At 45.1% G+C, this 144,179-nt stretch overlaps 2 protein-coding genes, 1 long non-coding RNA gene, 1 other non-coding gene and 1 pseudogene across 6 annotated transcripts; 1 reads left to right on the top strand and 4 right to left on the bottom strand.

Annotated features, from left to right (window-relative positions):
* Positions 1-24,644: 24,644 nt before the first annotated feature.
* Positions 24,645-25,341, bottom strand: LOC129476664 (ribonuclease H2 subunit C-like; annotated as a pseudogene).
* Positions 25,342-27,482: 2,141 nt separating this feature from the next.
* SRY (sex determining region Y) lies at positions 27,483-28,310 on the top strand. Its single transcript, XM_055269661.1, has one exon. The coding sequence runs from the start codon at positions 27,562-27,564 to the stop codon at positions 28,174-28,176; it is 615 nt and encodes a 204-aa protein (XP_055125636.1). The 5' UTR covers positions 27,483-27,561; the 3' UTR covers positions 28,177-28,310.
* A 1,993-nt stretch (positions 28,311-30,303) lies between these two features.
* LOC129476852 (U6 spliceosomal RNA) lies at positions 30,304-30,408 on the bottom strand. Its single transcript, XR_008655135.1, has one exon. It is a non-coding gene; the product is annotated as a U6 spliceosomal RNA (small nuclear RNA).
* A 10,082-nt stretch (positions 30,409-40,490) lies between these two features.
* LOC129476785 (uncharacterized) lies at positions 40,491-63,350 on the bottom strand. The gene is made up of 3 exons (XR_008655081.2): positions 63,265-63,350; positions 44,501-44,542; positions 40,491-40,767 (listed from the first exon to the last, which is right to left on the bottom strand). It is a non-coding gene; the product is annotated as an uncharacterized lncRNA (long non-coding RNA).
* Positions 63,351-74,267: 10,917 nt separating this feature from the next.
* CD99 (CD99 molecule (Xg blood group)) lies at positions 74,268-127,424 on the bottom strand. 3 transcript variants are annotated; one of them, XM_055269662.2, is made up of 10 exons: positions 127,156-127,424; positions 102,150-102,182; positions 98,765-98,812; positions 96,714-96,758; positions 95,995-96,063; positions 93,728-93,775; positions 92,833-92,883; positions 89,431-89,544; positions 77,270-77,326; positions 74,268-74,801 (listed from the first exon to the last, which is right to left on the bottom strand). In XM_055269662.2, exons 1-10 carry the CDS (start codon positions 127,220-127,222, stop codon positions 74,776-74,778), a joined length of 558 nt encoding a protein of 185 aa, XP_055125637.1. In that variant the 5' UTR covers positions 127,223-127,424; the 3' UTR covers positions 74,268-74,775. The 3 variants fall into 3 exon arrangements, with proteins under 3 accessions (XP_055125637.1, XP_055125638.1, XP_055125639.1); XM_055269663.2 differs by having other exon boundaries at positions 77,270-77,323; positions 127,156-127,381; XM_055269664.2 differs by lacking the exons at positions 74,268-74,801; positions 77,270-77,326 and adding an exon at positions 79,910-82,442 and having other exon boundaries at positions 127,156-127,396.
* Between the last annotated feature and the right edge of the window lie 16,755 nt (positions 127,425-144,179).

Here is a 144,179-nt window from a genome sequence, read left to right as displayed (position 1 = left end):
GCAAAAGTTCTCAGTGAAACACTGGCAAACTAAATTCAGCAGCAAACCAAAAAGCTAATCTACCACAGTCAAGTAGGCTTTATTCCTGAGAAGCAAGGTTGATTCAGCATATGCAAATGAACAAATGTGATTCATGCCATAAACAAGAAAAACCACATGACCATCTCAATAGATACTGAGAAGGCTTTTGATAACATTCAACATCCCTTCATAATAAAAATTATCAACAAACTAGGCACTGAAGGATCATATCTCAAAATAATGAGCCATACATGACAGACTCATAGCCAAAATTGTAATGAATGAGCAAAAGCTGGAAGGATTCCCCTTGAGGATTAGAAAAAGACAAAGATGCGCACTCTCACCATTCATTTGTTACATAGTACTGGAAGTCCTTGACAGAGTAGTTATGCAAGAGAATGAAATGAAAGTCATCCAAATAAGAAGAGAGGGAATCAAACTATCTCTGTATGCTGACGATACGATTTTATGCCTAGAGGCCACATAGTCTCTGCCCAAAGGCTCCTAGATCTGATAAACAACTTCAGCAAACTTTCAGGATAAAAATCAGTGTACAAAAAGCAGCAGCATTTCTATATAGCAGTAACATCAAAGCTGACAGCCAAATCAAGAATGCAATTCCATTCACAATAGCCACAGAAAGAATAAAATACCTAAGAATACAGCTAACCAGGGAGATGAAAGTTCTCTACATGAGAATTGCAAAACACTGCTCAGAGGAATCAGAGCAGACACAAACAAATGAAAAAATGTTACAAGGTCATAGATAGGAAGAATTAATATCATTAAAATGATGATACCACCCAAAACAATTTACAGATTCAATGCTATACCTATTAAACTACCAACAACAATTTTCACAGAATTAGAAAAACAAATTATAAAATTTAATTCTAAAATTCATTTGGAATCAAAAAACAGCCTGAATAGTCAAAACAATTCTAAGCAGAAAGAACAAAACTGAAGACATCATACAACTCAATGTCAAACTATACTATGAAACTACAGTAACTAAAACAGCATGATACTGTGGAAAAAAACAGACATATAGACTAATGGAACAGGTTAGCAAACGCAGAAATAAAGTCTTATGTCTACAATCATCTGATCTTCAACAAAGCTGACAAAAATAGACAATATGGAAAGATTGCCTATTCAATAAATGTTGCTGGAAAAACTGGCTAGCGAAATGCAGAAGGTTAAACCTGGATGTCAGCCAGATGCAGTGGTTCAGGCCTGTAATCCCAGCACTTTGAGAGGTTGAGGCGGGTGGATCATGAGTTCAGGAGACTGAGACCATCCTGGCTAACACAGTGAAACTCCGCCTCTACTAAACATGCAAAAAATTAGCCAGGTGTGGTGGCGGGCATCTGTAGTCCCAGCTACTCGGGATGCTGAGGCAGGAGAATGGCATGAACCCAGGAGATGGAGCTTGCAGTGAGCCGAGATTGAGCCACTGCACTCCAGCCAGGGCAAAAGAATGAGACTCTGTCTCAAACAAACAAACAAACAAAACTAGATCTCTTTTTATTTGCCATATGCAAAAGTTACTCTCAGATGGATTAAACACTTAAATGTAATGCCTAAAACTGTAAAGACCGGAGAAGAAAATCTAGGAAGCACCATTCTGAATATTGAACCAGGCACAGACTTCATGACAAGGACTTGAAAAATAATTGCAGCAAAACCAAAACTTGACAAGTAGGACCTAATTAAACTAAAGACCTTCTCTCCAACAAAATAACCTATAGTAAGGTAAACAGAGAACCTACAGAATAGGAGTATATTTGCAAACTACACATCTGTCAAAGGGGTAATATCCAGAATCTATAAAAAACTCAAACAAATCAACAAGCGTAAAACAACTTCATTAAAACCTGGGCACAGTTCATTAAAAACTGGGCAAAGGGGCGGGCATGGTGGCTCAGGCCTGTAATCCCAGCACTTTGGGAGGCTGAGAAGGGCTGAACACTTGAGGTCGAGAGTTCAAGACCAGCCTGACCAACATGGAGAAATCCTATCTCTACTAAAAGTCTCTGCTAAATATACAAAATTAGCCAGGTGCGGTGGAGCATGCCTGTAGTCTCAGCTACTTGGGAGGCTGAGGCAGAAGAATCACTTGAACCCAGGCGGCAGAGGTTGCAGTGAGCGGAGATCGTGCCATTGCACTCCAGCCTGGGCAATAAGAGCAAAACTGTGACTAAAAAAACAAAACAAAACAAAACTGGGCAAAGGACATGAACCAACACTTCTCAAAAGAAGACATATACATGGCCAACAAGACATACACAAAAAAAATCCTCATTATCACTAATCATTAGGGAACTGCAAATCAAAACCACAATAAAATATCATCTCACACTACCCAGAACAGCTATGATGAAAATGTCAATAAATAACAGATGCTGGTGAGGTTGCTGAGAAAAGGGAATATTTACACACTTGATAATGGGAATGTAAATTAGTTAAGCCACTGTGCAAAGTAGACTGGAGGTTTCTCAAAGAACTTAAAGAAGAACTACTATTTGACCAAGCAATCCCATTACTGGGGATATACACAAACGGACATAAATTGTTCTATTATAAAGACACATGTACACATATGTTCATCACAGCACCATTCACAATAGCAAAGACATGGAATCATCTAGGTGCCCATCGATGGTGGACTGCATGAAGAGAATGTGGTACATATATACCATGGAATACTATGCAGCTGTAAAAAAAGAAAAGTAAAATGATGGCCTTTGTAGCATCAGGGATGGAGCTGGAGGCCATCATCTTTAGCAAACTAACACAGGAACAGTAAACCAAATACCACATGTTCTTCACTTATAAATGGTAGCTATGAATTAAGAACTCCAGGGACTACTTGAGGAGGATTGAAAAACTACCTATCAGATATCATACTGATTACCTGAGTAACAAAATTATCTGTACACAAAACCCCCATGACATGCAACTTACCTGTGTAACCAGCTTGCCCACATACCCCTTGAACCTAAAATAAAGGTTGAAAAGAAAACAACGACAACGTTACTTATTTATTTATTTGCTTGCTTATCTATATATTTCTTTTTTGAATCAAACTGTCACTCTCTTGGCCCAGGCTGGAGTGCAGTGGCATGATCTTGGCTCACTGAAACCTCCATCTCCAGGGTTCATGTGGTCCTCCCACCTCACCCTCCGACGTAACTGGGACTACAGGTGCACACACCACACCTGGTTAATTTTTGTGTTTTTTGTGGATAATGTGTTTTTGTATTTTTGTGGATAATGTGGATAGCCATGATATCATGGTTAACTATGGTAAATTTGTTTTTTGATTATCATTCTGGTTAAAAAATGACTACTTTTTTTTTTTTAAGTGACCTATGAGTTTGTTTCAGTCAAGTGTTCTGTGCCTTTTAACATCTTTGGCAAACTTGCCCAAAATCAAATCCTAAATGTAAATCCCTTTAACCTAGAATTAATGTTTGAATTTTCCAGCTGGGCCTTTGAAAAGACTCAAAAGACGTATCTCTCACCTTTTGGAGATATTAGATGATTAGTCCTATTTGATAAATTACATAAGAAATGGCTATTGTTTGAATATACAATATTCAACCCTCCAAACCTCCTGTTGAAATATTATCCCCAACGCTGGAGGTGCAGTCTAATGGATCATCTTTGGGTCATGGTCGTGGATCCCTTGTGTATAGTTTAATGCCCTCCCTGGGAGAGGACAGCAAGTCAGTTTTCACTCTATCATTTCCCGCAAGAGCTGATGGTTAAAAAGAGGCTGGCGTCTCCCTCTCTTTCTCCTTGCCCCTGCCATTTCTCTAGTTCCCTCTCTGGCCGTATAATCTCTTCAGAGGCTGCCTCCCCTTTCCTTTCCATGAGTGGAAGCAGCCTGAAGCTGTCACCAGAAGCTGATGTTAATTCCAAGCTTCATGTATAGCCCACAGAACTGTGAGCTATGTGAACCTCTTTGTAAGTTACACAGAATCAGATGTGCCTTTACAGCAACACAACTGCACTGAGACAGAAATATGTAATACCAGATCTTTTTTTTTTTTTTTTTCAGATGGATTCTTAATCTGTCACTCAGGCTGGAGTACAGTGGTAAGATATCGGCTCACTGCAACCTTCTCCCCCTGGGTTCAGGCGATTCTTCTGCCTCAGCCTCCCAAGTTAGCTGGGATTACAGGCACCCACAATCACACCCAACTACTTTTTGTATTTTTAGTAGAGATGAGGTTTTACCATTTTGGCCAGGCTGGTTTTGAACTCCTGACCCTCAAGTGATCCACCTGTCTTGGCCTTCCAAAGTACTGGGATTACAGGCATGAGCCTGTGCACCTGACCAATACTAGATCTTCCTTTCATTGCACTTATGGGTTAATATAAATATTTCAAAATTAGGCTGGGCACAGTGGCTCAAGCCTGTAATTCCAGCACTTTGGGAGGCTGAGGCGGGCGGATCACAAGGTCAGGAGATCGAGACCATCCTAGCTAATATGGTGAAACCCCATCTCTACTGAAAATACAAAAAATTAGCTGGGCGTGGTAGCGGGCGCCTGTAGTCTCAGCTACTCAGGAGGCTGAAGCAGGAGAACGGTGTGAACCTTGGATGCGGAGCTTGCAGTGAGCCAAGACCGTGCCACTGCATTCCAGCCTGGGCAACAGAGCGAGACTCCATCTCAAAAAAAAAAAATTTCAAAATTATATAAATTCATAGACATCTACTACGTTATCAGTCATTATTCTTGTGTTTATCTTAAAATGCTATATGTAAACGAAATATCCAAATATCCTTGTTAACTACAAACTTTCATTAGATTTTTAACCATAGCTACTCTAAGCCAACATGCAAATTCAGGAGATACAGAGAACACCATTAAGATATACTATAAGAAGATCAACCCCAACACACACAATCAACAGATTCTATGAGGTCCATATGCAGGAAAAAATTTTAAGGGCAGCCAGAGAGAAAAGTCAGATCATCTCCAAAGGGAAGCTCATCAGACTAACAGTGGATTACTCAGCAGAAACCCTACAAGCCAGAAGAGAGTAGGGGTCAATATTCAACATTCTTAAAGAAAAAAATTTTCAACCCAGAATTTCATATCTGGCCAAACTAAGCCTCATAATCAAAGGAGAAATAAAATCATTTTCAGACATATGAGTGCTGGAGGAATTTATCACCACTAGGCCTGCCTTATGAGAACTCCTAAAGGAAGCACTAAATATGGAAAGGAAACACCAGTACCAGCCACTGCAAAACACATGAAATTATAAAGACCAATGACACAGTGAAGAAATAGCATCAACTAGTTTGCAAAATAACAAGCTAGCATCATGATGACAGGATCAAATTTACAAATAACAATATTAGCCTTAAATGTAAAGGGCTAAATGACCCAATTAAAAGACACAGCCTGGGAAATTGGATACAGTCAAGACCTATTGGTGTACTGTATTCAAGAGTACACACTTAGACTCAAAATAAAAGGATAAAGGAAAATGTATCAAGCAAATGGAAAGCAGAAAAAAACTAGGGGTTGCAATTGTAGTCTCTGACAAAACAGACTTTAAACCAACAAATAGCAAAAAGACAAGGAGTGGTCCATTCCAAGATGGCCTAATAGGAACAGCTCCGGTCTGCAGCTCCCAGCATGATCAATGCAGAAGACCGTGATTTCTGTATGTCCAGCTGAGGTAACTGGTTCATCTCATTGGAACTGGTTGGACAGTGGGTGCAGCCCATGGAGGGCGAGCCGAAGCAGGGTGGGGCATTGCCTCACCCGGGAAGTGCAAGGGGTCAGGGAATTTCCCTTTCCTAGCCAAGGGAAGCCATGACAGATTGTACCTGGAAAATTGAGACACTCCTGCCCAAATACTGTGCTTTTCCAACAGTCTTAGCAAACGGCATACCAGCAGATTATATCCCATGCCTGGCTCAGCAGGTCCCATGCCCATGGATCCTTGCTCACTGCTAACGCAGCAGGCTGAGATCTACCTGCAAGGCAGCAGCCTGGCAGCGGGAGTGGTGTCTACCATTTCTGAGGCTTGAGTAGGTAAACAAAGAGACTGGGAAAGCTTGAACTGGGCAGAGCCCACCTCAGCTCTGCAAGGCCTGCTGCCTCCATAGACCCCACCTCGGGGCAGGGCATAGCTGAACAAAAGGCAGCAGAAAATTCTGCAGTCTTAAACGTCCCTGTCTGAAAGCTCTGAAGAGAGCAGTGCTTCTCCCAGCATAGTGTTTGAGCTCTGAGAATGGACAGACTGCCTCCTCAAGTGGGTCCCTGAATCCCATGTAGCCTAACTGGGAGAAATCTCCTATTAGGGGCTGACTGACACCTCATACAGGCAGATGCCTTTCTGGGACAAAGCTTCCAGAGGAAGGATCAGGCAGCAATACTTGCTGTCTTGCAATATTTGCTGTTCTGAAGTCTCTGCTGGTGATACTCAGGGAAACAGGGTCTGGAGTGGACCTCCAACAAACTCCAACAGACCTGCAGCTGAGGGATCTGACTGTTAGAAGGAAAACTAACAAACAGAAAGCAATAGCATCAACATCAACAAAAAGGACATTCACATTAAAACCCCATCTCTAGGTCACAAACATCAAAGACCAAAGATAGATAAAACTACAAAGATGGGGAGAATCCAGAGCAGAAAAGATGAAAATTCTAAAAACCAGAGTGCCTCTTTTCCTCCAAAGGATTGCAGCTCCTTGCTAGCAACGGAACAAAGCTGGACAGCGACTTTGATGAGTTGACAGAGGTAGGCTTCAGAAGGTTAGCAGTAACAAACTCCTCTGAGCTAAAGGAAGATATTCAAACCCATCGCAAGCAAGCTAAAAACCTTGAAAAAAGATTAGACAAATGGCTAACTAGAATAAACAGTGTAGAGAATAGCTTAAATGACCTGATGGAGCTAAAAACCATGGCACAAGAAATATGTGACGCATGAACAAGCTTCAGTAGCCGATTCAACCAAGTGGAAGGAAGGGTATCAGTGATTGAAGATCAAATTAATGAAATCCAGTGAGAACAAAAGTTTGGAGAAAAAAGAGTAAAAAGAAATGAACAAAAAGCCTCAAAGAAATATGGGACTATGTGAAAAGACCAAATCTACGTTTGATTGGTGTACCTGAAAGTGATGGGGAGAATGGAACCAAGTTGGAAAACTCTTCAGGATATTATCCAGGAAAATTTCCCCAACCTAGCAAGGCAGGCCAACATTCAAATTCAAGAAATATGGAGAACACGGAATGATACCCCACAAGAAGAGCAACCCAAGACACTTTAATTGTCAGATTCATCAAGGTTGAAAGGAAGAAAAAAATGTTAAGAGCAGCCAGAGAGAAAGGTCAGGTTACCCACAAAGGGAAGCTCACCAGACCAATGCGGATCTCTCTGCAGAAACTCTACAAGCCAGAAGAGAGTAGGGGCCAATATTCAACATTCTTAAAGACAAGAATTTTCAACCTAGAATTTCATATCCAGCCAAACTAAGCTTCATAAGTGAAGGAAAAATAAAATCCTTTATAAACAAGTAAATGCTGAGAGATTTTGTAACCACCAGGCCTGCCTTACAAGAGCTCCTGAAGGAACCACTAAATGTGGAAAGGAAAAACTGGTATGAGTCACTGCAAAAACATGACAAATTGTAAAGACCATGGATGCTAGGAAGAAACTGCATCAAGTAATGGGCAAAATAACCAGCTAACATCATAATGTCAGGATCAAATTCACACATAACAATGTTAACCTTAAATGTAAATGGGCTAAATGCCCCAATTAAAAGACACAGACTGGCAAATTAAATAAAGATTCAAGACCCATCAGTGTGCTGTATTCAGGACACCCATCTCATGTGCAGAGACATACACAGGCTCAAAATAAAGGCATGGAGGAAGATCTACCAAGCAAATGGAAAGAAAAAAATAATTGCAGTGTTTACAATCCTAGTCTCTGATAAAACAGACTTTAAACCAACAAAGATCAAAAGAGACAAAGAAGGCCATTACCTAATGGTAAAGGGATCAATTCAACAAGAAGAGCTAACTATCCTAAATATACATGCTCCCAACAGGAGCACTCAGATTCATAAAGCAAGTCCTTAGAGACCTACAAACAGACTTAGACTCCCACATAATAACAGTGGGAGACTTTAACACCCCACTCTCAATATCAGACAGATCAATGAGACAGAAGGTTAACAAGGATATCCAGGACTTGAACTCAGCTCTGCACCAAGGGAACCTAATAGACATCAACAGAACTCTCCATCCCAAATCAACAGAATATACATTCTCCTTAGCACCACATGGCTCTTACCCCAAAACTGGCCACATAGATGGAAGTAAAGCACTCCTCAGCAAATGTAAAAGAACAGAAATCACAACAAACTGTTTCTCAGACCACAGTGCAATCAAATTAGAACTCAGGATTAAGAAACTCACTCAAAACTGCACAACTACATGGAAACTGAACAACTTGCTCCTGAATGACTACAGGGTAAATAATGAAATGAAGTCAGAAATAAAGATGTTCACTGAAACCAATGAGAACAAAGACACAACATTCCAGAATCTCTGGGACACATTTAAAGCAGTGTGTGAGGGAAATTTATAGCACTAACTGCCCACAAGAGAAAGCAGGAAAGATCTAAAATTGACACCCGAACATCACAATTAAAGAACTAGAGAAGCAAGAGCAAACAAATTCAAAAGCTAGCCGAAGGCAAGAAATAACTGACGTCAGAGCAGAACTGAAGGAAGTAGAGACACAAAAACCCTTCAAAAAAATCAATGAATCCAGGGGCTGGCTTTTTCAAAAGAAAAAGGGCTGGCTTTGTCTATCAGCAAAATTGATAGACTCCTAGCAAGACTAATAAAGAAGAAAACAGAGAAGAATCAAATAGACGCAATAAAAAATGATAAAGGGGATATCACCGCCGATCCCACAGAAATACAAACTACCTTCAGAGAGTACTATAAATGTGTCTACGCAAATAAACTAGAAAATCTAGAAGAAATGGATAAATTTCTGGAAACATACACCCCTCCAAGACTAACCCAGGAAGAGGTTGAATCTCTGAATAGACGAATAACAGGCTCTGAAATTGAGGCAATAATCAATGGCCTACCAACCAAAAAAAGTCCAGGACCAGATGGATTCACAGACAAATTCTACCAGAGGCACAAAGAGGAGCTGGTACCATTCCTTCTGAAATTATTCCAAATAATAGAAAAAGAGGGAATCCTCCCTAACTCATCTTATGAGGCCAGCATCATCCTGGTACCAAAGCCTGGCAGAGAGACAACAAAAAAAGAGAATTTTGGACCAATATCCCTGATGACCATTGATGCAAAAATCCTCAATAAAATACTGGCAAACAGAATCCAGTGGCACATGAAAAAGCTTATCCACCACGATCAAGTTGGCTTCATCCCTAGCATGCAAGGCTGGTTCAACACAATGCAAATCAATAAACGTAATCCATCACATAAACAGAACCAATGACAAAAACCACATGATTATCTCAATAGATGCAGAAAAGGCCTTCAACAAAATTCAACAGCATTTCATGCTAAAAACTCTCAATAAACTAGGTATTGATGGAACATATCTAAAAATAATAAGAGTTATTTATGACAAACCCACAGCCAATATCATACTGAATGGTCAAAAACTGGAAGCATTCCCTTTGAAAACTGGTACAAGACAGGGATGACCTCTCTCACCACTCCTATTCAATATAGTGTTGGAAGTTCTGGCCAGAGCAATCAGGCAAGAGAAGGAAATAAAGGGTATTCAATTAGGGAAAGAGGAAGTCAAATTGTCCCTGTTTGCAGATGATATGATTTTATATTTAGAAAACCCCACCGTCTTAGCCCCAAATCTCCTTAAACTGATAAGCAACTTCAATGAAGTCCCAGGATACAAAATCAATGTGCAAAAATTACAAGCATTCCTATACACAAATAACAGACAGAGAGCCAAATCATGAGTGAATTCCCATTCAAAGCTGCTACAAAGAGAATAACATACCTAGGAATCTACCTAGGAATCTGACTTACAAAGGATATGAAGAACCTTTTCAAGGAGAACTACAAACCACTGCTCAACAAAATGAAGTAGGACACAAACAAATGGAAGAACATTCCATGCTCATGGATAGGAAGAATCAATATCATGAAAATGGCCATGCTGCCCAAGGTAATTTATAGATTCAATGCCATCCCCATCAAGCTACCAATGACTTTCTTCACAGAATTGGAAAAAAATACTTTAAAGTCCATATGGAACCAAAAAAGAGCCAGCATTGCCAAGACAATCCTAAGCAAGAAGAACAAAGCTGGGGGCGTCATACTGCCTGACTTCAAACTATACTACAAGGCTACAGTAACTAAAACAGCGTGGTACTGGTACCAAAACAGAGAGATAGACCAATGGAACAGAACAAAGGCCTCAGAAATAACACTACACATCTACAACCATCTGATCTTTGAGAAACCTGAGAAAAACAAGAAATGGGGAAAGGATTCCCTATTTAATAAACGGTGCTGGGAAAACTGGCTAGCCATATGTAGAAAGCTGAAACTGGATCCCTTCCTTACACCTTATGCAAAAATTAATTCAAGATGGATTAAAGACTTAAATGTTAGACCTAAAACCACAAAAACCCTAGAAGAAAACAAAGGCAATACCACCCAAGACATAGGCATGGGCAAGGACTTCATGAGTAAAACACCAGAAGCAATGGCAACAAAAGCCAAAATTGACAAATGGGATCTAATTAAACTAAAGAGCTTCTGCACAGCAAAAGAAACTACCATCAGAGCGAACAGACTAGCTACAGAATGGGAGAAAATTTTTGCAATCTACCCGTCTGACAAAGGGCTAATATCCAGAATCTGAAAAGAACTTAAATGTACAAGAAAAAAATAAACAAACCCATCAAAAAGTGGGCAAAGGACATGAACAGACACTTCTCAAAAGAAGACACCTATGCAGCCAACAGACACATGAAAAAATGCTCATCATCATTGGTCGTTAGAGAAATGCAAATCAAAACCACAATGAGACACTATCTCATACTAGCTAGAATGGTGATCATTAAAAAGTCAGGAAATACCAGATGCTGGAGAGGAGGTGGAGAAATAGGAACACTTTTACACTGTTAGTGGGAGTGTAAACTAGTTCAACCATTGTGGAAGACAGTGTGGTGATTCCTCAAGGATCTAGAACTAGAAATACCATTTGACCCAGTGATCCCATTATTGGGTATATACCCAAAGGGTTGTAAATCATGCTACTATAAAGACATCTGCACATGTATGTTTATTGCAGCACTAGTCACAATAGCAAAGACTTGGAAACAACCCAAATGTCCATCAATGATAGACTGGATTAAGAAAACGTGGCACACATATGTCATGGAATACTATGCAGCCATAAAAGTTGATGAGTTCATGTCCTTTTCAGGGACATGGTTGAAGCTGGAAACCATCATTCTGAACAAACTATCACACGGACAGAAAACCAAACACTGCGTGTTCTCACTCATAGATGGGAATTGAACAATGAGAATACTTGGACACAGGGCAGGGAACATCACACCGGGGTCTGTCATAGGGTTGGGGGCTGGGGGTGTGAAAGCATTAGGAGAAATACCTAATGTAAATGACAAGTTAATGGGTGCAGCAAACCAACATGGCACACGTATACCTATGTAATAAACCTGCACGTTGTGGACACATACCCTAGAACTTAAAGTATAACCAAAAAAAAAAAAGTATGACCAACACAAATAGGGGGAAAAAAAAGACAAAGAAGGGCATTACATAATGGTAAAGGGATCAATTCGACAAGAAGAGCTAACTACCCTAAGTATATAGGCAGCCAATACAGGAGCATCCGGATTTATAAAACAAGTTATTAGAGACCAACAAAGAGAGTTCAATTCCCACAGAATAATACCAGACTTTAACGCCCCATTGTGAATATTAGCCAGATCAACGAGACAGAAAATTATCAAAGATATTCAGGACTTGAACTCAGCTCTGTACTAATTGGAACTGGCAGATATCTACAGAACACTCCACCCCAAATCAACAGAATATACATTCTTCTCAGTGCCATGTGGCACTTACTCTAAAATCGACCACGTAATTGGAAGCAAAACACTCTTCAGCAAATGGAAAAGAACTGAGACCTTGACAAAGAGTTTCAGACCACAATGCAATCAAATTAGAACTCAAGATTAAGAAGCTCACTCAAAACTATACAACTACATGGAAGTTGAACAACCTGCTCCTAAATACCTCCAGGGTAAATAATGAAAAAATTAAGGCAGAAATTAAGAAGCTCTTTGAAACCAGTGAGAACAAAGAGACCCAGAATCTCTGAGATGCAGCTAAAGCAGTGTTAAAAGGGAAATTTATAGCACTAAATGCCCACATCGCAAAGCCAGAAAGATCTCAGATGAATACCCTAACATCACAATTAAAAGAACTAGAGAAACAAGAGCAAACAAATCCATAAGCTAGCAGAAGACAAGAAATAACTAAGATCAGAGTGGAAATGAAGGAGATAGTGACACAAAAAGCCCTTCAAAAAATCAGTGAAGCCAGGAGCTGGTTTTTTGGAAAAAAACAAAACAAAACAAAATGCAATAAGACTACTAGGTAGACTAATAAAAAAGAAAAGAGAGAAGAATCAAATAGACACAATAAAGAATAATAACAGGGATATCACCACTGACCCCACAGAAATATAAACTACCACCAGAGAATACAATAAGGGTCTCTAGGCAAAAAAAACTAGAAAATCTAGAAGAAACAGATAAATGTTTGGACATATGCCGCCTCCCAAGTCTAAACCAGGAAGAAGTAAAATCTGTGGATAGACCAATAACAAGTTCTGAAATTGAGGCAGTAAGAAATAGCCTACCAAACAAAAAAAGCACAGGACCAGATAGATGGATTCACAGCTGAATTCTACGAGAGGTACAAAGCGGAGATGGTACCATTCCTTCAGAAATTATTCCAAACAATTAAGAAGAACGAACTCCTCCCTAACTCATTTTATGAGGCCAATGTTACTCTGATACCAAAATCTGGCAGACACACACAAAAAAAACAAAACTTCTGGCCAATATCTCTGATGAACTTCAGTGTGAAAATCCTCAATAAAATGCTAGCAAACTGAATCCACCAGCACATCAAACACTTACCCACCATGATCAAGTTGGTGTCATCCCTGGGATGCAAGACTGGTTCAACATATGCAAGTCTATAAATATATTCCATCACATAAACAACCATTGAAAAAAACCACATGATTATCTCAATAGAAGCAGAAAAAGCCTTTGATAAAATTCAACATTCCTTCACGTTAAAAACTGTCAATCAACTAGATACTGGTGGAACTATCTCAAAATAATAAGAGCTATTTATGACAAACCCACAGCCAATATCATACTGAATGGACAAAAGCTGGAAGCATTCCCTTTGAAAACTAGCACAAGACAAGGATGTACTCTCTCATCATTCCTATTTAATACAGAATTAGTAGAAGTGGGGTTTCTCCATGTTGGTCAGGCTGGCCTCGAACTCCGGATCTCAGGTGATCTGCCTGCCTTGCCCTCCCAAAGTGCTGGGATTACAAGCATGAACCACTGTGACTGGCCCAGATACATGCTTTTAAAAAACAAGTCTTCTGTATGATATATGAGGCAGCAAATCACAAAATGAATAGATTTGCATGAGCTGCACCAAGAGTTTACCAAACCACCCAATGCCATTACCAGAGACATTCAAGACAAGACAAGAAGTTAACATTTTCCCACACTGTATAGAGCATTTCCTAAGATATCAGAACAAGACTCTAAATCAGAATGAGACTATCACCCCCCTAATGCTACCTTCTTCTTCATTTGGCAGGATAGTGCTGTAATTAAAATTTTCCAGTCAGTAAGTGCTATTGGTAATTCGACAAAACCTGGCATAAGGAATCCTTTTAGTCCACCTAGTGGCCAACTGAAAATATTAGTATCACAACTTTTTGTTCAAATTATACTAGTGGGTCCCTTTTTATAAAGCTGGTGTTCTTTGCTGTAAGTCAATCTAGTCATAAGATCTACCAAACAACTACCACAGATCTCATCTAAAGCCTTTACCCCACAGGCTTTTTATTTGTCTGGTTTTTTGCTGTTAGGCTTAGGATCTTAGTTTAAAACCATTAAACAAACTAAATTTATAATATTACTATTAATTATTTTTATATATTTTTCAAACTTTGTTTTTATTGCCTGTCTAATCCTCGTAAAGCCAACTCTCCTACAAAGATAAAGTTCTCAGGTGCAGTGGCTCACTTGGGAGGCTGAGGAGGGTGGATCACCTGAGGTCAGGAGTTCAAGACCAGCTTGACAAACATGGTGAAACCGTTTTTACTAAATACAAAAAATTGGCTGGGCATAGTGGATCGTGACTGTAATCTCAACTACTTGGGAGGGTGAAGCAGGAGAATCACTTGAACTGGGCAGGCGCAGGTTGCAGTGAGCCGAGATTGTGCCATTGCACTCCAGCCTGGGCAACAAGAGTGAAACTCCATCTCAAAAAAAGAAAAAAAAAGATAAAGTTAATGCAACACTTTGAGACAGTTGCTGATGCTTATGGACTAATAAGACAGAACTTGATGATGGACTCTAGACAAATTTGCTTGAGAAAATGTTCCCTTCTGGCCTCAAATGTGACCTGCATAATGTTCCCCTCAACATTACAGAGAAGCAACCAGGACAGGTCCATCCAGATATTAATGGACAATAAAGCCTAACTTCATAATGGTTAATCAGCAATGCTTTCAGAGAAAGGTCTTTATCAAAATGGAAAAATGTAAAATTTGATTATACAAGTTGGGTCACTCTTATGATAGCCAACTGAAACATAGTTGAAAGGCTGGGGTTTGTGGGGCCATAACGGGTGAGGAAACAGTCAGGTTACATAACATTGTTCAGACTGGCTTTGGTGGCTCATGCCTGTAATCCCAGCACTTTGGGAAGGCAAGGCTGGCGGATCACTTGAGGCCAGGAGTTTGAAACCAGCCTGGCCAATATGGGGAAACCCTGTCTCTACTAAAAATACAAAAATTAGCTGGGCATGTGTGCACACACTTGTAATCTCAGCTACTTGGGAGGCTGAGGCAGGAGAATTGCTTGAACCTGGGAGGCAGAGTTTGCAGTGAGCCAAAACTGCGCCACTGCACTCCAGCCTGGTGACAGAGCTAGACTCTCTCTCAAAACAACAACAGCAACAAAACATTGTTCCAAGAATGTAACTCTCAGCTAGCCTGGCTACTGAAACAACTTGCTAAAAATCTAAGACTAGTTTCATGCACCGCCAACAGCTCGCTTGCCAGCTCCCCAAAACCTGAATAGTGCCAATGAACTTTCTCAAGGAACAATACACCATTTCTCTTTTTCTTTTATAAAACCTTGAAGCTTGTGTTTGTTCATCAGACATACTAACAACCACATTGTCTGCATGTAGGCACCAGATTGCAAGTCTTACTTCCCAAATAAAATGTTTTTATTTCAGAGATTCATCTTCACATTTTACTTACTTCAACAGAGCAAAACAAAATCACACAATGAATTTATAAGCATCTCAAATAAGAAAAGGTGAACCCAGACACCATATAGACAGAGACAGTTTTATGTTTTGCTTTGTTTTGTTTTGTGTTTTTGAGATGGAGTCTTCCTCTGTTACCCAGACTGGAGTGCAGTGGCACAATTTTGGCTCACTGCAACCTCTGCCTCCCAGGTTGAAACAATTCTCTTGCCTCAGCCTCCCAAATAGCTGGGATTACAGGTGTGTGTGTGCATGCCCAGCCAATTTTTGTATTTTTAGTAGATGGGATTTCACCATGTTGGCCAGGCTGGTCTCGAACTTCTGCCCTTGTGATCTCCCTGCCTTGGCCCCCCAAAGTGCTGGGATTAAAGGCATGAGCCACCACGCCCAGCCAGAGACAAGGTTTTTATCTAACAGTTGTGTGTGTGTGTGTGTGTGTATGTGTGTGTGTTTTAACAAGAATAAAAGACAGTCCAGGTATCAAACTGCTAATCATGCAGACTACTTCAAATGAATTCACATTTAAGCTATAGTCCTATATCAATCACTCAATGATGGCGATACCTTCTGAGAAATGCATCATTAGGTGATTTCCTCATTGTAAGCACATGATAAAGTGTATTTACAGAAACCTAGAGGGTGTAGCCTATTACATACCTAGGCTGTATGGTAGAGCCTAGCACTCCTAGGCTACAAACCTGTAGAGCAAGTTACTGCAAGAAATCCAGTTGGCAATTGTAACCCAATGGTGAGTATTTGTGTGTAAACATGGAAAATATACTGTAAAAAATATAGTATAAAACATTTTAAAAAGTAATATACCTATACAGGTAGGATACTTGCCATGATTAGCACTTGCTGGGCTGGACATTGCTCTGGGTGAGCTAGTGAGTGAGTAGTGAGTGAAGGTGAAGGCCCAGGACCCTACTGTATAATACTGTATGCTTCACAAACACTTAGGCTACACTAAATTTATGTTTATTTTTTTATTTTGAGACAGAGTCTTGCTCTGTTGCCCGGGCTGGATTGCAGTGACGCCATCTCGTCTAACTGTAACCTCTGCCTCCCAGGTTCAAGTGATTCTCCTGCCTCAGTCTCCCAAGTAGCTGGGATCACAGGCGTAAGCTAGCATGCCCAGCTAATTTTTGTGCTTTTAGTAGAGACAGGGTTTCACCATGTTGGCCAGGCTGGTCTTCAACTCCTGACCTCAAGTGATCTGCCTGCCTCAGTCTCCTAAAGTGCTGGGATTACAGGCATTAGCCACTGGGCCCGGCCACTAAATGTAATTGTTAATCAACAACAAATTAATCTTAGCTCACTGTAACTCTTTTTACTCTAGAAGGTCAGGCGTGGTGGCTTATGTCTGTATTCCCAGCACTTTGGGAGGCCAGGCAGATCCCTTAAGCTCAGGAATTTAAGATTAGTCTGGGCAACATAGTGAAATGCTGTCTCTACAGAAAATACAAAAACTAGCCAGGCATCATAGGCAGAGCCTGTGAACCCAGCTGCTTGGAAAGCTGAGATGAGGGGATTGCTTGAGCCCAGGAGGTCAAGGTTGCGGTGAGCCTGCACTCCAGCCTGTGTGACAGAGTGAGACCCTGTCTCGCCAGAAAAAAAAAAAGAGAGAAAAAGAACCGCAAACAGTGATGCAATCCAATACCTTGCTTGGGTAGCTGATGGTTTGCCTCAGGTCATGAGAAATCATTTTTTTGTTTTGTTTTCTTTTTTTGTTTTTTTTTGAGACAGAGTCTTGCTCTGTCTCTCAGGCTAGAGTGTAATGGCATGATCTTGGCTTAGTGCAACCTCTGCCCAGGTTCAAGCAATTCTTCTGCTTCTGTGTTATCCCTCAGTGGCTGGAATTACAGGTGCATGCCACCACACCCAGCTAATTTGTGTATTTTTAGAGATGGGGTTTCACCCTGTTGGCCAGGCTGGTCTTGACCTCCTGACTTCAGGTGATCTGCTAGCCCTGGCCTCCCAAAGTGCTGGGATTACAGGTGTGAGCCATGGTGCCCAGCTGAGTAATCTTAATTCAGTCAAAACAAACACAGAGCTGGCACACACCAATGACTTGGGACCACCCCAGAAAAAAGTTCATCAACCATAGTTGTGAAAAAGATCTGAGGAGACATATTTCTACTAGAGCTGGTAAAAGATCAATGGCACTATTATTCAGGATTCCCCAAGATCTTGAGCCAAGAGATGGAACAATTGAATATGGATTGGACTGGCAACTTCCCACAGATTAGACAGGGTATTTCTTGTCAGAAAGTAAGGAATCCCCTGGGCAGCTACAGTGCTCTCTATTGATCCTGTTGCAGTTTGGGCCAAAACATTCCACATACCAATACACCAGAATACAACCCCTTTGGTCAGCTGTTTAATATGGTCATTTGATGTTGCTTATAGATAACTTCACGCCTCAGGCAAAATGCTTGGTATGTGCTCCCAGCCCATAATCCTCAGGCTGCCAATATTCTAATAATGACTGAGATAAAAGTTCCACTGTCATTTTGTTTGATGGGAAAGAACTGCTCTGCCAAGTACCTACAAACCACTTCTATTTCTGCCCATAATCTTCTGTTCGTCTTACTTCTCTAACCTATAAAAGGAAAAATGAACCTCTTCCTACAGAGGGCTCAACATTATGCTGACAACTTACAGAAGAGGCCTGCTGGGTTTGCATTTTGTTACCCTTCTCAACACTTCTAGTCTGCCTTGGTGGGCATCGTCTATGCAGGAAAACGACTGGCAACACTTAAAAAGCATTCATTAAATCTCTTCAACATTAGAACAGCACATTAGCTGGTATGACAGGGGATGATGTGATTAATTGACCTACTGATAAGACACATTTCAGTAAATGCCACACAAGAATGTATAATAGATTGGGTGCTGTGGATCACATGTGTAATCCTAGCACTTTGGGAGGCCAAGGGGAGCGGATCACAAGGTGAAGAGATTGAGACCATCCTGGCCAACATGGTGAAACTGGGTATCTACTAAAAATACAAAAATTACCTGGGCTTGGTGGCATGTGCCTCTAATCCCAGCTACTTGGGAGGCTGAGGCAGGAGAATCATTTGACTTGTGAGGTGGAGGTTGCTGTGAGCTGAGATTGCGCTGCTGCACCCCAGCCTGGCAACAGAACAAGACTCCATCCCAAAAAAAAAAAAAAAAAAAAAGAAGCATAATAGCTAGGCTACCCTACCCTATATTCTAAAATTCGAAAGTAATGGTTTTTATTATGAAATCTCGTAAGTCTTGCTATAAAGAGAGTTTTCTTCAAATTCAGGTGACACCAACTGCAGGGCAGTTAAGTCAGTTGGTGCCCCTATGTTAAGAACAAGGGAACCACACCCATGACTCATAACCCACCCTTACTCTGGGAGCAGTGTCAATATATTATAATCCTGCAGGCCATGCATTCACTTGCTACAGACTGGTCCTGATGATCCAGCTTAAACTGGTGTGCTCCAAATGGTACTGAATGATTATGTGAGTGTATCTAATCTCTGTCCTTGGGTACCACAAGATTGGCTAGAATGCTGCACTTTAGGTTCTCCATGGGTCCAAGGATGAGGGACAAATTTAGCTGGCAGACCTGCTAATCTCCTACATGTAATTAATAGCTAGACAAGAGCTATTTTTCACCGGAATGATCATTTTGCACCATCCTTGGGCATTAAAGACATTATCTATTAATGGCATGTAGAAGCTCTCACTAAGAATATTCAGCAGGCTCTTAATGACAGCTTCCAAAGTATTTCTTGGAAGAACTCTGAAATATCCCTGTAGAGAACCAGTGCAGCATGTTATTATAACTGAATGTTGTGTATATATTCCAGATAATTCTGGCAACATAATGGTAACCGTGCAAGACATGCAAAGCCAGATAACTGCAATGTTTGACCCTACCCTCCCTTTATCCCACTGGCTTTCTCCTTGGTTTAGTTCTGGGGGCTTACAATGGCAAAAGCAGTTAATAATTCTTGTTATTGTTTACGTTGCCATTGTGGCCTTTTCTTGCAATTAGAAAATAAATTTATTAATACAATGTCTGGCACTGGATGCCTGCCCCATTCGAAAGTCTCAGGGACCATCTCAGAAGATGTCAGCACATGACATTGGAAGAGCTGAATTAGAGGGATAGAGTGTGGGGACAAGAATTACTTTAGTTAACAATGTGAATCTGGCTAACACTGAGTCTAGAAATACCTCCAAAATGTCTAGTTGTTGTATTACTCTTTATGTAGAAATATCTATTCATTGTTAAGTTTCCTCCCAAACAACCCCCGTTGTTGTAGAAATTATAGGCTGTCATGCCTGCAGCTAACTACACATTCCTTCCTGAGCATGTATTCTTTTTTCCCCAAGATATAAGCCATGGATATGGGAGATTGCGATGCAAATATCTACCTGTCTAGTGGGCACCCAAGACTACATTTTGTCTGTAAGTTTCCCCAGTAAGTCATCCCATACTGACAAATTGGATTTGTCTGCTCACTTCTTTGGTTTCTTGGTTCCTTCTGCATTTAGCAGTTGCTTTGCATGTATATGGTCTTTTTGAAGAACAGCAGGTCCTAAGACCCTCATTCCAGAGGCATCTTCCCCATACCCAAAGGAAAGGAGCTGATGGCACAGAGAGGCCCAGAATCTGAACACACAGGACTTGCTAAGTTCCACATTGATTATCATTAGATCTGGTACCATTAGAATCTGGGCTTCTTTTGTCCAGTCGTACTTCTGCACACCTGTCCACTCCATCAAACTTAAGTGTATGAACACATAGCTTGCTGGGCACAGTGGCTCACACCTGTGATCTCAGCACTTCAGGAGGCAAAGGCGGGCAGATCACGAGGTCAAGAGATCAACACCATCCTGGCCAACATGGCGAAACCCCATCTCTACTAAAAATACAGGAAATTAGCCCGGCATGGTGGCAGGCATCTGTAATCCCAGATACTTGGGAGGCTGAGGCAGGAGAATTGCTTTAACCCAGGAGGCGGAAGTTGCAGTGAGCCGAGATCGCGCCATTGCACTCCAGCCTCGGCAAAAAGAGCGAAACTCTGCCTCAAACAACAACAACAACAACAACAACAAAACACATAGCTTTCTGTTTCTTCAGCTCTTCATTTTTGAAGGTTCTCATGTCATGTAAAACATTTACTAAATAAATATGAGTGTTACTCTCTTGTTTATCTGTCTTTTATCATAGTGTGTCACCTATGGGCTTTGTTGACAGGTGAGAAAAATATATTACTTTTTCTCTCTTCTAGGTTGGGGGCAACTCCCTACTAACGTAAGATTTTGAAAGATGCAAAATGTTCATCTCACATCACAATCGTAACAATGTACATGCAGCCAAAAATAACAAAGAGTTTCATGAATCAAATTTGCACTGGGACATGTATATTAATACCATTGCTTTAGACTTCTCCTACATCATTACTTTAGGGTAAAAACATTTAAATGGAGCATGAAAAGAAATTACTCACCATAAATAAGCCTAGTTATAGTTTTATTTTAACGAACAACTTTTCATGTTCTTCATCTGTAGCTTCTTTGTGACCTGAACAAGGTTTGAGTAGAAATAACTTCTCCCAAAAAGCAAAAAGGAATTACAAAGAGAGGATTAGCAAAAGAAGAAGCCCTATTTCTTTTAAAAGCTTGCAATATTAAGTGCCCTCTTGCTGGTAGAGATTAAATAAAAATATAATAAAGCAAACGTAAGTGATATTAGAAATGAGAAATTAGGGCCGGGCGCGGTGGCTCACGCTTGTAATCCCGCACTTCGGAAGGCCGAGGCGGGCAGATCACGAGGTCAGGAGATCCAGACCACGGTGAAACCCCGTCTCTACTAAAAATACAAAAAATTAGCCGGGCGTGGTGGCGGGCGCCTGTAGTCCCAGCTACTCGGAGAGGCTGAGGCAGGAGAATGGCGTGAACCCGGGAGGCGGAGCTTGCAGTGAGCCGAGATTGAGCCACTGCACTCCAGCCTGGGCGACAGAGAGAGACTCCGTCTCAAAAAAAAAAAAAAAAAGAAATGAGAAATTAGATATAACCAAAGCTATGAGAGAGGCAGTAAAAACTAATTGCAAGACACTTGTAATAACTTGTAACAATTAAAATTATTTGCAGATGGAAAGTATTGTTTTTACCACAAAATACAAACTACTAACCATCATAGATCAGACAAAGACTGATAATACAAAAGACTAGTTAATACAAAAATTTGAAAAGCCCAGAATTCCTCAGATTTTTTCTATTGTGTTTATTGGATAAAGGCTATTTTGCAAACAAGCAGCATTTTTTAGCAGTAAGATACTAAAGCCATCGTCATTTAAACAAGGCAAAAACAGAGGCACAAATTATAATAATCATTGTTATATTATTGTTTTGAAGGTTAAGATAAAAAGGATAAATGCAATTTTAAGTCCAAAATTAGGAAAGTATTTGTGAAATGTATGACAGCTAAAAGATAATATCTCTTAACTATAAATCACTAAAGGAACAATATTTTTCAGAAGAAAAATAGAACTATTCATGATTTGACCAAGCCTTCAGACACTAAACAAAATATTTCAAAACACTAACAAAAAGAAAGCAGTCTCTAATCTTAATGCAACAGACTGAGAAAAAATAATGTATGGAAAGGTACAACAGAATGCTTCCATGACGTATCTTTAAAAACTGTTTCCTAAAATGGTTCTTGGTCAAACAGCTGCTGGCTCACTAGACAAAGAGGAGTGTAGTTAGCCTTGGACAAAAAGGAACTGAAGGAAGACCCTGGAAAAGATCAAAAGTGACCTTCATTTTATGGAGAGAAACAAGCTATAACATGTAGTATCTAAGCTGATTAGAAGAACTAAAAAGAGAAGCTCATACTTGTGCATCAGAAGGTAAATGAAAAGAGTGAAGTTACCTCTTTGTTTCAAGGAAGAAAGGAAAATTGTGGATGTTATCTGTTTTCTGTTTACATATTTCAGGCCTGGCTAGCCACAGTGTGATTTTAAGACCATTAGTTACAACTGATTTGAAAAAAAAAAATGCTTCGGTCTATGAGAAATTTCTTCCCAAGATTGAAACCTTGTTTTTAGACGCAATTTCCTATATTTTGAAAAAATCAAAATAATAAATTAAAAGAAAAATAATTCAAGTGAGGTTAGAGAAAAAAACAGGCAGCATTATTTTAAAGTTGTAAACTATTTTGTTTACGTATAGTTTAATTTACATATAGTAGATATGCATTTGTAAGGTTCTTCGGCTCAGGTAGGATATCATTCTATTTCCCACTGCACCCTACTTCATCCTCCCACCCGAAAATAATTAGATTATCCCTGGGAAAAAAAGATGCCAATAAAATTGATCACGTTTAAATGCATCAGTTGCTAGGTGATTTATCTGATTAAGTCTTGAAACAGTAGAACCTAGCAATTAAAGTGAGCATTAATTTCTACCTACCAAATCAGAAGACTATTCTAACTCTTTGAGAATTAGATTTTGAAAATATGGCCCATGAATTTAGCATGATTAAGATAAAAAACATGCAAACAAAACAAACCCAACATCTTGAAAGGACATTTGACTCTGAAGTCCCAAAAATAATTACAAGTCTAAAAATCCTAAGTTTAGGATTATTCTATTACACCTTTTTATTTGTAAGTGTCCTTTCACAAAAGTTTTAAATTTTGCTGTTGTGCATTGTATTTACCTTTCCTTTTGTTGTTTGTGTCTTTGGTGACCTGCCAACCATCAGACTTCAAAAAACAGCCTATCGCCAAGCTGCAGGATAAATGAACACATAAGTGGACTTAGAATAGTCAACTAGTATACAATTTATGGGGGATGGTTTATGACCACATATATTTGTACTTTGATGGGAATATCTTGAGATCAAATTAGAGAGAATGAGTGGAGTAATATTCACAACATTTTTGTTGCATTCATCCCTGAATTTGAAGAAACACCAAAGCACATCTTGTGAGGAGAAAAAATAAATAAATTAGTATAAAATGTTGTGGGTTTTATTCTGTATGCAGTGTTAAACTGTGTTTGCATACACCATAGAAATTAAATTAGGGCTACAAAGGGTATTTAACTAATGAGCATAAAATACCTTAATGTACCTCAAATGCAATTAATTGCATTGGACCAATCTAAGTTACTATTCTTCAGTTTTCATTTTTATTTCATTATTCATTTCATTTTTATTCTGATGTAAAAATGAACCAGGATCTGTGTGAAATTATTTGAATCTAATGTCTTTGAACATTTTTCTTACCATACCTTAAGATTAAAAAAAAGATCCCTTAGTTTGGCAACCTTTGCTCTTAGTTAAGCCCCTTTGGATTTAACATTGACAGGACCAGCTAACTTCCTACCACTTAAGATTGCTTGTGGGCCTAACTGATGTAAAAATATTTAACAACTGTTGAGAAATAGTCATCAGTGAATCTTAAAGGTTGTACTCATATAAAACCATATAGCACTTTAACTTTTTATTTACTGAATTTGAGAGAAAGGAATAGTGTTCCAGAAATTGGGATCACTCAGGCGCTCAGGTAAGCATTTGGTTAGCTGCTGATATAAATGCCCAATATTGGAAGAACTGTTAATGTAGTCCCCTAGAGACAGTGAATGAATTATTAGCCCTGGTTGAGAGATTAAAATCTGTTGATATGATATTACAGAGGTAAATTAAATGCTCTCAGCCTCCCCCTGAACCCTTATTTTTGTGTGGAAGGTTTGTTACTTTACAGGAGAACCAACGCTTTTGTTTTTCCTTTTTTTTTTTTCAGTGGTTGAGTTTCTTTTTCTGAACCCAGAGGCATGTTTACACATTTCATTAATTAAAGTATCAGAGAAGTATACTGAGAACTACTACATGTCACACACTATCGTAGTAGCTGTGCATAGAAAAATAATAAAATCTTGTGTCTTTATTTAAATTTTGTTGACTGCCACCCCCAAGTGAGTCTCCTCACACACCCCCTCCTGTAATATATTCATCTGGGAGGTCTTTTTTGCCTTTAAAAATATACAGATGGTTTCACATATGTATATAAGAATATAAAATTCACCAGTTTATCTTTTGTGTGTGAGTGTGTGCTGTGAAGAGCTCCTTTATTAGGGTGATGGAACCAGTGGCTCCAAAGTGAAGAGCTGGTTTACTGCTGTGAAGGGTTCGCGGCTTTGAATTTCAAGCTCTGGTTCTGTGTCCTTGGGCACCTGCGTGTGAATCGTTGCCGCGAGCCTGGGCCAAGTTAAGGCCCCACGCACTTTGGCTTCCGGGCCAGGGATGGCCTCCATGCCCCACAGGTTGAAGCGGCTGAAGCTGGTAGTGGTTCCGAGGAAGCGGTCGAAGTCTCGCACCAGAGGCTCCTTTTCTTGTCACTCCCGGAACCCCGCCAGGGGTCTGGCTTCCCCATCGACACCTCCTCCTCTTCAGTCACCATCACGTATCCCACGAGGCAGGGCGGCACCGCCACCTCCTCGCCCCGTAGACTGCGGCCCCGAAACGACACTTAGAGTCCCTCGGGGCCCTGGCGGATGGCAGACGTAACGAAGCGCCGCACCGTGGCGGGCCTCAGGGTATCAGGTGTAGTGTGGCGGGGGGCGGTGTCCCGCAGTGTGGCTGGGCGCGACTGGACGCTGTACCTCTCGATAGCCGCCTAGTCGCCGCTCTCCATCCTCGCTCTTGTGCGACGCCACTTTATCCCTCTTAAAGTGGACGATTTAATAGTACCGGGGAACGAAGGCAACAAGAGCTAACCATAACAACAACATTTTGTTTTTGAAACCCATCTTGCAACTGCCTGACGGTAAAATGTACTTGCAGATTCTGCAGACAAAAATTGCTGCCACTTATTGAAAGACTTTATAGTGAAAACTGACTTTTTCCCCAAGCCCCTGATTCAAGGACTTTTGCATAGAAACCCATGAACTGTTAAGATAACCCTTCATTACCAATTAAGATAATAGGTTGTAAGTAAGCTAATGAGTACCAACTTTCTCTTATTTCCTTTAAAAACTATCTCTCAAAACAGCCGGTCACGACACAATATCAGATGCTTCTGGAATCTGTTTCTCGAATTCCAGTTCTAAAACTGCCAACAAACTCTTTATTAGGACTTCAGTTTCTCTGACTCGTTGGTTCACCATGTTGTACAGCCATCACCTCTCTCTAGTTCCAGAGCATATTTTATCAGTCCTCAAAAGAAACCGTGCATCCACCAGCAGTAACTCCCCACAACCTCTTTCATCCAGTCCTTAGAAACCATTAATCTGGTTTTGGTCTCTATTCATTTGCCTTTCCTGGATATTTCATATACATGGAATCACTCAGTATCTGGCCTCTTGTATCTGACTTTTTCACACAGTATAACATTTTCAAGGTTCACTATGTGGTGCCTTGTGTCATTTTTTGCTATTTTGATGTCAGGTTTTGAAATGGTATGTTTTTTCTCATCTTTTAAGGGATTTCCAGTTGTAGAAAATCTGTTTGTGTGTATGACTGCAATTTAACCATTTTATTTGCTATTAAGATACATATTTTAACTTGAGTCAACTATATTTCCACTTTGTATAATGAATACTAAATTTTGTATCTTAAATACTAAACTTTATTAGATAACTAGGATACAAATTACAGTTTTCACATTTTTCTTTTCATGGACTATAGTTAATTTTTTTAAGTTTCTGATATTAATTCATTATAACATTTACTGGACAAACCAACCACATTTGGTTCTATGAACTCTTTTCATATTTTATGGGATTTTTATTTTATTATCTTAGGAATTTTGGCATCATTCAGTTTTGCTGAGAGTTTATTTTTATTAATAGGTTCTGTGTACTATGTAACCTGTAGTTGTTACTCCTGTTTTGCAAATATGGCATTAAAACATTGGTGAGTGGAGGGAATTTCCTCCCATTTTATTTCATCAAAGAAATCTTGTCATTTCTCATAAGACTTTAAGATTTATTGAGGAGAGTTATTCACTAGTTTGGTAAACTGTGACTTTTAAATTTTGAAGGAGGTTGAACTAAAATGTAAAATATGATATACTGATGGCTGTAATTTACTAGTTGTGAATGGAAATTTAATTTAGACTTGTAAAAGATTGTTTTTTAAATTGCTAATTGTGTGACAGTGAAGAGAATGACTTCAAAATATCCCACTATACAATCTGCAAAGAAAAGAATTGTGTCCTCTGTGTCTTAACACTTCACTGAAACTGTTTTGAGTTGTTAGGTCATCTGTTTTTCTCTAAACGAAACAATTACTTTTTTAAAAGTCAAATGTTAGCCATCCTAGAAGTTGGGAATAAAATACTTGTAAGTATATGTTAATATTCTGATACTTAATGCCTGTGAAAAATGTGTATAGAATTTTCAATTACTCTTTAAATAGAAGTGAAGAAAGAGCGATAATAATTACTATAAATTCAATATGCAGTTATGTATGTATGTGTGTGGTTAACACAATTAGGTTCTCATTAAGCTTTGTTTTTAAAAATAATATGCACATATATTGATAATGATAAACAGTTGATATAGCTTTTTGTGTCCTCTCATTCTCTGACATAAAAGGTCAATGAAAAAATTGGTGATTAAGTCAAATTTGCATTTTTCAGGAGAGTAGTAGAGCCGTCAGGGCGGCAGATCAGCAGGGCAAGTAGTCAATGTTACTGAATTACCATGTTTTGCTTGAGAATGAATACATTGTCAGGGCTCTAGGGGGTAGGCTGGTTGGGCGGGGTTGAGAGGGGTGTTGGGGGCGGAGAAATTAAAGTTTCATTACAAAAGTTAACGTAACAAAGAATCTGGTAGAAGTGAGTTTTGGATAGTAAAATAAGTTTCGAACTCTGGCACCTTTCAATTTTGTCGCATCCTCCTTGTTTTTGACAATGCAATCATATGCTTCTGCTATGTTAAACGTATTCAACAGTGATTATTACAGTCCAGCTGTGCAACAGAATACTCCCGCTCTCCGGAGAAGCTCTTCCTTCATTTGCACTGAAAGCTGTAACTCTAAGTATCCGTGTGAAACGGGAGAAAACAGTAAAGTCAGCGTCCAGGATAGAGTGAAGCGACCCATGAACGCGTTCATCGTGTGGTCTCGCGATCAGAGGCGCAAGATGGCTCTAGAGAATCCCAAAATGCGAAACTCAGAAATCAGCAAGCAGCTGGGATACCAGTGGAAAATGCTAACTGAAGCCGAAAAATGGCCATTCTTCCAGGAGGCACAGAAACTACAGGCCATGCACAGAGAGAAATACCCGAATTATAAGTATCGACCTCGTCGGAAGGCGAAGATGCTGCAGAAGAATTGCAGTTTGCTTCCTGCAGATTCCGCTTCGGTACTCTACAGCGAAGGGCAACTGGACAACAGGTTGTACAGGGATGACTGTACAAAAGCCACACACTCAAGAATGGAGCACCAGCTAGGCCACTTACCGCCCATCAACACAGCCAGCTCACCGCAGCAACAGGACCACTACAGCCACTCGACAAAGCTGTAGGACAATCGGGTAACATTGGCTACAAAGACCTACCTAGATGCTCCTTTTTACGATAACTTACAGCCCTCACTTTCTTATGTTTAGTTTCAATATTGTTTTCTTTTCTCTGGCTAATAAAGGCCTTATTCATTTCAGTTTTACTGGCATTTCACTTTAAACTTAATTTCAAGACAAGTTGTGTCAACAAGAAACATGCAAAGAAATAAGACATCCAGAAGCGAGCCCGCCTATGTTTGTGGCTGTTTAACAGAGTACTAACTTGATACAAAGGGACACTGTGGTTTACTTTAAATACTCTAATGAGAAACACTTGAAAATCGTACAAAAAAAAATCACACTTCTATATGCAGCATGTTAAAGCAGTCCTTTCTATACCATGTATTCATTGGTCTTTCAGCTACTTTGTACGTCTCTATAAATTGCAGGTAACTAAGGAACGGATATGTAAGCAGGATCAAACTTGTTTCTTTCTCTCCCCTTCACGCTGTGGAAAAACCAGTTTTGCCTCCACTTGCAATTCAGTTCCTTTACTCCATATAAATCCAAACGGTTGACATTTCCTTTCAACTAGTTATAAAATGCCTCTGGTAAAACAAAGTCTTTAATTCGTTGTCATTTTTATATCTCTATGAAACTCATCATTTTGCCTTTCTTCTGAAAACTATCTCTTAAAATGGCAATCTACTTGTTTCCATGGCCTATTAGCTTTTAAGCCTATGGAATGAAAAATACGGATGGAATGTTGAGAATGCCAACTACCCAGATTATGGAGATGGAAGGACAGGGGCTGGTGACCCAACTGGTTTAATTTGATGGGATTTAAATAAAAATTTAATGCCAAGACTTCATAAAATTTTCATATAAGCTAAAGCAGAAAACTAGAAGTTTACAAATAACTATAAACCACAGTTTAAACTATAAATTACAAATAAATTTTTCTACAATAAAAATAAATCAAAAGTCAAAATTAATGGTATGTATCAAAGTCAACTTTCCAATATTTCAAAACTTTTCAGACACATTACCTTAAATAATAAAACTCAAACACTAAAAGAGTGTATATTAGAGATGGATATCATGTTTCTCGAAGTTCAGGGTTTAAAAAAAGCTGTTAATTCATAAGCCACTTTATTCCAGAGACAATATTACTTAATCTGAGCTTTATGCCAAATGAGAACTGTATATTGCCCGTTACCTTTTAAACACTGACTCAAAACTACTTTGTAATATTTAAAACCACTCTTTTCACTCTCCCAAAAATAACACCCATTCTGACCTTCATTACCATACATTCATTTTCCTTTTCTTGAACCTCTCATACAGATTCTCTGCTTGACCAAACTCTAGTCAGTTTTCTGAACCTTCTCCTAGACTCGCCTGTGCACTTCCTTGCCAAACTCAGTTTTGGCAAAGAACTCTCCTAAGCCAGGTTAGCAAGACTGGACCCCACCGCATATCTGATCACCCTCAACACTTGATCGATCACCCTGACCAGGTTCCTCATCCTCCACCACCCTCTAGATGATGTCTGATCAGCCTAGCCTGTCTTCAGCAAGAATCCGCCTTATCCGTGATGTCTTCTCTTAGTGATTGTCCATCCATTGACCCTACTCCCTGCTCCTTTGCTATAAATCCCCACCTGCCCAACTGTATTTGGAGCTAAGGCCAATCTCTCCCCCAGTGCAAGACCCCATTGCTGTGCTGTTGGTCCTGAATAGTCTTCCTTACTAAGTTTGAACAAGTATCACTGAATGCTATTTTTCCTTAACAATGTGAATAAATATATATACAAAATATTATGTGGAGCTTCTTTTGCTTAATAAATTTTGGCAGTTTTCAGATTATTAAAAATTATGTCTTCATGCATGTATACATTGTGGAATGACTAAATCAAGCTAATGTATCTACTACCTCATATACTTCCCTTTCCTTTTGCACTGGGAACATTTAAATTGTTCTCTCTTAGCAATTTTCAAGCATACAATATATTCTTGTTATCTATATTCAACATGCTGTACAATAGATCTGAACTAATTGCTTCTATCTAGATGAAATATTACAATTTTTGAATAACAATACTCATCTCTCCACCTGACCCTACTAGAGGGTAGCCACAATTCTACTCCCAAAAATATGTAAGACTTCACATTTGAATACCCTCCTGGCACAAGGACAATGTTATTCTTCTCCATAACATTCTAATTTTAATGTATACGCTGCCCAAATGAGAATTTTTAAGAAAAAATTGCTGTGCGTATTTTATTCTATTTTTGTTGGACAAATGAATGGACACTTTCTGGTTTCAATTATTACAAACAGCGCTGTTTTTTATACATTTTTATACATGTACAATGGAGAACATTTATAAGAATTTCTGTGAAGCACACTCCCAGGAGAGGAATTGATACTTTATGTATGGCTTATTTAGGAATTACTGAAATGAAGCATTTTTGTATTTTTGTGATGTTTAAACAAACATCAATAGAAAAACAAATTCTAACTATAAGCATCAAGTGTGCTTTGGCTGCCAATGGATGTTTGCTATATTTTAAAATGCCAACACTTAAAATACACTAAGAGAGAGCTTGGTACTGAATAAAGAACATGGGTTCTAGAAGGTAAACCCTTCAGCTTTGGCTCACTTGAGTGCCACTTACAGGCTTCAGCCTGAACAATTTACTTCACTGTCTGAGTCTCAGTTTTTTCAATTCTGTAATAATTTTGTTAGTTGAAACGCTATTTACTAGTAAAACCTACCCATGAAGAGATGTGAAGGCTACATGAATTAAGGTACACAAGTATTAAATAAGTGAGTGTATATAAGAAATACTTAGAACAGGCTGGGCGCGGTGGCTTACGCCTGTAATCCCAGCACTTTGGGAGGCCAAGATGGGTGGATCACGAGGTCAGGAGATTGAGACCGTCCTAGCTAACATGCTGAAACTCCCTCTCTACTAAAAATACAAGAAATTAGCCAGGCTTGGTGGCGGGCACCTGTAGTCCCAGCTACTCGGGAGGCCGAGGCATGAGAGTGGCGTGAATCCGGGAGGTGGAGCTTACAGTGATCCGAGATGGCGCCACTGCACTCCAGCCTGGGAGACAGAGTGAGACTCCATCTCAAAAAAAAAAAGAAAAGAAAAGAAAAAAAGAAATACTTAGAACAGACATCAGCATTAGTGAAGAATTAACTAAATATTTGCTATTATTAACCTGAAAGTAATTGCTCCATCTAAAAAATATTTTAGTGAAAGAGTAATGTAGATATTCATAATTAGATATTATTTCATTAGGCATTGAACTGGGTAATGTTTTTCCCACTACTGTGCAATGTCACGACTTTAATGATGTGAAATACATGAATTTCCATATTTGTTCCAAATCCGTTCCACAAAGATTTGTTTCTACAAAGATTTGTTTCTACAAAGGGTAGTTATCAGAGTTCTAGTATTTCAAGAAATTTAATTAATATTTTACTTCATATTGGACTATGTAATAATGTTAAGAGTAAAAATTTTCATGAGATATTGTGCACAGATCTTTTATTGATAGATGCATGAACTTTGGCAAATGCATATGCCTGAGTAACTATCACCCCAACTAGGTTACAAGCTATTTACATCATTCCTTCAACCCTTATAATTTCCTGTGCCCTTTTGCAATTCCTCTGTCAATTGCATGATTTCTGTCATGCAATTGAGAGATCAATTTTTTTTTTTTTGAGACAGAGTCTTGCTCTGTCTCTCAGGATGGAGTGCAGTGGCACAATCTCAGCTCACTGCAAGTTCCGCCTCCTGGATTCACGCCATTCGCCTGCCTCAGCCTCCCGAGTAGCTGGGACTACAGGTGCCTGCCACCACGCCCAGCTAATTTTTTGTATTTTCAGTAGAGCCGGGGTTTCACCGTGTTAAACAGGATGGTCTCGATCTCCTGACCTCATGATCTGCCCGCCTCAGCCTCTCAATGTGCTGGGATGACAGGCATGAGCCACCACGCCCGGCCGAGTTCAAGGCTTTATACCAACGGAGCTATATTCTGAAGGGCATCTGGCTTCTTTCATTCAGGTTGAAATTTGCATGAATTTACCGCAGTTTGTGTACACTGTTGTTGGTGAACACTGGGCTATTTTGAGCTTGAGGCTTTTATTAATAAAGCTGCTATCAACAGTTGAGCTCAAGTAAGTCTCTAAGTGGACATCTGTTTTTTTTTTTTTTTTTTTGAGACGGAGTCTCGCTCTGTCGCCCAGGCTGGAGTGCAGTGGCGCAATCTCGGCTCACTGCAAGCTCCGCCTCCCGGGTTCACGCCATTCTCCTGCCTCAGCCTCTCCGAGTAGCTGGGACTACAGGCGCCCGCCACCACGCCCGGCTAATTTTTTTGTATTTTTAGTAGAGACGGGGTTATCACCGTGGTCTCGATCTCCTGACCTCGTGATCCGCCCGCCTCGGCCTCCCAAAGTGCTGGGATTACAAGCGTGAGCCACCGCGCCCGGCCGTGGACATCTGTTTTTAATGAACCTGGGCCAACATCTAGGAGTGAAATTTTCAGCTCAGTTAATTTTGTGTGTATATTTCCAAGAATTTTCCAGGGTTTTTGTGCTGTTTCACACTGCCACAGCAATGTCTGAGCTTTCCATTGCTATATATGCTCACCAAAATTTGGAATTGTTAGTGTCTTAAATTTTAACCACAGAATGAAGGTATGTAGTTAAAATAAAGTGGTTATAAAAATATATTTGATTTTCTGCTAGAACAAGTTAGCCCTCATTACTCTTCTTCCTCAGAATTTCTAAGTTATAACCAGTTTTCTTGAATTCGAATATTGCTGATGTTCCTTAAAATCTCTATGCTTTTTACAAATGACCAGAAAGTTCTGCTTTTTAGACTGAGATCACATAAAGTTGGTAGATTACAGTAGGGAAATTAACAGAACTACAAATACATTTAGCAAAAACAACAACAAAAAAAGAGTTCTGGATTGCTGTTTGTTAGAGTTTAATAGTGTTCTTCATATTTGTCCAGAAAATTTTTGTAAGTCTAAAATATATGTAATTTGAGTTTTCCTTGTTGTCAAGTAAGAAAGTAATCCTCCCTCCTACTTTTCATTAGAGTACCACCTTTAGAAAACTAGTATTTTCCCCTCTGTTTTTTGAGGTATATATAAATCTTTTTAAGAACTAACTAAGCCAGATGGAAGGATGGCACCCCAACAGGTCTTTCTTAATGGCCTTGAGCCTTCTCTTTGAAGTGTAAGGAGTGTTGCCAAGTCCCCTTGTCTTTCCTGAGCAAATTGAGGGTCAGGATGCTATTTTTTTGTGGCCCAATAATGCTATGAAGATGAACTGAGAAGGAAGAGGGTTTTTATTTCTGTAAGTGGTTACAGGGAGAAGGCATGTAGATAATATCACCAGACCCACTCAAAATGACAACGTTTTTCAGAGCTTACACACCTTCTAAGTTATACGTCTATGTGTAAGTGCGCATTTGTCTAATGACATAAGTGATTAACTTTTTTTTTTTTTTTTTTTTTGAGACGGAGTCTCGCTCTGTCACCCAGGCTGGAGTGCAGTGGCAAGATCTTGGCTCACTGCAAGCTCCGCCTCTCAGGTTCACGCCATTCTCCTGCCTCAGCCTCCCACGTAGCTGGGGCTACAGGTGCCCACCACTACACCCGGCTAATTTTTTTGTATTTTTGGTAGAAACAGGGTTTCACTGTGTTAGCCAGGATGGTCTCCATCTCCTGACCTTGTGATCCGCCCATCTTGGCCTCCCAAAGTGCTGGGATGACAGGCGTGAGCCACCGCACCCGCCTTAACTTCTTTTAATCTGTAACTAAGGTCTGAGTCCTGAGGACCTTCCTCAGGAGCCTCAGTAAATTGACTTAATCTAATGGGTCCAGTGCTGAGGTGATTACCCTTATGCTGTCTCCTGCTAAATCATGGAGGTTTGCAGAGTTCCTTCAAAGTCCCAACAAACTCATTATTGGAGGCCTGGGGAGTTTCTGCAGACCCCCAGTAAAACTTGTTTAATCCTAAATGGGTCCTGTTAAGAATTCCTTCATTATTTTGTCATGATTTAAGGCCCGGGAAAGGCCTGGAAAAAAACTCTTGGTGGGCTTTTTTACATTCCAGCCTTTGTATAAGGATACTGGCTTTTAATATTTAACAACTGAGTCAATACTGAAACAGGTGTTGTGGGGGCCTGTGTTAGTGAGACCTGGCCTGCCACACTTCCACTGTCAGTTTCCAAGTGCTCTCACTCATACACTGTGAAAGGAACATAAATCTTGGGGCCCACAAGTCACTAAGCTAAAGGGAAAAGTCCAGCTGGGAACTGCTTAGGGCCAACCTCCCTCCCATTCTATTCAAAGTCCCCCCTCTGTTCACTGAGGCAGATGAATATCTGATCGCCTCCTTTGGAAAGGCTAATCAGAAACTCAAAAGAAGGCAACTGTTTTGTCTCTCACCTGTTTGTGACCTATAAACCCTCTCCCTGCTTCCAGTCTTCATGCCTTTGCTTCAAGTGGTCCAGCTTTCCAGACCGAACCAATATACTTCTTTTTTTTTTTTTTTGAGACGGAGTCTTGCTCTGTCGCCCAAGCTGGAGTGCGGTGGCATGATCTGCCACCTCCCTGCAACCTCCGCCTCCTGGGTTCAAGCGATTCTCCTGCCTCAGCCTCCCAAGCAGCTGGGACTACAGGCACACACCACCATGACCAGCTAATTTTTGTATTTTTAGTAGAAACAGGGTTTCACCATATTGGCCAGGCTGGTCTCGAACTCCTGACCTTGTGATCTACCCACCTCGGTCTCCCAAAGTGCCGGGATTACAGGCATGAGCCACCTCGCCCAGCCTAATTGACTTTTTTTTTTTATTATTTTTAAGAAAAAAAGCCCAATTGTTTAAATTGGTTTAAATTTAAATGGCGGCTTAAATTGGCTTTCAATGAATATGCGTGACCCTGAGCATTTCTAACACACATCAGCTGGTCAATTGCATAATTCTCTCTTCTTTGAATTTTTCTTTTCAGTGAATGGAATGATCATATCCCTCTTCTTTTAGTCACCTCATAGTCTGTCTCCTCCATTTTCTTTTTCTTTTCTTTTTTTTTTTTTCACCATCCATCTGTTTTGGCAGGAGCTATCTATACACAGTTTGTGCTCTATAACTAGAATTTCTGCATCTATAGATCCAACCAGTCTTGTATTGAAAATATTTCAAAAAATAAAATATAGCAATCCAATAAGAAGTAATGCAAATAAAAAATAATATAGTATAACAACTATTTGCATAGCATTTACACCATATCAGGAGTTATGAGTAACCTAGAGATGATTTAAAGTATACCAGAGGACACGGTGGCTTCTCCCTGTAATCCCAGCACTTTGGAAGGCCAAGGTGGGTGGATCACAAGATTACATGAGGTCAGGAGTTCAAAACCAGCCTGGACAACATGATTAAAACCTGTCTCTACTAAAAATACAAAAATTAGCTGGGAGTGGTGGTGCATACCTGTAATCCCAGCTACTTGGGAGGCTGAGTCAGGAGAATCTCTTGAACCCGGGAAGCAGAGGTTACAGTGAGCCAAGATCATGCCACTACACTCCAGCCTGGGCAACAGAGTGAGATTCTGTCTCCAAATAAATGAATAAATATATACAGGAACATATACTTGCATTATATGCAAGTACTGCACCGTTTTATATCAGAGACTTTAGCAGCTGTGGATTTTGGTGTCTGCAGGGAAGAAGGTGTCTTAAAACTACTCTCCCATGAATTCTGAAGGTGACTGCATTTTGCATATTAAACTTTCCCTGGTGATATGAGCAGTAAGGAGCCCCTTCTAGTTGGCAGCTCATCTTTTGACTTTTTTCAGAGGCTGAAGTTGGAACATCATTATTATTATTATTTTTAAAATGTAGACATAGTCTAACCCATTTTTAAAGGTTATGCTTTTTTTTTTTTTTTTTTTTAGACTCTCACTCTGTAGCCTCAGCTGGAGTGCAATGGCAAGATCTCGGCTCACTGCAACCTCCACCTCTCAAGCTTAAGTGATTCTTATGCCTCAGCCTCCTGAGTAGCTGGGACTATGGGCATGGTTATGCTTTTTGTATTGTATCTAAGAAAAACCTCCTAACCCTGAGGTTATAAGACATTTCCCTCTATTTTTCCAAAAAAAAAAAAAGTTTTCTTTTATATTCAGGTTTGTAATCCACCTGTAGTTCATTTTTAAGTATTACATGAGGCCAGGTGTGGTGGTTCACACCTGTAATCCCAGCACCTTGGGACACCGAGGTGGGCAGATCACCTGAGGTCAGGAGTTCGAGACCAGCCTGGCCAACTTGGTGAAACCCCATCTCTACTAAAAAAATGCAAAAATTAGCCAGGCGTGGTGGCACATGCCTGTAGTCCCAGCTGAGGCACAAGAATTACTTGAACCCTGGAGGAGAAGTTTGCAGGGAGGTGACATCACACCACTGCACTGCAGCCTGGGTGACAGAGCGAGACTCCGTCTCAAAAAAAAAAAAAAAAAAAGTATTGCATGAAGTTGAGATTTGATTACATATCATCCACAAGAACGGCCAGTTGTCTCAGTCCTGCCGTGTGGAGTTTGGTTTCTTCTCTCATTGTTTTATAGCTGCGACCTCTCTCATATGCCAAGACACAATTCAGTCTGTTTCAAACCCTCCTGAACCTATGCATTGCTCAGTTTCTCTGTCTCTGAGCTACGGTTTTCATTTCTTTCTTTCTTTTTTTTTCTTTTCTTTTGAGACAGAGTCTTGCTCTGTCATGCAGGCTGGAGTGCAATGGCATGATCATAGCTCACTGCAGCCTCAACCTCTAGGGCACAGGTGATCCTTCCACCTCAGCCTCCTGAGTAACTGGGACCACAGGTGCATGCCAACATGTCTAGCTAATTTTTTAAAAATTTTTTGTAAAGATGGGGTCTCACTATGTTGCCCAGGCTAGTCTCAAACTCCTGGGCTCAAGAAATCAGCCAGTTTTGGCCTCCCAAAGTGCTGGGATTACAGGCATGAGGCACCGCGCCCAGCTCCACATCTTTATTCTTAATAACATTTCCATCTACAAATCCTGGTATTTCTGGGAAAATGCTTTTTAAAATCTCACACTTAGATCTTTAAATTTCCACTTTTAACTTAACCTGAGGTGCACACTGGGTCAAGATTCCATTATCATTCAGGGAATCATTCTTTCAGTGTGAAGAAGCTCTATTTGGGCCTCAAAGTTGTTTGCACCTCAAAGGTTATTTTGTCTGATTTTGCTAGCCCAAGTTGGCTTTCTTTCTATTGGTTATTTGCTTTGCGCATTTTTTTCTAGCTATTTTCACCTTCTCTTTGGCATTTTGTTGCGAACGCTTTTCTTGTAAATAGCATGAAACATTTTATTTGCATTTTTAGAAGACACAGGGTTTCACCGTGTTAGCCAGGATGGTCTTGATCTCCTGACCTCATGATCCGCCCGCCTCGGCCTCCCACAGTGCTGGGATTACAGGCATGAGCCACTGCGCCGGCTGAAACATTTTAAATTGCATCATCTAATCTCCGTCTTTTTAGAGATTTATTAAATCATTGAACATCTAACATAACTAAGGATACACTATTCCTACTATTTTATTTTACTTTTCTTCTTTTTTAATTCCTTCCTTCCTAACTTCCATTTAGTATTCAGGTTTTTAATTTATTTATTTTTTTTATTTTTGAGACAAAGCCTGGCTCTGCCACCCAGGCTGAAATGCAGTGGCGCAATCTCAGCTCACTGCAACCTCCACCTCCAGGGCTCAAGTGATCCTCCCACCTCGGCCTCCGGAATAGCTGGGACTACAGGCACTCACTACAACACTTGGCTAATTTTGGTATTTAATTTTATTCTTCATTTTTTTGTATTTAATTTTATTCTTCATTCTTCATTTTCCTCCACTACTGCAGGCGTTATATGTTCAATTTCTAACAGGAACACTTAACCTTAAAATGTCAAAATCCAGCAATATCTAACTACTTTCACTCAGTTCTTCCTTCCTTACACTCTCTGTGAAGGTAGCCTAATCTTTAGAAGTTAAGTTTCACTTTATTGTTAACACCAGTTATTATTATTTTTTAAACAGCTAACAATCACTTAGTTTTACCGGCTTGTTTTCAATGTTTTTGGCTGGCATTGTTATTAGCATCCTGCTGTGCTATTCAGGGTGTGAATTTCTTCTTATGGCAGAGCATCATTTGGAAGACTTTTCAGCAAAAATTGCAGAGCTCCTTGTTGGAAATCTTTATGCTATCATCACTCTCCAAGAGCAATTGAGCTGCATTTTCAATTCTTGCTTGATAGTGAACATTTCCTGAACAACCTATAAACACCTGTCCATTGTCTTCCTGACATCTCTCATGGCAGTCAAGGAGTCTGCTGGCAGTCTGGGAGTTATTTCTTTTTTTCTTTTTTCTTTTCTTTTTTTTTTTTTTTTTGTTGTTGTTGAGACGGAGTCTTGCTCTGTCGCCCAGGCAGTGGCGCAATCTCGGCTCACTGCAAGCTCCGCCTCCCGGGTTCACGCCATTCTCCTGCCTCAGCATCCCAAGTAGCTGAGACTACAGGCGCCCACCACCATGTCCGACTAATTTTTTCGTATTTTTTAGTAGAGACAGGGTTTGACCTGTAATGCCCAACCTGGTTTTTACTAACCCTGTTTTTAGACTCTCCCTTTCCTTTAATCACCTAGCCTTGCTTCCACCTGAATGGACTCTCCCTTAGCTAAGAGAGCCAGACAGACTCCATCTTGGCTCTTACACTGGCTGCCCCTTCCTTAAGGACTTGTCGTGAAAGCTGACCCCCAGCACATCCAAGAATGCAATTAACTGATAAGATACTGTGGCAAGCTACATCTGCAGTCCCCAAGAATTCGTCTGATAACGCCCAAAGCCCCTCATTTATCACGTTGTAATAGTCTTAAAGCCCCTGCACCTGGAACTATTTACTTTCCTGTAACCATTTATCCTTTTAACTTTTTGCCTACTTCACTTCTGTAAAATTGTTTTAACTAGACCCCCCCTCCCCTTCCTAAACCAAGATATAAAAGTTAATCAAGCCCCTTCCTCGGGGCAGAGAGAATTTTGAGCGTTAGCCGTCTCTCGGTCGCTGGCTAATAAATGACTCTTAATTCGTCTCAAAGTGTGGCGTTTTTTAACTCACTTGGGTACAACACACTGTGTTAGCCAGGATGGTCTCGATCTCCTGACCTTGTGATCCACCCGCCTCGGCCTCCCAAAGTGCTGGGATTACAGGCGTGAGCCACCGCGCCCAGCCCCGGGAGTTATTTCTTTTTCTTTTTCTTTTTCTTTTTTTTTTTTTTGAGACGGAATCTCGCTCTGTCACCCAGGTTGGAGTGCAGTGGCATGATCTCAGCTCACTGCAACCTCCACCTCCTGGGTTCAAGTGATTCTCCTGCCTCAGCCTCCCGAGTAGCTGGGATTACAGACATGTGCCATCATGCCCAGCTAAATTTTTTATATTTAGTAGAGACCAGGTTTCACCATGTTGGCCAGGTTGGTCTCGAACCCCTGACCTCAGATGATCTGCCCACCTCGGCCTTTCAAAGCGCTGGGATTACAGGTGTGAGCCACTGCCCCTGGCCAAATGTTACCTTTTTAATGGAAAATAAATAAATAAATAAATTGAAGCAAATTTTACATATAATTAACCATTCAAAAGTGAATAATTCAGGGGCATTTAGAACATTCACAGTGTTGTGCAGCCGTCACCTCTGTGTACTTTCAGAACACTTTCATTCCCCCAAAAAGAAACCTGGAATTTATCAAGCAGTCACTCTCCCTTTCCCCTTCAGCCCCTGCCAGTCACTACATTGCTTCTGGTTCTAGGGATTCATCTATTTGTGAAATTTCATCTTCATAAAAATATATACTATGTGATCATTTGTGTCTGGCTTCTTTCTCTTTGCAAAATGTTTTTGAGGCTCAACGACTTTGTATCAATTTTCAGTGCTTCATTCCTCTTCAAGGCTCAATAATATTCCATTGTGTGAATGGACCACATTTTGTTTATCAATTCCTTCCACTGATTAACATGTGAGTTATTTCTACCTTTTAGCTATAACGAATAGTTCTGCTCTGAACATTTGTGTACACATTTTTCTTGGAACCCTTGTTTTCAATTATTTTGAGTACGTACCTAGGAGTGGAATTGCTGGTTCATAGAGTAATCCTGTATTTAACTTTTTGAGGATCCACCAAAGCATTTGTTCACAGTGGCTGTACCATTTTAGACTCCCACCAGCAATGTACAAACATTCCAGTTTTGTCACATCCTTGCCACACTTGTTATTTTCCATTTTAGATTTTAGCCATCTCAGTGGGTATGAAGTGGTGCTTCACTGTGGTTGTGATTTGCATTTCCCCAATCACCACATTTTGCTTTCAATATCTGCTATCTGGTACAGTTGTTGCATCTCCTTCATACACCCCACAGTTCTGTAAAACATCCTCAACCATCCCTCCATAAGCATCAGTTCAAGGATGCTGCCTCAGTTTTTCCCAGCCAAAGAGTCACTCACCTGAGTTTGGCTTCTTGGTGGGTTCTGTGAACAAAGAGAGAAAATAAATGCAATATGCATTGAAGATTCATTGGAAGCACGAAGAAAGGCCATGAATGCCCTGATGAAAGATGAAAAGGGAGTGACAAAGCCATACAAAGTAAATGATATGGACACAAATTCCATGTTGAATTCAGAAAAAAGGCAAGAAAACACCCTTAAAATCCATTCAAAAACAATCCACCCTTGAGGCTGTGAGGATGCCCACAGGATGGCCGAAATAGCTGAGAACATCCAAGACAAGTAAGTGAGCCACCTGCCCATAGAGCCACCACAGGGCTGGACGGTGGAGGGTGAGGCAGGGGGAGGCAAAAGAAAAGAAGGAGAAAGACTTGCAGCTTCCAGAATGATGGCTTATCTCACTTTCTTTCATTCGCTCATTTATTCATTCAGCAAACAAGTATTGCATGGATGTGGATATCAGGTCAGGGGTGCTCAGGGTGCAGCCTGTGACTGCCCTGCTCAGTGAACCTGGGTTTGCAGTGTGGATGGGCAGACAAGGGCAGGAGGAGGTTTGAGGAAGATGGCTCAAAGGAGGTGGAGTCGGCCATGGCTGGGAAAATTGGAGCTTCAGGGCTGTGCAATGGCCAGACTTCTTCCAAACAGAGGAAACACCATATTTGAAAGCATGGTTTACATAACAGCCTGGCATTGCCTTGGTAGGAGGCAGCTGGAACACAGGGGTATGCGTGTGGTGGGGGCATTCACTGGGGGTGCAGAGACTGCAAAAAGGAGAGCTTGAAGCTCCAAACGGGGCATATGGTTTCGCTTGTCCTGTATTTTAATTGAAGGTTTCCCATCGCCTTTTCTTCTTCCTGCCACCTCCCTCTCCCTTCCTGCCCTCCCTTCTTCCTTCCGCCTCTCCTTCCTTCCTTCTCTCCTTTCTTCCTTCCTTTCCTCTCTCCTTTTCCCCCTACTTCTTTCCTTCTTCCCCACCCTCCTTTCTTCCTTCCTCCCCTCCATCCTTTCTCCTCTCCCTCTCTCCTTCCTTCCCTCCGTCCTTCTCTTATTCTTTCTTTTCTTTCTTCCTCCTTTCTTCCCCCATTTTTCTTTCTTTCCTTCCCCCCTCCTTTCTTCCCTTCCTTCTTCATTCCTCCCCTTCTTCCTTCCCCTCAGTCTTTTCTTAGCTCCTCCCCTTTCTTCTTCCTTTCTTCCCTCCATCGTTCCCTCTCTTCTTCCTTTTCTTCCCTCGCCTCCATCCTTTTTTCCTCCCTCTCTCCCTCTTTTCCTCTGTCCTTTCATTGTTTCCTTCTTTTCTTTCTTCTATTCCTTTTCCCTTCCTTCCTCCTCCCACCCTCCCTCCCTCTCTCCCATCCTTCCTTTCTCTGTCTTCTTTTTAAAATGTAAAATTATAAAGATTTTTTAAAATAGTGATACACTCACAGAGTTTCTTAAAGCCCAGGCAGTATAGACAGTGAAAAGTGAGTTCCCCACAGTCGCCATACAGGTGACTGTGGTTCCTGTGCACTGGGGTTTCCTTCCCATAAGGAAGGGCTGTGTATGAACAGGCACATGTCTGCCCATTCACGGGGGGCTCTTGGTAGCAAAACGATGCATTCAAAGATGTGTTTGCAGGCACTGGCAGTCCTCTAGGTGAGCAATGAAAAGGTAGTAGCAGGTGAGTGGAAAGGAAGTTTATTTCTGTGATTTTTAAAAATCAATGTGAAACTCACATATCATAAAATTTGACATTTTAAGGAGTACAATTCAATGGTGTTTCATATATTCACAATATTGTACGATCACCACCTGTATCTAGTTCCAGAACAGTTTCATCCCCACAAAAGGAGACCCCATAACCATAGCAGTCCCTCCCTTTTCTCCCCTCTTCCAGCCAAACAATTGCTAATCCACTTTCTGTCTCTCTGAATTTGCCTATTCCAGACATTTCATATTAGTGGGATCCTATACCCTGTGGCTTTTGTGCCTGGCTTCTTTCACTGAGCACATTTTCAAGGCTCATGTGGCATGCATCAGAACCCTCTTCCTTTTTACAGCCAAATAATATTCTGTTGCCTGGAGGGACCACATTCTGTTCATTCATTCATCCCCTGATGGACAGTTGGGTTGTTTCCACCTTTGGCTTATTGTGAATACTGCTGCTGCAAACATGGGTACACAAATGACTGTTTGAGTCCCTGCTCCCAATTCTCTTGGGTATCTGTCTAGAAGTGGAACTCCTGGGTCACATGTCAGTGATCTTTCAAATCAATAAGATGTCTTGTTCTGTGTCTGAGCCTACCAGCCAGCCCCTCCTTCACTATTGCACAGGGTTCTCTTGCAGATATGCCCCATTCTCTATCCAAACCAAATGCTGGTGCTACACGCTCGGTCTGAATTTTGGAGAGAATCCCCCAATGCTTCCAAAGTGGTTGCAACCACACACCTGCCTCCAACCCCCAGCCCTCAATCTGCCTTGACAGGATAGGATTCAACCTTCACCTTTTCTAACTTCGTGGGAGAAATGACATCTCCATGTTGGGGTGAGTCATTACATTTTCCTGTTGCACTGACAACAATTTTGTATCTGCTTTGTAGGATAATTATTAGTGAAAACATCACTGTGTGCAGAAAACTGGGAGAGAGACAAGTTCCTATCATCTTATTGTTGGCTTTTGAGGATCAGGTCTGGTTATCATTCTCTCTTCCTCCAACAAACACCATTATGTAACTGCACTGGTCAACCAGTTGTTCCCAATGCTAAAGCCCAATGGATTCTTCCTCTGTGTACATAAAAGTTTATTTTTCTTTCAAAATAAATGTTTGATTCCATTATGCCTGCATTAGAAACCAAATCTTTCCCTTTCTCCCACCCACCGCAGTCTGAATACACCTGAATCTCAATTAGACCATCTGCCTCAAGCAGGACTTTCTGCAGGGCCCAGGATGCATATTTTCAGCATTCTGGTCAGTCAGAAAGGTTCCAGCTGAACTTGGACTGATGCAAACACAGAATGGGAAGATTCCAGGTCCTCAGTGCCCTGGAGAAGAAAAACTCACAGCCCCGTGAGTGAAGGTAACCAGAGAAGTTGAGGGGAGAACGGAATGAAGTGTGCTCTGGGAGGGGAGATTGGAGGCCATGGATTGGGATCAGGGTATGGGACAATGAGGGATATGAACTGATGTGTAAGAAAAGCAGAAACTGGGCCAGGCATGTTGAGGCACGTCTGTAATCCCAGCGTTTTGACAGACCAAGGTAGAAGGATTGCTTGAGCCCAGGGGTTCAAGACCAGCCTGGGCAACATAGTGAGAATCCATTTCTACAAAAAAAAAGAAAAAATTAAAAAAGAAAAAAATTAGCTTGGCACGGGGGCACACACCTGTTGTTCCAGCTACTTGGGAGGCTGAGGTGGGAGGATCACTTGAGCCGGGAAGTCGAGGTTGTGTGGTAAGCTATGATTGCACCACTGCACTCCAGCCGGGGCAACAGAATGAGACTCCCATCTCAATAAAATAAACTAAAATAAAATAATAAAATACTAGCATATTCCTAAACCACAGGTTTAGAAGCACAGACCTACAAAGAAATGAGTCTGAGATTTTCAGGGCGTGTGTAAAGTTTCGTCTCAAGGCGTCTGCAATATCCTGTGAAGAACAGAGATCTCAACACCAAGAAATTCCCAACACTGGCCCAATCCAACCCCAAAGTAACTATACAGCTGATGCTGTTAGATCCAAGCTGAAAAGAGAAGGCTCCCCTTGAAATATCGGCACTTACCAGGGTCATCAAGGGCATCCGCCAAGTCAAAGTCTCTTTGACCTATTGGGAGCAAACAGGGCATAAGTCACCCCATGATAGAAAGGCCAGAATCCCCCTTGTTCCTCACCTCACGCTGCTCCCCTCCTCCTGCAAGCCTAGGGTCACCTAGAGCACTAAAACCAACCTGACCATGAGCTACGTGGGAGATGCAACCACCACCTCCATCTAGTCCCAGAACACACTCATCACCCAAAAGAAGACCCCTGTCCCCATTCAGCAGTCACTTCACCTCCCGCCTCCCCAGCCCCTGACAACCACTAATCCACTTTCTGTTGCGAGGACCACCTGCAACCTGTGTCAGAGCTTCATTCCTGCTCATGGCCAGGAAACTTTGAAGGAAGCCTCTCTCCAAGCACACAGACTTCTCTCCTGGACTGTCCCACTCACAGCTTAGGACTGGCATTTCCCCCATACACACACACACACACACACACACACACACACACACACACAGAGTCTAGGTTGAGAGGGGCTGCCCTAGAAGAAGGTGAAGCATAACAATGTGAGGATCCTGGATCCCTGAGAGACTATATGGAGCATAGGACACCTTTGCCACCTCACCTGGCTGCAACACAAACAAGAGATAAACTTTTAATTCTTTGGGGGCTGTTTGTTATAGCAGCTAGCCGACACTGACAAATACAGGGTCAGGAAGCAACCTGTGTGGACAAGCCGAGGTTCCTACCTGATCCAAAAGCAGTTAACCTAATGAATGTGTCTGCAGCAGAGAGAAGAGAACATTCACATCTTTGTGACTCATCATTAAAAACACACTGCAGAATTTGTGAGGGTGAAGGGTCCCTCTTGCTGACATATATGCACACCTTGCTCTTGTTCCTCCCTTGCCCCCTGCCAGTACTAGCCTTGTAGAGAAAACACCACTAGAGAATTTATCAGAAGTAGAGGATGCAGCCAGGAGCACATTGAATCAGCACTTACTATACATTGAGTTCTGTTGCAGTAATGCCAGGCACCCAAGCATCTCATCTGCCCACCCGAGGATGTTGGTATGACCAGCATGCATATTTCCCAAAGGAAGAACCTGAGGTGCTGGGAAGTTCAGGGCAAGGCAGGAGCAGAGTCAGAATCTGCCGAATTGTCCAGGGGGGACAACCTCTCACTCAAACACTAAGCCCTGGAGGAGGCTAAGCCTGGGGGAACCAGGTGAGCCCTTGGTGCTGGGTCTCCCCTGCTCTGATGTCTGTCTCCCTCCCAAAAATCTGTCTGCCTGGGTGATGCTTGCTCTGGAGGAAGGTTCGAGGGCTCCAACATAGATTCATACAGCCTGTGGCCCGGATCCAGGCAGATGGCACCCAGGCAGGCTTTGCTGCTCCTTGTGGAGGCAATTGGGGCCTCTCCGGAGCAGAAGACACATCCCCAGACAGGAGTCCCTAAGTCAGGACGAAGTCACAAACCTTGGAGGGAAGGGGGACTCTGAGCCCAGGGTGCGCACAGCAGCTGCCCCTGGGCCCAGACTGGAGGCTGGGAGCTGGTGGTGCCATCACAGGTCAAATCCCACACAGCCGTTTCTCTCAAACTCTGGGAGCCCCCACGTCCCTCTCAGGTGATGTTCTCTGTTGCCAGTGATCACTACAGGCTCGCCTTTAAGAACAACCTGGCCAATCTTTGCTCCCTCCAGCTCTCTCCCTATTTTTTTGTTGTTGTTGTTTTCTTTTTGTTTGTTTTGTTTTTAGATGGAGTCTCTCTCTGTGGCCTAGGCTGGAGTGCAGTGGCACAATCTCAGCCCACTGCAACCCCCACCTCCTGGGTTCAAACGATTCTCATGCCTCAGATGCCTGAGTAGCTGGGATTACAGGTGCATGGCATCACACCCAGCTAACTTTTGTATTTTTAGTAGAGACAGGGTTTCACCATGTTGGCCAGGCTGGTCTCGAACTCCTGACCTCAAGTGATCCACCTGCCTTGGCCTCCCAAAGTGCTGGGATTACAGGCGTGAGCCACCACACCTGGCCTCCTCCAGCTCTGTTGGTCATCATGGTCCAAGCTGCTCAGACTGGGCTGGGGGACAGGAACTGCGTCAGCCTCTTGGATCCATGCAACATCTCCCCTCCAAGGCTGCCAGCAGTTCCAGTCGAGACACCTGTCCAGGACCCCAAAGTTAACTGTCTCGGCTATGCACACATGCTGAGAATTTACATTCCAATCTGTGTTCACCGTTGACCAATATCTTTCACTGTGTTATATCTCTACCCATCCCAGCAATTCCAGGCATCCCCTCAGCAACCACTTAATCTCCTCCAATCTGTGCACCCAGCCACTCCCTGCTGTTGCCCTAAATAACCAAAGGCCTCGGTGTTATCTCTCCCCTCCCAGCCCTTCCTCTCTGAAATGCTGTTGCATAAAACAGGCGGTGGCACGGGAGGGCTGCAGACGGCTCGTCTCATCCTGCAGCAGGAGGCCAGGTTGCAGCGGAGGCTCCTTCAGCTTTGAGATGCTCCGGATGACCCTGAGGGATGACAGGAATTGGGGGTGGGGAGTGTCACAGAGGAAGTGGAGCCTGGGGGTTGTAGGCTTTGCTTGGTTTCAGGGGTTGCACTGCAGCCAGGAGTTGCTGCATGCGTGACTCACACACATGAGGCCGTTGTCGGTCACACCCAGACCTCGTTACATAAACCAGGCGGACTCCGGCCAGCATCAGGCGGCCTGGGCACTGAGACAGTCTCCAGTCCTGCACGCCAGGCAGGAAATCTATCTCCCAGGCAGGACCCTCTGTCCTCTCTCCTCTCCAGGGAAGTTGCAGCAAAGCCACGGCTAGGGTCCTCATGGGCCCGGAGTAAGACCCCTGGGCTGGGAGATGTCACAGGTAGGCAACGCTAACTCTGGGGTCTCTGTCTCCAAGGTCGGGGTTGCACATGACGCTATTGCTTTCACGGGGTTTATTTTCCACTGGGAACATAAGACGGGGCGGCTTTTAATCGAATCCTTGTGTTCTGGGATCCCTAAACCCCCAAGAAGAAAGCAGCCTCATTTTGTGCTGGGACTATGACAACCGTCCTCGGTTGCTGGCATCCTGGAGATGTCAATTAAGTGGCTCCTGTTGGTGGATGGGAGGGCCGAGCGTTACACATAAGCCCCTGGTAAAGCTGTGCTTGGGACCCTCCGGAGCAAAGCCATGTGATACAGCCATGTGGCACTTTGAAGCGTATTCTTCTGTAGCCTGCAGTCAGCAAACCCCTCTGAGGCCCAAATTCCACCCCTGCCGGATTCAAAGATGCTTCTTATTGGAGTTCCCCTGCCTCCCACTCAAATCCTTTATGTTGATTCAGACCTACACGTGGTTCAGGATTAGGAAACAATACTGCCAAGTGCAGGCCTCAGCAGCAGCCTCAGAAGCAGAAGTTTCTCTGGGAACTTCTCCAGCCCCCCTGTCTCTGGGTCCCATTCTCCCCTAAGGCACCGAAGGAACTAGAATCCCTCTTCCGCAAGGCGGGTCCCAGAAACAAGAACACATTTCCCCCAAAGCCAGCCATGAAACCTAAAAACAGGGTTCTAACTTTCCCTCTATCCTATCTGTACAGAGAGTGGCACAGGCCGGGCGCGGTGGCTCACGCCTGTAACCCCAGCACTTTGGGAGGCCGAGGCAGGCAGATCACGAAGTCAGGAGATCGACACCATCCTGGCTAACACAGTGAAACCCCGTCTCTACTAAAACTACAAAAAAATTAGCCGGGCATGGTGGTGGGCGCCTATAGTCCCAGCTACTGGAGAGGCTGAGGCGGGAGAATGGCTTGAACCTGGGAGGTGGAGCTTGCAGTGAGCTGAGTTCACGCCACTACACTCCAGCCTGGGTGACAGAGCGAGAATCTGTCTCGAAAAAAAAAAAGTGGCCATAAGGAAATTCCTTGACCTGACTTGTTTGGGCGTCCTAAGACCCCCATCGCAGAGAAGCTCCCAGCCCCATACCCGGAAGGAAGGAGCGCTGCTCAGAGGGGCCAAGAAGAGGCCGGGCGCGGTGGCTCACGCCTGCCATCCCAGCACTTTGGGAGGCCAAGGAGGGCAGATCACAAGGTCGAGAGATCGAGACCAGCCTGGCCAACATGGTGAAACCCCGTCTCTACTAAAAATGTAAAAACTAGCTGAGCGTGGTGGTGCGTGCCTGTAATCCCAGCTACTCAGGAGGCTGAGGCAGGAGAATTGCTTGAACCTGGGAGGCGGAGATTGCAGTGAGCCAAGACTGTGCCACTGCCCTCTAGCCTGGCAACAGAGTGAGACTCCGTCTCAAAAAAAAAAAAAAAAAAAGAGAGAGAGAGGCCAAGAAGAATCTAGACACACAGGCCTGGCTGGGTTTCCCCACTCAGACCATTAGCATTGGATCAGGACCTTTTTGTACAACCCTATTTCTACACAGCTGTCCAGACTTGGTTGAACCAAAGCATAAAAATAGACAATCTCCCCTTGTAACTTGGGGTCTTCATTCTGAATGCTCCCGTGTATACACATTAAATACATTTGTATGTCTTTTCTCCAATTAATAAATCTGCTTCATGTCCATGATTTTCAGTAACGCTTCAGGGGCCATGACCCCAGAAAGTCAATATAACAAACAGCAATTTTGCAAAGCAAAGAACAGTACCATTGCTCAAATAATAATAATGCAATGTCAAAGCCACTGCCCATTGAACATTAGCTGCCACCAGCACAGCTGCCACGCAGCACAGGAGAGCAATCAACCCACAGCAAAACCTCCGCTTCCCACTGAATTATTTACCTCGCTCTAAAGAAGAAAATCAGCTCCCAGCAGGCTCTGAGCAGAAGATAAAAAGGAACACACAGAGACTATCTAAATCCCTGACCCTGATTACAGCTATTGCCAGCAGAATTTATACACCACAGAATTGAATGAGAGCCAACTGCAATCATTACGGGACGTGCAACCACATTAGTAAATTCAGACAGGCTCTTCTGTTTCATTATTCAACCCAATGTCCTTTGATCTGCGTGCCCTGGAGAAGCAAAGCCCTTTCAAGCAATTGTTTTCTTCCTTCCTTCCTTCATTCCTTCCTTCCTTCCTTCCTTCCTTCCTTCCTTCCCTCCCTCCCTCCGTCTTTCTCTCTTTCTCTCTTTCTTTCTTTCATACAGAACCTCACTGTGTTGCCCAGGCCGCAGTGCAATGGCTCAATCTCGGTTCACTGCAACCTCCGCCTCCCAGGTCCAAGTGATTCTCCTGCCCGCCTCAGCCTCCTGAGTAGCTGGGATTACAGGCGTCCCCCCACTATGCCCAACTAATTTTTTTTTATTTTTAGCAGAGATGGGGTTTCACCATGTTGTCCAGGCTGGTCTCGAGCTCCTGACCTCGTGATTCACCCACCTTGGCCTCCCAAAGTGCGGAGATTACAGGCATGAGCCGCCATGCCTAGCCTTTCTTTTTGTTTTTGTTTTTGTTTTGATACAGAATCTCACTATGTTGCCCAGGCTGCAGTGCAATGGCGCAATCTCGGCTCACTACAACCCCAGCTTCCCCGGTTCAAGCGATTCTAGTGCCTCAGTCTCCCGAGTAGCTGGGACTACAGGTGCATGCCACTACGCCTAGGTAATTTTTGTATTTTTAGTAGAGACGGGGTTTCACCATGTTGGCCAGGATGGTCTTGAACTCCTGGCATCAAGTGATTCACCCACCTCGGCCTCCCAAAGTGCTGTAATTACAGGCATGAGCCACCGCCCCCGGCCTGTTTTTTATTTCTTTACTCGGATTGTACTGGTTTCCTCTGAAGTGTGGGTTCATTTAAATCAACTTTCTGGGGGCAGCTGCTGCAGGTGAAGCCACTTAGTGGGTCCTAGACCCATAAAGCCCTTCTCAGCTCGAGGAAGCCCACAGAGGGGACAGCTCCAAGGTTTTACAAAGCTGGCACAGGGACCCTGAGAAGGACAAATCTTGACTTCCTTCAGGCAAATCCTAAGGTTTCTCTTTGACTCCAGTTCAGCAGTTAAAAAATACATATGTGTATATATAGAAAGCATATGATAGTGGTTCTTGTGACTGAACTTGTTACTGGAAAGAGGTCTGGAATCAGACCCCAGGAGAGGGTTCTTGGATCTTGCACAAGAAAGAACTTGCGGCGAGTCCATAAAGTGAAAGCAAGTTTCTTAGAAAAGTAGAGGAATCAAGAATGGCTCCTCCATAGACGGAGCAGCCCCGAGGGCCACTGGTTGCCCATTTCTATGGTGATTTCTTGATGATATGCTAAACAAGGGGTGGATTATTCATGCCTCCCCTTTTAGACCATATAGGGTAACTTCCTGACATTGCCATGGCATTTGTAAACTGTCATGGCACTGGTGGGAAGGTAGCAGTGAGGACCACTCGAGGTCACTCTCGTCGCCATCTCGGATTTGGTAAAATTTGGCCAACTTCTTTATGGCAAGCTGTTTCATCGGCAAGGTCTTTATGACTTGTATCTTGTGTCAACCTCCTATCTCATCCTGTGCCTTAGAATGCCTTGACCATCAGGGAATGCAGCCCAGCAGCATTCAGCCTCATTTTACCACACCCCTACTCAAGCTGGAGTTGCCCTGGTTCGAACACCTCCAACAAACTCAACTTAGGTCCACCGGCCCGGTGCAGTAAAGCCAAACACTGCCATCGGGATTGCAGTGTAAGGAAGTGAGGCGTTTATTCTGAGCTATTTAGAGGGCATCAAGCAACCTTCTTGATGCCTTAAGACCCAACCTCCTGGGTGGCCAGTAGGTGAGGGTTTTCAATGGCAAGAAGGCAAAGCCATAATACATGCAGGCTATACATTGCTTTGACCTAAAAAGCCAGGATACCTGGAAGCAGGGGCTTAATGTGGATTCAGAGGTTCTCTGATTTGTCATTGGTTAAGGAGGCAAAGCTTTGTCTGAACATTCGGGGTCAGCAGAAATGAATGTTAGTTCTGGCCATTGGTGTGACTTCCTCCAGCACCTCCCTGCACCCCCTTCTACCCCCCTCCCACTGCCACACGCCCCAGGGAAGGAATTTAGAACAAACATTTGTAATGAGAATTCAGGCCTCAGTTTCTCTTAACCAACGTCTGTGAGCCAGCAGGTGGCATTTTTTATTTGGTGGGGGTCTGGGTTCCTGAAAATCGACTCAGGGCCATATAGTAAGATGTCATCTTGGCTGGGCATGGTGGCTCACGCCGGCAATCCCAGCACTTTGGGAGGCCAGGGCAGGCAGATTACCTGAGGTCAGGAGTTCCAGACCAGACTGGCCAACATGGGGAAGCCCTGTGTCTACTAAAAATACAAAAATGTGGGCGTGGTGGTGCACACCTGTAGTCCCAGCTACTTGGGAGGCTGATGCATGAGAATCGCTTGAACCCAGGAGGTGCTGGAGGTTGCAGTGAGCCAGGATTGCACCACTACACCGCAACCTGGGTGACAGAGCAAGACTCCATCTCAAAGAAGGATGTTACCTTTAGTCTTTACAAGAAACTAAACATCTTGAGGCTCTAACTTCCTTGGCTATTGTTCTACACTACAATCACCTTCTTGCTTATCAAGCTGCTCCATGTACTTCTCAAGGCCAGCGAGGTGCCTGGAATTTCCCTTGAAGGAACTCAAGGTTTTCCTTTATTTCCATGCTAGGGAGAGTGCCTGGCAGGCCCCTAAGAGGGGTGTCCTTGCTCCATCTCACTCTCTCCCAGGACGGCATGATTCACAGAGTAAAAAAAATTAAATAATATGACTAGGTTAGGACTGTAGGTTGCAACAGAAAGTGACAAGGAAGGCTGCTGCCCCAATGTGGAATCTTATTCCCGGTGGGCCTTGTTTGCGAGGGCTGGGTTCCAGTTTATCCCCATGGATAAGATGAAATCCATTCTGTTCTCTAATTCCTTATGAAGTCTCCGTTTCCAGCAGGACAGGAAATCAAACACAGCTGGAGTCTCCTCCTCCACACCCCAACATGAATATCCAGGGACTCCCTAATGCTCAAGCTCACCGGGGCTGCAGACGCCAGAGCTGAGCAGGCCACCCTAGTGCATGATCTGCTCCTCAGAACCCATGAACCCTCCACGGTCTCAGCATCCGAGCAGCCCAGCCTCTCCCCAGAAGGTCAACCAATTGGCCCTGTTCTTGACTTCCCAGTGACCGTATTATGCAGTTGCAGATTGAAGCTCTATTAGAGCAAACATTGGTAATGAGAATTCAGGCCTCCGTGTATGTCTGTAACACAACAGACAGTGTCTCCAGAGGTCGAAGTATTCTGTCGTCAAAGAGGAAGGAATGATCATTCATCACAAGAAGCAAGACATCTTTGGTGCAAGGAAAACTCAAGGAAAATATCGCAGACCATGCAATGGGGCACTGGTGGATGGTGTGTGGTAAACCAGTCTTCCCAGAGTGGCATGCACACGGATCCCTCAGGACACGGGTGACACACACGCTATGCTTCAGCAGGTCTGGCTGGGCCCAGGACACAGTGTTTCTCATCAGCTCCCGGGGGATGCCAAGGCTGCAGATCCATGGATCTCACTCTGCAGGACAGAGACTTGGTAATGGCTTCCCAGATTTGCTACAGTAAAATCCCAAAGACTGGGCAGCTTCAACAACCTTGATTCTCCCACAGTCCTGGAAGCTGGAAGTCTGAGATCAGGGTATGGGCAGGGCTGGTTCCTCCTGAGTCCTCTGTCCTGGGCTTGTAGATGCCGTCTTCTCCCTGTGTCCCCATGTGGTCGTCCCTCTGTGTGTGTGTGTCTGTGTCCTCATCTGCTCTTCTTATGAGATATCTTACTCCATTGCAGGCTGCTATCACAGAATACCCTAGGCTGGGTGGCTTATAAACAACAGACTTTTCTTCTCCCACAGTCCTGGCGGCTGGAATTCTGAGATCAAGGCATGGGCAGAGCTGGTTCCTCCTGAGGCCTCTCTTCTTGACTTGTAGATTCCGTCTTCTCCCTGTGTCTTTACAGGGTCGTCCCTCTGTGTGTGTCTGTGTCCTTATCTCCTCTTTTTATAAGGACCCCAGTCCTATTGGATCAGGGCACAACCTCCTGAGCTCATTGTACCCTTCTCACCTCTTTGAAGACCGCACCACCAAACACAGTCACGTTCTGAGGTCCTAGGGATTAGGCCTTCAATATATAAATTTTGGAGGCGCACAATTCAGCCCTTACAGAGGTAACTCATTCATTGGAATATCAATGTGTTTGTCCACTGTGGCTGCTGCCATAGCAAAGTTCCACAGACCAGGCTGTTTAAACAGTGGACATTGATTCTCCCACAGTCCTGGAGGCTGGAAGTCTGAGATGAAGGTGTGGGCAGGGCTGGTTCCTGCTGCGACCTCTCTCCTGGGCTTGTGGATGCCATCTTTTCTGTGAGTCCTCACAGGGTCATCCCTCTGTGCATGTCTGTGTCTTCATCTCTTCTTTTCATAAGGTCTGCAGTCCTGTTGGATCAGGGCCCAACCTAGTGACCTCATTTTGCCTGAATCACCTCTTTTTTTTTTTTTTTTTTTGAGACAGAGTCTCGCTCTGTCACTCAGGCTGGAGTGCAGTAGTGCGATCTCGGCTCACTGTAACCTCTGCCTCCCAGGTTCAAGCGATTCTCCTGCCTCAGCCTTCCAAGTAGCTGGGACTACAGGCACGCCCGGCTAATTTTTTTTTTTATATATATTTTTAGTAGAGATGGGGTTTCACCGTGTTAGCCAGGATGATCTCCATCTCCTGACCTCATGATCTGCCCGCCTCAGCCTCCCAAAGTGCTGGGATTACAGGCGTGAGCCACCGCACCTGGCCTGAATCACCTCTTTAAAGACCCTATCTCCGAACACAGTCACGATTGGAGGTCCTGCAGGTTAGGACTTCCATTTGTAAAATTGAGGAGGGTATAATTTGGCTCACAACAGATTTAAACCACGGAACATGGTCAATTAAACTGGGGATGCCACTGGACAGCCTGGTTCAGTGGAGATAACCAGGGTTTGGGAATCTGGAGAGACAGTTTCATCTCAGCAACATCACGCGCCTGGCCTATGCCCTCAATAACACTCTTCCTTAATTTTTTTTTTTTTTCTGAGACAGAGTCTTGCTCTGTTGCCCAGGCTGGAGTGCAGTGGTACAATCTCGGCTCACTGCAGTGCAATAGTGCAATCTCAGCTCACTGCAACCTCTGCCTCCCGGGTTCAAGCAATTCTCTCACCTCAGCCTCCCGAGTAGCTGGGATTACAGGCACATGCCTCCATGCCTGGATCAGCCCAGAATCCAGCCACATGCAGATTCCAGATCAGCCCAGAATCTGGCCACATGCAGATTCTGAACCACTCCCAGAGGATGGGATTCACAGACTACAGCAGAGTTTCCCAGCCTCAGCACTGTGGCTGGACACATTGCCGACAGGTTTAAGTGCCTCTGGCCCCTGATCCATCGGGGGAATCCCCAGGAGCTTAGCAGTGTCTGGCAGAGCCCCACCTGCAGGCAGAACCCCACTTTTCTACCCCTTGTGTGCCAATGAGAAAGAGGAAAATGGCTGGAATGGGGGGGGGCCTCAAAGGAAGGGTCAGTTGTTATCCAAGAAAGGGGAGACATTTCGTGGACTCTGCGTTTGTCTGGTAATTGGCTCCAGATGTCTTCACACTCAGGTGCCAAACAGCCACAGACTTTTCCTGCACAGCCCCTTCCTACTCCAAGAAAGAAACCATGGAATGCTGAGCTTCTGGGTTATATGTGCCATGGCTCTATGCCCTGTGGGGAAAAAATCCTACAAGTGCATTCTGACAGTAAGATCCGTTTAGAAATGCCCCAGACAACTATACCGTACCTCCTATGCTGTACGGGACAACTCTACCCCCAGACAACTCTACCCCCAGACAACTCTACCCCCAGACAACTATACCCCCAGACAATTATACACCCAGACAACTATACCCCCAGACAACTACACCCCCAGACAACTATACCTCCAGACAACTCTACCTCCAGACAACTCTACCCCCAGACAACTCTACCCCCAGACAACTATACCCCCAGACAACTATACCCCCAGACAACTATACCCCCAGACAATTATACACCCAGACAACTATACCCCCAGACAACTACACCCCCAGACAACTACACCCCCAGACAACTACACCCCCAGACAACTATACCTCCAGACAACTATACCTCCAGACAACTATACCTCCAGACAACTCTACCCCCAGACAACTCTACCCCCAGACAACTATACCCCCAGATAACTATACCCCCAGACAACTATACACCCAGACAATTACACCCCCAGACAACTACACCCCCAGACAACTACACCCCCAGACAACTATACCCCCAGACAACTATACCTCCAGACAACTATACCTCCAGACAACTATACCTCCAGACAACTCTACCCCCAGACAACTATACCCCCAGACAACTCTACCCCCAGACAACTATACCCCCAGACAACTATACCCCCAGACAACTCTACCCCCAGACAACTATACCCCCAGACAACTATACCTCCAGACAACTATACCTCCAGACAACTATACCTCCAGACAACTATACCTCCTACAGGGTACAGGAGCATGACATTTCCAACCTGTCCCCTTTCGCAGGGTTAGAAGTTACGACTAACAGCAGGTTCTCCACTACAGCACTAATGACACTTGGGGCTGCATAACTCTCTGTCATGGGTGCTGTCCTGTGCACTGTAAGGTGTTGAACAACATGCCTTGTCTCCACCCACCGGATGCGAGAACACCCATCCCAGTGCAACTACCAAAATTGTTTCCAGACATTGCCAAGTGTTACTTGAGGAACACAATTATCCCTGGGTAGCAGAAGAATGTCATAGATAGATGATGGACTGCTAGATAAATAGATAGATTGATAGAGGGATGGATGGATAGATAGATAGATAGATAGATAGATAGATAGATAGATAGATAGACAGATGGATAGATAGATGATAGATAGATAGATAGATAGATAGATAGATAGATAGATAGATAGAGATGAGAGTTGGATAGAGAAGTAGGTAGAATGATAGATGATAGATAGATAGATGATTGATAGATGATAGATAGATATAGATAGATACATAGATAGATAGATAGATAGATAGATAGATAGATAGACAGGCAGATAGATGACAGATGATAGATGACAGAAAATCATTGACAGGTTAGGTAGATGATAGGTGTATATAATAGAGACAGATAGGTTGATGGATAATCATAGACGATAGATAGATCTATAGATAGGCAGACAGACAGACAGGATCTGTCATGCTAAGGCAAGATTCCTCAACCTCAGTCCTAGTGACATATGAGGTTGGATCATTCTTTTCTGTGGGGCGTCCTGTGCACTGCAGGGTGTTGAGCAGCATCCCTGGGCTCCACCCACTAGATGCCAGAAGCATCCCTGCTATCAGTGTGGCAACTCAAAGCCTCAAGATATCGACAAGTGTCCCTGTGGATAAACATGATTCCTGGTTGAGAATGGCTGGATGGCAGCATCTGTATCTGGGGGTGTCACCTTGGGCCTGCATAGATTGAATGACACATCACCGAATTGGAGACCACAGAGCTGCCTCCCCACTGTGGCAGTGATCCATGAGACTCCACACAAAGGTAACCAAATGGTTGCTCACAGAGTCATCATCTCTTAAAAGAAGCACATAGCTCCACTTGGGCATCACCTGGGGTACTTCTTAAAATGCAGGTCTCCCAGCTCCCAAATGCCTGACCCATGCCTACTGAATAAAGATCTCAGTGGGTGGGGACGGGGTGGTGCTTTTAATACCTCCTCCCTTCAAGGTGATGACCTGCACATCAAAGACAGAGAATCACTGCACTAAATGGCTGCATGCTCAAGGTGACAATGGCAGGGAAATGACCCATTTGTGGTTCCCTTTCCACACCTACAAATTTGCTAGATCAAAGGATAGTTGCAGGGAAGGAGGGGGCAGGGAGAGAGGGGGCACCAGAATGGAAGCAAGTCAAGAAAAATATAACTGAGACGTAGGATGAGGCTGGCGTGGTTTGGGGTTCTGTACGCTGGCATGGCATGGCTTCTCACCTTAGGCGATCATCGTAACTTTTTTTCCTTTTTTTTTTTTTTTTTCTGAGATGGAGTCTTACTCTGTCACCCAGGCTGGAGTGCAGTGCTATGATCTCAGCTCATTGCAACCTCTGCCTCCCAGGTTCAAGCACTTCTCCTGTCTCAGCCTCCTGAATAGTTGGGATTACAGACACCCCCCACCATGCCTGGCTAATTTTTGTATTTTTAGTAGAAACAGCGTTCTGCCATGTTGGCCAGGCTGGTCTCAAACTCCTGACCTCAAGTGATCTGCCCAACTCGGCCTCCCAAACTGCTGGGATTACAAACATGAGCCACTGTGCCCGGCCCACAACTTCCCCATATCCCAATTTTTAGAAGTAAACTAAACAGCCTGTGACAACCTAATGCAGCAAGCAATGAAAAATACTTGGAACAATCCTCACCTTTACTCAACAGAAGTACTCAGAAATATGATGTGCTACTGTTCAGAGCTCTGAGTGGTCTTTTTCATAAGTCTTTTTTAGTCTTTACATAGAAACACAGCTCTATACAAATGCACACACATTTAAGTCATGTTGATACGGACAGGAGGCAGGAAGATACTAGATAGAAGAGGGCAGTTCCCAAGCAAAGGCCCCGCCCTCAAGCCTGGAATCCTGTAGTCCTAAATGGAAACAGGCATTCCTATTTTTGTGCCCAAATGTTGCCTTTTGACCCACCATGCCCCCCTGTCCTGTACCCATATAAACCCCAAACCCCAGCCCCCATGTGCAGACAGACAGATGAGTAGAAACGCAGAGGAACCAAAGAGCAGCACAGCAGAGGAGAGAAGAGAAGGAACATCTGAACACTGAGAGGTGTTCAGCTGGGGATGGCTGGAGAAGAGATTAGCTGCAGGACAACTAGACTCCAGGGGAAGATCATCTCCCCACTCCGTCCCCTTTCCAGCTCCCCAACCATCCCACAGAGAGTCACCTTCATCTGGCAACAAACTCTTCCGCATTTACCATCCTGCAGCTGGTTCGTGTGACCTGATTCTTCCTGGATGCTGGACAAGAACCCGGGTACCAAGACGGCACTGAGCTGGCTAACGCTTAAGCCATGTGCGGATGGCAGAGCTAAAAGAGCACCATAAAACGCCCACTGGGGCTTCGGGGATCACAGGCACCCACCCCTAGATGCTACCGTGGGGCCCAGAGCTCAAAAACACTCACACTAGCTGCTGCACCTGCCCGTCTGCAAGTTCTGCATCCCATAAGAGGTTTCAGTGTGTGGCGGTCAAACAGATGAAGCACACCCCTGTCACACGTCCTGTGAGGGGGGTCAGGGAACTCTCAGGTTTCAAATCTGATAAGGGAATAATGTACAATAGACTTGGAAGAAACTGTATTAGCTGGTGTATATCCTGGACATATATCCTTCTCTTTTAATTTATTTTTAATTGATGCATAACAGATGTATATAGCTTCAGGGTACATGTAATAATTTAATACATTTATATAATTTGTAAAGATCAAATCAGCCTACTTGGGATATCCATCCACCTTAAATATTTGTCTTTCCTTCATATTAGAACCATTCCAACTCTTCTATTTTGAAATCTACAATAGATTATTGTAAACTAAAGTCACCCTCCTGATTATCTAAACACTAGTGCTTATTTCTTCTATCAAACCCTATAATTTTCTTTTTTTCCCCTCAATAAATGACATTTCATACACTGCCCTTTGGGGTTTCCACTTCTGGTTTTCAGCTTCTTCTCAGCCGTTAGAAGACCTGATTTTGTCTCGTGTTCCTTCATGCCCCCCTGGATTGGACGGCAAATACTAATTAAATCAGTGGAAACGTGGGGCTGCTAAAATATCAACCTCTATTAGGAATATGGCCATATTGTTATTATCTTGTTTTGTATTGATAATTTAGTAATCATAATAATGATTTACAGTATATTAACCCTTAACAATATTCTGTCTTCTTTATTTTATTTTAAGTTCTGGGACACATGTGCAGGATGTGCAGGTTTGTTACATAGCTAAACATGTGCCATGGTGGTTTGCTGCACCCATCAACCCGCCACAGAGGCATTAGGCCCCACATGCATTAGCTATTGATCCTGAACAATAATCTGTTTTCTTAAGTACTTCGTAGCAATCATCGCACCAGCCTTGCAGAATGTTTTTGGGATCTTGGGAATGTGCTCCATTTCCAGCTGGTGATGGCTGGGGATCCTCTGTAATAGGGTCAGTAATTATTGTCAGTAATAGGGTCGTCTGTGCATTTAACTAATTTTTACCCAGGACATAGCCAGCTGCTGCATGCACATCATCTTATTTACACAGAAGGGCCCTGATCCAGACCTCACTTTCTTTCCAGTCCTTCCTGTAACCTCCCTAAGGGGCGCTACTTGTGTCAGAGGCACTGGAACCAGAGCGACTCCATCTTGAACAGGGGCTGGGCAATAGAAGGCTGAAACCTACTGGGCTGCATTCCCAGATGATTAAGGCATTCTGAGTCACAGGATGAGATTGAAGGTCTGCACAAGATACAGGTCATAAAGACCTAGCTGATGAAGCAGGCTGTAGTAAAGTAGCCAGCCGGAACCCACCAAAACCCAGATGGTGATGAGACTGACCTCTGGTTGCCCTCAGTGTTACACTCCCACCAGCACCATGACAATTACAAATGCCATGGCAATGTCAGGAACTCTGCATGGTCTAAAAAGGGGAGGCATGAATAATCCAAGCCTTGTTTAGCATATCATTAAGAAATAACCATAAAAATGGGCAACCAGTAGTTCTAAGAGCTGCTCTGTGGAGTAGCCATTCTTTTATTCCTTTACTTTCCTGATAAACTTGTTTTCACTTTACAGACTTGCCCTGAATTCTTTATCGAGCAAGATTCAAGAACCCTGTCTTGGGGTCTGGATCCGGACCCCTTTCCTGTAACACTTGGAGAAGGGATGATTCTGATTTTCAGAAGACAAGGCTTGGGATAGAGCAGGATGCTCACTGGAGTCTTCCCAGAGAGAGCTACAAGACAGCTCAGATTCTGCTGCCAGCTGCCCCCATTCAAATCCTCAGTGCCTCAGTTTACCCATATCTGTGATGATTAATACTGAATGTCAACTTGATTGGATTGAAGGATACAAAGTATTGATCCTGGGTGTGTCTGCGAGGGTGTTGCCAAAGGAGATTAACATTTGAGTCAGTGGACTGGAAGGGGCGGACCCACCCTCAATCTGGATGGGCACCATCTAATCAGCTGCCACTGTGGCTAGAATATAAGCAGGCAAAAAGTGTGAAAAGAGACACTGGACTAGTCTTCTGGCCTACATCTTTCTCCCATGGTGGATGCTGGAACATCAGACTCCAAGTTCTTCAGTTTTGGAACCTGGACTGGCTCTCCTTGCTCCTCAGCCTGCAGATGGCCTATTGTGGGACCTTGTGATCGTGTGAGTTAATACTTAATAAACTCCTCTCTCTATATATATTTGTATTGCATTAGTTCTGTCCCTCTAGAGAACCCTGACTAATACACCATCTGTAAAACGACATCAGGCATGACACTCCCGTCATAGGGCTGAGGGACAATCAACTAAGTTAATCCATGCCTAGTGCATAGGAAGTGCTGCTGTCATTCAAAGAATTTAGCACAGGACAGGGTGTGGTGGCTGATGCCTGTAATCTCAAGATTTGGGGAGGCCAAGGCAGGAGGATCGTTTGAGCTGAGACGTTCAAGTCCGTCTGGACAACATAGTGAGATCCTGTCTCTACAAAAAGTTTTAAAAACTAGTCAGGCACAGCTGCAAATGCCTGTAGTCCCAGCTACTCTGGAGGCTGAGGTGGGAGGTTTGTTCGAACCCCTGGGGTGAAGGCTGCAGGGAGCTATGACGGAACCACTGCACTCCAGTCTAGGTGACACAGTGGGTCCCTCCCTCAAAAAAATTAAAACACATTATAAAAAAGAAAACATTTTATGTCATAGGTGCATTTAATACAACTACCCTACCAAACGCCATAGCTTAGCCTTCCTGCCTCCAAAGTGCTCAGAACACTTTCATCAGCCAACGGATGGACAAATCATCTAGCACACAGTTGACTTTAAATGAGGTGTTGCATACCTCACATCATTTATTGAATATTGTACTGAAAGTGAAAAACAGAATGGCTGTGTGGGGCCGGGCACGGTGGCTCACACTTATAATCCCAGCACTTTGGGAGGCCGAGGCAGGTGGATCACCAGAGGTCAGGAGTTCAAGACCAGCCTGGCCAACATGGTGAAACCCAGTCTTTACTAAAAATACAAAAATTAGCTGGGTGTAGTGGCGGGAGCATATAATCCCAGCTACTTGAGATGCTGAGGCAGGAGAATTGCTTGAACATAGGAGGTGGAGGTTGCAGTGAGCTGAGATTGTGCCACTGCACTCCAGCCTGGGCAACAGAATGAAACAACACGACATCTCAAAAAAAAAAAAAAAGAAAAGAAAAGAAAAGTTGTATGGGTACTCAAAGTACAGTTTTAGTTTGTACTGAATGCATCCTAATTTTGCACCATTGTAAAGTTGAAAAATCTTAAATTGAACCATCATGTCAAAACATGGTAAGTTGGGATCTGTCTGTATCCGCACTTGGTAGAAGTTGATTTGCCCAAGGGGATATGGTTAACCTTTGGCTCTTACTGTGAATGACATAAACTCCTAGAAGTATTTTTCTGGGGAGGTGGGTTTACTGTTGAACAACTCCCTGTAAACAGAAACTAGTGAATGCATGGCCGCATTGTCCACTTACTAGGTGAGATCTGAAGACAGCACAGAATAATAAAAAATTCTCACTGCAGATCCTAGACTATGTCCACCAGGATCTATCCATCCTGACACTGCCTCCGCCCATAAACAACCAACTCCAATCTCAATGACATCCAAGTCTTTAAACAGGATAAACAGGAAGTGCTGCCACAGGAACATCTGAATGATGTGTTTTAACTCCTAACAGAAATACCTCTCTCTCTTAAGATGCGCCCAGGTATTCCCTTCTCTGGAATCGCCACATTAAAATGACCAAAGAAACTTACTCAACCGTTGTTCAAATCCTATACAGTATGAGTTCATTGGAGTTTCTTAAAGAAGTCCTTGCACGGTACTAAAAAATCTAATCTTGGCATCTGGGACAGCCAGCCTCCAAGTTTATATTGAAGTTTTTGATGTGAACAATTCAGGTGGTTTTAATTTGCAAGAATGAACGACAGTGTTTAGGAAAAGGTTTAAAAATCTGAACAAATACAACCCTTCTGGCAAACAAATCTCTAGTAATCCGCCCCACAGGATGAAGTAGTTTCAACTCTATTTTTACTGTATGGAAATGGTCAGAACTAATTTTTAAAATCAGAAAGAAATGACTGACATTCCCCACACGCCCAGTCATGCTTGAATCATGGAGTTAAATGGGTCATTTTTTAAATGCTTGGGACACATGGATCAAAACAGGAAAAATATGGTGAATATCTAGATGGTATCAGCTAACGTCCTGCCTTTCTGGATCGAATTCCCAGATTCCAAATTGGAGCAGCCCGTCTTCTCCCTCCCTCTCAGCCACCCATTGCTCTTAGTCTCCTTTCTAATCCCATTGGGCAAATTATCCCCATTCACTTCATAGCAACTCCTTTGGAAAGAGTTTCTTAAAGCAAGAGGAGAAAAATCCACGCCCAGGCAGATCTCCCTCAAAGCAAAACGCCTCTTACCTCGGGTGTGCATTAGAAAACACAGGAACGCAAGACAGGGAAGTCCCCACCAGCTCTCCATGGTTTGCTTCAGGATGCAAGACCCTCAGTGGACTCCCCACCCAAGCGAACTGTGAGATCCGGCCTCTCCACCCTCCTGTTGTTGACTTCTGGTCTCCCAGCTTGGAAGAAGCGAGGCGATGTCTTCAAGTGGAAAATATGAACCGAACTGCCAGAAACAAATGGGCTCCAAGCTCAGATCCCAAACTCCACAGCTGAAAACCTGTGGGACCAGTGTAGGCACGCTCAGTCACGTGTCGGAGCCAGCCTCCCAGGGCTGCCCCAACCAATCCGCAGCCGCACAGAGGATGGGGAAACTCGGGTGCTTCCCAAGCGCCAATGGGCACCTCAGGCTTCTGGAAGCCGGCACACTTGCTTGGCAACTCTGCTCGCTGCAGGTGTGGGAGCTGTAGCAAGTTCAAAGTCACCAACCCAGAAACCAGAGAAGACACTGGCCGCCTGTAATCTTCCTCTGCAGGACGTGACAGTACAGTGATACCCAGGGTGGGGTTAATGTTCACATCAGTGCAAAGACCTCAGTTGAAGTCTTGGCTTTTATACCTAACAAACTCAGTGACTTCCAAGAGGCATTTTTCATCCCCAGCTTTCAGTTGTCTCTGTAGGCGGCAGAACTAATATTTCAGCAGAGACGGTTGTTCAGGAAAAGCAGATGACATGTGGCTTTTTGTGTCTTTCATTTAAATCTGAGACATTTTATGTAACTACCAAAATTTACATCTTCTGTTTGAAATCTCCTTGGAGAAGAAATATGACTGGATAGCTCAGTTCAATGATTAATCCTGCTTTCACAATGGTTATAATTATATTTTTCCCTGCAGATCTGTGACTGTGTCTAATTTATCCATATACAACTCGTGGGTTAACCCTTACACTCTACCCACCATGAAGCAGTAGGCGAGAACTTAAAAAGTTAGCATTTGCAAACAGCTTTGAAGTCCTCTGGTAAATAGATTAACTGCAGGAGAAAGGGGAAAATCAGTCTTAGTTATGAGGGCAGCTTCTAAATTCCCAGAGAAGCAGGATTCATGTCAAACAGACCCAAAAGGAGAAATAAACCTTGGACTTTTCTGTCTGCAAATTTGAGCACCTGGAGTGTTAAGTCTGTTCATGTTGCTGATCTGGTGTTTGGGATTTGCCTTCTACGTAATATATTCCTCTTTTTTTTTTTTTTTTTTTTTTTGAGACAGAGTCTCACTCTGTTGCCCCGGCTGGAGTGCAGTGGTGTGATCTCAACTCACTACAACCTCTGCCTCTCAGGTTCAAGTGATTCTCCTGCCTCAGCCACCCGAGTAGCTGGGATTACAGGCACCCGACACCACGCCCGGCTAATTTCTGTATTTTTAGTAGATACAGGGTTTCACTGCATTGGCCAGGCTGGTCTTGAACTCTTGACCTCAAGTGATCCACCTGCCTCAGCTTCCCAAAGTGCTGGGATTACAGGTGTGAGCCACCACTCCTGGACTGCAACATCTTTATAAAGGTAAGTTACTTGGATGGATTAAGTTCCTGTGCACACAGGTGTGTGTGTGCACGTGTGTCTGTGTGTGTGTGCATGTGTGCGTGTGCATGTGTGTGCGTGTGCATGTGTGTGCATGTGTGTGCATGTGTGTGTGTGTGTGCATGTGTGTGTGTGTGTGCATATGGGGGAAATGCTCTAAGGCAGTTAGCTTGTGCAGTCCTAAGCTCTGAGTGGCAGAGTCCAGGGAGCGGTTGATGCGTTTAGAAAGATACTTCCTTCAAAGTCCCCTGACCCTAAAGAGGACTCACACCGTGACATCTGCTACAAAGTGGATGGACGTCAAAAACTGGATGCTGAGTTAGAGAAAACAGACACAGAAGAACGCATTGTGTAGGATTCCATTTCTCTGAAATGTCCAGAACAGGCAAATCTGCAGAGACAGAAAGCACATTGCCAGTTGCCAGGGGCTGGAAAGACGTGGGAATGGATATATTATGAGATGCATTTTGTCCCCTGCAAACTTCATATATTGAAACCGTACCTTCAGTACTTCAGAATATGACTTTCTTTGGAAATAAGATCTTTGCAGATGTATTACTTTGGTGCAAAAGTAATTGCAGTTTTCACCATTACTTTTTTTTTTTTTTTTTTTTTTTGAGACACAGCCTCACTCTGTCACCCAGGCTGGAATGCAGTGGCGTGATGCCAGCTCACTGCAACTTCTGCCTCCTGAGTTCAAGTGATTCTTCTGCCTCAGCCTCCTGAGTAGCTGGAATTACAGGCGTGCACCACCACACCCAGTTAATTTTTGCATTTTTAGTAGAGACGGGGTTTCACCATGTTGGCCAGGCTGGTCTCGAAATCCTGACCTTGTGATCCGCCCACCTCGGCCTCTCAAAGTGCTGAGATTACAGGTGTGAGCTAGCGTGCCCAGCCCCTCGCCATTACTTTTAAAGGTGAAAACCGCAATTACTTTTGCACCAACCTAATCATTAGTTAAGATGAGGTCATACTGGAACAGGATGGGCCCCAATGCAATATGATTGGTATTTTAAAAGATGAGAGAAATCTGGACACTGACATGCACACAGGGAGAAGGCCTTGGGAACATGAAGTGGGAGATTGGGGTGATGCACCTACAAGCCAAGGGATGTTGGCAGCAAACCACTGGACGCAACAGGAGGGGCATGGAATCCATTCTACCTCACAGTGTAGAAGAAATCAGCCCTGCTAGCTGGGCCTGGTGGCTCACGTCTGTAATCCCAGCACTTTGGGAGGCTGAGGTGAGCAGATCACTGGAGATTAGAAGTTCGAGACCAGCCTGGCCAACATGGTGAAACCCCATTTCTACTAAAAATACAAAAATTAGCTAGGCATGGTGGTGTGCGCCTGTAATCCCAGCTACTTGGGAAGCTGAGGCAGGAGAATCTCTTGAACCTGGGAGGCGGAGGTTGCAGTGAGCCAAGATTGTGCCACCACACTCCAGACTGGGCAACAGAAACAGAGTGAGACTTTGTCAGAAAGAAAGAGAGAGAGAGCGAGAGAGAGAGAGAAGAAAGAGAAAGAAGAAAGAAAGGAAGAAAGAAAGAAGAAGAGGAAGAAGAAGAAGAAAAAAGGAAGGAAGGAAGGAAGGAAGGAAGGAAGGAAGGAAGGAAGGAAGGAAGGAAGGAAGGGGAAGGGGAAAGTAAGGAAGGGAAGAAAGAGAAAGAAAGGAAGGAGGGAAGGCAGGAAGGGAGGAAGGGAGGGAGGAATCCACCCTGTTTGTTCCTTGATTTCAGACCTCTATGCTCCAGAACTGTGACAGCTTAACTGTCTGTTTTTCAAGCCCCCTCCCCAGTTTGAAGCATGTTTTTATGACAGCCCCAGGAAGCCAATATAAAAAACAGCTGCTAATGGGATTTCTTTTGGGGGCAGTGAAAATATCTTGGAACTAGGTACAAGTAGTGGCCACACAACACTGTGAAAGCAGCAAGCAGCCTGAATTGTTCACTTTAAAATGGTGAATTCTCCTGTCATCCCAGCACTTTGGGAGGCTGAGGCGGGTGGATCACCTAAGGTCAGGAGTTCAAGACCAGCCTGGCCAACATGATGAAACCCATCTCTACTAAAAATACACAAATTAGCCAGATGTGGTGGTGACTGCCTGTAATCCCAACTACTTGGCAGGCTGAGGCATGAGAATTGCCTGAACCCGGGAAGCGGAGGTTGCAGCGAGACGAGATCACGCCAGCCTGGGCGACAGAGACTCCGCGTCAAAAAAAAAAAAAAAAGGTTAATTCTATGATTTGTGAATTTCACCTTAATAAAAAAATGTTTCCCAAAAGGTAGTGAGGAATTAGATTAAATGGCTAAATTCAGGAAATCCTCTCAGATGTAATGAAGGCGCAAAATAATTGCTACGATTTCCCCCATGCCTAACATGTGCCAGTGTTGTAAGTATTTTACATGCTTCTTAAGGCAGGAGTAGATAAGCTTTTCTGCAGAAGGTCAGAGAGTAAAGGCGTTTAACTTTGCAAACCATATGGATTCTGCTGCAATATGTAACCAATGTCTGTGTGCCAAGTGGACTTTATGGACATAAAAATTTGAGTGTCACATAATTTTCATGCATCACGAAATACTATTGTTCTTTGGAGTTTTAAAAATTATTCAGACATGTATAAACCATTCTTGGCTGGGCACCGTGGCTCATGTCTGTAATCCCAGGACTTTGAGAGCCAGAGGCAGGCGGATCACTTGAGGCCAGGAGTTCGAGACCAGCCTGGCCAACATGGTGAAACCCTATCTCTACTGAGAATACAAAAAGTAGCTGGGCGCAGCGGTGCATGCCAGTAGTCCCAGCTGCTCAGGTGGCTGAGGCAGGAGAATCGCTTGAACCCAGGGGGCGGAGGTTGCAGTGAGCCGACATCACGCCACTGGACGCCAGCCTGGGCGACAGAGTAAGACTCCATCTCAAAACAACAATAACGACAATAATACAAAAAAATTCTTACCTCGAAAGCTGTACAAAAATTCACCGTGGGCAGATTTGGCTCCCGGGTTCTAGTTTGCCGACATCAGAGCTGTGTGTTGCGGGGGTCCTGTGGAACACAGCTTTATCGCCTCTGCTTCACTGAAGTAACCACAAGGACCACGTGGCCACATAGCTCGTCTGCAGGTCAGGGCAGGCCGTGTGCCCAGCGGTAATACAAGCAGGCTCCAGATCAGAGCACGTTAGGGGAAAAGCACTCCACTTCACCGCTCAAAGCCTCAGCTGATCAAATGCTGGGAGCTCACAGACATGGCAGAATTCACAAAGCTGATTTTAACTTTCACATCCTCAATACCTTAAAAAGCATGAATGCATCTCCTTTTCAATGTTCATGGGATGCTCCTGAAAATTCACAATTGCACTACAAAGAAAGCTTTAGCAAACTGTTTTTTTTAAGTAGAAACAAGACAGAAGAGATTCTGTTGCTGTAAAATTCGAAATAAGACTGAGAATATTCTAGGCCACACGTGATGGCTGACACCTGCGATCCCAGCACTTTAGGAGGCCGAGGTGGATGGATCACCTGAGGTCAGGAGTTTGAGACCAGCCTGGCCAACATGGTGAAACCACATTTCTACTACAAATACAAAAATTAGCCGGGTTGTGGTGGCGTGTGCCTGTAATCCCAGCTACTCGGGAGGCTGAGGCAGGAGAATCACTCGAACCGGAAAGGTGGAGGTTGTAGTGAGCTTAGATCAGGCCACTGCACTCCAGCCTGGAGGACAGAGTGAGACTCTGTCTCAAAAACAAAATAAAAAGTAATAAAAAATAAAAGAATAAAGATATTCTTATTCTGTGTCACTCTAACTTCCTAACTTTGTGATTCACCCTGGCCCACATACAGACATGGATACAACAGGTTTTTAGATATAAAATCAAGAAAAAAAATCAATCTATTCCTTTCTTAGGAGCGTTTGTCAGGAATGGGCAGGAATTAGGTAGAAAGGTGTTTTCATGTTTCATTGTTTGTAGACACTGGCTGTGATGGTTCATACTGACTGTCAACCTGATTGGATTGACACAAAGTATTGATCCTGGGTGTGTCTGTGAGGGTGTTGCCAAAGGAGATTACCATTTGAGTCAGCGGGCTGGGAAAGGCAGGCCCCCCGCTGTTAATCTGGGTGGGCAGCTGCCATCAAAGCTAGAATATAAAGCAGGCAAAAAAAAATGCAAAAAGAGACACTGGCCTCGCCTCCCAGGCTACATCTCTGTCCCGTGCTGGATGCTTCCTGCCCTCAAACATCGGACTCCAAGTTCTTCAGTTTTGGGACTGGGACTGGCTCTCCTTGCTCCTCAGCCTGCAGATGGCCTATTGTGGGACCTTGTGATCCTGTGAGTTAATACTTAATAAACTCCTCTTTGTGTGTGTATATATATATATATTCCATTAGTTATGTCCCTCTAGAGAACGCTAATATACAGCCAAATCGCTCCCCAAGGAGATGGTGCAAATTCACAGCAGTAAAATTGAAAATGGATAATGAAACCAGGAAAGCAAACAAAGCAGCAATATCACCCGGACGTTTTAAAAAACTTTTAATGTTGAGTTGACGGGAAAACAAAAGCTGAAAATACTAAATACTAGAAAATGACCATGATACCAACTCCCCATGAAAGAACCTGAGAGCTTGCAGTACACAGATGAAAACTTAGAACCTCGCGTGTTTACAACATGAAGCAAGAAAGAATGAAGATAAATGGAATGAACATTCAACTCAAGAAGTCATCCTGTGGGGAGAGTGAGTATCACATTAAAACCCCGAAAAGCAGGTGGAGGAAATTAATGCACTGAAAATTGAGAAATGATTTGCCAAATAATTTAAACATTATTTGAGAAAACTACAGTAGACAAAGATAACAAACTAATGACAGCACAAAAGAAGAAGAATGCGAGCTTCTCCATACACTTGGAGGATGCGGAAGAATTATAAACAACTACTTTGTTCTAATCTGCACCGTGATATTTGAAAACTTAAGTAAATATGAATGACTTTCCAATGAAGAAGTAGAAATACAGAAAGTTTTTTGAAAAAAAATTCATTTCCCGGCCGGGTACAGTGACTCATGCTTGTCATCCCAGCACTTTGGGAGGCCAGGGCAGGCAGATCACTTGAAGTCAGGAGTTTGAGCCAGCCTGGCCAACATGGTGAAACCCCATCTCTTCTAAAAATACAAAAATTAGCCGGGCTTGGTTGTATATGCCTGTAATCCCAGCTACTCAGGAGGCTGAGGCAGGAGAATTGCTTGAACTTGGGAGGTGGAGGTTGCAGTGAGCCGAGATTGCACCACTGGACTCCAGCCTGGGTGACAGGGTGAGACTCCACCTCTAAATAAATAAATAAATAAATATCTCTCCATCAGAGAGAAACAAAAACCCTTTGCCCCCTCTAAAACACACACACACACACACACACACACACACACACACACAGCCCACGCCCAGAAAACTTTAGCCAATCAGATTTTCCACAATAGAAAGAAGAAAATCTACCAAAATGTATGTATGAAGCACAATATTGAAACATATTACATGCAAACATATAACACACATGAATTTGACTTTTGAATATTGACACAATAATCTCAAAGAAAATAACAAAACTAACGTGTAACACCAAATAAGATTGGATTGAAGGATGATCGATTATATGGCATTATATTTAATTTATCATATTAATAAGTCAAAGTAGAAAACCATAGTCATCATGATGTATCCCAAAAAAACAACTGGTTGAATTTAATACCCATTCCTGACAAATGTTCTTAAGAAAGGAATACATTTTTCATTATTTTATAGATGCAAACCTGTTGTAACCCTCACAAAAGTGTTAGAAGAATAGATACTTTTTTCATGTTTTTTTTTTTTTTTTTTTTTTTTTAGATGGACTCTTGTTCTGTCGCCAGGCTGGAGTGCAGTGGCGCGATCTTGGCTCACTGCAACCTCCACCTCCCAGGTTCAAGCAATTATCCTGCCTCAGCCTCCCATGCCCAGCTAATTTTTGTATTTTTAGTAGAGACGGGGTTTCACCATGTTGGCCAGGATGGTCTTGATCTCCTGACCTCTTGATCCAGCTGCCTCGGCCTCCCAAAGTGCTGGGATTACAGGCGTGAGCCACCGCACTCGGCCTTTTTCATGATTTTATATATGAAAACCTTTTGTATCCCCACAAAAGTGTTAGAATAATATTTTTTTCCTAATTTTATATATGAAAATCTGTTGTATCCCCACGAAGTGTTAGAAGAATAGATGCATTTTTTCATGATTTATATATGAAAACCTGTTGTATCCCCACAAAATGTTAAAAGAATAAATTTTTTCATAATTTTATATACAAAAGCCTGTTGTATCCATGACTGTATGTATGCCCATATGAATCATGAATTAAGGAAGTTAACATGGCACAGAATTAACATAAGTAGGTAGTTTAAATATATAAAATATTAAAGATACAAATCAATATAAAAATATGAAAACACTATGAAGAGATACAAAAGAAGTCAACTAAAAAAACAGATGTATCGGGCCGGGCGCAGTGGCTCACACCTGTAATCCCAGCATTTTGGCAGGTCGAGGTGAGCGGATCACGAGGTCAAGAGATCGAGACCATCCTGGCCAAAATGGTGAAACCTTGTCTCTGCTAAAAATACAAAAATTAGCTGGGCATGGTGGCCTGTTCTCTTCTCTGCAACACATGACAACTTTTCCACATTGAGAATTGTTTCCCCATTAAGGCTTCCAAAATACATGTCTCTATGAAAGCTTGGAGAGGGCTCCACTTGCATTCTGTGCTCATCTCATAGAGATTTAAAGTCCTGATATTCGGAATGGGATTGACGTCATAAACTTTCCTCCACCAGAAAATGAGGATATCATCAGTACGTCCTCAGTCGCACAAGCAGGCTAACGTGAAGCTGTTAAAACAGTCATCCAGAGAAAGGCAATTTCAAGGGAATGTCTCATTTTGCCACTGATGATGGTGTTAAAAACTGACTGCTGCACATCACAGAAGCTAGGTTTCCCATGAACCTCTCTATGCATACCCATGTCAAAAATCGTCTGATTTGGGGAAAGAGGTTGGATGAAGGAGTCAGTCATAAATGCTGGGTCTTTCTCATTTCTAAGCTCAAAAACTCCGCCTTCAATGTCAGTTCTGGGTGGGAGTCATCCAAGCAGTCCCCCTGCTGTTGAGGATTCGACACCTTGTCACATCCCATCATTCTCAGGGTATTGATGGGCACAGCCAGCTGGCTTTTTCTGGCATTGGAGTCATTTCTTCTGATTTTGACACTAGTGATAACTTGGAGTGTGTAAAATCGGGTGAACACAGTGGCGGGAACCCCTTGGTTCTTACCCTTTCATTGCTTCCTTGAGCAAATACCTATAGGATGCCACCTGTGGTGCAGGTGTGTGGAGATGACCTTCTAGATTCTCCAGGATGTACTGACACATCACAAATGCCTCATCCTCTCCACCCTTGAGGGGGCCAACCATGAACGTGGATGTTTAATTGTTTAAGGACACTGCCAGTCCATTCCCCATAGAAGTTTCGCAAATGCCCAGGACTTAAATGATGTCTCAGATCTGTTTCCTAAGAGCCCTACAAGCTTTCTGATTATTGCCAATCTCTTAGTTGAAAAATGATGTCAAATGGGCTATCTTCGTAAAATCATCTGCGTTCCATTTCTGGAAAACATTTGAATTGCCCTTTGTTTTTATATGGGTGTTGGGTCCTTTTCTTATTGACCTATAGGGACTGTTGACGCCTTAGTGAAGTAGGTGGCAGATACTCTTTTTCACTTAATCCTTAGTCTGGTGAATCTTCAAGGGCCGAAAGCTGGATTAACCAGCAAGCCTGGCCGCTTTGCTGAGTGACCAATGACACGTTATCAAGTTACAGGGTGGTGTTTCTAGTCCTCCCCAATGAATCATCAAGAAGTGTCTTTGAGGTGAGATTCTTCACACTGACTAACTTTAGAATAATAAAAAGAAAAAAATACATTAAATCTGTTCTCATTCTATGAATAACACTGACATTTTTGTAAGTATTATAACCATACTATCCACAGAAATGGCTCATTAAACAAGAAGCAGAATAGTAAAAAGTAGTAAAAAAAAAAAAAAAAGGTATTTTTTTTAGATATGTCAAATTAGGGCTTATTTAGAAATAAATCTATACTTCCAAGAAATCTGTCAACAAGACTTATTTTTTTGTGGGGGTGGATGTCTGTCTTTGTAGATGATTCATTTTAATTTCTCATGGACATAAAAATAAACATGATTTTATTGAAAGTGGGTTATTTGAAAAATAGAGTTTAAATTATATGGCTTGTTGGATCATTAAATACCTGGGTAAAACAACTCTGTTTCATTATTTTGGAACTTCTATGTAAAGAAAGTCCTATGATTTGGGGAATGATGATTAAAAAGTTATTTAAGGGCTGGGCCAGGCACGGTGGCTCACACCTGTAATCCCAGCACTTTTGGAGGCCTTGGCAGGCTGATCACTTGAGGTCACGAGTTTGAGACCAGCCTGGCCAACATGGTGAAACCCAGGCTCTACTAAAAATAGAAAAATTAGCCGGGTGTGGTGGCACACGCCTGTAGTCCCAGCTACTTGGGAGGCTGAAGCAGGAGAATCACTTGAACCCAGGAGGCAGAGGTTGCAGTGAGCCAAGATCGCCCCACTGCACTCCAGCCTGGGTGACAGAGCAAGACTCTGTCTCAAAAAAAAAAAAAAAAAAAAGTTATTTAAGGGCTAATAGAACATAGAATAAAATGCTTTATAAATTTTTGAAATAATAGTATTTAGAATAGTATGGTAGTTGCTGGTATCAGAGCCAATCTCTAACTTCTTAAGGAGACAGGCTTTTCTGTGATTTATTCTGCAGTGTTTACTGAGCTTCAATACATGCCAGGCAGTGTCAGTAAACAAAAAGACCCTTGACTCATTCATTCTTTTTAACAAGGCAGAAGATCATTACAATCTGGGCCATAATGTATTTAACCAACCCACTTAAGCTGTGGTCAAGTCTTCAGTGTGCGGAAAATGCGGTACATCTTGTACATCTTAGGAAGTACAGTATCTGGATGTAGGGTCTACCTGGATTTAGAGGAGTATCTGGATACAGAGGAGTATCTGGAAGCAGGGAGCATCTGGACTCAAGGGGATACCTAGCTGCAGGGAGAGTATCTGGAAACAGAGAGTATCTGGATGAAGGAGAGTATCTGGCTGGGAGTATCTGGGTGCAGAAGAGTACCCATCCCGATGTGGCAGGACACGGGAAAGGAAAAGAGCCCAACAAGGACATTTTGGAAATAAAGAGCTAGCACTCCGGCTGGAAATCTGCCTTAAAGCCCTAGAAGAAGACAACTTGGCACCCGTCCTGTAATTTACCACAGCCTTCTGTCACATCCACCCATGGCAAAACATTTAAGTAAAAAAAAAAAAGTCCTTGCTTTCTAATTTCTTTTTATTAGTCTGATATGAAAAAGAAATATCCCTACAAATGAGAGAAATATTGAAGAAACAAATGGAAGGGCTTACCTTATTTTAATTAAAAAAAAGTCAGGGCTACCAGGGAAGTTTCAGACGTGCTCAATGGACACGTGATTTGTAAACAGCCGAGATTCTGGGGGACGGGGGGATGCCTCGGTGGGGTGGACATTTGAGTTACGGGGACTTAACAACGGCCAGCCTTTCACATCCCACGGGAAACCGCCCCCACTGGGCCTTGGAGAATGGGGGTCCAAGTGCCTATCCCCCTTTGGATGTAAAATTCATCGCTAGTGAACACCACCCGCCCAGCAACAAGCAAAGCGCGTCGCAAGATTAAAACAAACAATCCGCCGTGAACAGAAGGCCTCCATCTCTGCTCTCACGCAGGTGTCCTTCGGGGAGGAGCCTCAGGCAGCTGTTCTAACCCTGCTGCCAACGCCTGGGCTGTTTCTGCCGACGATCTTCTATTTCTCTAAAAGAGTACGTTGAACTGTGGGAGACAGAGACAAAAGAAAGTCATTCCCAGTTCCCTGAGCACTCACGTGGACACAGTTTCTAAAACTTTCAGGAGCCAGTGGTTTTATTTCTGCATAAGAAAAATGGGCCCAAAACTCAACACGAAAAAGCAAAACCCTAAATCTCAATCAATTCAATCAATTTCATTGAATGATGCCATTCATAAAAAAAAAAAAAAAATGGATACTGCAGAAAAAGCAGAAGGAAAACGGCAGAAGGCAATTTCCACTAACGACGTCACAGAGACACTAACAAATGCCTATAACTTACCAAATGGAAGAATAAATCTTCTAAATGAGAGTGTGTAGTTTTTATTGATTTGCAACGATGCTGGGCTAACATTTTCTGGTCCATTCATGTAAGTTTTGGCAACTTTATTCTGCATGTCAGTCTTAAAAGTATTTTGGAGGGAGAAGCTGGGATTTGGAAGAAGGAACTAAGAACAATGGTGGCAGAAAACACTGGAATGCCAAGCCCTTCAAGTAACGAGGGCCCCACACATATATACCAATGTACTGGCTAATGAAGCCAGACAACTTCATTACAGTGGGCCGAAGAAATCTTCTGTTTAAGATACAGCTTGTTCTAAACATCTTTCCCTGACTCGAAAGAGCAGTCAACAAGACACTAACTTTCTTTTATTATTATTTTTGAGACAGAGTTTTGCTCTTGTTGCCCAGGCTGGAGTGCAATGGCGCGATCTTGGCTCACCACAACCTCTGCCTCCTGGGTTCAAGCGATTCTCCTGCCTCAGCCTTCCGAGTAGCTGGAATTACAGGCATGCGCCACGATGCCTGGCTAATTTTTTTTTTTTTAAGTAGAGACGGGGTTTCTCCATGTTGGTCAGGCTGGTCTCAAACTCCCAACCTCAGGTGATCCACCCGCCTCAGCCTCCCAAAGTGCTGGGATTACAGGCATTAGCCACCACGTCGGGCGAGACACCAACTTTCTAGAAGTCTCTACCTTTAAAATTGAATGACAGGCACGGTGGCTCATGCCTGTAATCCTAGCACTTTGGGAGGCCAAGGTGGGCAGATCACTTGAGGTCAGGAGTTCAAGACCAGTCTGGGCAACATGGCGAAAGCCCCGTCTCTACTAAAAATAGAAAGAAAATTAGTGGGGCATGATGGCGGGTGCCTGTGGTCTCAGCTACTCAGTAGGCTGAGGAAGGAGAATCACTTGAAACTGGGAGGCAGGGGTTGCAGGGAGCACAGGTCGCACCACTGCACTCCAGCCTGGGTGACAGAGAAAGACTCCATCTCAAAAAGAAAAAAAATTAAAATACTTTAAATCATTTCATTAAAAATACCTCTCATTTGACAGCTGCTATTAAAAATAAATGCTGCATCTCTCAGGCAAATGAGAAGGTTCCAATGTATGCACAAATAAAACAAAAAAACACATGCACATATATACACACATAAATTTTTTTCTTGCCATTTTCAAAAGTGGTTCTGATGGCAAAATGCCTGCCTTTTACCCCGAGAAGCTTCTCACGAATTAAAGTCTCTTCTTAACCACATTTTCCACCTGGCTGAGAGGATTTTTAGAAGGTGATAGCAGGCTGGGTGCGGTAGTTCACGCCTGGAACCCCAGCACTCTGGGAAGCTGAGGTGGGAGGGTTTCTTGAGCTCAGGATGGGCAACCTAGTGAGAGCTTGTCTCTACAAAATAAAAAAAAACAAATCAACTGGGCATGGTGGCGCACGCCTGTGGTTCCAGCTAATCAGGAGGCTGACGTGGGAGGATCCCTTGAGCCCAGGAGGTCGAGGCTGCAGTAAGTTATGATCGTGCCACTGCACTCCAGCCTGGGCGACACAGTGAGACCCTATCTCTAACAACAACAAAAAAAAGTTGACAGCAAAACTTAACAAGTTATATTTCAGGAGACGGACTTTTAATTCCCAGTGCACACCAGCCAGCTGTGGACTTCCCGACGATGCACCAATCGTGTGCCACTTGGAACTTTTTTTTTTTTAAACAGTCTCACTGTGTCGCCCAGGCTAGAGTGCAATGGCACGATCTCGGCTCACTGCAACCTCTACCTCCCAGGTTCAAGCGATTCTCCTGCCTCAGCCTCCCAAGTAGCTGGGATTACAGGTGCCCACCACCACACTCAACTAGTTTTGTATTTTTAGTAGAGACAGGGTTTCACCATGATGGCCAGGCTGGTCTCGAACTCCTGGGAAAACTTCCTTAATATTTTGTTAAACAGAGACTTAGGCACATATAGGTCTTCTCTGAAGGCCCAGGCCCTAGGAAGTTTACACATTCATTGTCTTTTGAAAGTATCCCTCAAAAGCAACAAGACATAAAAGAAGACATTCAAAGCCATGCAACCAAATTTGAGAATGTGAGCAGGACAGCAAGATGGGAGAGGATGGAGAAGACAGAATGGGAACACTGGCCACGTGTGCAAGCCGCCGTTCCTCGTCCTTCTTACCAGCTGGCTCTGCATTGGCATTCCGGTGGCTCTCCATGTCCACCTCCCCTTGTTCTGCTGAAAACAAGAAGAAAACACACAGACAGACTCAGTGCAACAGAGAACCCACTCCTCAAAATACACACAGAACATTTGGGCTTTCCCAAGGTCGACACTCCCATTGCTTGGATGAGGGCACTCAGTTCTGAACTCCAAGGCCCACTGGGAACATGGAATCTAACACTCATCTAAGTGAAGACTTTGCCAGTATTTTTTCATGCATGGCACAGGCAGAGATGAACTTCAACAGGGTAATCCAAGCAGCTTCATTTTCCTCTATTTTAAAAGTTGCTTTCTTCTCCCTAAACACTGAGGAACACACACATGGAAGCTCTTTCTATAAAAAAAAAAAAAAAAAAGTACGTGCATCTATGAAAATAAGATTCTTATTTATAACTGCCCCAAACTCATCAAACAAATGCAGACGGCTGGGCTCATGCCTGTAATCCCAGCACTTTGGGAGGCTGACGCAGGTGGATCACTTGAGGTCAGGAGTTCGAGACCAGCCTGGCCAGCATGGTGAAACCCTGTCTCTACTAAAAAATACAAAACTTAGCTGGGGGTGGTGGCGTGCACCTATACTCCCAGCTACTCAGGAGGCTGAGGCAGGAAGATCGTTTGAACCCAAGAGGTGGAGGTTGCAGTGAGCTGAGATCACACTACTGCACTCCAGCCTGGGTGACACAGCAAGACAGTCTCAAAATAAAAATAAAAATAAATAAATAAAAATAAATGCAGAGGCTGGGCACGGTGGCTCACACCTATAATCCCAGCACTTTGGGAGGCCCAGGAGGGCGGATCACGAGGTCAAGAGATCAAACCCATCCTGGCCAACATGATGAAACTCCGTCTCTATTAAAAATACAAAAATTAGCTGGGCGTGGTGGCGTGCACCTGTAGTCCCAGCTACTTGGGAGACTGAGGCAGGAGAATCGTTTGAACCCAAGAAGTGGAGGTTGCAGTGAGCTGAGATCGTGGCACTGCACTCCAGCGTGGGTGACAGAGCAAGACTGTCTCAAAATAAAAATTAAAATAAATAAAAATAAATGCAAAGAATCTCAGCAGATTAGCATCTTTTCAGTACCTGGGGAAAGGGGACTTTCTTCCTTTACCCACCTCCACCGATCATCCTTCTCAGGTTGAATTGGCTCTCCTGTCCCCCCTTCTACCTCCCTCAGAATGCAGAGAGGTGAGTGAGGACTCAGACCACTAAGAGCTGCCCTAGCCGTCAAAGGACAAGACAGCCAAGGGGTCTTGTGTACCCGGTTTTCTTCCTCCTCCAGCATTTTTTCCCAGTCTTGTTTCTATTCCCAAATTTCTTTTTTAATTTATTTATTATTATTATTTTTTTTTTGAGACAGTCTCGCTCTGTCACCCAGGCTGGAGTGCAGTGGCGCCATCTCAGCTCACTATAACCTCCGCCTCCCGGGTTCAAGCGATTCTCCTGCCTCAGCCTCCAGAGTAGCTGCGATTTCAGGTATGCACCACCACGCCTGGCTAATTTTTTGTATTTTTAGTAGAGATGGGGTTCCACCGTGTTAGCCAGGATGGTCTTGATCTCCTGACCCTGTAATCTGCCCACCTCGGCCCTCAAAGTACTGGGATTACAGGACTGAGCCACCGCGCCCGGCCCTCTATTCCCAAATTTCCATTAAAAAATGTTTCAAACATGCCGCAATGCAAACAGGGTCGACTCCCCAAATGTTGTCGGTGTCGCTTCTTTATGGACCCACAGCATAAGCCAACAGAATTGGAAACGCGTAAGAGATGCACAGATCAATAGGTATTTATTTATTTCCAGTGTTGGGTGAAGGAACACCCACGTTTTCAACACAAAGGGAAGCAGCAGAAGCTCATCCAATCTGTGGCCATGCGTTTCCCACTCACAAAGACCGTGCTGTTTGTAAAACGGCCCCATCTGTGGTTCAAATGCCTTCGTAAAGGAACACGTCTGTATGGTGCAGGAGCGTAACTTTTTTTTTTTTTTTCTTTTTGAGACAGAGTCTTGCTCTGTCGCCCAGGCTGGAACACAGTGGCGCGATCTTGGCTCACTGCAACCTCCGCCTCCAGGGTTCACGTTATTCTCCTGCCTCAGCCTCCCAAGTAGTTGGGACTACAGGCGCCCGCCACCATGCCCAGCTAATTTTTTGTATTTTTAGTAGAGACGGGGTTTCACCGTGTTAGCCAGGATGGTCTCGATCTCCTGACCTCGTGATCTGCCTGCCTCGGCCTCCCAAAATGCTGGGATTACAGGCGTGAGCCACTGTGCCGAGCCAGCAGCGTAACTTTTAATGACAGCAGCAATGACAGCCTCGCCAGTTTTACTACGTGAACTCCACAGTTTCAACTGTTCTCCCCTAACCACTAAATGACTCCCACATGAAGAGGCCAAATTCTTTGATTTAAGAAAAAGAGATGAAAACCCCCCAAAGAGAAAAACATTTGAAACGATCCGGAAATGTTCACCACAAACGTCATTTGTTCTGCCAGTGGCAAGTTGTCAACACGGGTGCATTTTGCAGCAAACTGTCCTGGCTAGAAATTGAAAACCTGCATTCATTTCAGAGGACAAATAATTTCTCCCTCTCCCTTCATTGGTTAAAAAGCATAAAAGATATTCTTTTTATTGCTGTAATTTTATAAAACACTACATAAAAGCTGGCAAGTTTTAAAGAGGGGAAAAGTCCATTGAAAAGTATAAAGTCTCACAAGGGCAAAGTCCATCTGGGGCAACAGTTCCAACATCACGGACCTCTCAGGAGGAGAACTGGTCTCATGAGATGCTCTGTACACCCCCACCCATGTACCCTTCCTGTCAAAACTTAGACCAAGCACACCACATCTGACAAGTCAACTTCAAACAATTCGTGGTGCTTTTCTTTCAGGCTAGAAATCATCTGTAGCTATTAGAACCATTAAGCAAAGCAATGGTTTCCTATGGGAAATGGGTCCCTATGCTTTGTGAAGATATATTTATACACACACACACCATGCACTTGGGGCCAATCCTGAGACCATACATCTGAGGATTACTGTCTAGCAGTGGCTAATCTTTAAGCAGTGTTAGGACAGACACTCTGGGAAACATGCAGGACATTCTGGACTCAGTCCTGTGGTCACTGGGGGGCAGCTTTCATTGCATCAGACTTGAGACACCTTGGGACACATCCTTCAAAGAGTAGGGGGCTGTAAAGGTGACCTCTGTGAGAAGGTGACCAGACCCATGTGGGTCAAGGTTTTGTGCCCTCACACCATACAGTGCCCCAACAGAGGAGGATCAAACCATCCGTGCTCAGCTAGAACTACGGCTCAATCATAAGGGAGGCTGTGCCTCATTTCCACAAGAGGGCAAATAAGAAAAGTAAAAGAAGTAAGAAAAAATTAAAAGGAATATGAAAAAAAGGAAAATAAGAAAAAAAATCAGAAAAGTCAAAGAAATAAGAGGAAAAGAATGAAGAAAAACAGAGAAGAAATAAAAGTAAAAACAGAAAAATAAGTAAAAGAAATAAGATAAAAAGAAAAAGCAGGCCGGGTGCGGTGGCTCACGCCTGTAATCCCAGCACTTTGGAAGGCCGAGGCGGGCGGATCACCTGAGGTCAGGAGTTCGAGACCAGCCTGACCAACATGGAGAAACATTGTCTCTACTAAAAATACAAAATTAGCCAGGCGTGGTGGCACATGCCTATAATCCCAGCTACTAGGGAGGCTGAGGCAGGAGAATTGCTTGAACCTGGGAGGCGGAGGTTGCGGTGAGCCAAGATCGTGCCATTGCACTCCAGCCTGGGCAACAAGAGTGAAACTCCGTCTCAAAAAAAAAAAGAGGAAAACAAATAAGAAAAAAGAAATGAGAAAAAAAAATAAGAAAAAAGAAAAAGGGCCAGGCACAGTGGCTCACACCTGTAATCCCAGCACTTTGGAAGGCTGAGGCAGGCAGATCACCTGAGGTCAGAAGTTCAAGACCAGCCTGGCCAACATGGAGAAACCCCGTCTCCACTAAAAATACAAAAATTAGCTGGGTGTGGTGGTGTGCGCCTGTAGTCCCAGCTACTCGGGAGGCTGAGGCAGGAGAATCGCTTGAACCCAGGAGGTGGAGGCTGCAGTGAGCCAAGATTGCACCATTGCATTCCAGCCTGGGCAACAGAGTGAGACTCCAATTCAAAAAAAGAAAAAAGAAAAATGAAAAAAGAAGAAAAGTAAGAAAAGAAAAAGAAATAACATATAACAAATAAGAAAAGTAAAATAAATAGAAGGAAAAGAAGTAAGAAAAAATGAAAAGAAAGAAAAAAAGAAATAAGAAAAGTAAAAGAAAGAAAAAAAGTTAAAATCAATTACACTGAAGAACAAGTTGGTGGACTTTGGAAATGGAAGGAAAATCCAGGTACAATTTGTGTGTTTCAGGGACATGAGAGAATCCAAGGAAGGCACCCGCAGAGGCTCTGTGCTCAAATGTGTGAATAGGCACCTGACCACCCACCAATTCCCAACAGGCCTTAGAGTGTGAAGATCAGGAGATGTTTAGGTGATTCCTCAACATATGAATTTTGTTTTTCTAGGAACTAAGATGTGCACCTGTTTGGAACACTGATCACAGAAAGAGTTAAGAACCACTTCATAGGAAGTGCAGTGAGAAATGCAAGCCAAGGGCTGAAAAGGTTGAAGATTTAAAAACCCATGCATGACCTGGAAGGTCAAATCCTTAGGACGTGAGTGAGCTTAACCTAGGACACTGCAGGGAAGAGGGTGGCCACCCCGGGCCCGTTTGTTCCCTTGGCAGGGATGGACTTAGGGACAAAACTCATTAAAACATGGAAGTCACTGCCCCGTTTCTGTTAGATTTCCATTTAAAAGAAAATATCTGCATTTCTCTTCATTTTCTGAAGCTCTTATGCAGAAATATGATTTGCTATAATGAGCTTCTGTGCATCAAGAAAGGCAAAAGCATATGGAACTGAAGGCAGAGAATCTGCCATGTGATTGAGAATCCCATCATGGTGGGAATTTGCCAGCAGGGTGAGGGGAGCGGTAGATGGAAGGGTTTGCTTTAAGGCTGCGTCTTAGCAGATAAAACGATTACGGTCAGGACGCTCCGCAGGCCTGGGCTGGGTTCTCTGCTCACCCCTAGGTCTTCAGCCATCTGAAATGGAAGGTTGAAAAAGACAAAAAATAATAATAAAAAAAGTAAACTGGTGCTGGGTCTGCTTTTGCTGTGCACTGGGGATCCCAGCAGCAGGGAAGTGTTAGAGAGAGCTGCTCTGAGCAAGGAAGTAACGGGATAGAGGCTCAAAGTGTGAGAGTGGGAAGTGGAAACCAAAATTAAGGAGTGGAGGAAGGGAGAGACAGAGGAAGGCAGGGAGGGAGGCAGGGAACAGGGAGAGCAGGAGAGAAGAAGGAAGGAGGGATGGGGGGAAAGAGGGAGGAAGGGAGGAAGGCAGAAAGAGAGGGAAGGAACGAGGAGGGAAGGAGGTTGGAAAAAAGGAAGCAGGGAGGTATGGAAGAAGAGAGGGAGGAAGAAGTGAAGCAGGGAGGAAGGAAATGAGGGAGGGAGGGAGGAAGAGAAGGAGAGAGGGAAGGAGGGAAGGAGGGAGAGAAGAAAGAAGGAAGGAAAGAGACATGTAAGAAAAGGAGAGATGGATGAAGAGAGACAGAAAGAATAGAGAGAAAAAAAGAAAGGAAGGAAGGAAAGGAGGCAGGGATGGAGGGAGGAAAAAGGAAAGAAGGAGGGAGGGATGGAAGGAAAGGAAGAAAGGAAGAGAGAAAAAAAGAGGCACGTAAGAAGAAAAGAGAAGGAAGAAAGGAAGACAGAGAAAAGGAAGAGAGAAAAAGGAAAAAAGGAGGAAAAGAATGGATGGAAGGGAGGGAGGAAGAAAGAGGGAGAGTTCAAGAAAGAATGAAAAAGAGAGAGGGAGAACTGAGGGCAAAGGAAGAAAGAGAAAAGCAGGGAAGGAAGAGAGAAAAGAAGGTGGGGGGAAGAAAGGAGGAGGGAAGGAAGAAAGGCAGAGAAGAAGAAAGAGAAAGAAGGAGACAGGGAGAGCCAATCGCCCATCTTGCCAAAGCCTCAAGAAACCCACTGTGAGCCCAGGACCCTGGTAAACAGAGCGGCAGGACCAGCCACCACAGCCAAACGACAGCGTCCTGAACACCCCGTGCCAGCCACGGAAGCTGGGCTCTGTGGGAAGCAGTCAGGCTCCGTGCGGTTAGTGGTCTGAGCCAGGTCCTCTGCAAAGCCAACACACCCAGATGCAAAGTCACAGATCTCGAGTGCATGAGAGAAGCAGCTTAAACAGGCCCCTTCATATCAACGTGGACAAAAATCAGGAGAAGCCCAAGCACCACAAATTCAAATCTGTAGGAAGGGAGGAAGGGAGGTTGGTGCAAAAGTAATTGTGGTTTTTGCCATTAAAAGTAATGGCAACATAGCAAGACTGTCTCTACAAAAAAAGGTAAAAAATTAGCCGGGAGCCACCACACTCAGCTATTTTTTTTTTTACATTTTTTGTAGACACGAGGTCTTGCTATGTTGCTATTACTTTTAATGGCATAAACTGCAGTTACTTTTGCACCAACCTACAACAGACAGAGCCATCTGATTCCACAAGGAGTTTCTAATCTGTGAACCCCAAAATATAACACTGCGAAGCTTCTCAGTCAAACTATATCCAGTCACAGGATTTGATGAAGGCATCTCCTTGTTGGAAAGATGCGGAAGACTCACCTATGTACCCACTCACCTGGGACTAATTCTAATACAAATTTAACAAACACCACAAATTTCAATGCAATGACACAGTCCCGGAAAATAAGCCTGTCTGGTAGAATAACAGTATCCCCAAAACTGGGCATGGTTTCTTTTTTCTTTTCTTTTCTTTTTTTTTTTTTTTTTTGAGACAAAGTCTCACTCTTGTCCCCAGGCTGGAGTGCAGTGGCTCGATCTCGGCTCATTGCAACTCTGCCTCCTGGGTTCAAGTGATTCTCCTGCCTCAGCCTCCCGAGTACCTGGAATTACATGTGTGCACCACCACGCCTGGCTAATTTTTGTATTTTTAGTAGAGCCGGGGTTTCACCATGTTGGCCAGGACGGTCTCAAACTCCTGACCTCAGGTGATCCACCCGCCTTGGCCTCCCAAAGTGCTGGGATGACAGGCATGAGCCACTGCGCCTGGCCCATGGTTTCTTGAAGGACCAGGGCATGGTATACTCATATCCTTCTTATGAAATCTCCAAGCTCCCCATGAACCTATGGGGTTGCCAGATCTCAAAATCACCATCCCGGAAATTGAACCCATAAAGCGAAATCCTGCCAGAGGCTGAGGGCTCTGACATCTTTCGTCTTCTGGATAACTCGATCCTACATTGCAATTCCATGTCTACTAACAAAACCATGTCACTGAGATAAACATTAAACTCATTTTATAATTCAGTTATAAAAACCAAGCTGTGAGTGGGATGCAGCTGGAAAGGTCCTCTTTTGAGGTAGGGTCTTGGTATTTATAGAATAGTGCCTTGTTTTCATTTTCTTTTTCTTTCTTTTTCTTTTTTTTTTTGAGACAGAGTCTCGCTCTGTTGTCCAGGCTGGAGTGCAGTGGCACAATCTTGACTCACTGCAACCTCTGCCTCCCGGGTTCAAGCAATTCCCTGCTTCAGCCTCCCCAGTAGCTGGGATTACAGGTGCCCGCCACCATGCTCACCTAATTTTTGTATTTTTAGTAGAGTCGGGGTTTCACCATCTCTTGCTTCTCTTGTTATGCTTTATTTTCTTTTTGGCCCTTTGTTTTGTGCATTTACAAAAGGCCAAGAAAATCAATCCCCAGACAACTAGAAAGCAAAGCAGGAATTGAAAGTTGGACCTTCTGTTAGTTTGGCATCAGAATAAAAGACTTTTGAAAATATTAGAAGAAAATTAGCCTATAGCATCTCAGTAGTATAAAGTGAATCTTGGACTGCCCTAAGCCAATTCTTTAGAATGGATGCTTTTTTAAAAAACATCATTTTGGGGGCCGGGCGCGGTGGCTCATGCCTGTAATTCCAGCACTTTGGGAGGCCGAGGCGGGCGGATCACAAGATCAGGAGATCAAGACCATCCTGGCTAACACGGTGAAACCCCGTCTCTACTAAAAATATGAAAAATTAACTGGGCGTGGTGGCATGCGCCTGTAGTCCCAGCTGCTCGGGAGGCTGAGGCGGGAGAGTCACTTGAACCTGGGAGGCGGAGGCTGCAGTGAGCCGAGATGGCACCATTGCACTCCAGCCTGGGTGACAGAGCGAGACTCCATCTCAAAAACAAACAAACAAACAAAAAAAAAGTTATTTTTATTTTTTATCTAGAGACAGGGTCTCTGTCTGTCGTCCAGGCTGGAGTGCAGTGTTGCAAACATGGCTTACTGCAGCCTCCAATTCCTGGGCTCAAGCAATCCTCACACCTCAGCCTCCAGAGTAGTTGGGACCACAGGCAGGCACAAGCACGCCCAACTAAGTTTTCACATTTTTTGTAGAGATGAGGTTTTGCTATGTTGCCCAGGTTTATCTTGAACTCCTGGGCTCAAGCAATCCTCTTTCCTCGGACTCCCAAAGCGCTGGGATTACAGGTGTGGGCCACCACGCCGGGACACATTTGCTTTTGTTCTTGAAAAATCTAGGAAAATTGTTTCTACCCAGTGAGAGCTTTCATTGTTCATGCCTGCCCCACCTCCTGCAATGAAAAAAGGTAATGCTTCCACCCAAGACCAAGACCCAGGGGTCAGGGGGCAGAGAAGGTAGAGGAAAAGTTGGTTTTCCTTTTCCCAATTCTATTTCCAAATTTTTGACAAAATCAAGTCTATTAAGCCTCCTGGGTGCTTTCCCAAGTTTGTGTGTCTTCGGATGTGATATGGTGAGCCTCTGTGTCCCCACCCAAATCTCATCTTGAAGTGTAATTCCCATAATTCCCACATGTCCAGGGAGAGACCAGGTGGGGGTCGCTGAATCATAGCGAAGGTTCCCCCGTGCTGTTCTCATGATAATGGGATGGTGCCTTATGTCCCCTTCTGCCATGACTGTAAGTTTCCCGAGGCCTCCCTGGCCATGCTGAACTATGAATCAATTAAACCTCTTTCCTTCATGAATTATCCAGTCTTAGGCAGTTCTTCATAGCAGTGTGAAAACAGACTAATACAGGATGTGAATATGAAATAGCATTACAAGATCCCAAAAGTTCCTACGTCTGCACGCACAAGGTAATAAACATCCTTTGCAACTCATGAATCCAATTTGGGTTGACCTAAAGATTTTCAGAGAATCATCAATCAGAGATTTCATAGTTTAATGCAAAAGCGTTCAACAATTGTCTGGGATTCTAAAAAAGAGGCTGGGTGCTTTGACTCACGCCTATAATCCCAGCACTTTGGGAAGCCAAGGTGGGGGGATCACCTGAGGTCAGGAGTGTCCAACATGGTGAAACCCCATCTCTACTAAAAATACAAAAATTAGCCAGGTGTGGTGATACGCACCTGTAATTCCAGCTACTTTGGAGGCTGAGGCAGGAGAATTGCTTGAACCCGGGAGGCAGAGGTTGCAGTGAGCCAAGATTGCACCACTGCACTCCATTCTGGGCAACAGAGCGAGACTCCGTCTCAAAAAAAAAAGGAGCCAGAGAGTTTGAAATACAATATCTAGAATATTACACACTCTGTCCTGGCAAACAAGCCTTCCTGATCTCTTGGTTGAATATTACGCTGTGAGTTGAACAGTTTCAGAAAAGAAAAAGAAATGTCATTGAAAAGCAAACACAAATTCCCTTCCATTGAGTCCCTACTGTTTTAACCTCTCCGCTACTTGGAGGAGAAGCAAGAGGGGAGAAGAATGTTTTGCTGTTTGCTTTTTTCCAACGTGGTTCTAATCGTAGGTCTCTTATAGGCATCTCCTTGAATGTGGTCATCTGTCCATTTGGGTCCCGCTCAACACTGCCATTCAATCAACCAAACACCAGCTGGGCACCGTGGCTCACGCCTGCAATCCCAGCACTTTGGGAGGTCAAGGCGGGTGGATCATCTAAGGTCAGGAGTTCGAGACCAGCCTGACCAACATGATGAAACTCCATCTCTACTAAAAAAAAAACAAAAATTAGCCGTGCGTGGTGGTGCACATCTGTAATCCCAGCTACTCGGGAGGCTGAGGCAGGAGAACCCGGGAGGTGGAGGTTGCAGTGAGCCAAGATGGAGCCATTGCATTCCAGCCTGGGTGACAGAGTGAGACTCCATCTCAAAAAAAAAAAAAAAAAAACAATCAACCAAACACCATTTTCCACTAGTCCGTCCACCAGGTAGGAGGCAATTGTCTTCCACACACCGCCCAAAACCCCACAGCAAGAACGGGGAAATAAACACGAGCAGCTCATTTAAAGTCTTGAGATCCGAAAGCTGTTTAGGACTCTCCAATTCACGCTCTAAATCATGTTTGTGGATGTCAAATGCTGGAATGATGGGAGATGACGGGGAAACTCTACCCCTACAGTCTAACTTTGTCCACACCAGCATCTATTCAAATGTTCTAGGAATCCCTCTAAAATCTTCAGGAAGCAGTGCTTTGGGTGAATGACATCAGTGACCAAGAATGAATAAGGACTTAAGATCTAAGCAGGGTGAGAAGTTCAGACACCCAGAGGCATGAGGGATGCCAGGGGCTCCTCCATAAAACAGTAGCTGTTGGCCGGATGTGGTGCCTCATGCCTATAATCCCAAGACTCTGGGAGGCCAAGGTGGGTGGATCACTTGAGCTGAGGAGTTGGAGACCAGCCTGGCCAACATGGTGAGACCCCGTCTCTACTAAAAATACAAAAATTAGCCGGGCGTGGTGGCAGGTGCCTATAATCTCAGCTACTCAGGAGGCTGAGGCAGGAGAATCACTTGAACCTGGCGGGGTGGAGGTTGCAGTGAGCCGAGATTGCGTCACTGCACTCCAGCCTGGGCAACAGAGCGAAACTCTGTCTCAAGAAAATAAAAAATAAAAAATAAGAGTAGCTGTCCCCAGTCGATGGGATCCCTGCAAACCACAATGCTTGGTCATGCAAGAGGGAAAGCAAGAGCTAAATATAACTGCCCAGTGATGCATGCACGTTAGCTGTGTTCCAAATAGCAGGGCTTACTTCCCAGCTTCACAGCAGATCCTAAATGATTTAGGGACTTTTGAATACGAGGTCCCAAAGAGCCTGCTGACTGACCTAGGAGGACTGCAATGGTGAGTACGTCCTCCTCCTAATTCCCCTGTAAATTTTAGTCCCGATCCAAGAAACTTCCCAGGTCCTGGGTGCCTGTGGGTTTTCGGTACTAACAGAAAGGGAATCTGCTGTGCTGGCTTTTGTTTTGTTTTGTTTTGTTTTTTGAGATGGAGTCTCACTCTGTCGCCCAGGCTGGAGTGCAGTCGCACGATCTCAGCTCACTGCAAGCTCTGCCTCCCAGGTTCACACCATTCTCCTGCCTCAGCCTTCCGAGTAGCTGGGACTACAGGCGCATGCCACCACGCCCGGCTAATTTTTTGTATTTTTAGTAGAGACGGGGTTTCACCATGTTAGCCAGGATGGTCTCGATCTCCTCCTGACCTCGTGATCCGCCCGTCTTGGCCTCCCAAAGTGCTGGGATTACAGGTGTGAGCCACCATGTCCAGCCTTGTGCTGGGTTTTAACTTAACTCTCCTGGGTGGAGAAAGCACCGTGGCGGCCCCCTGGTCACAGCTCTCCTCCTAATGATGACATTGATTGTGAAAAACAGGGCAGAAATCATCACAGCTAAGTATCTTCCACCTTTGCTCTCTCTCTGCAGGGTAGCTTGTAGGGGCTTTCCTGCAGGACTGTCTCTAACCCCAGCAACAATTCCGCAGCGTATGTACCAACCGTTTCCCACTTTGTAGACGTAAACAACCCAAGCGCTGCGGCAGTGAGGAACTTGTAAACTTTCACACAACCAAACACAAGGCAGAACAGCCCTGGAATCAAAGCCAGAAGGTTCGATTCCAGAGTTTTAGCAGTTTCACGAACCGTCAGCCATCGTGGACCTGTTTTGTGCCAGCCCGAGTTTGGTTTCTGCCTTTTAAAGAAAGCACAGTTTTCCAATCAGCAAGGCATGAAGGAGAGGCACCAGCGGAGCGAGACTTACCATTTTCTTTGAAGCACAGCTTCTTTTTCTGGTAAGCAATGAAGCTAGAGATGGCTCCAGCCACGGCGACGACGACAGCCCCCACAATCCCGGGGATCACACCTGGGGCGTCGGCTGCAGGAGGAAGCACACAGCATCATGATTGAGACACGCACAGTGCAGAGAAAATCCCAGGGGACAGTGGCTGGCAGAGACAGTCAGTCTGAGAGCACCAAGATCCTCAGAACATCTCAGATGCCTGAGCTGACCGATGTGCAAAGGAAGCATGCCAAGAATGGTACAAGGAAAGGCAAAGCAAGGCACAGTCTCCCATCACCAGTTGTGCTGGGCAGACTTGGTCGGACCATGGAGGGAGTGGAGCGGGAGAAAAGAGACATGAAGAGAGGCCAGCGAGGTACGGGCAGAAGCTCAGCAGAACCAAGGCAGAGACAAAAAAAGACGAAGACAGATGGAAAGAGAGAGCTGGGGCTGGGCGCGGTGGCTCACGCCTGTAATCCCAGCACTTTGGGAGGCCAAGGCAGGTGGATCGCCTGAGGTCAGGAGTTTGAGACCAGCCTGGTCAACATGGTAAAACCTGTCTCTATGAAAAATACAAAAATTAGCCGGGAGTACTGGTGGGTGCCTTTAATCCCAGCTACTCAGGAGGCTGAGTCCAGAGAATCACTTGAACCCGGGAGGCAGAGGTTGCAGTGAGCTGAGATTGTGCCACTGCACTCCAGCCTGGGTGACAGAGCAATTCACCATCTCAAAACAAAACAAAAAAGAAAGAGAGAGCTGGACTTCAAACCTGGAGGAAAGAGCCCAGGTAGGGGCAGAAGATAAAGAAACAAAGACCTGCAATGCTTGGTGCATTTGCCAATGCATTTTGTATCGTTAGAATGCTCCTTTTTCACCCCCTGAAGACAGCTTTGGGTTTCAATGCAAACATTTTAAATCTATCTCTATCTATTTAATTAATTATTATTATTGTGTATTATTTTGAGATGGGTTCTTGCTCTGTCAAACAGGCTGGAGTGCAATGATGTAATCACAGCTCACTGCAATCTTGAACTCCTGGGCTCATAAGATCCTCCCACTTCAGCCTTCCGAGTAGCTGGGACTACAGGTGTGCACCACCATGCCTGGTTAATTACTGTGGTTTTATAGAATTGGGGTCTTGCTATGTTGCCCAGTCTGATCTCGAACTCGCAGCCTAAAGCAACCTGCCTGCTGCCTAGGCCTCCCAAAATGCTGGGATTACATGCATGAGCCACCACACTCAGCCTTTTTTTTTTTTTTTTTAATGTCATTCCAGCAATAATTCTTTTTTGTTTTTGGGAGACAGAGTCTTGCTCTGTTGCCCAGGCTGGAGTGCAGTGGTGCGATCTCAGCTCACTGCAACCTCTGCGTCCCAGGTTCAAGCTGTTCTCCTGCCTCAGCCTCCCGAGTAGCTGGGATTACAGATGTGTGCCACCACCCCTGGCTAGTTTTTTTTTTTTTTGAAATGCAGTCTTACTTTGTCACCCAGGCTGGAGTGCAGTGGCACTATTTCAGCTCACTGCAGCCTCTGCTTCCTGGGTTCAAGCAATTCTTGTGCCTCCTGAGTAGCTAGGACTACAGGTGCATGCCACACGCCCGGCTAATTTTTGTATTTTTTGTAGAGATGGGGTTTCACCATGTTGGCCAGGCTGGTCTCGAACTCCTGACCTCAAGTGATCCACCCGCCTTGGCCTCCCGAAGTGCTAGGATTACAGGTGTGAGCCACCACACCTGGCCTAATTTTTGTATTTTTTGTAGAAAAGGGGTTTCACCATGTTGGCCAGGCTGGTTTCGAACTCTTGGCCTCAAGCAATCCTCCCGCCTTAGCCTCCCAAAGTTCTGGGATGACAGGCGTGAGCCACCGCGACTGGCCATTGAAGAGATTCTTAATTCCAAATGTCAGATGTGAGCTTTAGAGGACCCTTCTCCAGATAGAATCTTCTCCGCCCTCCACAACGGGGAAGGAGAATCGTCTGACTTTCAGCAAAAACACTGGCTCCAAACATCGCCTGTGGGTGGTGTGTTCACTTGGCCAGTCTTTAGTATGTGCAGGACACAGTCATGTCATGGAAAGATTTTTCAAGCTTAACTACCCCTCCCTGATGAAGTGACATACTAGACATTAACTCTCTAGAAGGCCAAGAACGAGGGTAGACTACCCACTTTTCTTTTTCCACTAAACATTCGTTGCATATTTTAAGAATCCACATTTTATCAGTGATTAAAATGGCAAACAGGTGTTAAAATCTTTGGCCAAATTAGTATCTCTTCTGCCAAAGGAGTTGCTTAAAACCAGGCATTTTGCTAGAAGCAAAGTCCCTGAGAATTTGATACTAAAATACAAAGCTATTGTCCTCGCCCCTCCCTCTCTCCTGTCTCTCCTCTCTCCTTCCCTCTTTCCTTCCTTTCCTCCTTTTCTTCTGTTTCCCTCTCTCCTTTCCTTCCCTCCTTTCCTCCCTTCCCCTTCCTTCCTTCCTCCCTTCCTTCTCTCCCTCCCTTCTCTCCCTCCCTCTTTCCCTTCACTTCCTTCTTCTTCCTTCCTTTCTTCCTTTCCTTCCTTCTTTCCTCCCTCCTCCCTTCCTTTTCCCTCCCTGTCTTTGTCCTTCCTCCCTTCCTTCCTTCTTTCCTTTCCTTCCTTCCTCCCTCTTTTCCCTCCCTTCTTTTCCTTCCTTTCCTTCCTCCCTTCCTTTTTCCCCCCCTTTTCCTTTCTTCCCTCTCTCCTTCCCTCCCTTCCTTCCCTTCTTTCCTCCTTCCTTCTCTCTCTCCATCCCTCCTTCTTTCCTTCCCTCCTTCCTTTTCTTCCTCCCTACTTCTCTCTTTCTCTCTTACCTCATTTTATTTTCTTTACGTTTTAAAAGGAATTCTTTCTGTCATTATTTTCTTGTCCCATCTAAGGGAAAAGGTTATGAAAAAGGAGACAGGAGATACGTCACCGGCATTTCCATGGAGAACGCAATGCCTGTTACAGCCAGGGTGGGAGCGATCCACATTTCCACCCGCCACGTGGTTACTGACGTTCTCAAAGGCCAAGCGCAACTGAGGATACTGCGTCACAAGCTTCTGATCACTAGGGTGAGTGTAGGAGCTTTCGTAAATTCAAGGACAAGGCTAAGCGTGATGTAGCGGTCAGATTGCCAGCCAGGGCATCGTGGGCAGGTGACCAAACATAAAATCCGGGTCACATGGGCACCTGGAGCAGGGCTGCTTTGCTGGGGGGACCTCTGCAGCTACATCACTTGGGAGCACTTGGCACAGAACACCCGTGCCTCCTGCCAGTAGCTTTAGGAGGCCGATGCCAGTGCAGTCCGCCACTCTCAGACATTCTGCTTCCCCTTCTCAACACCATGAGGGAGAGACAAGAAGACAGAAGCCAGGTGCACCTACCCTCTTCCCCTTCTTTCCTGTGGCTTCCTCCACCATCACTGCCTCCTTTTCCTGCAAGACAAAAGCAATGTCTGCAACAGGAAGATTTGGGGTAAGGAAAGATTCACGGCCAGGACCGTGAAGAGGCTGGGGTCCTGCTTCTTACACTCTACGGGGGTACGTGTTACCCAGCTACAGAGCTGGGGTCCTGACTATTACACTCTAAGGGTGCACGTTACACAGCTGTATAGCTGGGGTGCTGCCTGTTATACTCTATGGGGGTGCATGTTACCCAGCTACAGAGCTGGGGTGCTGCCTATTACACTCTAGGGGTGCACGTTACCCAGCTACAGAGCTGGGGTGCTGCCTATTACACTCTAGGGGTGCATGTTACCCAGCTACAGAGCTGGGGTGCTGCCTATTACACTCTAAGGGTGCATGTTACCCAGCTACAGAGCTGGGGTGCTGCCTATTACACTCTAGGGGTGCTCTGAGAACCCGTGCTCCCAGGCATTATCACTATTCTCAGGGCTTTAATATTCACATTCCTTAAATTATAGAAAACAGCCTAAGAAAACGAAGCTGAAACAACATTAGCTATTTGCAAGAACACACAGGTGAATGGATGCGTGAGGAGCTGCTGAGAAGGGCCCAATCAACAGGCCCTGTCCCTCAGAAAAGTGGGGCAGCTGCCTGGGCCCTGAACTCTTCTCCCAGGACCGAACCTCTACGGGGCAGCCTTTACTTCCCACATCCTTGAAGCCTCAGCAAACAGGCAGAGTTCCCACAGAGATGGCTGAACATTTCACTGTGAGTTCACAGAGAACTGAGAGTTTAGACCCTGTGGTGATTCTGCAGAGCAGGTGAGCATCATGGGATGGAGAGAGAAAAGAGACAGAAAGCAAGATAACTGTACCTTCTCCACCTGAAACACCATCCGCAAGGTCAGCATCTGAAAAGCTATCTAGGAAAGAAAATACAGCATTATCTGTCAACCTGGAACTCCTCCAAGGGTCTTCATGTCTTAGAATAAAGGAAAAACTCATGAAAACCAGCCTGTTCATCAACGTGGTGAAACCCCATCTCTACTAAGAATACAAAAATTAGCCAGGTGTGGTGACAGGCACATGTAATCCCAGCTACTCGGGAGGCTGAGGCAGGAGAATCACTTGAACCCTGGAGGTGGAGGTTGCAGTGAGCCAAGATGGTACCACTGCACTCCGGCCTGGGCAAGAAGAGCTAAACTACGTCTCAAGACAAAACAAAACAAAAAACCATAAATAAAGTGGAAAAACATGAGCATAATATTGCATGCTGGCAATATTTATGTCTGTAAATAAATGAAGAAGGCTTATAAATCAATAATGTCATCTCAGAATATAAGAATAAAAGGCAAAGCATACAATACACAAAATAAGAAGTATCCACGGCCAATTGATGCAGGTTTTTTTTTTTTTTTTTTAATTTTAAAAGTAAAGTCATGAAACCAGGAGAAAGTTGATAGAAAATTTCACACTATTTGCAAAGGTTTCCTAGGTGATAACTAATATTGGAGATGGTGTGAAGACAGGAACATTTGCACACACCCCTGGCATCAAAATAAACTGGTAAAATTCTGCAGCAAATTAACAACCAGGTCAAAAGCTGTGAAAGTACTCACACACATTGATCTAAACAATTTGAATGCTAGAAATGTCTTCGAAGGAATAAAAATAGTGCATGGAGGTGACTCAGATTTGCTTTGTTAATTCATAATTCTAAAATGCCAGAAGAAACATAACATTTTCAGAATTAGGGATTAGTTAAAGGAAGTATATAATTATATACGCAGTATGTAATAGTACATGATTATCAGTAAAACTCATACAATAGAAATGATATATGACATGAAAAAATGTTCATGGAATATCAGTAAGCAAAAAGTAATGTTACAATGCAGTACAAACAAAAGACTTGGAACTTTATTTAAAATTTATTTCATTTAGATTAATATATAGGCTGGGTGAGGTGGCTCGTGCCTGTAATCTCAGAGATTTGGGATGCTGAGCAAGAGGACTGCTTGAGGCCAGGAGTTTCAGACCAGCCTGGGCAACATACTGAGACCCCATCTCTACAAAAAATGAAAAAACCAACTGGTCACGGTGCTGTGTGCCTGCAGCCCCAGCTACTTGAAAGGCTGAGGCAGGGGGATCTCTCTAGCCCAGGAGTTGGAGGCTGTGGTATGCTCTATATTTAATATGATCACAGCACTGTACTCTCTAGCCTGGACAACAGAGTGAGACCCTGTCTCAAAAAAGAGAAAAAAAGACATATAAAATACTAGCACAAATAGCCATCAAAATGTCAACAAGATATGGACATCATTAATATTTTTCTGTGTTAAAAATTAAATACGTAAACAAAAAAACCCTAAACTATAAACTTTCGACAACCATTTGGCTAAAAAAAAAGACGGGTGCTATTCAAATTACGCTAAAAATGCTGTGATATGTCAGAAAAACCGACTTAAATATTTAAGGGCAAAAAGATTTAAAACACACTAGCTTCTCCATAAGGAATGTGTATGCCAATACTTTTCTCTTTATCAAGTCTATATTTAAATTCTTGTATGCAATTTTTTAGAAGTTCCATAAGATGGAACTTGGAAGTAAAAGTAGCAAACTAGTCCAGGCACAGTGGCTCACACCTGTCATCCCAGCAGGTGATGGGAGGCCTTGGTGGGCCTTGGAGGCCAAGGTGGGTGGATCACTTGAGGTCAGGAGTTTGAGACCAGCCTGGCCAACATGGCAAAACCCTGTCTCTACTAAAAATACAAAAATTAGCCGGGCATGGCAGTGTGTGCCTGTAATTCCAGCTACTCAGGAGGCTGATGCAGGAGAATCACTTGAACCCTGTAGGTGGAGGTTGCAGTGAGCCAAGATGGCACCACTGCACTCCAGCCTGGGTGACAGAGCAACACTCTGTCTCAAAAAAAAAAAAGCAAACTAAAAATAAAATCCAAAAATCCAAGCTGAATATCTATTTTTGAAATGTACATTTTCCACTCCATGAACATGGGCATTACACTGCACAGGCAGTCAACAGTAAGCACACACTCATCCGAAGTCACCTCCTCTCAGCTGACATAAATATCACTGAATTCTGAACCACATGAAGACATCCCACAGGGTCAGAGACTCTTACCAGACGAACTAGGGTGGTTGGGGTTTGGATTCGGCTTCGGTTTGGGTGGGTTCGGTGGTGGTGGGTCGTCTGTTTGTGAAAGGTGAGAGTTGCAATTATAAGTGCCTTGCAGTAAAGAAAATGAAACATCAGTTTACATACAGATGGTTCCCTGAACAGAAATTGGACCTTGGCCTTTGTCCTGGTGGGGATACCTGTACACACACAGTCTCCTGCCAGTTTCCTCCCATCAACTTTGAGCCACAGTTCTTAATTTCAAGTATGTTCAATAAAAATTAAAGCGGGTGTCCACACCAGCTCCAGAATTTCTGGGGCCAAAATAAAAAGGTGGGACCCATTTTTCAAATGTTCTTAAGTATTCCAAGATGGCAGCAACAGAGCAGTAAACCAGTATGGTGCCCATGCCAAACCAACATGCCATGGGGTCCCATGCCACTGCACAGGTCACATGCTCGTGAAGCCAGCCCTGGCCAGGGTAGGCACATTTGTCTCATGTCCTTCCAAAGACCGTAAGAGTTTTAAAATAAAAGCACACGTACTGGTTGTAAAGAAAAACCCAACGACAACAGCAAGAACAAACCAACACACCTATTCCCTAGGTTTCCACTGTGAAAACTGGTTCCCTTTATAATTTAAATGGGAGAATTCTCTCTGAAATGATCATCATTGGGTGATAATAAGCAGGTCAGCAGCAGAAGAGATTAAAGGATAATACTCACCATTTCCTCCATCAACAACAGCATCTCCTAAGTCAAAGTCATCCCCTAAAAGAGGGGAAAAAGCAGTTAATACCAAATTCCAGAGAGAAACAAGGAAGGAATGACCTCGTCAACAGATCAAAAACACACCACAGCCCCACATTCCTAAATATTTTTGTGAATATCAGCTTGACCACGATCTCATTAGAAAAAGTGAATTCCTGACCATTTTTACATCACTATTCTCTCAGATAAAAAGAATAAAAAACAGAGAGACAGAGACAGAGAAAAAGCTAGGAGAGAATCTCTCAGAGGAGGGGCAGCAGGGAGAGAGAGAAATAATTTATAAATGAGTTGTGTTGCCTGGACCAAGTTGAAATTCCGATTCTGCCTTCACATAATTTTCTCCTGTTGACTCCCCATCCCTTCATCCTCTCCTCCCAGGTCCTAACAACTTTGGAAAGGTAGACCCTAAGAGAAGGGACAGACGACTGTGATCAGATTTAGGCTACAGGGTGTCTAAAACGTGGCTCTAGCAACCCATATGTGCTCCGCAACTGATGGGACAGTTCACCATGGCCTCAGAACTTGTCTTCTAGTATGAAGAATGATTTTGAAAACCCAACTAAGATGGAGGAATGGTTGCTGGCATCCACCCAACAGCATGTACTGAGCCATCCTGAGTCACGTATGGGAATTTCCAGTCCCTTCCTCAAGGAGACTATGATAGTATAAATTCAGACGCTCAGCACCTACTCATTGGTGCTATCTGCACGATTGCTTAGTTCAAGGATCTGGGGACACGGGGTCCCTTTGCTCATGAGCTGACACCCTAGACAGGAAGCCCAATAATGAAGTGGAGCTATTAATGTTTTATATTAGAAAACTCAGAAGTGCTAAGACAAGACAGTGTCTCAGCTGTAAGACACTGATGCCGTAAGTTTTGGCATCATTTTTACTCCGTTTATCCGCCAGTGGGGTTGACCCTTGGGCAATTCCATCACGTGGCCCTTGTTTCTGACTTTTGTTTGAAAGAACAGCATTCAGGGCTGGGCGCAGTGGCTCATGCCTGTAATCCCAGCACTTTGGGAGGCCAAGGCAGGTGGATAACGAGGTCAGGAGATCGAGACCATCCTGGCTAACATGGTGAAACCCTGTCTCTACTAAAAATACAAAAAATTAGCCAGGCGTGGTGGCGGGCGCCTGTAGTCCCAGCTACTCAGGAGGCTGAGGCAGCAGAATGGTGTGAACCCAGGAGGCGGAGCTTGCAGTGAGCCAAGATTGCGCCACTGCACTCCAGCCTGGGCGACAGAGTGAGACTCCATTTCAAAAAAAGAAAAAAAAGAAAGAACAGCATTGAGAACAAATGAGGTGTGTGCCCACAGGTTGAGAGATGAGTTCACTTGTTGGTCATTATGGGGGAGATCTCAGCACCAAATGCTCTCTCTCCCAGGAAGTTGAAATCTAAAGACACAGGCCGGGCATGGTGGCTCATGCCTGTAATCCCAGCACTTTGGGAGGCAGACTGCCTGAAGTCAGGAGTTCGAGACCAGCCTGGCCAACATAGTGAAACCTCGTGTCGACTAAAAATACAACAATTAACCGCGTGTGGTGGCTGGTGCCTGCAGTCCCAGCTACTGAGGCAGCTGAGGCAGGAGAATCACCGAACCCCAGAGGCGGAGGTTGCAGTGAGCCGAGATCACACCACTGCACTCCAGCCTGGGAGTCAAGAATGAGACGCCATCTCAAAAAAAAAAAAAAAAAAAAAAAAAAAAAAAAAAAAAAAAGGGAAGAAAATCTAAAGACAGAGTAACTCAGACCCTTAGACTAAAAGCAACGGAGATGTTGTCCAAATGGCCCCAAAACATTTCACATCAGCAACCATTCTCTTACCAGAATCACTACATGAAATGCAACATCATAACACAATTCCAGTATTAACTATTAACCAGACTCCATCCGGAGCACTCAAATCACTTCTCTCTTCTTTCTAGTTGCGTAAGTCCCGTCCTGCTGTCAAGAGAAAATGATTTGCTCTTTTTCTTTGCATACTAGGAACAAGCCCTTCTCACCAGCACTCGGTTTCTTGGGGATTGCAGTGGGTTTCTTGTCTTCATTGCCTAAAGAGATAAGACATTTCAGTCAGTAAAAGTTGCAGCTGGGAAAACAAGTGTCAACTCTTTCGTGGTTAAGGATGTTTCATTTTCTTGGAAACAGTTGGAGAATGTTTTTAGCATTGTTTTTTCTCACCAGCCCACATTGAGCTGAGGTTTATAGGACGACTCTTGAGCCCAGAAGACAGGCACAGAGGCTGCTACCGGCCATGGTTTCCACAGAGACCAGGAGCCCCTTCTCCACTTCTTTTTTTGAGACTGAGTCTTGCTCTGTCACCCAGGCTGGAGTGCAATGGTGTGGTCTCCGTTCACCACAACCTCTGCCTCCTGGGTTCAGGCGATTCTCCTGCCTCAGCCTCCCGAGTAGCTGGGCTTACAGGCGCATATGCCATCACTCCCGGCTAATTTTTTGTATTTTTAGCAGAGATGGGGTTTCACCACGTTGGCCAGGTTGGTCTCGAACTCCTGACCTCAGGTGATCCACCCACCTCGGCCTCCCAAAGTGCTGAGATGACAGGCGTGAGCCACCATATCCAGCCCTTCTCCACTTCTTGACATTGAATGGGACTGTGACTGAGACGTAAGCCAGGAAGGCAGGAGAATGGCAAAGTTAGGAGAAAAACTGCCCTTTCAGAGCCCGAGATCTATGCATGAGAAGGAGAGACACCGGACTGATGGCTGAAAGGCTGTTCATGTTTCTCATATGAAACACACTTTTGGCTCCGTCAGGCCTCTGCCTAGGCTGCCCCCTCTGAGAATGGAAGCCAACCAGGGAAATCAGGGGGAGGTTGTAAGACTAAGGGCACCTCCCGCTGCAGGGAACGGCTGTTCCCAAGGGCCAAGAAGGGGTAGGTGGTCAGGAAAGAGATGATCCCCATCAGCACTGTTTCCGCTCAAACCATATGCACTGCACCACATGACATAAAATTAAAAGCTGGCCAGGTGCAGTGGCTCGCGTCTGCAATCCTCTCACGCTTCAGCACTTGGGGAGGCTGAGGTGGGAGGACTGCTCGAGCCCAGATGGTCAAGGCTGCAGTGAGCCAAGATCCCAACACTGCACTCCAACCCGAGCAACACAGTGAGACAGTGCCTCAGAAAAAAAAAAAAAAAAAAAGTAAAACATAAAAAAAGTGAAGGGGTAGCCGGGCTCAGTGGCTCATGCCTGTCATTCCAGCACTTTGGGAGGCCAAGGCGGGCAGATCATGAGGTCAGGAATTTGAAACCAGCCTGACCAACATGGTGAACCCCGTCTCTGCTGAACATACAAAAACTAGCTAGGCATGGTGCTGCATGCCTGTAATCTGTAATCCCAGTTACTCGGGAGACAGAGGCAGGAGAATCACTTGAACCCGGGAGGCGGAGGTTGCAGTGAGCCGAGATCGTGCCACTGCACTCCAGCCTGGGTGACAGAGAGAGACTCCACCTCAAATAAAAAAAAAAAAAAAAAAAAAAAAGGAGAGGGCTGTCCTGGGTTGAAGAGCATTCCTCCAAAATCCACACCCACCCCAAACCTCAAGAGGTGATCTTATTTGGAAACAGGGTCTTTGCAGTTGTAATGAGTTAAGATGAGGTTATGATAGATTAGGATAGGTCCTAATGACTGGTGCCCTTATAAGAAGCAAATTTGGATATATGGAGACACAGGGAAGAGACCAGTGTTCACAAAGGCAGAGAGCCTAGAGTGATGCAGCCACAAGCACAGGGATGCCTGGAGCCCTCAAAAGCTGGGAGAGGCAGGAAGGATCCTCCCCTAGAGTCACCAAAAAGAACTGGCTATAACTGTAGTGCATTGAGCAGTGGTCCCCCCAAAAGATGTATCTACATCCTAAAGCCTAGAACCTGGTAATGAGACTTTATTTGGAAATAGGGTCTTTGCAGATGTGCTTAGGAGAAGGATCTTGAAATGAGATCATCCTGGAGTAGAGTGGCCCTAAACCCAATGACAAGTGTCCTTGTAAGAGAAAGAAAAGGAGACACAGACACAGAGGAGGAGGCCCCACGGAGAAGGAGGCAGAGACTGGAGTGATGCGGCCACAAGCCCAGGGACACCTGGAGCTCCCAGAAGCCAGGAGAGGCAGGAGGGACCCTCCCCTAGAGGGATCATGGGTCTGTCTACACCTTGGTCTCACACTTCTGTTATCCAAGTCTGGAAGATAAATCCCTGTGGTTTAAGCCCCCAGTTGGTGGCACCTTTTTATGGCAGCCCCAGAAAACAAATACAAAGGGATGACAAGACCCAGAAGCTGATAGAGTGATAAGACGGAATTCCTTCAATTCCTTTTCCCATGCCCTTCACCGAGGGCTCTGCGTGAGGAGCGGGAGGCAGGAAGAGCTGCAGAAAAAGGAAGGAGTGGCCCCATGGAGAGAGCGGGTGCCCATTTCGAGAGGGCGGACACCAGGACTGGGCACCCCTCTCTCCTGGGGACCTCCGTTTGCTCACCACCTCCTCTAGCCCCTTCCCCAAGCGCCTGGCAAGTTTTTGCTCGGCCTCTGACCATCACGGGAGTGTGAATTATTCCACCAGGGTGGTTCGTTTATCTTAATGAGGGCATCTTGCTTTTCCTCGTCATCTGAGTCTAGTTTTTATAATAAGGCAGGTGGACACATACAGGCGGACCTCCTTCACTGCACTTTGTCTTAAGGTGCTTTGCGAATACTGTGTGTTTTACAAACGGAAGGTCTGCAGCAACCCTGTGCCAAGCCAGACTCCCGGCATCATTTTTTTCCAACAGCACGTGCCCCACTTCCTGTCTCTGTATCTCCATTTTTTAGCAATAAGGTATTTTCATTTAGAGTATAGTGGTTTTTTTTTTATTTTTATTTTATTTTATTTATTTTTTTTTTTGAGACGGAGTCTTGCTCTGTCGCCCAGGCTGGAGTGCAGTGGCATGATCTCAGCTCACTGCAAGCTCCGCCTCCCGGGTTCACGCCATTCTCCTGCCTCAGCCTCCCAAGTAGCTGGGACTACAGGCTCCCGCCAACACGCCCGGCTAATTTTTTGTATTTTTAGTAGAGACGGGGTTTCACCGTGTTAGGCAGCATGGTCTCCATCTCCTGACCTTGTGGTCCGCCCGCCTCGGCCTCCCAAAGTGCTGGGATTACAGGCTTGAGCCACTGCGCCCGGCCCAGAGTATACTGTTTTTAGAAGTAATGCTATTGCATACTTAATAGACTACAGTTGAGAGTAAACATAACATTTATATGTACTGGGAAGCCAAAAATTGCTATGACTCCCGTTATTGCGGTGGTCTAGAATCTAGCTGGAAATGGCTGGGATATGCCTGTATATACACTATGTTAACAAAATATTGACGGGATTTTAAAAAATGATGTCGATACTCACCAGGAAGGGCATCAGATAAATCGAAACCATTATCTAAGAGAGAAAAAAAAAGTCAACTTAGAAACAAGAAAAATAAAAATAAATTTGAATATTATAGAGATAAAAAATGATATGCGATTTTTCTGACTTTTTGTGATATTTAAAACAGCAACTTAACAAAATTACAAGGTGCTGTGATTTCTCTTCTCATTCTAAATATTCACTTCCATGCCTAAAAGTAAGAATATGTTAGCCTAGGTTTTAAATAAATGATGACCTTCAAGCTTAGTAGAAATTAAAACAGTGGAAAAACATGATCATTCTGTGTATTATTCTTAAAAGGCTGTTCCTTTGAAACAGATGAATAATAATTTTGAATATATACTGAAAAGAACATGGGGAACAAAATTATCCCTTTTTTATTGGCAACTTTGCTGTAATTGCAAACCAAAATATAGTAGAAACACTAGACAACCCAGAAAGACACATGCATTATGCATTAAAAAAAAAATCTCATGGAATCCCACAGAATGAGGAAACTGTCATGCTGCATTATTGATAGGCTATCCTGTTTCTACAGTCTTTAATTACAACAATTTCAATGCCACTTCAACGTGGCTGGCCGTCTCTGGCGCATTGAAGAAAAGCCAAATACAGGAAAATTGGAAAAGTCGACTTGGACTGTTTGGTCAACTGGAGGAAGAGTTACGATAATCGCCAACATCCAGCATCCCCACTCCTCAGCACCAAAGGCGTACAACATCTCTCAACCGCCAGGAAGCACCTGGCGGTGGGTGGTGAGGGGTCCAAGAACAGCCCGCAGGAGCCCTGTGAACACCGGAAGTGTGCCCAGCTCCACAGCAGGTGCAAACGACCGGGCTATGCTCCTGCGTGTATAAATGAAGTGTGCATGTATATGTCACAGGGGTGTGTGTATGTGTGTGTGCGTGTGCATGTATATTTGGGCATTTGCAGTGCACATGTATGTATTTGTGGGTCTTGTGTGCATGTATGGGGTGTGTAGGTGGGTTCTGTGTATATGTGTATGTATGTGTTGTGGGTGCATATATGCAGGTGTATGTATGCGTGGGTTTGTGTATGTGCATATGTGTAGGCGTGTTTTGTGTAAGTGTGGAGGTGTATTTTGTGGGTTTCTGTGTGTGTGTGTTTTTTGTGTGCATATGTGTCAGTGCATGTTCATGTGGGTTTGTGTGTGCATATGTAGGTGTGCATAGTGTGTAGGTGTGTTTCTGTGTGCCTATGGATAGATGCATGTATGTGTGGGTTCTGTGTGCATGTGTGTAGGTGTTATGTGTGCATATGTGTAGGTGCATGTATATGTGGGTTTGTGTATGTGTAGGTGGGTGTAGTGTATGTGTTTTTCATGTGCATGTGTGCAGCTGCATGTGTGCATGTGTCAACGTGTTTATATGTGTAGGTGTGTTTGTGTGTGCATGTGTGGGTGTGTGCATTTGTGTGTGCATGTGTGGGTGTGTGCATTTGTGGGTTTGTGTATGTGTAGGTGTGTGTAGTATGCAGGTGTGTTTCCATGTGTGCATATGCATAGGTGCATGTATGCATGTGTTGTTTGTGTGCACACATGTAGTTGTGTGCACGTGTGTGTATGGGTAGGTGAGTATAGTGTGAAGGTGTGTTTTGAGTATGTGCATACAGGTAGGTGTGTCCATGTCTGCTTCTATGTCTGTGTGTGTGTTTGTGTGTGTGTCAACAATAAGTAGAAAGTAGACAAAACCCTCAGAACAGCTCTGTGGGCCCCATGCCGGCAACCAGGGTGGAGTCGCTTCCACAACCTCAGAGCCCTGAAACGGCTGTTTCCACAACAGGACATTTGCCAGACATCATAAATGCAATTACAGCTCCTCTTGCAGCACACGGCAGATCTTTAGACGGTAGCAAGGGAGGATCCTAGTGACCCGGAATAAACCATAAGGCATGTACAGACACATGCATATATATATATGCATTCATGTTCATGTTTCCATAGAAAGCTGTAATTGTATTTTTTGAAGTTATATTATTTTTTCTTTATTTACATCTTACCTCGCCTATTTATTTGTGGTGCAACAGTTCAAAGCTACTGTCTTAGGCATTTTCAGATATGCAATGCATTCTTACTAACCACAGTCACGCTGAGTACAGTAGACCCCTGAACTTATCTCTTGCTATCTGATGGAAACGTTGTACCCTTTACCCATCATTTCCCCACATTTCCCCCACTCCCTCACTCCCAACCCCTTGGTCACCGCCATTCCACTCTGCTTCTATGAGTTCAATGATTTTAGACTCCACATAAGTGTGTCTGGGTCAGACGGTATTTGTCTTTCTGTGACCAGCTTACTGCACTTCACATCATGTCCGGTTCCATCCATGTTGTTGCCAACGGCAGGACTTCCTTCTTTTTTCGAGACAGAGTCTCACTCTGTTGCCCAAGCTGGAGTGCAATGATCTTGGCTCACTGCAACCTCCGCCTTCTGGGTTCAAGAGATTCTCCTGCCTTAGCCTCCTGAGTAGCTGGGACAATAGGCGCCTGCCACCATGCCCAGCTAGTTTTTTGTATTTTTAGTAGAGATGGGGTTTCACCATGTTGACCAGGCTGGTCTTGAACTCCTGACCTCAGGTGATCCACCTGCCTTGGCCTCCCAAAGTGCTAGGATGACAGGCATGAGCCACCACACCCAGCCAACCTCCTTCTTTTTTAAAGCTGAATACCATTCCATTGTGAATATACCCTATTTTCTTTGTTCATTTAATAGCTTTATTGAGGCATAGTTTACATAGCATGAAAGGCACTCATTTTCAGTGTGCAAATGAATGACTTTTAGTGAATGTACAGAGTTGATATAGCACATTTTATTTCCGCATTCATCCCTTGATGGGCTCTTCCATTGACTGCATGTCTTGGCTACTCCGAATGGTGCTGCAATAAACATGGCAGGGGAGTGTCTCTTTAACATACTGATTTCCTTTCCTTATCCCAAATAAATATATATATATACACATATACACATACTACATATATATACACACACACTATATATACACATACTATATATACACATACTATATATACATACTATATATACACACATACTATATATACATACTATATATACACATACTATATATACATACTATATATACACACATACTATATATACATACTATATATACACATACTATATATACATACTATATATACACACATACTATATATACATACTATATATACACACATACTATATATATACACATACTATATATACATACTATATATACACATACTATATATATACACATACTATATATACACACATACTATATATACGTACTATATATACACATACTATATATATACACATACTATATATATACACATACTATATATACATACTATATATACACACATACTATATATACGTACTATATATACACATACTATATATATACACATACTATATATACACACATACTATATATACGTACTATATATACACATACTATATATATACACATACTATATATATACACATACTATATATACATACTATATATACACACATACTATATATACGTACTATATATACACATACTATATATATACACATACTATATATACACACATACTATATATATATACATGCTATATATACACATACTATGTATATATACAAATTATATATATAGAAATTTTATATATATATACAAATTTTTATATATATACATATATACAAATTTTTATATATATATATATATATATATAGACTTGCCCTGACTTGCTGAGAATACCCTGAAGGTTTAGAAGTCATCTCTGGGGCCGGGCGCGGTGGCTCACACCTGTAATCTCAGCACTTTGGGAGGCCAAGGTGGGACGATCACAAGGTCAGGAGTTCAAGACCAGCCCAACCAACATGGTGAAACCCCCTCTCTACCATAAATAAAAAAAATTAGCCAGGCGTGGTGACATGCGCCTGTAATCCCAGCTACTCAGGAGGCTGAGGCAGGAAAATCACTTGAATCCGGGAGGTAGAGGTTGCAGTGAGCAGAGATCATGCCACTGCACTCCAGCCTGGGTGACAGACGGAGACTCCATCTCAAAAAAAAAAAAAAAAGTCATCTCTACATATCTTTATATGTAGATACATTAGTAGAGGGACTGCTAGATCCATTCATAACTGTTTCAATTTCCTCAAAACTCTCTTCCCGGAAATGACAGTGCTTCCTTGAAGGCTTACCTTTGTTGGTGCCTCAGCGGTAGACATGACTTCTAAACGCTATGGGCATTCCCAGCAAGTCAGGGCAAGTCCCCACCCCCTCCACCCCAACAAAGAGATTCCAAGAGTCCACAATGTATTCTTTAGCAAGAAAGACATACTCTTTAGAAAGGTAGGAGGACTTAGTAATAAGCAGAGAGAACTGTCAGAATGTTAAAGAAAAAAAAAAAGCAGCAGCAATGACAAAAAAACCCCCACACATGTGAAAGTAAAATACAGATATTATTTTACGTGTAACCCTTCTTATTTCTGTAATTTCACCCTCATAAACAGAAGATGATCATAGATGCCGTTACTAAAGAAACAAAACAAAGCAAAATAGGACAATCCCTTTAAAGTGACTCATCCTTCCCAAGCTTCAGGAAATACTCAGAAACGGCAGTCAAGGGCGTACGACACTCGGAAGGTTTCTAAGACCAGAGTCTTGTCTTCTCCCACTCCTTGCTCACAGCAGAACCCAAGAAACTCTGGTGTCAGGAGGTGGCCTCCAATCCCCAAGACACCCCACGGCCGGAACACAGTGTTAAAAGTAGGAACTCTCCTCCCAGGCTCCATCCCACACCCTGCGCTCCCGTGCCCAGCTGCCTGACACAGAACACGCAATCCTAGCATGAGGACTGCTATATATTTCCACGGAAAGGGCATGTCAGGTGCAAAATCGCAGGGCACAGGGAAAACACAGTATGATCTCAATGCTTCCCTCACATGGGAAATGTCACATGTGGTACACATTTTTTTTCAAAGACCCTCCTGGCTTGCTGGGTTTTTGCATCTGTCCCTGGGCCTTAGGGGGGCCATTTGCCCACCCAGGTGTCCCCAACCTTCCCCCAACCACCTTCGGGTTTAGGTCCATGCTTCTTGCTGGGCGCCTCTGCGTTCAACAGCTCTTCATGTGCTCTTTGCAACCAAGCCACATTTTGGATTTTTTTCCAATGCAGGGCCTGGGTATACGTGTGCATGTCTATGTACATGCATATGCACGTGTGGATGTGCTCATGTGTGCATGTGTATTTCATATATGCATGCTCATGCATTCATGTGGTTTCTGTGTGTGCATGTTCGTGCTCATGTGCGTATGTGTGGGTGTATGGTGTGGGCACACACATGCATGCATATATGTATTGCATTGCATGTGTGTGCACACGTGTTTTCATGTGCATTGATGTGAGTGTGCTGAATGCACACCTGTTTGCATGTGTATATGTGTACGAGTGCACTGCATGACTATCTATGTGCATTTGTTCATGTGTCTGTTTTTGCCTGTGTGCTTGTGTGCATATGTGTGAGTGTGCTATCTGAGCACACACCTGTGTGCATGCATATATGTGTGTGCATATGCATTGCAGGAGTATGTGCATGTGCTTGTGTGTTTTCATGTGTGCTCATGTGATGTGACTTGCTGTGTGGGTGCACATGTGTGCATGCATGTATATATGCATGGCATGAGTGTGCATCCATGTGTGTGCCTGTGTATGTGTGCATGCACATGTGTGTCTGTCTGGTGTGTGTCCACGGCCTGCCACCTCCCTAGCCCAGCTTGCCCCTCCCATCCTCCTCCATCACCCTCAGAGTCCACCAGCCTTTTCCTCCACATGACTTCCCTGGTCATAGCCACTGAGCTGGGACCAGGTGTCACTTAGAAGCTTCCTCCTTTTCTTGCTCCACCTGCCCTCAGAGGCCACAGTGACGATGCCCTGGCTCACTTCATGTTCCTTCCACTGACCCCAATGCCCCTATGGACCCCACACAAACCCAGTAACAGGGGAGGGCACAGGTCCTCCTGCCACCAGTGTCACCCCCAGGCAACCCTGGATTGCCAACTTCCCCTCTGCTTCAGGACTATGGCTGACATCACCACTGAGTGCCCAAACCCACTGCTCCCCGGACCCCAAGCTCAGCCGACGGGGGTCCAAGACAACAAGTCTGAGAGTGGGTGGCAAAGGACACAGTGTGCCCCTCACGCCCTTCTCCCCTTCTCCCACCCTCTGCCCTTGGCCCCAGTTCTTGGAGAACTCACCTCAGCCCCGCACTTGGAGCTTGTCTTCCATTCTTATCTCTGTGCTGTTTCTACAGTTTTTAATTAAAACAATTTCAGTGTCACTCCAGGATGTCTGAAGGACAAGGACACCAGAGGAGAGACAACCCCAAGCATTCTATCATCGACCTTGGGTCCTCGACGTCAGCTTCCATCGCTCAAGGCTCTGCCGGTCCGTCCCCTGCCTCCAAGGTCTCCTTTCTCCCAGATACAGAGTCCCACCCTCACCATTTTCTCTTCGGGTGACTAACACTTAAGACAGCTCCCCAAACACCACTCCACAGGGAGGAAAGGGAGGTGACCAGCTCTCGATTTCATATAGATGGGGGCACCCTGAATCACCCATAATCAGACATTCACTCCCTGGTGGAATCTGGTACTGCAGACACCTCTGAGGCTAATCTTCCAGGTGTGTAAGGGACGCAGTTCCCTATGTATGTGAAGGGATGCAGTCCCTCAGGTGTGTGAGGGAGGCAGTAGGTGTGTGTGAAGGGATGTGGTCTCCCAGGTGTGTGTGAGGGAGGCAGTCCCCCAGGTGTGTGAGGGATGCAGTCCCCCAGGTGTGTGTGAGGGAGACAGTCCTCCAGGTGTGTGAGGGAGGCAGTCCCCCAGGTGTGTGAGGGATGCAGTCTCCCAGGTGTGTGTGAGGGAGACAGTCCTCCAGGTGTGTGAGGAGGCAGTCCCCCAGGTGTGTGTGAGGGAGACAGTCCTCCAGGTGTGTGAGGGAGGCAGTCCCCCAGGTGTGTGTGAGGGAGACAGTCCTCCAGGTGTGTGAGGGATGCAGTCCCCCAGGTGTGTGTGAGGGAGACAGTCCTCCAGGTGTGTGAGGGAGGCAGTCCCCCAGATGTGTGAGGGATGCAGTCCCCCAGGTGTGTGAGGGAGGCAGTCCTCCAGGTGTGTGAGGGAGGCAGTCCCCCAGGTGTGTGAGGGATGCAGTCCCCCAGGTGTGTGTGAGGGAGGCAGTCCCCCAGGTGTGTGAGGGAGGCAGTCTCCCAGGTGTGTGAGGGATGCAGTCCCCCAGGTGTGTGAGGCAGGCAGTCCTCCAGGTGTGTGAGGGAGACAGTCTTCCAGGTGTGTGAGGGAGACAGTCCTCCAGGTGCGTGAGGGAGGCAGTCCCCCAGGTGCGTGAGGGAGGCAGTCCCCCAGCTGTGTGAGGGAGGCAGTCCCCCAGGTGCGTGAGGGAGGCAGTCCCCCAGGTGCGTGAGGGAGGCAGTCTTCCAGGTGCGTGAGGGAGACAGTCCTCCAGGTGCGTGAGGGAGGCAGTCCCCCAGGTGCGTGAGGGAGGCAGTCCCCCAGCTGTGTGAGGGAGGCAGTCCCCCAGGTGCGTGAGGGAGGCAGTCCCCCAGGTGCGTGAGGGAGGCAGTCCCCCAGGTGTGTGAGGGAGGCAGTCCCCCAGGTGTGTGAGGGAGGCAGTCCCCCAGCTGTGTGAGGGAGGCAGTCCCCCAGCTGTGTGAGGGAGGCAGTCCCCCAGCTGTGTGAGGGAGGCAGTCCCCCAGGTGTGTGAGGGAGGCAGTCCCCCAGGTGTGTGAGGGAGGCAGTCCCCCAGGTGTGTGAGGGAGGCAGTCCCCCAGGTGTGTGAGGGAGGCAGTCCCCCAGCTGTGTGAGGGAGGCAGTCCCCCAGCTGTGTGAGGGAGGCAGTCCCCCAGCTGTGTGAGGGAGGCAGTCCCCCAGGTGTGTGAGGGAGGCAGTCCCCCAGGTGTGTGAGGGAGGCAGTCCCCCAGGTGTGTGAGGGAGGCAGTCCCCCAGGTGTGTGAGGGAGGCAGTCCCCCAGCTGTGTGAGGGAGGCAGTCCCCCAGGTGCGTGAGGGAGGCAGTCCCCCAGGTGTGTGAGGGAGGCAGTCCCCCAGGTGTGTGAGGGAGGCAGTCCTCCAGGTGTGTGAGGGAGGCAGTCCCCCAGGTGTGTGAGGGAGGCAGTCCTCCAGGTGTGTGAGGGAGGCAGTCCCCCAGGTGCGTGAGGGAGGCAGTCCCCCAGGTGTATATAAATGGATGCAAATGCACGTGCTATTGGCTTGAAGCCTCATGGGGAAGCAAAGGCAATCAATGGTCATCAGTCAGTAGAGGAATCTGTGTAAATGAAGCCATCGTCTCCTAACTCAGTCCACTACTCTATTTCCTAGGACTCATCTCCCAATTCATCACATTCCCTGGGCTTTCAGGTGGTAGGCAAGAAATTGTGGACTCACAGCAGACACCCCCACTTTCCTTTTTGCTCCTGAAAATGACCTCCGGGGCTACAAATGTGAAGAAAACACCATCAAAACCTACCCAGCAGCAGTTGCAACCACGCCCTCAGAGAAGGAGCCTGGTGGAGAACTCAGGTGCCCATGTTGAATGTTGACAGTGATCAGCTTCTCTGCAATTTGCAGAGACCAGACCCTCAGCAGAACCCCCTACTGCCACTGCTGTTTCCACCCGGCCCTCTCAAAGCTCCAGATGTTTCGGGGGCAGGGTAATGGCTCATCAGGGCAAGGCAGAACGGAAGACAGATGGCATGAGTCAGTCTGACAAGACACTTTCTACTGATTCAAACCATGTTTACTTTTTCTTATTAGCCAGGCAACTCAAAAGACAGGATGAACCCAGAGTGAAGTCCCCGGGGCCATATGGGGCATGTGAGGTCCTCCGAAACGTGACTAAGACTTGCACAATGTAGGAATGACCTCAACCGTGGCAAACGCAGGAAGAGAGCCGGTACCTTCTGTTTTTATTTCTTTTCTTTTTTTTTTTTTTTCTGAAGCAGAGTTTTGCTCTGTTGCCCAGGCTACAGTACAGTAGCACGATCTCAACTCACTGCAACCTCCACCTCCTGGGTTCAAGTGATTCTCCTTCCTCAGCCTCCCCAGTAGCTGGGACTATGGGCATGTGCCACCACATCCAGCTAATTCTTGTGTTTTTAGTAGAGATGGGGTTTCGCCATGTTGGCCAGGCTGGTCTCAAACTCCGGGCCTCAAGTGATCTGCCTGCCTTGGCCTCCCAAAGTGCAGGGATTACAGGTGTGAGCCTGTAAGATAACACTTGGGTTATCTTAAACCCCATCATCACACCATTCAGGTGTTTCACGTAAAATTAAAAATTAGCCAGGTGTGGTGGCACACGCCTATAATCCCAGCTACTCGGGAGGCTGAGGCAGGAGAATCGCTTGAACCTAGGAGGTGGAGGTTGCAGTGAGCCGAGGTGGCACCACTGCACTCCAGCCTGGGCCACAGAGTGAGACTCTGTCTCGAAATAAATAAATAAATACATAAATTAAATAAAAATAAAAATTAGGCAGTTCCAAGATTCCTATAACTTTCAGATTTTCATAAGAATAACACAATCATTACATAGTAACAGCAGTAGCCAGGGACATCATTTAAGCAGTGCTCTGTGTGTGCCTGCAGCTTTCTCAATAATGCCGTTCATCTCCATTAAGGGCGGGAGGATGAAGACCCCGCCACTGGCCTGGCTGTCCCTGTTGGAAAATGTCCGATTCACTCAGCCCCAGCATCACCCCGGGGTGCTCACACCTGCTGCTGGCCACTCCAGTACTCATCTGCTCCTGCTGGCTTTCCACGCCCTTTTCCAAAGCCCACTAAACACGTAAACTTTCAGGACATTGTAGAAAAGAAGGAGGAGGAGGTGCAGAGGACACATGTGTGCTCTTTACTCGCTGCTGGGTCCTTTGATGCCAAGCAAAGGCAAAGCGTTCTTTTTTTTTCTTTTTTTTTTTTTTTTTTTTTGAGACGGAGTGTCTCTCTGTCGCCCAGGCTGGAGTGCAGTGGCGCGATCTCGGCTCACTGCAAGCTCCACCTCCCGGGTTCACGCCATTCTCCTGCCTCAGCCTCCCAAGTAGCTGGCACTACAGGCGCCCACCACCACGCCCCGCTAATTTTTTTGTATTTTTAGTAGAGACGGAGTTTCACTGTGTTAGCCAGGATGGTCTCGATCTCCTGACCTCGTGATCCGCCTGCCTCGGCCTCCCAAAGTGCTGGGATTACAGGCAAAAGCCACTGTGCCCGGCTCTTTGTTTTGTTTTTGTTTTTGTTTTTGGAGGTCGGGTGGAAGCAGTCACATGGTCTGCCCCTAAAAACTTTCATTCTAGGTTTGGGGGGCCTCGGGAAGGGTCCCCAACCTGGAGATAACTGTAGCTCAGAATGGTGCAAAAGAAAATGCCTCCACAACGGAGCAAGCACCAAAAGTCCTCCTGTGTGGGAACAGCAGGAGGCAGCTGATACAGTTCATTTTACTGTTTTATTCAAATGGTCGAAACACCCTTATTTTTCTGTTGCTAAAAACCGAATCGCTCTGGAAGTATTGTCCTCTTTTTCAAGATGTGTCATTTAACACCAGGCAGATGATCGGTCACAGGATACAAAGTCTCCATGAGATAGGAGAAATAACTTCAGGAAAGCTCAGAGACACCATGGCGACTGCAATCAGTAACAATGGCTTCAATATTTGAAAACGACTAAAGGAGCCCATTCTGAATAAGTGTTCTCACCACACACAAAAAAGTGCTGGGAAGTCTGTGAGGTCATGCATATTTAAATCCATTTCACCATGGATACATACATCAAGACACCATGTGCAACCGCATAAATAGATACAATGTGTATTTGTCAATTAAAAGAAATAAACACATCATTAAAAAAACCTGGCTCTGAGATCGTACCAAACATATTGTAAAATTACAGAAAAGAGCTTAATAGTGTCATAAATAGTTTCAGGAATACACCAGAGTGTCATAGTCTCAGAAATACTCCAGTGCTGGGTCCAGCTTCCCGTCAATAACAGGATGTATGCCAGTGACTGAATATCTGAGTACAGAAAACACGATGTGCCAGATTACAGACAAGTGCAAGGAACTCCAAGTTCACCAAACACCCTACACTTTAGATTTAACCGCTGAGTCCAGCACAATCTGTTCACCCCATGGAAAGCTATGAACGCAGTGGGTGATAGTGGCCGCCGGGCCCTGGAAACATTCTCTGCTGGTGAGCTATGGAAAGGAAAGGGCTTCATGTCTTTAGCAATAGTTAAACTTGTCTCTCTGTCTTCTTAGCTTGAAAATTATATATAGGTGGCCGGGTGCAGTGGCTCACGACTATAATACCAACACTTTGGGAGGCCAAGGTGCGAGGATCGCTTGAGCCCAGGAGTTCAACAGCAGCCTGGGCAACATGATGAAACCCTGTCTCTACAAAAAATGCAAAAATTAGACAGGTGTCGTGGTGCACACCTGTGGTCCCAGCTGCTTGGGAGGCTGAGGCGGGAGGATGGCCTGCGCTTGTGGAGGTTGAGATTGCAGGGAGCTGAGACTGCACCACGGCACTCCAGCCTGGGCAACAGAGAGAGAGACCCTGCCTCAAAAAAATAGCCAGGGCGTGGTGGCTCACTCCTGTAATCCCAACACTTTGGGAGGTTGAGGCAGGCAGATCATTGAGGTCAGGGGTTCGAGACCAGCCTGGCCAACATGGCAAAACCCCATCTCTACTAAATTAGCTGGGTGTGGTGGCATGTACCTGTAGTTTCAGCCACTTGGGAGGCTGAGGCACAAGAATCTCTTTAACTTGGCAGATGGAGGTTGCAGTGAGCCGAGATTGCGCCACTGCACTCTAGCCTGGGTGACAGAACGAGACCTTGTCTCAAAAAAACAGAAAGAAAAGAAAAAAGAAAAAAAATTACATGCAGGTGGTTAAACTGCATATACTTCCTTGTCTGGGGTGGCCTAAGGTACAAGGTAACATCTCGGCTTTGTCCTAACTGGGACGATGGCACAAGGGTGTAGACGTGATAGAACAAGCTCTTTCCTGGAATTTTACAATATGTTTGGTAAGAAGTGGGAAACTTTCTTTTGTTCTTGTGCCATAACTCTGGGAATGTCCCCTGAGCTACGCCAAGTTTTACAAGAGGCCAAAGAATGGTGTGAATGTTTGGGCTGGGCTGAGCACGGCTCACACCGGCAGTTCTCAGAATCGCCCTGCGAGGGACCTGGGGAGACGTGGGGCAGTTCTCAGAATCGCCCTGCGAGGGACCTGGGGAGACGTGGAATCCTGGGTCTCACCCCCAGACATTTTCACTCTGTGGTCTGGGGTGAGGCTCATGAGCCTGCATTTTTAACAAACTCCAGGGTGATGCTGAAGGACCCCACCTTCAGGAGTTCTGAGGCTCAGAGGACAGCAAGGCAGGGCTGCTCGGGGTTCCGTGCTCTCCATCCCTGTCACCCCTTCCACAGGCAGATGCTAGCCCAGATCCCATCCCTACAGGAAACTGAGTCATAACCCCCCAAGGCTAACATGGAAACACCGGAAACTGACTTAGGGGCCTCAGCACTTTTTCCGACTTCATCCCAGCCACTCCCCGACTGCTGATCTCCTTTCAAAGTGGTCTCTGCCCCGCAGTTTTGGGCTAGCTCGAAATAACCCCTCTGCCGGTCCCAGCTATTAGCCCTGTGTGTCTCTGTAAAATGATGTGAGGCCAAGACACACACACACACACACATTTAACAGCTCGGTTTGTTAATTACAGCTTTGTTATTCAAAGTAGTTACATTTTATAAAGTCTCAGCGAACACTGAATTCGCGAATAGTGAACTATTGCTCCCACGTAAACACAGGTTACGTTCCCAGAGGTCATCAACCAATCACTACCTAAGCGCGTTTTATGTGGGTTTCTGTTTAACGACACCGTAGTGAATAGACATTGTGGAGTCACTCACATTGATCTCGAAGCCAACAGCACTATAACTTGTGCCTAAATGATGCTCATCAAATGTGTATTTTCCCCGTGAGACCATGCCAGCTTTCCTGTACTTGGGGACGCTAGGTAGCACGTCAGCACTGACTTGGGGATATTTGAAAGAGCAAAATCACTGACAAGCAGCACGAAAACACAAAACACAGGACACCAAATAGACCTTGCAAAGAACCCTGTTGACAGTATGAGCTGGCCGGAGAAGGCAGGGTCTGGCTTTGTTGAACCTCAGCTGAGAATATGTGCTATTGAGAAGCTCAATTCTGGCCCGATGCGGTGGCTCATGCCTGTAATCCCAGCACTTTGGGAAGCCGAGGCGGGTGAATCACTTGAGACCAAGAGTTTGAGACCAGCTTGGCCAACACGGTGAAACCCCGTCTCTACTAAAAATACAAAAATTAGCCAGGCATGGTGGCTGTAATCCCATGCCTGTAATCCCAGCTGCTCGGGAGGCTGAGGCAGGAGAATCACTTGAACACAGGAGGCGGAGGTTACAGTGAGCCAAGATCATGCCACTGCACTCCAGCCTTGGTGACAGAGGGAGACTCCATCCAAAAAAATAAAAAATAAGAAGTTCAATTTTTTTGCCGTTCTGTGCATGAACAAAATAGCCGAGGGTAAGGAGAAGAACATAAAGGGTAACTATTGGGTCCTGGGTTTAATACCACAGTGATGAAATAATCTGTACAACAAAACCTCATGACACATGTTTACCTAAGTCACAAACTTTCACATGTATCCCCGAACCCAAAATGAAAGTTTAAAATTAAAAAAAAATTAAATGCCAGGAATATTGATGTAGGGATGACAAATACATTTTAGCAAGTAGGCAAGTCACAAATACAGAATCCCTGAATGATGAAGATTGCGTGTACATAGGTTAAAACAAGTGAATAACAGTATTTCTCATGGTGTCCAAAATATATCATTGTCTTTCTCAGAAAATTTAAAATCTCTTCCCCTCTGCAGCATCTTGTGAATTTGATTGTTACACCATGGGAATGATACAGGGGCATCCTGGGGGTGGGGTAGTGGGAGGGGGTCACAGAATTTGGGCCCCTCGTCTGCCTCATTGGATCCTCTACCTGGCCATGAAAGCCCATTCCTTCTTTCTGAACCTGGAAAATTTATATTCACCCCTCAAGGCCCTGGGAGAATGTCACCTTCTCCAGGAAGCCCTCCGTGATCCTCTCCCTAGCCAACCTGAAGCGCTTTCTCACAAGCATTACCAGAGGCGATTTGTAAGCACATTTCAGTTTAAGGAGCACAGCTCCAGACCCCAGTTCTCAACTCCAACAGCAAATTACACACATCTGTGGGGTTTTCCTAAGTCCTGATGCCCAGGCTAATTAAATCAGAAACTTTCCAAGGTGAGATGCAGGCATCTATATTTTAAAGCCTACCCATGTGATGCAAACGTGTGGTCAACTCTGCAGGCAGGGCACTGTTACAGATTTTAACTTCCTTAATATCTCTTAAAATCGCTTGTGTCTTCTCTTCTATCTCCGCTGACTTATCCAGGCTCTGCCAAAAATAGCCCCAGCCCCTCCCACCTGTTCTCCATGCTGTTACCCAAAGACCGGCCTTCGGTAGGTTCAGCGTCCCTCCACAGCTGTCTGCGTCAAACCCTTCAGGGGAGCTTAAATCTGCACTCCTCAGCAATGGCAACAGAGGCTGCCCACCATCTGGCCCCTGCAGGTCCTCTAGCCTGAGATGAACTGCAGCTGCCCCATCATCACTCTTACTGCTTGTCTACCAGGCTGAGACACCCTTCTTCTTCCTTACATCTGGCTTCCTCTGCTCATTCTTGGAAGCTCAGTGTCCAGGGAGGGCCCCTCCCGGGAGAACTCTCTCTGACCCCCTGAACAAGTGTGGTCCCTGCTCTGTGCCTCCAGACATCCCCTTCCATCCACAATGGTGCTTTTATGCCCAAATTGATGCCCTGGTTGTTACCTCCAAGGCAGAGAACAAAAAACAGGGACCACAGCAAATAGCACCAATAGTACACTTAACTTCAACCTATGTTGGCTGAAGGAATACATAAGAGAGCCATGGACTGGGAGGGTGGATGGACAGGCAGGTAATTGGATGGATGGGTGGGTGGGTAAATGGGTGGATGGATGGATGGATGGATGGATGGATGGATGGATGGATGCATGCATGGGTGGGTGAGTGGATAAATTAATGAGTGGGTGGATGTTCGGGTGGATAGCTGGGTGGATGGATGGGTAGTTGGGTGGATGAGTGGAAAGATGGGCAGTAAGGGGATGGATGGAGGTACAGGTGGATAGGTGGATGGATGGTTGAGTGGATGGATGAATTTAGGTGGGTGAGTAGGTAGGTGGATGGGTGGATGGATGGATGAATGCATGGATAAGTGGATGGATGGGTAGTTAAGTGGATGAGTGGGTGGGTAGATGGATGGAGGTATGGATGGATAGGTGGATGGATGGTTGCATGGGTAGATGGGTGGGTGGATGGATGGGTGGGTGGGTAGGTGGATGGATGGATAGATGAATGGATGGATGGATGAACAGATAGGTGGATGGATGGATGGATGGATAGATGAATGGGTGAACGGATGAACAGATAGGTGGATGGATGGATGGATGGATGGATGAATGGGTGAATGGATAAATGGATGGATGGTAGATAAGTAAATTGATGAAAGGATGGGTGAATGGATAGATAGATGAGTGGATGGCGGACAGATGGATGTATCAATTGATGAGTGGCTGGATGAACTAAAAGGATGGATGCATGGATGGATGCATGGATGGAAAGATGAATGGAGAATGGATGGATGGATGGACAGGTGCATTAATGGATGGATAAAGGAATGGGCCGATGGATGGATGGATGGATGGATGGATGGATGCATGGATGGATGCATGGATGGATGCATGGATGGATGGACACATGGATGAATGGATGGATGGGTAAATGAATGGCAGGATGGGTTGATGGATGGATGGATGGATAAATGGAGGATGCATGGCTGGATGGATGCATGGATGCATAAATGGATGGGTAAATGGATGGAAGGACACATGGATACCTAGAACACGGAGACCCTGAGGAGCTGGAGAGGCCTCAGTGACTGGTCTGAGACAAGTTCACCACCAGGATTCAAGGGAGTTCTCTTCCATATCAAAATGCCCATCACTGATTCAGGACATTCTTCTCCCCTTCAAGTCACACTAGTGGTGAAGGCAGGCATCCCTCAAGGTCCACAAGGCCATGTCTGGGGAGCTCTGTTCAGCCCACACATGCAGCCACCAACTCCCAAGCCCAGCAACCCCTGTGCCCAGGTCTCGCCACCAACAGAACTCATGTCCACATGCATTTTTCCCCATGCTGACCACGTGATCACCAGCAAGCTCCTGAACTCTCTGACCCCAGTGTCTTTATCTACAAAAGGCCCATGAGAAATATCTTAAGGGCTCACTGAAGATGAAATAACAAACTGAATGCTCTTTGAAATATGTAATCCATGGCTGGATGGATTCACATCCGAGAAGCAGTCGTGGGAAATCTCACATAGGAGGGAAGAAACAGAATATCCAGTAAAATAACAATGATTCTTGACAACTCAGCCACACATGAAGACCCTCCGAGGGGCTTTTTAAAAATTCCTAATAGCGGATATAGTGGCTCCTGCCTATAAACCCAACACTTTGCCAGGCCAAGGCAGGTGGATGGCTTGAACTCGGGAGTTCAGGACTAGCCTGGGCAACATAGGGAGACCCTGTCTCTACAAAAAATGAAAAATTTGGCTGGGTATGCCAGCTCACGCCTGAGGGAGGCTGAGGCAGAAGAATCACTTGAACCCGGGCGGTGGAGGTTGCAGTGAGCCAAGATTGCATCACTGCACTCCAGCCTGGTGACAGAGCGAGACTCTGTAATTAAAAAAAAAAAAAAAGGCTGGGTGCAGTGGCTCACGCCTGTAATCCCCAGCACTTTGGGAAGCCGAGGTGGGCAGATCACGAGGTCAGGAGTTCGAGACCATCCTGGCCAACGTAGTGAAACCCCGTCTCTACTAAAAATACAAAAATTAGCCAGGCGTGGTGGTGCGTGCCTGTAGTTCCAGCTACTCAGGAGGCTGAGGCAAGAGAAGCGCTTGAACCAGGGAGGCGGAAGTTGCAGTGAGCCAAGATTGCACCAATGCACTCCAGCCTGGGCAACAGAGCAAGACTCTAAAAAAAAAAACAAAAAGAAGAAGAAAGAAAAGAGAAGAGAAGAGAAAAGGAAAGAAAAGAAAAGAAAGAAAAAGAAAGAAAAGAAAAGATTAGCCGGGTATGGTGAGGCGCACCTGTGGTCCCAGCTTCTTTCGAGGCTGAGGTGGGTGGGCTGCTTGGACCCAGGAGGTTGAGGCTGCAGTGAGCTATGATTGCACCACTGCACTCCAGCCTGGGTGACAGAGCAAAATCTTGTCTCAAAAAAAAAAAATTAAAATTAAAACGCCTAACACGTCTATAAACCAGACTACCCAGATAACCCTGGGCAAGAGTGACATTTTCAAGCTTCCCGCAATGGGGCCAAAGCTGAGAACCTCGGATCTAGGTCAGCAAGAGCTACTGGGGGGTGGTCAAGCAGGTTTGTGTCTGAAACCGTCACTCAGAAATCAGGAATGCAGGAGGGATGGGCATCACAGTTACTGGTGTGTTTTTAGCCTGGACTCTGTAGGATTAAAATATGTCCACCAGCCTGGGCAACAGAACGAAACCCTGTATCTACAAAAAAGATAAAAATTAATTGAGTGTGGTGGCATGTGCCCATAGTCCCAACTACACAGAAGGCTAAGATGGGCAGATCACCTGAGCCTGGGGGTTCGAGGCTGCAGTGAGCTGAGATCACACCACTGCACTTCAGCCTGGGCGACAGAGTGAGATCTTGTCTCAAAAAAAAAGATTGCAGGCTGAGCATGGTGGCTCACGCCTGTAACCCCAGCACTTTGGGAAGCTGAGGCGAGAGGTTTGCTTGAGCCCAGGAGTTCAAGACCAGCCTGGGCAATGTAGTGAGACTCCGATTCTACAAAAAGATTTAAAAAATTAGCTGAGGGTGGCACATGCCTGTGGTCCCAGCTCCTCGGAAGGCTGAGGTGAGAGATTCACCTGCACCCAGGAGGTCAAGACTGCAGTGAGCTACAATCGTGCCACTGCACTCTGGCCTGGGCAAGTCTAAAAAAAAAAAAAAAAAGAAACAAACTAAAAAAAAAGATTGCAAGCCACCGCCCGGTGATATGTTTATCATATGATGAGTGTCTAGGAGCTTGTGGTTTAAGAGTAGAAACCACTTCCCATAGGTGGCTGTAGCTGTCCATCTTGTCTATTGGATGCCCTGTTAGTCCCAAAGGACCACAGCCTCTTGAGTAAAGACCTCGACACAGGGGGCCTCTACCTTCATTGCCACCTTGGCACGGTCTCAAAAGACAGGTGTTCATATCCATCTCCTGCTTGCCCAGATCCAAATCCCTCCCTGTCCTGCTATTCTGTGAGTCTGCATTAAATGCCTAACACTTCTCTCTGAGTGTTCAATTGCTGAGAACATTTTGTGCTGAATTCATCGAAGACAGCCCTGTGTTAATTCATTTTAGAACCCAACCCATTTCCCCCAAAAGAAGACAGCTAGCAACAGCAGCAGAAGAGGCCGACTGGCAATATTTGGGTTCTGGCAGTAGTTATAAAATCTCTATGCCTCCAAGTCCATTGGCCCTAAAAGACAATGCAGTGTGTTTATTCTTGTCATCATTCCAGTCCATCGTGTTCCTGCAGAAACGAAAGCTCCTTCTGGTCGGCATCCCCTCGTAGATCAATGCTTGCCAGGGTGCATTTGGACGATAATTTTGCAGGGTCAGGCAAAGCAGAAACAAACAAGAGTCAGGCTACCCGGGCGGGCTCAGGTGTCGCTGATGAGTAATGCCTGCAGAACCCCTGGAATGTAACAGCTCTGGCCAGTCTGCTGCCTCCTCAAGAAGGGCTGTTAGCTCAACCAAATACATTATTATCAGCTTTTAAACAGCGCTTTGGAGCAACAGCTTTATTCCCCGAAAAGCTGCAGAAAATCATACTCTTTCAGGTGATTCTCAAAAACAGGGGACCCATCCCAGCCCACGACACCATTCAAAGTTGAGAAAGCAAAGTGAATTAAAGGGGTTTGCAACCGCTTTCAGACTCATCCAGCTGCCGTCCACAATGACAAACATGTATTATATCTCAGCCCAGCCCACCAGGACACAGGGAGCGGAACAAAAGCTTCGCCCATGCCACTTCTTTGGCCAGGTTTTCCATGTACCCTGTGGGCGATTTCTCCTCTCCTCTGTTGAATTTTCTTCTTTGCAAGGCGGGTGGCTGCAGGCTACTTTCACAGCCCACTTGAGAAACACTGGTTTGAATCTGACTCTGGGGGAGAAGAAAGGAAGTTTCTGGTTTCCTGCTAAGCGGAAACTTTAATACCATGACTAGGAGACCGTACAAGGCATGGTGGCAACCCTGAGTCATACTAAAACAAAGCCGAAAAACACACCCATGCACCATCTCCTCAAAACTCACCAAGGAACCAAGCCAAGAGAGAATACTGAACAGGAAATTCAAGAAGAGGAAGTTCTTCTGGTCTCTAGAGATGTGAAAAGATACTATCAGTTGGACAAATGGAAGTAGAAATGTTGGTGAGCTACCATGTTTCAGCCAAGAGACTGGGATAAATAAAAAAAGAATACACTTTGGGATGCCGAGGCGGGCAGATCACCTGAGGTCAGGAGTTCGAGACCAGCCTGGCCAAGATGGTGAAACCCTGTCTCTACTAAAAAAATACAAAAATCAGCCAGGCGTGGTGGCGGGCACCTGTAATCCCAGCTACTCAGGAGGCTGAGGCAGGAGAAACACTTGAACCTGGGAGGCGGAAGTTGCAGTGAGCCGAGGTCACGCCATCGCACTCCAGCCTGGGGGACAAGAGCAAGACTTCATCTCAAAAAAAAAAAAGAAAGAAAGAAAGAATATCAGCAAATCCTCAAGCCCTGGACAGCCTGCAGCCTGCCGCTACACCAGCAACGATGAGACCACATTCACAAGCAATCCGAACCCCTCCTCCCCAACTGGGAGAACAGAGGTGAACCACGGACGACAGCAGAAAATCCACATGGGCCTGGACACGGAACCACAGGACTCAGAATGAACAAGCTTCACTAACCAGCCTTTCTCTGCCATTTCGTTGCTGCCCCTGAAGACTCAAAGTCCTTTGTCTTCCTCTGCCAATTCTCTAAAAATGGACTGTTCTTGGTTGAGGATACTAGAGCAGCTAGAATCCAAGCCACTTCCTTGAAAACTACCCATTTCTAGGTATCTCCCATGTATCAATGAAAAACGCATGTTAATAAAGTTTGGTTTGTTTTTCCCTGTCTTTGGTTACAGGAGTCCCTTCCAAATAAGAACGTAGGACAGTTCATTTTTAAAATGATTTTTCAGGTGGCTCACACCTGTCATCCCAGCACTTTGGGAGGCCAAGGTGGGCAGATCACTTGAGGCCAGGAGTTCGAGGCCAGCCTGGCCAACAGGGTGAAACCCCGTCTCTACTAAAAATACAAAAAATAGCCAGGTGTGGTGACATGTGCCTGTATTCCCAGCTCTTCAGGTGTCTGAGGCAGGAGAACTGCCTAAGCCCGGGAGGCAGAGGTTGCAGTGAACCGAGATCCTGCCATTGCACTCCAGCCTGGGTGACACAGTGAGACTCTGTCTCAAAAAAAAAAAAAAAAAGATTTTTTTTTCAGTCTAGGCAACATAGCAAGACCCTGTCTCTACAAAAAAATTTAAAAGTGGCCAGGCACAGTGGTGTGTGCCTGTAGCCCCAGCTACTGTGGAGGCTGAGGTGGGAGGATTGCTTGAGCCCAGGAGGTGGAGGCTGTAGTGAGCCCTGATTGCACCCCTGCACTCCAGTCTGAGCAACAGAGTGAGACCCCACCTCAAAAAAATATTTTTCAGCCTGATCAACATAGTGAAACCCCATCTCTACTAAATATACAAAAATTAGCCTGATATGTGGTGCATGCCTGTAGTCCCAGCTAATTGGGAGGCTGAGGCAGGAGAACTGCTTGAACCTAAGATGGAGAGGTTGCCGTGAGCTGAGATCGTGCCACTGCACTCCAGCCTGCACAACAGAGGAAAATTCCATCTCCAAAAAAAAAAAAAAAAAAGACTTTTCCGCTTTTGCACCCCTAAAGACACATGGGTCTTATTTCTTACTGTGTCTATGAATCACAAAGGACATGTAATTCTTTTCCCCTCAAGTAACAAGAGTGATCAAAAAATTTTCAGCAGGACTGAAAACCAGCACAAGGTCCACGTGGCTACTGAGAAGTCTATCTCCCTGGGGGAAGATATCTAAGTCCGAAAACATTCCAGACAGTATCCATGAAATCCCGCCAGGATTCCTAAATGCTGAATTGGGAAAAGTATTGTATGAGCTGCATTTCTTTCTAAATGACAGCATGTACCCACCATAAGACCTTCAGGAAGAAAAGTGATTTCCAGACAAACAATCATTTACTTGAATATCTCCAAAGTGTAAAGATATGTATTTGTCTCTAAATGAAAACTCTGTCTCATACACAGAGAAAGGAGAAAGAGCTAAAGCAGGAAGTTTTTTTTTTTTTCTTTGAGACTGAGTTTCTCTCTGTTACCCAGGCTGTAGTGCGGTGACATGATCTCAGCTCACTGCAACCTCTGCTTCCTGGGCTGAAGTGATTTTCCTGCCTCAGCCTCCTGAGTAGCTGGGATTATAGGTGCTCACCACCACGCCCGGCTAATTTTTGTATTTTTAGCAGAGTCGGGGTTTTGCCATGTTGGCCAGGCTGGTCTCGAACTCTTGGCCTCATGTGACCCACTGGCCTCGGCCTCCCAAAGTGCTGGGATTTACAGGCCTGAGTCACCGTGCTCGGCCTAAAGTAGGGAGTCAAATGCAAAGCAATCAACTTTTACCAGAGCCAAATGCGCTGGTGGAAAATCAAGGCAAACTTGCTGGATGATAAAACCCACTTCCTCTGCCCAGAAACATTCTCCTAATAACTTCCACACACACCCACAGGGGCAGGAAACAAGAGCTCCCGAGAGAGTAAAAAAAAAAAACGAAGCCCACACTTGCTCTACTGGGGCGAGGGAATCCTGAAGAGGCCTGGTATTGTTCAAGAGATGTTGGTTCCGTAGGTGTTTGGAGTTTTTCAAACTGCACAGGCCGCTGTGCCGTAGCCCGGGGGCAGGGTGTGGCAAATCAGCCTTTGCCATTGAACAGTGATGCATTGGATGTGTGCTACTCTACGGTCGGGGACGGGAGGCTCCTAACTGCAGGGGCAGCCCTGCATCAGAGCATACATGCAACTCCCAAGCCCTCCTCAGGGTTTTCCGCTGTCAACACCATTGGCATTTGGGACCAGATGAATTCTTTGCGCTGGAGGCCGTCCTGGCCCTTGAAAGATTCTGAGCAGCTTCCCTAAGCTGCCCCACCCACTGCTGGATGGTGGGATGTCCCACGCCAGGGTGGCAACCAAAAATGTGTGCAACCATCACAAAGTGTCTCCTCGGGGCCAACGTCGCCCTGCGGGGACATCCTGCTCTCTACAAAGCTGAAGCCTCCTCTTTTCCTCTATACACTTCCCTCTGTCCATCCAACCCTCACCACATCCCACCTGTACCCCTGAGAATTTATGAAGGCACGAAGGAACACAGGGTCCCCAACACTCTGAGATCAGGCCAGAGCTATCAGCACCAGTGTGAGAACCTACTTCAGGCTCAACGGGGTTTTGCAGCCCGATGCATGTTGCTATAGGAAAGTGTGTTCTGAGCATCACCAACTCAAAAGTCAACTTTCCCGATGAAACAACACATGTATTAGTATTATTGGGACAGGCTGTTTCTGTCTCCATCTCTAGCAGGGTCAGACTGCAAAGAGGGGGTGAGAAGCGTCCCTCACGGAGATCCATCAGTGCTGACGGCCAGGCCTTCCTCTGCAATTGGAAGGATAGATTGGCCCCTGTTATCCCCCTATCCCACTGCTCTTCCCTACCCACCCACCCCATAGACAGGTACTCTTCCCTTTACTCAAAGCATCAGCAGCCTTGGAGTTCCTAAGCCCAGTCTGCTTCCAAAATCAGGAGTTCCTGATGAGCACTGCTGCGGGTTTACAAACTGCAACGCAATGAGCCGACATCGCGCCACCACACTCCAGCCTGGCGACAGAGTGAAACTCCGTCCAAAACAAAAAAACCACCACGACCACCACCACCAACAACAAAACTGTGCAACGACTTGTTTGGGGCTCAGAGGATATAAGGCTCTCCACCCACTCTGCTCCAATGACCTGGAACGCTAGACCAGCCGGCAAATCCGTCCCCAGGGCTTCAAAATCCAGCCAGGCCCCTCACCAAGATTTACCACTGGGAACCCGAGTTACTTCGTGATGGAACTATAAAGGTCCCTGTGGACCTGTCCGTCTGCCTGTTCGGCTGCCTCTGTTCTCCAGGAAACTGAATTCTTAGGCCACCAGAACTCCCTTGGATATATTTCCCTGACCCCAAGCACACGGTAGATGCAAAGGAAGGAAGGAATGCATGAAGGATGAAGGAATGCATTCGCAGAGACAAGTGAAAAACCCTTTCATCTGCAGGTGCCTTGGGAACAAACGCAGCTGATAAAACCCTACAGAGACATCCCGTCCGTGGTGACAGCTTGCCCGCAAGAAGGAAGGACATTTAGGAAGAAAAGGGAGAAACAGGAAGCTCTGCTTGGAACCTCCCCTGCAGGCTGGAAAGTCCTCCAAGTTTTCCTCTACGGAGCCGGCTTCATTATCTCTAATCTCTACCAAGTGAAAGCACAATTTCTAGGGTACCCGGGACCCCTTTAAAGAGGGTGTAAATCCATTAGCAACTCCTAAAATTAGAGACCCGGCCTAGCCACCGCAGCTCTAGGCTGAGCAAGATCCTATCAACACAAACCCGGCCTCCTCCGTCCTCCCCAGAGCTGGGCGTTCCCGCCTCTCCTTCCTACATAGATCCAGCCCTGATAAGGCCTGTCCTGAAGTCTACACTGCCTGCAAGCCGGTCTACTTAAAAGCCTGCCCATATGAAGAGCAAAAATGCACTGGCCACTGGAAAAAAGAATTTATAACATACCACATCCAGCAGGGTCCCCATTTCCCTTTCAAAGGGAGGGAAACAGAAAAACATAATTAGAGTAATAATTAGAAAGAGGCCCGGTTTAGGGCGTGGGAGGGTGACCGTGGCTCTTTCTTCCCTGCATACTTTCTCTGTTTTCCGAATTCTCCACAGCTACAGATGGACAATTTGGTAAGCACACGTTTCTTTCTGCGCCCCGTGTTGCTTGGCACACAGCACGCGCTGAAATTCCGGAGCCTGCATCCACAGAGTATTTTTGAACATTTTCAGGGCTCAAAGTTTTTTTCTAACTTTTCCTTCCCTTCCCCCCACCACCCGGGTCTCAGGCTCCCAGCGATTCCAAATTTAGGCCCGGGGCGCAGGGCGTGGCTCTGACAGGCAACTCCAGGGCGGCCTCCGCGCGCGGCCTAAAGACGCAGGTCCCCAAACCCTGGGGGGAGATAACGGGGTGGGGGTGAGGGGCTGATGCAAAGGGACAGAGATCCGTAAGAAAGTCCCCTAGATTGGGAAGGATCTGATGCCACCTCTGCCAAGGCCGCCCCAAATTTAAGAGTTTGCAACTCTGACAACAAACGCTGACTTTTCTCTGTGGAACGGCTCCAGGAAAAGCGTTGGGGAGAAAGTGGGCGCCTCCTCCGGGCCTGGGCCCCCGTGGGCACAGCGCGTCCCGCCGGGCAGGGAGGAGGGTCCGGGTGTCCCCGCGGGGCGCCCCCCAACCCCGCATCCCAAGCGGATCCCGAGGCCAGGCCAGGCCAGAACCGGCCCGCGCCCTCCGCGTCCCCCAACCCGGATCCCTCCGCTCGCTCACCCGGGGCGGCGACCAGAGCACCCAGCAGGCCGAAGAGCAGCAGCGCCAGCGCAGCCCCGCGGGCCATGGTGCGCCCAGACCGCGTAGGAACCGTCCCGGAGTGCAGGGCGTGGGCGGAGGCGGCAGGACAGATACTCCCCTACGGGCCGGGTGGGGCGAAGCCCGAGGAGGACTCGAAGGGGGCGGGTGAGGGGAGCGGCCCTGCAGTCTCAGCCCCGGCTGCGCCCGCCCCGCCTCGCCCCGTCCTCCACGCGCTCACAGAAGGGGCGGGAACGCCGGGCCCGGGGAGGGGACAGAGCGGGTAGGCGGGCGGGGGTGGCCCAGGCAGCGCCGGGGGGAGCACGGTACACCCGCCACCTTCTCAGGAAACTGCCCATGCCCCCTCACCCACCCACAAGGCCGTAGCCAGGGCGGCGCCGACCCGAAGCAAAGTGAACTACAATTCTCAGGAAAGTGCGGGTCTCTCCCTGTTTACAGCCCTCTGAGTGCACGCCCCAGGGCGGCCCTTAGCTGTAGTGGCACAAAACTGCCGCCCTTCTTGGAAACAGAGACCCCTATCCTTCTCGCCCCTGCAGCCACTTATCCGCCCCTTCAACAAAGACCCCCCTCACCCCCTGGTCTCCAGTGGGAGCAAAAAAACAAACTTTCCCAGCAGCTCTCCTGCTCGGGAAAGTGCGGGTCCCTCCCTGTCTACAGCCTCCTAAATGCACGCCTGTAACTGTAGCGACACGAAACTGCCGCCCTTCTTGGAAACGTGTAGCCCCCCTCCCCACTCGCCTCTGCAGCCCCTTCTCCGCCCCTAACAGGGACCCTCCCCTGCTCTGCAGTGGGAGCAAAGGAAACTCCCGGCTCACCTGCTGGGAAAAGTATGGGGGCCCCTCCCCGCTGCTCTCCTCAGGGAGTTAGTTCCCCAGGGGGAGCAAAGTGCAATCCTCTCCCTGCTCAGGAAGCGCGGGCCCCCGCTCCACAGGCAACCCCCGTCCCAAGTCCTTTCTAGAGCGTCCGAGCTGGGGGTGTGCAGCCGGGAGGCTGGTGGACGAACCCTTGGCGCGGGACCAAGGAAAACCTTTGGAGGAGCCTCTGCGCTGGGGCAGTTTCTCCCCAGAATCCCCAGGACAAGGTTGGGCGTGGGGACTCCTGGTCATGGGAGTTGGTGGGGGCAATAGGGAACGAGGTCCCTTCTATCTGGGGCGCCTGGGCCCTAGTCCTGGTCATGGGCGACTCGCCTTCCAGTGGGCTTTGAGTTTAGAGACCCTCCCGCGCCACTGGCCACAGCTGCAGTGCAGGTGTCGCCCTTCCCACACTTAACAATATGTTTTCTGTTAACACCTAAGCCTAAAATTGCACCCATTTTCCTGCAGGGTAGTGGAACAACTTTGCAGCCTGACAACCCTGAATTTGCATTCCATGCTTCAAACTGTCCACGAAAAGAGTCAAACTAGGCCGGGCGCGGTGGCTCACGCCTGTAATCCCAGCGCGACCGAGGCGGGTGGATCACCTGAGGTCAGGAGTTGGAGACCAGCCTGACCAACAAGGTGAAACCCTGTCTCTTCTAAAATACAAAATTAGACGTGTTTGGTGCTGTGCACCTGTAGTCCCAGCTACTCAGGAGGCCGAGGCAGGAGAATCGCCTGAACCAGGGAGATGGAGGTTGCAGTGAGCCAAGATCAGGCCACTGCATTCCAGCCTGGGTGACAGAGCGAGACTCCGTCTCAAAAAAAAAAAAAAAGGAGTCCAACTCGAAAATATTTGAAGAGATTTATTCTGAGCCAAATATGAGTGACCATGGCCCGTGACACAGCCCTCAGGAGGTCCTGAGAACGTGTGCTCAAGGAGGTCGGGGTGCAGCTTGCTTTTATATGTTTTAGGGAGGCATGAGACAGCAATGAAATTTAAGAGACACATTGGTTTTGTCCAGAAAGGCGGGACAACGTAAAGCAGGAGGCTTCCAGCTTATAGGTAGACTTTAGAATTTTCTGATTGGCAATTGCTTGAGTTTCTTTAAAGTCCTGGGATCAATAGAAAAGAATGTCTGGGTTAAGATAAAGAATTGTGAAGACTCAAGTTCTTATTTGAACAGGAAGCCTTCAGGTACTAGGCTTCAGAGACAAGAGGTTGTAACATGCTTCTTCTCAGACCTAAAGGCTGTCTGGATGTTAATGCCGGAGAGGCATCGTGAGGCATGTTCGACCCCCGCTTCCTGTCATGGCCTGAAACAGTCTCTCAGGTTAAGTTTTTAAAGAGCTCTGGCTGAGGAGGAAGTCCATTCAGATGTTTTGAAGGTGGGGGGGGGGCTTAGAATTTTATTTTATTTTATTAATTTATTTAGTTTTTGAGGCAGAGTCTTACTCTCTCGACCAGGCTAGAGTGCTGTGGCGCCATCTCAACTCACCACAACCTCCACCTCCCAGGTTCAAGCGATTCTCGTGCCTCAGCCTCCTGAGTAGCTGGGATTACAGGCACCTGCTACCACGCCTGGCTAATTTTTATATTTTTAGTAGAGATGGGGTTTCACCATCTTGGCCAGGCTAGTCTGGAACGCCTGACCTCAAGTGATCCACCCACCCCAGCCTCCCAAAGAATTTTATTTTTGGTTTACAAAGCCCTGCCTCATCTATTGGCCCATTCCTGGGCTGGCATACTTGCTGCCCGGCCGACTGAGTCAGGGGCTCTGAGATAACACCTGTCTTTTTATTATTGTTATTATTATACTTTAAGTTCTGGGGTACAGGCTGGGCACGGTGGCTCACGCCTGTAATCCCAGCACTTTGGAAGGCTGAGGCGGGTGGATCACGAGGTCAGGAGATCAAGACCATCCTGGCTAACATGGTGAAACCCCGTCTCTACTAAAAATACAAAAAAAATTAGCCAGGCGTTGTGGCAGGTGCCTGTAGTCCCAGCTACTCGGGAGGCTGAGGCAGAAGAATGGCGTGAACCCAGGAGGCAGAGCTTGCAGTGAGCCGAGATCGTGGCACCGCACTCCAGCCTGGGTGATTGAGCAAGACTCCGTCTCAAAAAAAAAAAAAAAAAAAATTCTGGGGTACGTGTGCAGAACGTGCAGTTTTGTTACGTAGGTATACACATGCCATGGTGGTTTGCTGCACCCATCAACCCATCATCTACATTAGGTATTTCTCCTAATGCTCTCCCTCCCCTTGCCCCCCACCCCTGAACAGGCCCTGGTGTGTGATGTTCCCCTCCCTGTGTCCATGTGTTCTCATTGTTCAACTCCCACTTATAAGTGAGAATATGTGGTGTTTGGTTTTCTGTTCTTGTGATAGTTTGCTGAGAATGATGGTTTCCAGCTTCATCCATGTTCCTGCAAAGGACATGAACTGATCCTTTTTTATGGCTGCATAGTATTCCATGGTGTATATGTGCCACATTTTCTGTATCCAGTCTATTATTGATGAACATTTGGGTTGGTTCCAAGTCTTTGCTATTGTGAATAGTGCTGCAAAAACATACGTGTGCATGTGTCTTTATAGTAGAATGATTTATAATCCTTTGGGTATATACCTAGTAATGAGATTGCTGGGTCAAATGGTCTTGAGCTGTCCCCTGCCTGCGGCCATACCCACCCCTCCTTAGGTCACCTGCACCCCTAGGTCAGAAATCTGCAAGGCTAGAGAGGCTGGGCCTGTGCCCCAGAGACCTGCTCAGCAGTGTGAGCTGGGTGGTGTGAGTGATGCATATCTTAAAAAGTAACAGTGTGAGCTTGCACACCGGAAGATTTTTTCTTTTCTTTTTCATTTTCTTTTCGGCCAGCAAAACCCCAGCAACATAATTGCACTTTAGAAGCATGAGGAAAATGTAATCATTCTTCATGGGAACACCACCTTTAAAGTGTTACCTCTTGGAGTGAACCCGGATGAACTACCCAACCAGAGCTCCTTCCCTGGTATTTTCTCCTGCACCTCTCCCCTGACCTCCCCATGTGGCACTGACTCTCTATCAGTTAGCACTTTCTTTTTCCCTGGCCGCAGTCCTGGGCTGGGGTCAAGGGAGGGTGTGGACCCTAGGTCAGGGCAAGTAGGAGGACCCTGGGGGCTCATTTTGAGGAGCAAGAGGATGCTGGAGCTGCCTGGGCATTTTGGCATCCTGAGGCAAGTCCGACTTGGGATGAAGCAGAGATGAAAAGAAAGCAGGGTCTTCCTGCTGTCTCAGACTCCAAAGACCCCTCTCCCTATGAGCTTCCTGCTTCACCCCCATTACCTCCGAAAGAAAGGCCTTACCCTGGACAATCTCGAGCCTCTGACATTTGGATGGCACTGCAGGTGAAGCTTCCCTCCTCTGACCATGCATTATGTTCCAGTAGAGTCTAGACTCTGGCTGCCTTTCAGGGAGGGCGCAGGTCACTCTCGCCAGCCATAATAAAGATGCAGCATCAGCTTCTGAAAGCTAGGCTTTGAGGCTTTTTATTTATGTTCACACAGATAAGCATTTGGAAGACTTCTGTTTCTAATTCATTTAGTTAGATGCCTTTTGCCTTTTTTCTTTATTTTTTTTTAACGCTACCATTCTTTGGCTCCAAATACGAATTTCCATAATATTCTGCAGACACTCTGGAACTGGCACCAAGAGGCTGTAACCTCCAGAATGAAAATTAAATTAATTGAAAAAGCCTTCTGAATTGTATCCAGGTGCCACGGGAAGCATCTTTTGAAGGCCACAAACTAGGCTGAAGAAGGGATGGGGAACTCACCGCTGGGGCAGCCTCCATGTTTCCCGTTTATTTCACCAGTGGAACCTCAATAAATAACCATGTTCTGACCATTTCCGAGGGGCCCGTGTGGCCACGTTGCACATTTCAACCTAAGCCTTGGTAGCTCCCAGCCTCCTGCGGAAACCTTCCATGTGTCTTTAATTTTTAAGAATTAGTTCTTCTTCTATTTATTTATTTATTGAGATAGAGTGTCACTCTGTCGTCCAGGCTGGAGTGCAGTGGCATGATCTCAGCTCACTGCCTCCGGGGTTCAAGCAATCCTTGTACCTCAGTCTCCTGAGTAGCTGCGGCTACAGGTACCCAGCGCCACGCCTGGCTAATTTTTGTATTTTTAGTAGAGATGGAGTTTCACCATGTTGGCCAGGCTGGTCTCAAACTCCTGACCTCAAGTGATCTGCCAGCCTCGGCCTCCCGAAGTGCTGGTATTACAGGTATGAGCCACCACCCACGGCCAAGGATTAGTTCTTCTGACTTTGGACTTTTCATACCCTGCTCTCCAAACCAGTTTTATATATTTTATACTGCACACACACGCGGGTTATAATTATATTCCATCTGCATGCACACACATGCACATGCACGCACACACACACATACATGCACACACTATTGCAGACTGGCTTTTTCTCCCACTTTCTAGGGGGGGATCTGTGGTTTCTTGCCCACAGGGCTTTGTTTACTGGCCTGGGAAATGGGTCTAAATACACAGCTGCAGAATTCAAAGGAGGACTGAAAATCAAACTATACAGCACAGAACACGGAACTCCATGGAACAGGAAGGAAAGCATCGGGACAGGGGAGTTGTCAGAAAGAACCACTTCCAATGATAAGTGCATCCTTGAAGAAAATATGTCCAGACTGGGCATGGTGGCTCACGCCTGTAATCCCAGCACTTTGAGAGGCTGAGGCGGGCAGATCACCTGAGGTCAGAAGTTTGAGACCGGGCCGGGCGCGGTGGCTCACGCTTGTAATCCCAGCACTTTGGGAGGCCGAGGCGGGCGAATCACGAGGTCAGGAGATCGAGACCACGGTGAAACCCTGTCTCTATTAAAAATACAAAAAAAAAATTAGCTGGGCGTGGTGGCGGGCGCCTGTAGTCCCAGCTACTCGGAGAGGCTGAGGCAGGAGAATGGCGTGAACCCGGGAGGCGGAGCTTACAGTGAGCCGAGATTGCGCCACTGCACTCCAGCCTGGGCGACAGAGCGAGACTCCGTCTCAAAAAAAAAAAAAAAAAAGAAGAAGTTCGAGACCAGCCTGGCCAACACGGTGAAACCCTGTCTTTATTAAAAATACAAAAATTAACCTGGTGTGGTGGTGCACACCTGTAATCTCAGCTACTTGGGAGGTTGAGGCAGGAGAGTCGCTTGAACCCAGGAGGCGGAGGTTGCAGTGAGCCGAAATCACGCCACTGCATTCCAGCCTGGGTGACAGAAAAAGACTGTCTCAAAAAAAAAAAAAAAAGAAAGAAATATGTCAATATGTCTAGACTGGGCACAGTGGCTCACACCTGTAATCACAGCACTTTGGGAAGCCTAGGTGGGTGGATCGCCTGAGGTCAGAAGTTCAAGACCAGCCTGGCCAACATGGTGAAACATCGTCTCTACTAAAATTACAAAAAAAATTAGCCCAGCGTGGTGGCAAGTGCCTGTAATCTCAGCTACTCTGGAAGCTGAGGCACAAGAATCCCTTGAACTTGAGAGGCGGAGGTTGCAGTGAGCCGAGATCGTGCCTCTTCACTCTGGCCTGGGTGACAGAGCGAGACTCTGTCTCAAAAGATAGATAGATAGATAGATAGATAGATAGATAGATAGATAGATAGATAAAATATGTCTAGAGAGAAATTTTGGCATTCTTTCTGAGTGGCAAGATGGTTGGTGCTGTGCTGGTGGTGATATGGTTTGGTTCTGTGTCCCCACCCAAATCTCATGTCAAACTGAAATCCCCAGTGTTGGAGGTGGGGGCCTGGTGGAAGGTGACTGGATCATGGGGTCAGATCCTTCATGAATGGTTTTGCACCACCCCCCTCAATTAAACCTCTTTCCTTCATAAATTACCTAGTCTTAGGTAGTTCTTCATAGCAGTGCAAGAATGGGCTAATACAGGCTCCCATTGATTCTACATTATGGTGAGTTGTGGAATTATTTCATTATACATTACAATATAATAATAATAATGGAAATGAAGTGCACAACGTAATGTGCTTGAATCATCCTGAAACCATCCCTTCCACCCTTGGTTCCATGGAAAAATTGTCTTCCATGAAACCAGTCCCTGGTGCCAAAAAGGTTGGGGACTGCTGCACTCACCATCAAGGAGGTGGACACAGATCCCCACTTCTTCCAAAGTGTATGACAAAAAAATTAGGAAAAGAGTAATTTCACTATGGAGGAGTCTCACAGACACAATTCAGATAGGATGAGTGGATGGATGGATAGGTGGATGGATGGATAGATGGATAGATGGGTAGATGTGCGGGTGGGTGAATTGAGGGTGGGTGGGTGGATGGGGTGGATTGTGGGTGGATGAATGGATGGATGGATGAATGAGTGGATAGATGGAGGGTTGGATGAATGGGTGGGTAGATGGATGGATGGATGGATAAATACATGGGTGGGTGGGTGCATGGATAGACAGACGGATGAATAGATGGATGGGTGGCTGCTGGATGTTCTTATCTCCCTGTTCTCCCAAATTGTGACCAGCAGATGTTCTCCTGATGTCTAGATTATTCTTTTTTTTTTTGAGGGAGTCTCACTTTCTCGCCCAGGCTGGAGTGCAGTGGCGCGATCTCGGCTCACTGCAAGCTCCGCCTCCCGGGTTCATGCCATTCTCCTGCCTCAGCCTCCCAAGTAGCTGAGACTACAGGCGCCTGCCACCATGCCTGGCTAATTTTTTTTGTATTTTTAATAGAGACGGGTTTTCACCGTCTGTTAGCCAAGATGGTCTTGATCTCCTGACCTCATGATATGCCTGCCTCGGCCTCCCAAAGTGCTGGGGTTACAGGTGTGAGCCACCGTGCCCGGCTGTTTTTTTTTTTTTTTTTTTTTTTTGAGACAGAGTTTTGCTCTTGTTGACCAGGTTGGAGTGCAATGGCGTGATCTTGACTGACCACAGCCTCCACCTCCCGGGTTCAGGTGATTGTCCCACCTCAGCCTCCTGAGTAGCTGGGATTATAGGCATGCACCACCATGCCCAGCTAATTTTGTATTTTTAGTAGAGACAGGGGTTCTCCATGTTGGTCAGGCTGGTCTCGAACTCCCGACCTCAGGTGATCCGCCCTCCTCGGCCTCCCAGATTGCTGGGATTACAGACGGGAGCCGCCGTACCTGGCCTCTAGATTATTCTTAGAGAGTCAGATTCAAAACCGATACGTTTGCAGTATGATATATATGCACATGTATATTCCTGTACCATTACCCTGAGTCAGGTCAACTCTGCCACCCATTCGAGCTTAAGAATGTGACCTTCGGGAATGAGTAGCATCAGATCTTTCATCCAGCTGCATTTGCCAGGGTGCAGCCCACTAGCGATTTTCTTTTATGTACCCCTAACTGCTTGGCTCCTGCACCATCGACTCAGTTTTTTTCTCCCCAGGTTCCCACAGTGCTCTATTCTTGGTGATTTCTCAACATGCCCAGTTATTCAACAAAGCTCTTTCATGTTTTTAAAAATATTGTATTTATTTTTGCTTATTTTTATTTTTTGTAGAGATGAGCTCTTTGTTGCCCAGGCTGGTCTCAAACTCCTGGACTCAAGAGATCCTACCATCTCAGCTTCCCGAGTATCTGGGACCACAGGAATGTGCCACCATGTCCGGCTAATTTTATAATTTTAGAGATGAGGTCTGTGTCACCCAGGCTGGTCTCAAACTCTTGGGCTCAGGTGATCCTCTGACCTCAGCCTGTTGAGTAGCTGGGACCACAGGACTGCACCACCATGCCCAGGTTATTTTATTTTAGAGACGGGGTCTCACTATATTGCCCAGGCTGGTCTCAAACTCCTGGCCTCAAGCAATCCCCCAGTCTCAGCCCTCCCCAAGTCCTAAGATTACAGAGAGGAGCCACCATGCCCGGCCTCAACAAAGCTTTTTGAGTATCTGCTCTGTGGGATACAGCAGTAAAATCAAACAGCTGTGGCTCTGCTTCTGAGAGCAGCAAGTGTTTATTTAAAGAGCCCTTAATTTATGTGTGTTTATTTAGATTTATTCGTGTTTATCTGAGCCTCCCAATAAGCTGTGGAGCAGTCACATCTTTGTTTGTACCTCAGCACCTTGCAGAGAGCCCAACAAAGAGAGGCAGCCTTTGAGAAGCTTAATTACTCAATTGAATGCATACACAACAAAAATTAGCTCACCCGAAAGGCTAGGCATTTAGATAATGAGGCTTCCTATCTTTCCATACAGACACACATGCACACACACATAGTATGCATGCATATATGTGCTATTAATGAGGCTTCCAATCTTTCCATTGACACACATGTACACACACATTTAGTATGCATGCTTATATGTGCCATGAGAGAGTTGTATCTACTCCCCAAATTCGTGTGTTGAAGTTCTGTTCCCCATGTGTCTGTATTTGCAGCAAGGAAATAAGTAAGGTTAAATGAAATCATAAAGTTAGGACCCTATGCAGGAAAGTTAGTGCCTTTATAAGAACAGATACCAGAGGGCATGCTTGCTCTGTCTCTCCTCCATGTGAGAACACAGCAAACCAAGAAGAGAGCCCTCACCAGGAATTGAACCAACCAGCCCCTTGATCTTGGACTTCCCAGTCTCCAGAGCTGTGAGAAAATAAATTCCTTTTGTTTAAGTACCCAGTCTATGCTATTTTATTATGGCAGCCTGAGAAGACTAATATAGTATTTACATACACGCTCCTGTCCACCGTCCGTCCATCCATTTCTCATGCACGTGTCAGACTACAGTTGCCTATCCTATATCCTTTCTTTCTTTCTTTATATTAAGAGACCTTGAATTTACTGATTTTGGCAATGTGACGGCTGAAAGATGATATCCTCATTCTCCTTTGCAGTTAGGTGTAACCAAAAATCTATGTTCTGGTTAATAAAATCAATGTAAACCAAAGTTATTGGGTGAAACTTCTGAGGAGTCCCTTAAGAGGGGGACTGGTGGCCAACAAGCCCACTTTTCGCTTTCTCTGCATCATGCTGGGCCTGCCTGGAATAATGACGTGATGTCTGGAGTTCCAGCAGCTAGCTTAGAGCAGGAAGTCCTCCAGAGGGTAGAGGTCCTATTCCAAGAATGGCAGAATATATGAAGCAAAGGTGTCAGGGTGGCTGGTGACACTGCAAGACAGCGGTGCCAGGCCCAGACCAACTCTCCTGACCTCATTACAGGACAGAGGAGTATGTTTTTAATCTTACCATTTAAAAAGTCAGGTTTGTTTCAGTGTTATTTAAATCACTTTTTATTTCTGGTCTCCATTGCCAGGGGCTGAGCCCAATTTATAGCAGGGGCCTCCTGTGAGGTACTTGTGGGCCGCCAAGGCAGTTAAGAGGTGTCTGAGCCACACGCAATGTCTACTGTACAGACGCTCAAATGAAGTTTCCTGAGTCAGTGGGAGGATGGATGTACACATGGGTGGATGGGTGGGGTTTGTGGATGTGTGGATAAATGGACAGATATGTGGATGCATGGATTGATTGAGAGATAAATGGGTAGATGAATAAATAAATGGTTGGATGAATGAATGCATGGACAAATGGGTGGGTGAGTAGATGGATGGGTAGGTGGATAGATGGATGGGTGAATAGATGGAGGGCTGGATGAGTGGGTAGGTGGATATGTGGGTGGATGAATGAATGGATGGATAAACACATGGGTGGGTGAGTGGACAGATGAACGGGTGGGTATATAAATGGCTGGCTGGCTGACTGGATGGATGATAGATAAGGTTTTGGTGAATGGGTGGCTGAATGTATGGATGGATGAATAAATGGATGGATGGATGAATGGGAAGATGGGTGGGTGGGTAGATGGATGGATGGATGGGTAGATGGATGGATGGACAGACAGATGGGTAGATGGGTGGGTGAATGGATGAGTGGATGGATCGACGAGTGGGTGTATGCAGGGATGGATGGATGGCTAGATGAATAGTTTGGTGAATGGGTGGGTGGATGTGTAGATGAATGGTTGTATCCATGAATGGATGGATGGGTGGGTGCGTGGATGGATATGTGGATAGATGGATGGATAATTGGATGGATGGATAAATAGGTGCATGGATAGATGGATGGACGGGCGGCTAGAAAAATAGATGGATGAATAGATGGATGGGTAAGTGGATGGATGGATTGACAGACTTACAAACAAGTAAATTTCTACCTGATATTTTTGTATTGTTGTATAACTTTCTAGGTGTTCATTCACTGAGGAACAACTATGAAACAGGGGCTCTGGATTCATTAGCCCACCTCTGCTGATGAGGAAACATCCTGGGACCATTGAGCTTGTCAGTGGTGGGCTGGGATTAAAATCAAGAGCCCTTTGCTTCTGAGTCCAGGCCATTTGCAGCACATTGCCTTGTGACTGCCTCAAAACCACAGGAATTCTCCTCAGAGTGTTCACAGCGGTCAAAGATAAAGAGTGTCTTGTAGCCCAGAGTTCATACATTGGAAATGTTATGGTTTGTGCCCATCAGTGCTGCAAATTATTTTTAAAACAGTAATTTAATTTGGCAAAAACTTGATGTGTGATCCTATGTCTGTGTGTCTTTTTAATTTTCTTACCTGTAATATTGGTTGAGTCTTCAGAAGAAATTAAAAGGCATTAGGGAAGTTGCATAATATACAAACAACTACTTTGTTGATGAAGCTTATGCTTGCATTTAGTTTGGCTCAGAGTCAAGAAAGAATCAACTTCCCAGAATCCTGTATTTGAAGCGGGAATCCTGTTTACCCCTAAGTCTGCTTAGATGGGTAAACCTTGTGGGTTAGAACGAGTGGCCCGTTGGGACTGTATCCAAGACCTGAGGTTGAGTCTTGATCATGACAAGTGCTGACTATGATGGTCACAGTGCTGAATCTGAGAAGGCCATCCTAGGGTGTTCCAAAACATAGAATGTGACAGGAGAGCTGTTGGAATTTGTGTCTGTTAATTTGTGTTTATCTGAGTTTTCCAACAAGCTAGGAGCAGGCTCAACTTTGTTTTTAACATGGTACCTGGCAGACAGCCCAGTGTACAGACTGGGTACTTTAGATGCTTAATCACCCAACGGAATGCAGGCAAGGCAAAAGCAAGCTGACCACAAAACACTATGCAATAACAAAGCTCCTTATCTCTTTTCTTTTGCCTATGCACACACACACAAACACACACACATAAACGCACACACACATTATATATGTGTGAGAATGCTACATGGTAAAAGTTAGCTTACATATGAATTCTAAAATGCCTGATTGTTTCAGTTATTGTGTATAACTAGCTATCCCAAAATTTACTGGTTTAAAAAGGCCACTGCACCTGGGCGTGGTGGCTCACGCCTGTAATCCCAGCACTTTGGGAGGCCGAGGCAGGCAGATCGCGAGGTCAGGAGTTCGAGACCAGCCTGGCCAACATAGTGAAACCCATCTCTACTAAAAATACAAAAATTGGCTGGACATGGTGGTCCCAGCTACTCGGGAGGCTGAGGCAGGAGAATTGCTTGAACCTGGGAGGCGGAGGTTGTGGTGAGCCGAGATTCCGCCACTGTACTCCAGCCTGGGCAACAGAGCGAGACTCCATCACAAAAAAAAAAAAAAAAAAAAAAGCTACTGCATGTATTTTCTTCATGAATCTGCAATGTAGACAGAGCTCAGCATGGGTGACTCTTCTGCTGAATTAGAAGGCTGGGGCTAAATCACGGAAGCTTTGCTCATCTACATTTGTGATGCTTGAGGCTGGCTGTTGAAAAAGACTAGGACCAGGTACGGGATTTATAGGGCCCAACGCAGAATGAAAACATGAGGTCCCTTGCCCAAACTTTATTAAGAATTTCAAGATGGCAGAAACAGAGTATTCATCCAAGCATGGGGTCCGCTTCTAAGCACAAGTCCAACTGCATAGATTGTGGGCTCATGAAGTTGTCCCCGGCTTAGGTATTTGGTGCGGCCATCACCAAGAACACCCGCCATCACCAAGAACACCCGCCATCACCAAGAACACCCGCCATCACCAAGAACACCCGCCCACGGCCTCTCTGCACAGCTTGGGCTTCTTCACAGCATATTGGCTGGATCCGAAAAGTGAGCATAGAGAAGGAGAGAGGGAAAGTGACGTGACAGTCACAGCATATTTACAACCTGGTTTCTGAAGTCATGTGGCAACCCCTCTGCACAAAAGCAGCCACAAATATCCACCCAATTTCAAGGAAAGGGGAATTAGATTCCCACTCTTGATGGGAAGTGCCAAGGTTCTGGAAGAGAGTGTGGGACAGAAATATTGCTGTGGCCATTTATGAAAAATATAATCTCTTCCAACAACAATATGTGCATCATTGTAGCTATAGAGCTGATGCAAGCACATTTAAGCACTGTAATGTAATAACATGAAAATTATGTTTATTTATCCAATAAACATTGACTTAGCAAATAGAGTGTTACAGATCGTCTCCTACATGCAAAGCATGCCAAGGTGAGTAAGTCCTTTTTCTTTCATCAAATAGCCCAGTTGTTCCATTGAGGAAGAGCAAAAAACAAAACAAAACAGCACACCACCACCACGACCAAAAATAACAATGTATGTCACACAATATGATATAGTCTACAGATGATGGACACAGAGTGCTGTGCCAGGAAACAGGAGAAAAATGGAGGCCATGCTGGTTGCGAAATGTTTCAGGAAGGAGACTGCATTGAAGCTGGGTTGTGCAGAACGTGTAGGAGTCTTCCGGATAGAAAATGTACAGGCATCCATTCCAGAGAGCATACACACATGAGCAAAAACACAGACATTGAGGGAAAAACTTAGGACCTTAACGAGTAGGAAGAGAACTGAGAGGTGAGGGTGGGTAGGTAGTCTGGGATCAGATGGGGATGAACCCTGTATGCCTTACCGAGTTGATACGGTTTAGCTCTCTGCTCCCACTCAAATCTCATCTTAAACTGTAATCCCCATGTGGAATACAGTGAAAACAGATCAACATGATTGTGCTCTCAGCGGTTCATTCCTGTAAACCCAGCACTTACGGAGTCTAAAGGGGAGGAGCTCTTGTGGCCAGAAGTTTGAGACCAACCTGGGCAACACAATGACACCCTATCTCTATAAAAAAAAAAAAAAAATTAGCAGGACATAGTGGTGCACACCTAGAGTCTCAGCTACTTGGGAGGCTGAGGTGGGATGATCACTTGAGCCCAGGAGTTCAAAGTTACAGTGAGATATGATTGTGCCTCTGCACTCCAGCCTGGGTGACAGAGTGAGATCTTGTCTCTGAAAACAAATAAATAAGCATTTTTTTAAAATTTCTGCACTTGAGCTTTTAGAGGCTGTTCACGCCTTAGCTCCCTGGCTTGGAGACCTTCCTGGCTGCCACATGCATGAGCCTGAGCTGCCTCAGCGAAGGCTGAGAGATCACTTGGCACTAAACCAAGCTGCCCCAGCTGAGTCGTCCCAACCAGCCTGCTTCTGGCCACCCGGCAGCTGAGCACTGACTCATGAGTGAATCCAGCTGACCCCAGAGCTGCCTCACTGAGCCAAACCCAAATAGCTGAGCCACAGAACCCGGAATGAACTAAATGGGTATTGTTTTAAAGCACCGCGTTTTGGGGTGGTTTGTTATGCTGCAAAAGCTAATCGCTGTGTACCTAATGAGCTTCCCATCGTCCCCACTTCCCCATTCCAACACAGACATTATTGAGAATTTGCCAAGTTTTCAACGCTCTTCTAGGCACCTTGAGCGACACAAGATAAAGCATCCTCAAAGGCTTTGCAATCCTTTTTGGGGTTGGAGAAAGGGGAGGTACACACACACATGTTCAGTGTATGATCATAAACTGTTTGTCTGGCTTTGATTTCCATGCTTAATCATCTTCTGGCGATTAACACCAAACTGGCTAGTCTGTGGTTTGCAGATTATTCCAACATTTAAGGAATATCCTTTGTTTGGTCTTGGTTGGCCATATATGGGCAGACAAAAATCCAACAGGATCACATTAATAGCTGCTTGAATTATAAGCCATGTATTTCTCATATTTTATGCACTAGAACCTTAAGCAGGCAGTAAGAACCACCATTTATAATATACTTTATGCTATCTATCCTCATCATCTTATGAGGAAGTCATTGACATCCCTAATATTCTATTGCACTAGAACCTTAAATGAGCAGTAAGAACCATCACATTTATAACACACTTTATACCATCTATCTCTCCTCATCATCTTATGAGGAGTCATTGACATCCATAATATTAAAAAAAAAAAAAAAAACAAGGAAATGAATCCAAGGCAGTTGACTCACATCTTGAAATTAAAACAGCTCATCTTTGAACCTTTCTCTCTCTTCCAGGGTCAGATCAGGACACCTGCATATTCTGTTCACAGGTTCTCGTCACTGGCAAATCAACGAACCGAATTTTAATTGATGTGTGTGCAGGTGTGCATGCATGTCTGTGTATGTGTGTGTGTGTTTATGCATCCATCACTTTAACCCCATCATGGGTTCTAGTTAATGCTTAACCCTGATTTCAAAGAAGCAGATAGATTTGTTACTCAATGTAATAAAACTACTTCTCCTTAACAAGGAATGATGTTAAGTCAACTTCAAAGATAAACATGGGGCTGGGGGCTGTGGCTCACACCTATAATCCCAGCACTTTTGGAGGCCAAGACAGGTGGGTCATTTGAGGTCGGGAGTTCGAGACCAGCCTGGCCAACATGGTGAAACCCCATCTCTACTAAAAATACAAAAATTAGCTGGGCGTGCTGGCGGATGCCTGTAATCCCAGCTACTTGGGAGGCTGAGGCAGGAGAATCGCTTGAACCTGGGAGGCGGAGGTTGCAGTGAGCCGAGATCGTGCCACTGCACTCCAGCCCAGCTGACAGAGTGAGACTCCATCTCAAAAATAAATAAATAAAAAATAAAGATGGGAAAGTTTTTGGTTCCAGACAGGATTATTTCATGACGCCCAAGCAAATTTAGATTTTGAAATATAACAAGACATGGTAAAATGTACCACTTTTCCAAATTAGTTTTCTGCATAATGTTTACAAATTGTAATTTTATATTTTTTCTTTAAATTTCCTTTTGAGATAATTAAAGAGTCTAAGGAAGATGCAAGTACACAAGACCCCCACCTACAGTTTCATTTGCCCTTAACCCAGCTTCATTTTCTATTAGGATTGGGGTGCAATATCAGAGCCAGGTCACCAACACTGGTGCACTTCTGATAACAAGGCTACAGACATTGATCGGTTGTCACAAGTTTAATAGCTTTAAGTCAACACATCTTCATTAACTCCAATATACACAAAGCATTACAGAGGAATATTTATCAGCCAATCCAGAACTATTTATGGAATGGTCAGCTCTGTGCTGGATTCTGTGAGAAATACCTAGCAATTGTTTCATAGGGTCATGTTGCAACGTCTTCCAACTTGAGGGCTGGAGTGCTTGTAGGTCAATGCTGAAGGGTCTTGTTGCTCCATGCACACACAGTAATAAAAAGCTGTGCTAGGGGCCGGGCACGGTGGCTCATGCCTGTAATTCCAGCACTTTGGGTGGCCAAGGTGGGTGGATCACCTGAGGTCATGAGTTCGAGACCAGACTGGCCAACATGGTGAAACCCTGTCTCTACTAAAAATACAAAAATTTGCCAGATGTGGTGGTGGGTGCCTGGGAGGTTGCAGTGAGCTGAGATCGCACCATTGCACTCCAGCCTGGGTGACAGAGCAAGACTCCATCTCAAAAAAAAAAAAAAAAAAAAAAAAAAAAGCTGTGTGATAGTTCCAGGAATTCATGAGAAGGAAGAATAATTTAGATTCCCTTGGGTTACTTTCAGGAATTAGTTCTGGTTTGTTTATTGGGCCAAACAAACCAGGGTAGATGTAAAATGGCCCCATCAAAACCATCCTACGGGACACTTTTCCACTGCTGGCGGGAATGTAAACTAGCACAACCACTATGAAAAACAGCGTGGAGATTCCTTGCAGAACTAACAGTAGAACTACCATTCGGGGTAGCTGTCTCACTACTGGGTATTTACCCAGTGGGGGAAAAAAGTCATTATAGGAAAAAGGCACTTGCACACACATTTATAGCAGCACAATCCACAACTGCAAAGCTAGGGAAGCA

The sequence above is a fragment of the Symphalangus syndactylus genome, chromosome Y (genome assembly GCF_028878055.3).
Source record: "Symphalangus syndactylus isolate Jambi chromosome Y, NHGRI_mSymSyn1-v2.1_pri, whole genome shotgun sequence".
NCBI lineage: Eukaryota > Metazoa > Chordata > Mammalia > Primates > Hylobatidae > Symphalangus > Symphalangus syndactylus.
This window is presented reverse-complemented; position numbering and strand designations above follow the sequence as displayed.

Excerpts from the sequence above, each read along its gene's own strand:
- SRY (XM_055269661.1), top strand. The coding sequence starts at position 27,562 with ATGCAATCATATGCTTCTGCTATGTTAAACGTATTCAACAGTGATTAT.
- CD99 (XM_055269662.2), bottom strand. The coding sequence starts at position 127,222 with ATGGCCCGCGGGGCTGCGCTGGCGCTGCTGCTCTTCGGCCTGCTGGGT. Across the intron at positions 98,813-102,149 it reads TTTATCTGATGCCCTTCCTG|GCAATGAAGACAAGAAACCC; the intron begins GTGAGTATCGAC and ends TTATCTCTTTAG. Across the intron at positions 92,884-93,727 it reads TGGTGTTTCAGGTGGAGAAG|GAAAAGGAGGCAGTGATGGT; the intron begins GTACAGTTATCT and ends TTTGTCTTGCAG.